Here is a 144179-nt window from a genome sequence, read left to right as displayed (position 1 = left end):
AAAGCACAAAATGATTGTCAGCTGTTGCTTTCATGGGGGGCAGGTAGGCTAGCAGCAGATGGGGCTGCTAGCTGGGAGAGCAGCCTGACACAGAATGGCCCCCTCAAGGATTGAACTCACAAGACTGGGTTTAGCAGGCCAATGCTCAAACCACTGAGCTACCCCTCTGCCAATAGGCCAGGAAGGACTGAATCTCCATTAGACAAAACTTAAGGAGGAGAATGACCTGAGTCACTCCCATTTATGTGCAGGCGCCCTTGACAGACTTTACCGAGATCTGCCAGGAGCACTCATGTCTGCCCAGGCACCCCGACTGACCAGACCAAGAGCACCCAGGAGACGAGGATGGCTACTAGTCATACTGCACTATCTGCTGCCACAGGCAATGAGCTGTTGCTGTGTCATAATGCAGTCCCACGTCTGCCAGCACCCAGGAGATGTATGGTGACGGTGAGCTGAGCAGGCTCCATGCTTGCCATGGTATGGTTTCGTAGTGTAGACATACCCTAGGAGAACAGTCTCCTCACCTGCTTACTCCCTTCCATCCCTGGAACAAGCAGGTTGGGATGAGCAGGGAATGGTGGAGCCAAAGCTTCATCCCCTCTTACCGTCTGGTCACAATTGCTGAAGCAGCACCGGGTAGGTATTAATCTACTGCTAGCCTATACCAGCAATTAATTACTATCTCCCAGGAACAAGGAGGAAACGGGAGAAGCTTTGTGATGCAGAGGTGTGTTTCAACTTCTTATCATTACTGATAATGCCACCCCCCTTCACTCAGAGCTACGCCTAAAGTTACAATCTAGCCCTCTACTGACAAACAAGACGACCACACAAGACCATCCTGTAAATTGCTAGATTTTACAGAAACATTAGGTTTTAGGCCCTATTACATATTCCAATGCTTTCCAGAGTCCTCTCACCAAAAACATTAACATTAGGTATCATGAGAAAATTGTGAATAATGTTACAGATATTACATCAGAGCTGTATAGATTCAACACTGAATTAATATAGGCAGCACTATGGGACATTGGTCCGATCTGATGTTGGAATTCTTGGGTTCCCTTGTTTCTAAGCAGAAAACAAAATTACAACATCTACATAGCTGCATACACCACTGTGGATAAAAATCAGCGAGGCAGGTCCTCTGCTGGTATAACTCAGCATAGATTCATTTACTTCAGTGGAGCTACACAGATTTACACCAGTTTAGAATAAAGCCTAGTCTGAGGTAGGCCCCATTTTAAAAGGAAGAGGCACACATTCTGCTCTCTTATTGTCCAGTGACAGTACGCTTGTGAGACTTCAGATTTGAAGTTTCAGATGGGATGGACTGAAAAAAGGTCTGCTTAGAGAACTGCCAATCAAATAAACCGACATCAGCACTTACTAGTCCTTAAAATCCTTAGTGAAAATACAGTTTTCTGACTAAGTCTAACTTTGAACTTAAAATGCAATAAGGGGAAACCCATGCAAATGTACCTGTTTCCCCTTCTTTTCTTATTCCAATTAGCTAAACTATTTACAGCTATTTTATAAGTGTCTTTAAAAGTATGGAGAGAAAGATTTACTAATGAAATCTGAGAACAGGAAGGTAATTCAATCAATATACAAGAGATTAGATGAGAAAGTAGTCCATAATAAACTGAACCCCCTAGGAAGCAGCTAACCTACATCAGTGGTTTTCAAACTGTGGTCTGCAAACCCTATGTCTAAGATTTCCAAAGGGTTCCGCATCTCCATTTTTTTTTTTAAATCAAGAGTCCTCAAATGAAACAAGTTTGAAAACCATTGTTCTACATCTTTTCTTCGCTGCATCTTACAGACCGAAAAAAAGAAGAAAGTGGAAACAATGCTATGCTCTAAAAAAATAAAAGTGAGTTAGTTATCCCAAAAGAAATCTGTTGGCAACGCTTACTTGACCTAAAATGGAAACTTTACTGTTTCAGAGAAGCTGTACATACCCAAGAGGAGCTCAACATTTATTTTCCTTTCTTTTTCTGTGGGGTTTAGGTCAAATCCCAAGGTGGAGTCTAAGTGGTATGAAGACCCAGCCGAAAAGGTCAAATTGTGTTGTGCAATATGTCATGCCAATATAGCCAGATAACACGGGCGCTGTCTTGTTGCAATTTTTTTTCCCCATAGTAAGACTATCGCAAATATTTGCATTTAATTTGTCTTGAGACCTATTTCCCACAAAAGACGAACAGGGAGGCTTTGGTGATGTAGGGTGAAATGCTGGCTTCATTTAAGTCGATGAAGTGTGGCCACAGACTTCAATGGAGTCAGGATTTCACCTACTCTTTCTGCAGACAAAAAGGAGGGTTCAGTAACTTAATAACTGTGCTAATACTGGTAGTCACACATGCACAGAATGGAATCAGGGAATTCTTCACCTAAAATATTTTCTTTGCTGGACTGTCAGTATAGATTAAAGGAGCATGATGAGCAGCTCCTTTTTGTGCACGGGCGCATACACACACACTTTTAAATTGTGATCACTGGGAAACTGCTTCCACAGGACTGCAATGCCAGTAGGTGCCAGAAAGAAATGTGATGGGCAGATAAAGGGCTCTTAACTCCACCTTTAAAATAGAACAAATAGGATTTATTAACTCTTCCAAGCTGCTATTTACATTTTTGCCTTCAAACATTATCTGTGGCATCAGGAAGAGAAGCCCGCTAACTTTCCTGATTGTATTCTACTGACAGTTTTGCTAGCTGCTATCAGCAGTGTTACACCTGTGTAATTACTGTGAACATTTACAATTCTTGGGATGCTTTTTCCTTTTTTTATAATCCTTGGTGATTTTCATTATGATATGTACCTGCTGGCAGACTTAACATCACAGAATCCACCAACCTCCATTTTCATCATTTGCATTCCTTATTGTGTTCTCTTGCTATCTCATGATATAACAAGGTGTCTCGTATCAAATCTCAAACCTTTTTCCAGACGGGAAAGCAAACAAAAACCCAGCCACAGCAAAACAGATCTATTAGTTCAAAAAGCGTCAAACGCCATTCTCCTGTTCTTATTCAAATATTAATAAAACTGTACTGTCATTGGACTCAAACGATCTGTTCCTATTAAAAGTTTCAGTCAAGACCTGTGGACACAAGTGGTTTTAAAATCATTCCCATACTTTGAAACTGCTTTGTTAGTTGGCTTGTGCAGATATGAATTTCTTTCAATTATATAAAACATAGGGCAAGTAGATAAAAATATGGAAAGGAAAAAGATCAAAGGCTTCAACTCAAACCCTCAGAATAATTATTTTTTCAATGAAGATAAGTAAAAAGACTATCCATATTAAGATTTTTCTGGATCTATCTAGATTAAGAAACATATCAAGAATACTTGATAATATTCAGGATGAGTTTTGCATGTAGAAATTATTATTTTAAAACAAACAGCATTCTCTGTGAGACAACTGTTGTGTTGCATTTTCACATACTGTGCCCATGCCATAAAAAAAAAAACAAAAAAAAAAACACCCTTATTCTTCCAGGTATTGTATTACTGCTTTTAATACTCTCAGAGTAGAGTCGCACCAAGGAGAGTGATGGAAATGTAACTAAACTATGCCCAGATATCACACTTTATGATAAACAGCTTTGGGTTACTTTAGCTAAAGCATCAAGTACGGTCAATAAGTTATCATATTCTCTATATCACTGTAAAGGAAAAAGACTACATGAAGGAGTTTGCTTTGTTTTGATCCAGGAAGGATCCCCGGATGGCACAGTTGAGTGAAAACTGGAGCAACAACAAAAAAAGCCTATGTATTTTCTTTTGAATTTTTGACTGTTTTCACTTCATGCAACTAGTCCAGAAAATGAATTTACTGACAAGAATGTTAATCAAAAAACAGCAAATTTTAAGTAAGACTTGTGCAATAGTTATAGAAACTGATTTTAAAAGATTGTATTCCACAGACTTTTGATCAGGGAACAAAAAATACTATCAGGAAAGTTAGCGGACTTCTATTTCTGACGTCACAGATAATGTTTGAATGCAAAAATGTAAATAGCAGCTTGGAAGAGTTAATAAATCCTATTTGTTTGTTCTATTTTTTGTTCCCATCAAAAGTCTATGTGACGTTTGTGTCCAATAAAAACAGCTTCAATTTCAAATATCAAGCCTTTGCAATTAGCTCTGCACAAGAAATCTGTGCACCAAGAATTATTCACAGAAACAGCTTGACAAATATATTCAAACAACAAATACATTTGAGGAAATCACAATGCAATCATGAATTTTGAGAAGAAAAAGAATCCACTAGCTACATTTTAGTGACTAGATTATTCACTATAAATTATTCATTCAACTCTCAAGCACACGGAGCATGTTTGATATATGGTATCTGGGATACAAAAAGTAGTAAAATAAGTGATCCAAGAATAATCATATCTCCATTAATAGAAGAAGACAGAAACCTGTGGTGATGACTAAAATAAAGGGTATGGCCCCAGTATATATGGCCTCCAGTATATGCAAGAGTTCATTTAAATTAAAAGATTCCTGCAGACCCATGAACTGCTGAAAAATTTAATAGTAGTATTAGTCACATGTGTGTTCAAGTCCCCAATTAAAAATTATTTTTGAATATATAGATAAAATATCCAACAGAAGCTCTGAGGAATCACACAGTAAGCCTGTAGAGAGCTTTCAGCAGGGAGTAGGTAAATTACAGCAATCATAAATGCTGAAAGATACTGAGCAAATAAATGTACAAAGCTTGTGTGTATCAAATTTCCTGGAGAAACTTGGAATACCATCCAAAACAGATGTAAGAAAAATATTGCTACATCCCAATCCAACCTTTGCTCTGAGGACAATTTAAAAAAATGAACAACCAGGAAAGCATGAGCAGAACACAATGATCACTTGCTCTCCAACCAAATACTGGTTAGATTCAATAGGCCTGGTTATTCTCTCACTGGTAAATCAGGAGTAACTTATTTGAAATCAGTGTTGCCCTTGTTTAAAACTAGTATAAAAGTCAGATAAGAATCAGGTCCAATATGTCAAAAACAATAGCATTCAAGTTGATCTTTTGTTAACAACAAAAGGTTTTTTTGGCAGATGGATTATTCAACCTTGTGTCCTGGCAAAATTCCAGAATGGTTACACAATCTGCTTGCCTAAAGAGTCAGGGTATCTGAAACTTCCCATTTAGTGTCCTACACTACTCAACATCTCCCATGGAGTTGCTCAGACTTTCCCACAAATAGAGAAAACTTGAGTGGAGGCTTTTCAGGGAAGAAAGCTCCATGAGGACCCCCACATCATTCCATTAGCGGGAGGCAAAGTTTGCCCTTCTGTTCCCACTGACTTACTTGCAGGGACTAATAGGACTAAATATATTTTTAAAAATTAAAGGACAAATGCAAAGGATAAAAGTAGAATATGTAACTGCTATTTATAAGCCAAAATAGAAGCAAAATATATAGAAAACCCATTTTAAGAAAGTTAGACAAGAAAAAACAAACAATATTAGAACTAACAAGACATGTGCCTTTCATCAGCCTAGCTCTTTTGTTTGGATGTTGTATCCCATTATTCTGCCCTTCATCTGTTTTGTGTCTTTTCAGATAGTAAGCTCTTCAAAAACAGTTTCTTCCTGTATGTTAGTACAGCAGTTCCTGTGACAGTGCGCACTCACCTCTCATGAGCGCCTGCTCTTGGCCAGGTACAAACCTCCACACTCTCTGCTTGTGGTGCCCCCGGCGGGCTGTTGCCCTCATCAGATGGTCCACACACAGTCTAAACACATGAAGGACCCCTTCTGGGGCAAAAGGTCCAACGGGGCATGTCCCTGTGCTCTTGTTACCATCTTTAGCCCTGTCTCTGGGCTCAGTCCTCAGCCCCTTTGGGGATAGCTTTAAGTCCATGTCTGCCCTGGTATAGAGTAGTGCCCCCCAGAACTTTCTCCCTGGAGATTCTTTAAGTTCTGCCCTTCACTGGGGCCTCTAAACAAGCCTTATACCAATCTCAAGGCTTAGGCCACCCTGCCAGTAGCAGGGACCCGGACCCAGGCCCAACCCAATAAATAGCAGCCACTTGATGATCACTTTAGATAAGCTATTACCAGCAGGACAGTGGGGTGGGAGGAGGTATTGTTTCATGATCTCTGTGTGTATATAAAGTCTGCTGCAGTTTCCACGGTATGCATCTGATGAAGTGAGCTGTAGCTCACGAAAGCTCATGCTCAAATAAATTGGTTAGTCTCTAAGGTGCCACAAGTACTCCTTTTCTTTTTGCAAATACAGACTAACACGGCTGTTACTCTGAAATGCTGCTTTCTGTAATAGTTGCTGCTGCTATCCCATGGGCCACTTTCCACATGTTCCTTGCACACCACCCTTATGTCAAGGCTGAAGATTTCACCTCCTGTGCTTCCTCACCCTTCTAATCCTAACCAGCAGCAGAGCTCTTTAGCTCCTGCAGCTCCTTTTTAACTGGGCCTGCTGCACTCTGATTGGCTGCTTCTCTGCAGCCTTTCTAGGCAGCCCTGGAGGACCCACCTTCGCTGCTCCTTTTCTGGGGTGGGGTGTGGTAAGATCATGAGGCCTCCAGTAGGGGGCCTCAAAGGGCCCAGTACACTCCATCGCAGGTCCCTAATCCTGAGTGTTACTGCAGTACAAATTACATCAAACCCTCATAATTAGTAATAGTGAAATACAGACATAATTGAAGAAGAGAATGACTACTGATAGATATAAAGTTATGGGGCTTATATCATCCCACAACAAAGGAAAGAGCATTTATCTGCCCTTAGAAGAAATCCACCTGTCTCAAAGGATTTATGAGAAAATATGCAGGGAATGGGTTGGTAATGTTTTTATGTCTGATGTTGTGGCAAATAGAGTGGGGCCTACATGTTAATATACACAAAGCTAAAATGGGAGAATATTGAAACCCCATTGAATTACAAGCAGAAGGTGTCTTAGAGCTGGATCCATTTCCCAGTGAAGTCATTGAAAAGACTGTTTATTCTACAGGGAATTGTACTGGTCCCTAAAAAGCATAAGGAAATACTGTGTCTCTGTGTATGTCCCCAATGAGATTTTTATGAACTTTTACCATAATATACTGACAAAAATGGAAAATGGAGGAGGGTTATATCTGTGTTCTGCATAATCTCAAAAAAGATCAGACAGACTTGATAAGTTTTCCTCAGAGGCAAGAGATATGATAGTCTACAGCTGAGAAACTGGGATGGATTAAAATATGGAGGCATTTGCACACACTAAGGCCAGTGCATCTCTTATTACAAAACTAAATGTTTGTTCATTCTATTAAAAAAAGAAGAATAGAAGATTTAATGAAAGGGAAAACACAGGTAACTTTCAGTTTCTATTATGGAAAACCTCAAAACCAATGATAATGTCATACGTAATCTCTTACTCATCCCATTTAAAAGAAATTGCATGGAGTAATCAGACAGAATAAGAAAGACAATTATGCAACACAGAGGAGTGACAACAGACTCCAAGTTCAGAGATGAGATGAAATACACAGTGTTGTAACTGGGCACACTTCTGACCCTACCGCACAAATAAGTGTTATGAACAGAACAATAATTCTGGCAAACTGCTTAATGAGGAATGGAAATATGAATGTCCCAAGGTTCGGCACCAGGAGCTGGATTCAACTCCCCTTGAAGTCAGTGGAAAGACTCATTGACTCCAAGAGACTCCTAAAACAGCAGACAATCAAATTTCAACTAAAAAGGAAGGGAAGAAAATACTATACATTTCACACAACCTTTATACCATTCTCCACCATGTTAAATTACTCAGTGTCCCCTATTGCTATAATCATTTTAAATGATGTTTTAACATTAAAGGAATTGGAGGCGGTCAAATTTCTCTTCCTGGTAATAAATCACCATGGTCCAATAGGTCCTCCATAGATTGTTAAAAATGTCTTAAATCAGAGCAGACTGGGCAAGACGTGTTTTGTGATTCAGGAAAAAGAGAATTGTACTCTCTACTCTGCAGGAGACAAAAATTGTTCTGCTTCATGAAGATCCATTGCAATGTGCCTCTTACAGGCCAATCTGCTTAATTAACTCTGACAGTAAAGTATTAGTTGAAGTTCTGAAAGGATGCCTAACTAAAAGTCTTCCTTCATATAACTGACCCAGATTGGGCAGGTTTTGTACCAGCCAGGTGTGCGTGAGCTAATTTAAATAGTCTATTTAGTTTCATAGTTTGCAAAGAAAATTAATATAGATAATTTTATTTCAATGGGCACAGCTGAAGCATTTGGGTCATATTGAATGGCCTTTATATTTAGGATCCTAGAACAATTTGGTTATGATTAAGATTTTTGTAAGTAGAGCTGACTGCTTTACATAGTCTTGGAAGCCTCAGTGATAGAGAATGATATTGTCACCCTGCAGTTTCATCCACCTTGTGGGATCAGGAAGAATTTGTGCTCATGAAATCCACATGCAAGAGTATCCACTCCATGAGTGAATCTAGGGAGTATAATCTGGCCTAGACTAAATCCATTTGTCTCAGTGGTGTTAATTTAGATTTACTATGGTATAATCAAGAGTAGACTTGGCCCATGGCATGCAAAAATAGTCTAATGAATAATAATACAATATAGAACAATTTTAATTTTATTTTTTTCTTCTGTAGTACAGGTTTATTTCAATGACTACACAGATTTAAAGATATTTTAAGGGAACAAGAATTAAAATCGAATTAACTGAAAATTAATCCAGAACCACAAGGAGAAGATTGTACCATTCTTAAATACACTGAACTCTCTAACAAATAAATATTATATGCCAGTTTTTCCAAAACATAAGATTAGGCTATCAAACTGTAGGTAACAGATCAAACTAAATCCAAATCCCAATAGCTAAGAATGGACTGCTGATTGCTGAATTAAATAAAGTAGTTTCTTAGGTTAACAAAAACAGCTGTAAGTCCATACAAGATGCTATTTAAACAAAGCAGAGGAACCAGGCAGAGGAAATGTGCCATAGTAAAAACCTTGAGAACAGGGGAGATACACGTAGAAAGAATATTTTGTTGTCAGTGCCACATCTCTTGTGCTGCTTTAGATCACAAACAGAGGTACGCTCAGATGAGGTATTTTATTATCCATATATTTCTAATCTATTCTTCTTGTGCGTGTGCGAGAGACTTCCTTTAACCTATCTCTCTGGCAACATGATGTTCAAGAAACTCTTGCCAGAGCCTCTTATCTTTATCTTGAAACAGCTCAAAGTTATTTCGCAGATCACCACATGAGCATCCTGAGCCATTGTTGGGCCCTGTCTCTTGCTGACATTCAATATTTAGTCCTCCTTTTTTTTCTCCCAGTACATTTCCTCAGTTTCACTTTCTGCTTTGCAATTGCAAATAAATGGAAACTAGCAAGTTAATTTTTTGATGGCCCATGACATCTTGCAATGATGTGGTGCAGGCAGGTGTTTCAGTGCTGTCATGATTTATTGCCTGAATTATCATGAGATCTGCCATTAGTTATGTTGCATGAAAATGTCATAATAGATTGGCACATTAAAATTTGCTAAGGGATCAACTAGTTTAGATGCCAACATTTGACCTTCCTTAAACTATTAAAAATATGGTGAAAATGCCCTTTAGACTCCCCGAGCCCAAATAAAAACTCAATAATTCAGTGAAATTGAAACCAGTAGAGATACTCCCAAGTGATAATGGTGTAACTGACATCAGAATCTGACCCTAAATATATATGTATTTATAAACAATGCACTGAGGAGCAGCTAGACTATTGAAAAGAAAATATAAAAGGAAAATACCTAGGGAGTAGGTTACACAATATGATCCTGGAAAGGAGGCTGCTAATAGGATCTGGTTTCTTATAAAGTAGGTGATGATGATGCATGGGAACAGGTTACCTAAGGAAGTTGTGGAAGTCCCATCCTTGGAGGTTTTAAAGAACAGATGAGACAATCTGTTGTCAAGATAGTCTAAGCATACTTAAATCCTGCCTCACTGGGAGTGATGGGGGTGGGATGTATTAGATGAGTTCTTGGGGTCTGTTCTAGCCCCAAATGTCTATGATTATGGCAGAATGAAGGCTGGCTAATAGTATGGAAGAATATTCTACTGGAAAGCTGTAAGGTCTGACATACAAATGTAGCATTCCTACTACAAATTACTATTCTGCCCCCTCCCCAATATTGTTTGCAGTGTTGTTGCAGCCATGTTGTTTCATGATAGACGCAGAAGGTGGATGAGGTCATATCTTCCATTGGACCAACTTCTATGGGTGAAAGAGACAAGCTTTTGAACTACACAGAGCTCTTCTTCAGGTCCAGGAAAGGTGTTCAGAGTGTCACAGCTAAATATAACGTGGAACAGATTGTTTGGCATAAGTAATTAATACATTTTGTAATAGACCAGTCAAGGTGAAGTTACCAGTTAACACCTCTGAAGTCATCAGAAGTCAAAAACAGAGAGTTGGCAGGTCAAAGAGTGTTGTAACAAGTTGTAAATCCTTTGTCTTTATTAACTGAATGCCTACACTTCAACCGCTATAGGAGCACCACTTCAGCTGCCCTGCTGTAGCTCTTCAGCATAGACACTATCTGCACCAAAAGGAGGAGTTCCCCCATTGGTGTAGGTAATCCACCTCCCTGAGAGGCAGTAGGTAGGCCAACAGAAGAATTCTTCCATCAACCTAGCACTATCTACATCGGGGGTTAGGTCGAAATAGCTACAGCCCTCAGGAGTGTGAATTTTTCTCACCTCTGAGAGATGTAGCCATGCTCATGTAAGTTCTTAGTGTAGACCAGCCCTAAGACTAGGATTTTTAGTATTGAGTAAAGTTTTGAATCTAAGCTCTCAGGCTTATCTTTGAAGGTGTTGTGCAGGGTTTTTGGGTTTTTTTGTTTTGTTTTTTTTTGGTTTTTTTTTTGAGGACCATGGTTAAGATGTCAGCTATGGTGTGATTGTTCTGTGAAATCACAGGAGTTACTGGATGAGGTACACCACGTATTGTGATATGGATGTGTAGGGCTCATGGATCTTGAAAGGGGTGTTGTGAAGGATATCTATCACCATGCCAGTGGAGATATATCTGCAGGTTTTGCATCAGTTGTTATGGAAGGGTCATGATGAGCTTGGTGAGGTTTGGCAATTGTTTGAAGGCCAGAAAAGGAAGTTTGGGAAAGATTTCTTTCAAGAGGTGATCCCCACTGAGTCTGGGTTGTAATTTTTCTCTCCCCTAATACAATGGCTCAAAATGTCCAGAGCTTGGAGATGTCTAAATCCAAGATCTAAAGTAATCAGACTGGTATAAATTGTTAGTTCTATCTCTTGTCCCAGCCTTTGTACTTCAGTGCAGTGAGTGGGGAAAAGGAAGAAGACAGAAAGAGCAGAGCTGATCCATATTTAGGGTTGCCAGGCATCTGCTTTTCTACTGGAAAGTCAGATGGAAAATGGCACCTGAAAGTGTCTGGTCAGTGTACTGACCAGAAACCAAAAGTCTGGATACTGTGGGTGAGAGAAGAGGTGCCAGGTCATCAACCTGCACCAGCCCCTGCTCAGTTGGGGTCACCTCCTACCTGCATCTCATGGGCTGAAAGGCAGCAGCCTCCCAGCTGGATGGGGAGGGAGGTGGAGAGGATCTAGCAATGAGAAAAGGGAAGAGGAGAGAGCAGGGGGCAGAGCCTTGGGGGAAAAGGCAAAGCATGAAGCGGGACCTCAGGGGGAAGAGGCAGAGCATGAGGCGGGGCTCAAGGGGAAGAGGCAAGGGGGCTTAGTTTTCAAACATCAGAAAGTTGGTAACCCTATTTACACGACCAGTAGAGGTGGTGACAAACAAAGAAGTAAACAAGACAGTGAAAGCTTGGTGTCTGCTTCACAGGAAACTCACATTAAAAAAGTACAAAGACGTGAAGGAAGGAAAGGGGCTTTCCAAAATATTACAACCAATGGAGATATAGTAAAAATTGAACTTGCACCATGATTGAACACTTTATGCAGTAAGACTCTGGCTGCTACTGTAGCACCTACAACCACAATCTACCAGATGGTGCAAAAAAACAACCAACAAATAAAAAAGCCAAACAAAAATTGTAGCTGTTAACTCTGCCTCGTGCAATGAGTCTGAGTGAGCACATGTCAATCTGTTTTCTCCTCCTCATAAATCAAAAATAGCTTTTTCAGACTTTCCCTGTTGTGGACACCGTTCCATACGAGCCACAAAACTGTTTCATTTTTCATCTGTGTGGTCTAGGTCACCCTTGGTCTTTTCAGTGAAGTAAAACAAAAACTCCAAACAGAAAATCTCTATAGACTTTTAACGATTTGTTAAAATTGTATTTAACCCCACATAATGCAGACCTGCCAAATACTTAAAGTGCATGAGGCCAAAGCCATCATGCCAACTTGGAGTTCTTCCATTGATTTCAGTGGGACTACTCCAGATTTACACCAATGCCATTGAAAGCAGGTGTAAGCCTTTGTACAGTACTATACTGCTTTATCATTGTGGGCATCATATTGCACATCTTAGGTACAGCAGAAGGATCAGACCCTATGTGTTTTTCCCCACATTTGTAGAATCCTAGAGTTTAATCTCTAAATACATTAAAGACATGATTTTACCGCCCTTACTCCTGCTGTTGTTACAGGACCCCTTGATAAAAGTGTGGGAGGAGAGGTGCAGTATAAGGGCCGTAGGGAATATAGATGCTATAAGTATTTCACTTAACACTTCATTCAGGGTTATAGGCTGTCCTTCAGTGAAACCTTAAACTGTTGATTATTGCAACGTTATGCTTGGCTGTGGGGGCTGGCGAAGTACAGAATTGGGAAAGCAGTCTCTCCTCATCTTGTTTTAAAAAATTGCCTTTCTGGTCAGTAAGCCTAAATAAATTTGGGGTCTGGTACAGAGCTCAACTTTCTGGGAGTAAATATAGACTACAGTAGAAAAAGCTAGAAAGGCATTTTACAATAGAGTATCTTATACCCCTATGCATATGGGTAGCTACTTATCCAATGAGTGAGAGGAGGGGCAAGCCCAGAGCTCCTCCCACTCCCCACTCATGTACACACAGGAAGTCATTTTGGGTAAGCAGTCCTCACTTTCTCTGGTGGGGTGGGCATCACAATCTGAGTGGGGCCAAAGTCATGGGGCAGCTAAGGTTTATTCGGTCTTACTCCCCTGCCAGGGGCAAATAAGGACCAGGACAGTCCAGCCCTACATAAATAAAACAGAATTAGCAATTTTTTAGATAAACATAAATGTGAAAAAGGTCAAATTCCAAATTTCAAACTTAGCTTTGTGCTTCTTTGCGTCACACACTGGGTATGTTCACTGGAGTTGAATTAAAAGAATAGGGATACCAACATAAAGGTAATGAAAATGTTGTATCGAAAATGTCATTTTGCAGCAATGCTCCCTCAGAAAGCATTTTTCTGTTTACTGTTCAGGGACTTAGACTACTCTGAAATCTAGCTGAAATTGTTTCTTAGGCTGGATGCTGTATTTATTACCAAAATGTCAGCATATTAGGAAAAAAGACTTTTATATCTTTATAGATTTAATGAATCTCCAGGGATTTCTAAGTTGCAGTATAAGTAACAGTAACAAACATCCTTATTTTTCCCACAGATACAAAGGCTGTTTATCAAAGAGGTTTACACACACTAAGTTGAAAGCCTTAAAAAAAAACCACACACACACAAAAAAAATCAATCATTTTTCTTCATTAGTCATTTAAATATACATTTAATCAATACTGTGTGTTATAAGTATTCATCACAATTAGTGGTAGAAGAATTTAGATGTGATCCTGGTTCTGATCTCAGTTAGAACAAAGGCGCTGGTAAAAGTAAAAAGTTTGAGAAACATCAATAACAAATCCATACTAGTAAACCAGCGTGGTAATAACACAGAAGAATAAGAACGGCCATACTGGGTCATACCAAAGATCCATCTAGCCCAGTATCCTGTCTTCCGACAGTGGCCAATATCAGGTGCTTCTGAGGGAATGAATAGAACCGGTAATCCTCAAGTGATCCATCCCCTGTTGCCCTTCCCATCTTCTGACAAAGAGAGGCTAAGAACACCATCCCTACCCATCCTGGCTAATAGTCATTGATGGACCTATCCTCCAAGAATGAAAAATTGAACTAATAAATGCCAGGTTCCAATACCTTTACTCACCTTTGGCTAGATCATCAGGGGATGTATATTGTCATTGCTCCATTGACCTCAAATCTATGACATTCTGGTCATCCAGCCCCTGGAATGGCATCTTACACCACTGACAATCAGATTGCTAATGGATCAACACAGTATTCAGCATGAGTATCAGTGTCAGAGGCTGGCTGTATGCTAACAACTTGCTTTCTAGGGCCAAATTCTTAAGTCTTTACTCTAGAGCACCTCCCCTTGACTGGTCCTTGGTGTAAGAGATCATTAGAACAATAGAGTAAGCACTTGACTAGTAAACTACTGTATTAAAATTTCAAAGTATAATTTTATATACATTCTGGACTTGGCTGCAATACAAAATTGCTAATGTGAAAATATATGTTTAGACTTGAAACTAATTGCATTAAAGGGATAGGAGAATGTAAACCAATTTAAAAGATGTAATAGACTGTCTCATAGCAAAATTGTCAGGTACTTCCTTCTTTAGTTTTAAATCTGCACTTCAGTTCTTGTTCTTCCTTTAACTGTTTCTTTTATGCAGACTCCCCTGTTTTAAAAGTCTCCAGTTTTCTCTTGCCTTTGTCCTCCTGTTTGTTTTGCTTTCTTCATTCTTAAGTTCCCTCTTTTGCACTTTGCTTTGCTTTCCTCTTATGAAATGGCTATAATCTAGTTTTGTTCCATGTTCTGATCTACCACTGACTTCAATAGGAGTTTTCAGAACATAACATGGGGTACAATATGAATGTAGTTTCATTAAAACAAATTGTGGTGAGTGCATTTAGTGAAAAACTAACAGACCAAGCCATAGACAGGCAAAATAAAGGCAGGTGTAGTGCAGAATTTATAACATACTGTTGACCTCAATCCTGACCTGCAACTCATCCTGCATTATCAGTCCTGAGCTCCTATCAAGACAGAATAATCCAGTCTGCAAGATTATTTTCTCATGTGGGCAAAGGTCCCACATTGACCCAAAATGAGACCACCAAGTTCATTTTCTTTTGCTAGTTAAGACAAAAGACATTTCCAGAGATGAGCAGCTAGTTATTACTCTAGTACTGGGGCTGCTAGGGCATGATAATTTCTATGGGTAAGACAACAAGGTCTACATATTGAACAGCCAGTCTCATTTTGCACCTGTGGTCAACTATAGGAACAATATTAATATTTGGACAGCTAACTACATAATTTGGACCATCGTTTGGGCCACTGAAAATTTAGCCCTCAACAGCGTATTCCGTATTAGAACTCACTGAAAAAAATCTCTCTCCACAAGAGGTAGTTTTAAAAACTACAAGTAACCTGATGGCTCTCAGGATACAATACATTCCACTTTAAAAAGAATCTTGGCTCAGGTTTTTCTCAAAGGAACCCAAAATTAAGCTCCTGTTATCCATATTCGGCATGGAAATAAGTGACGTGATTTTCAAAAAAAAAGCTTTCAGTGTGAGCAGCTGAGTGTTCACACCTCTTGATAATCAGGATGTTTATTTAGGTGCCTATGGATTTAGGAACTTGACTTTAGACTCCTATATTTGAAAACATAGGAAAATAGCAAGTATGTAGGAAACATCTCCATGTTCATATAGGTGGGCTGAACTCATTCTTTCATCTTTATCAGTAAGACCTTTACTGCTGCTGCTGCAGTAATCATGTATGTATCCATTTACATGCTCGGAGATACGTTTACACTGCAACCCCTGTTGCGGCGAGTCTCAGAGCATGGGTGAACTGACTCAGGATTGTGGGACTCACGCAGTTTTTTTTTTACCCCATAGTGTAGATGTGTCTACTTGGCTCAGACCCCCCTGCCTTGCTGGGTTTCCGAGCCTGGGCTTGAGCTCCAGAGGGAACATCCACACTGCTATTTTTAGTCCCGTAACGCAAGCCAACATCAGTTGACCTGGGCTCCGAGGCTTGCTGCTGAGGGTTTTGTTTTGTTTTTGCAGTGTAGACATATCCCACATGGCTGTCGTCGTTGTATTATCTGAGCACCATCCAAACGAAAAGAAACAACAATCAAATTGGCTTTTGTTCTTTTCACAAATAACTACTTCCGTTACATATTTTATACTATTAGTAGAGAGTTATTGTAATTGTGAATTTAGTGCAAATAATGGCATTAGTCAAAAATGTCGATGTCGGAAGTTTATGACTTAAAATGTAGCAAAAACCTCACCTCAAGCCATTTTTGTAGGATAACTAAGCCAATAAATTTAACAATTTTAAAAAGAGTTGAACAAAACATCAGGCCAGCCAAATTCCCATGTATATGAAATTTGACTTGTATGCTAACAGCTAAAGTTCCATGCTTGATGCTGCGTCTTGAATCTAGCTGTCTCAGCACCTTGTAGCTTAACTATCCAAGCCTGCCAAGATACTTATTTCAAGAAAGACAGCTAAATGTTTTAGGGATTGAATTGGATCTGTAAAATAGCTGCAACACATTTTCATTTGAATTATGTAGCCTTATAAAAAGAAGTCATCTTAAGCAAGTTGCTAAATTAGAGACACTTAGTATTGTTACATCATTGGGTAATCCAGTCCAAAGCATTATATATCATCAGTTAATAACTGCAGGATTTCAGCACAGAGACTGTAGCAACAGCAGCGGCAACTAAAACAACATTTTTGCTGCAGTTGAGTGAAGTTGGCTATAAAAGTGTGTCTGAAACAGAAGGGAAAGGGGATGAGTAATGAAGCATCATTTCATCCATTCAACAGTCACTAACCACTTAGACTCATTACTAGTAAATGGATTTTTTCATAGTGCATAAAATTAAAATTGTAATTTCAAGGAAAAGAACAGCTGCCACATAAAAGTTAGAATTTGAAACATATTTACAAGAAGATGACCAGATTAGCAGTTTATAAAAAGACGATGGCATATGGGGAAAGGAGAAGATGAAAGAGCCACTATCAGAGGATATTTGAGAAGGCAGGTCACCAGCCACTCTGATCACATTGTGAAAATTATATTTAAAATGGTTCACAGCCATTTTAGTTATCATCTGGAAAAGCAATATGTCAACGTCCTTATGAGGTAGATAGGATGTATAATAGAATGCTGAAAATGCAGCAAAGCAAATGCCTTGATTCAATCAATAGCCTTAAAATAACTTAAATAAAAAAATCCATTAGACAGAGTTTATACATGAAGAAAAGAATGCTTTTTTGTGTGTATTTTTTCAGTATTTGTTACTACCTTGGGCTGAACAAGAAGCAGTCCATTTCCTAATACATAATATTGAACTTAATCAGGATGCACTTATCCTCACAGATAATCAGTTACTCCACTGACAGAGAATATTAATGACTGCTTCTTGTTCAGGACACAGCCAAAATAAATTCCATGTATAGAGATGTACTTGGCCAATACATTTTGTTACATGGGGTTTAATTCTAAGCTTTGGGGCCAAATTCTGCTCAGTTATACCAGAGTGAAGCTAAAGGAACTTCTTGGACTTCATTGGCGTTTCTCTGGATTTATAACGTAACCAAGTGCAGAATCCAGTCCCTGTTTTCATAATATAGAAGACGGTGCTGTTGCAACAGCCTTTTTTATGCTTCACATAATAAGCACTGGACAGACAACAAAAAAATTAACCCTGATTGCAGCCCCTAAGTGCCACTGTAATAGAAATAATGAACAATAATAAAATTACAAGTAATAAAGATCAAATACAGACGAAAGAAGAAATCTAAATTGACAAGCATATTTCTTCGAAAACATTTATTAAGTGCAGTATCTTCTCATTTAAAGACTCAGATTTTTTTTTTAAAAAAAGTTGCATAGTTCAACTTAGTTTACCCATTAAAGAGTAAGGCAGTACTATTTTTACTGACATCACTGAAAGAAACACTCTATCCTCTGTGTCAGCCTGTGGGTAACCAAATACTCTGTTGGTTCTGCTGATATAGCTTGGAGTAAGGAACCACATTCTGATCACAGTTATACTGGTATAAAACCACAGTGACTCTCTCAAAATCAGTGAAGTTGCTCTGGATTTATAACATAGTTAACTGAGATCAGAAATGGTCCCAGATATGTTTATGTACCCCTTTAGATATAAATAGGGCCCTACCAAAGTCAGGGTCCATTTTTGGTCAAATGGGGGGAGGGAGGGCGACCAGATTTCACGGTCCATGACACATTTTTCATGGCCGTGAATTTGGTAGGGCCCTAGGTATAAATAATGTCGTTCTGACTCAAGTCAGATAGGTTTTGGGCCAGATTCTGCCACCACTACTCATGTTGGATAAAAAGCTTTTCTGCGCAAGAAGTTCTATTGAATTGAAATTATTGGAGCTACTCAGGAAGCAGAATTTGCCCTTTTATAATGGGCCAGATCCTAAAGTCCTAACTCAGACAGACTCAGTTTAAAAAAAAAATCTAGTTTATTAAAATATTTCATCTTGTTACTATGAGGGATGCCAAGAATAGAAGATACTTATAAAATATTCATCAAGATTGATTCGTCTGAATTTTATCCTGATACAAATATGATGCATATACATCAATGCATGTTTTTTAAAAATCTATGAAGTAATCTCTTATGAACAAATCACCATTTCAAATGTCATGTAGAGTGATGCCATTATGTCAGCTGCTATCAGCAGAGAATGAAACAATATGCCTCTAGCACAGGATTAAAACAATCCTCCCACATGAACAGACATGTGATAACACTAAAATTAATTTAATATTCTCTTCCCCATAAAGCCTTAAATAAAATAATCATAAAATATTAAATCAATAAACACTAGAAGGATGGATAGATAGAGATCCTCAGCGGGAATCTAAGCACCTTAGAAACATTAATTAATTAATCTTAGCAGCCTTGTAAGATAAGGACATATTAGCAGCACCATTTTACAGAGGTGCAAAGTGATGTCCAGAGAGGTTAGTATGGACCCTTGCACAGAGTCCTACTTAAGTCTATAAAGGATCAAGGTGTAAACGGCTTGGTATTGATGCAAGCTAAATTTGGGTTCGTAAGAAAGTGATGTTCACTGTCCACCTGTATTTTATCTTGATGTGAAAATATTTTGCCTGGATAGAGATTACATACCTACTTTTTCAATCTTTCACAATTTTAATTAGAATAAACCTGCATTCATTCAAATCATTTACCACAGTTATGGAAGATAATTTGGGGGTATAGAGAAAAACAAAAACAAAAAAAATCAAAGAACAAAGGATGCAAAAACAGATTAATTTCTGTCTCTTTCCCTCTGTCAACCACACTCCTGCTCTTCCTCTTCTGCTTCTTCTTCTGGACATTTACCTAGGCAGCAGCTCTCACAGGCTGGCAGAGTCCTGTTAATACTTCAAGTCCACAGACATCCATCCATTCTTTAAGCAAAGATACCCATCAATCAGTTATAAACAAAGTTAAAAAACTGCAGTTCATAAAAAGATCCAAGCTTCAATATTAGTATTAATTCAATATTCAGTATTAGCTTCAATACAGTTGTTCCGTTTAAATGTAGAAACTTGCCATTTTGTGGACTTCAACAGAACTACACCAATTCACAATAGTTGAGGATCTGGCTACTACAGTAATGCTCAAATGTTCTGTGCTTCAGAAGGGTATCAAGTCTCCAGGCCATAAGTCTGCTGTCATTGTCATGTGGCAAAGAAGAAAGATGTTCCCAAATAGTGCTAATGTAGATGGTTTTTCTAGTTCAGTTTATCTGAATGTATAAGAGTTAGATCTTGAGGAAATACTTATTGTAACCAGTAGTGCTGTTAGATGTGGCTCTCATCACTCAAAGTCTGTTCTGACTGGATCTCTTGAAGAATTACTGCTTAGGTATAGCTGCTACTTACTGGATATACCCCTACATGCAAATAACACTATACAGGTTGTCAAAACATTACACTACACATGTACACAGAAAATTAATGGAGAGAGCTATGCTTGCTGTTGAATTCATTTTAAGTTTTAATATATTCCAGAACTAAAAAGAGAAAAAACAAACAAACAAAAAATAGACCTCTTGATCCCCAAAGTAATTCACATCAAGAGAAAATATTTTTGTGCCCATTAGAGCTATAAACCAATTAAAATTATGCCAGACAGACATATGGGTTAAATCTCCTGACACTAAAACTGTGCAATACCAGAGGCAGATGAAAGCCTCTCAAAGCTCCTGATATTTTCAAGTAATCTAACAAGAAGTACATTCCCTATGTAGCTTTCCAACAGGCAGAATTCGTGATAGTAAATACATTTAACAACTAATATCACAACAACCCTGAAATTCAATAAAATAAATAAGCCACTGAAAATACCTTAATCTGACTGGAAATACAGAACTTCAAGGCCTCAAGTCAGCCACCATACTAGTTGCTGGCAGTGTCCCTGGGGAGATACGGAGATATTAAACAAGACCCCTGGGGAGTTTTAACTGTTGGCTTATATTAATGCTGCACAGTATAAATGAAAACAGAAGCTGTAGCAAATGGAACTACACGTTCACTATGCTATAGCTCACATTTTATATAGTAATCAGAAAAAAAAATAAAGCCACCCAGAAGAAAGTGTCTACTATTAAATAGATTAGCAATTGAAAATAAAACAAGGGGTTTTAGAGCAAAATCCAGCCTGGCAAGTTTGTGCACAAAAGAAATCATGCCAATGTGGTGCACCAGCATGCCTGGGTGTCTGAGGCATGAACTGGGCGGGTGTGTGGGGAGGCGAGGGGAGTGAAAGAGAATAGAAGGAAACAGAAGAGAGGGATTTTCCAATAACCACATTCAAGGCTGCCTCTGCACTACTTCACTGTCATCTCTCCAGCTATAAAACATATTAGAAAGCAGTATTATTGCTAGGGGAGTTTGTAAACAAACAACCCTAGTATTTAGCCCTGATGGGACGCTGGTGGTCCTACAGCCCCTGGAGGTGGAAGAGGGACAGATCTCCAATGCTCAGCTTTGCAAAGATTAAAGTGATTTAGACCGCTAAATTCCATTTTCAGAAACGACTTAGGCACTTGGGAAATTAAGGCCTTTTCTAAACAGCCCGAAAGTTTGGATACAGGAATGTAAATTGCAGCACACTAGTGGTCTGAGCTGAAACTGTCTGTTTAGATCCTGTGAATGTGAACTCAAAAGGTACCTAATTGGCTTTAATGTAGTCCTGTTTGAAACTAGGTACCTTTTAGTTCGCATCTGCAGGGTCTATGTGGGGCAGTTATGGTGCAGTGTGTTAATACATGCTGCAATTCATACCTCCGTAGTCCAGACTCCAGGGCCATATAGACAAACCCTATGTCTCACTGCAAATTTACATGTATCAGCCAGGGAGAATGATCAGTTCAGGAACAGCATGCATGCTTTTCATAGGGTCTGAATGTGGAAACCTAAAGCGATGGTGCTTTGGGGAACAAAGTAATATACACCCTGAATTAACAGCAAACCTGAACTGTGCCAAATGAAGTGGACAAAACGCAGCTGGCATACCGCATGGAGGCACACATATTCCCAGTCAGTCCATTTCTACAGTATATTCAGACTTTCCAAGAGCCTTCTGACTCCTGCTGCCAAGGAGGACTAACAATGACTGACCTGTACAGCTGAAAATTTCAAATTAGCACTAAGAATGATTTTTAAAAAGAAATTCCACACAGTGAAAACTACATTAAAAGAACATGAAGATTATCAGCAAACCAGAGAAAAAAGGAAATTCTTTCAGTAAAAGATACTCTTACACAGTTGGGTTCAACGGGATAACTTACTGCTGTGTTTTATAGCTGGACTGGGCATTCTGAGAAGGGTGTGGGACTTTACCATAAGCAAACGTGATATACTTCTGCTATATTTCAAGCTTTTTGCTTTCTCAAATCTTTTTTTTTTAGGAGCTTAAAGGCTTTGGACTTTTGGCTTCTTCTGACCCAATTCCTGGATGCTGTTGAGAATATTTTGTTGGTAGACACCAAAGGAAAGATCCAATTTATAAATATGAAGGAGGCATTACTGCAATGAATTAGTCTATTCCTGATGTAGCCATATGGCTCGATCAACTTCAAGTGAAATTGTCATTGCTGCTCTACACCAACCATATGAAAGAAGAAGAATAGGAAAGATAACTATTCTTAAAACATCAGAGATCTGGGTCAAAAGTCAGGGTCCAAAACATTTAAAAAATGGCCAAGAGGCCACAAAATTGGAATATGTTATCTTTATTTATTTGTATCACCACAGCATCCAGATAATTCTGATTTCATTGTACTAGTAATATACAGGCCCTGGCCTGGAAAGCTTACAGTCTAAATTTAGCTGAACTACAATGTTTTTGATTAGTGTAGTGCCACACCGTCTCCAAGATACATTGCAGTGTCTCTTGCAAAGACAAATAAATTAATGGACACTATACAACATAAGCAACAAGGTGAAGATCCGTGGGTATTCCTTAGTCTCCTCACCACTACCGTTCAATGAGAAATTATATTGACTAACTATTGACACTGGTAATCAATCTTATTGTCAGCTGCCAACATTACTCAACTATCCTTTTCTTGGAAATCTCCTCTTCCTGTTTTGATTACTTGAATATTGAAAATGGGTTGACCTTGTTGATCAATGATTTTACATGCTCATCTGGGATCAAAGTTATCTACAGGCTCTTATCACACTAACAAAATCGCTGTTTTGAATTACTGTCAGTACAACAGTAACTGTCCAAATCATAAAATAAGTAATAAAATAAAAAGAAAAGAGTGAAGCTTGCTTTCTCCATCCTGCTTCGCCAGTTCTGTCCCTTCTGACTCACCTGGAGTGAAATTCTGACCCAACTGAAATCAATGGGAGTTTTTCAATCAACTTCAGTGGTACCAGGTTTTCACCCTTGATCACTAGGAGGAGGGTATTGTGCATGTAATCCCACTTTGTCCTCTAGTTCCTTGTGTTCAAGCCACAATTTAAGCAACATTAACACTTCATGACTACATTAGTAGTGGTCAAAAATCTAGCCTCAAATGTCCACTAATATGTGTTTAAAATAGTTTTAGTATCCTCCATGCATTAGTACTATAACCACTGTGGTTTCAATTCAGTGAAAAGTTTTCAGTTTTTCATTGAAAACTGGAAAAAGATTTAAATGAATCAAAAATTCTGTGAAAATTTTTATTTTGAAAAAAATTGTACAAAAATTTAAGTCCTAAAGCACGTAAATCCCTTTTAAAAATTATATTCAGGTTCCTAAATCAGTTAGTCATTGCAATGCTGAGCAACACAACGCCTAAAAATCTGGACCTTTTTGCCTTGCTTCTACTGGGCTTAGCAGCCTGTCCATTACAAGTGCTACCATGAGTGGTCAATGAAGAGCTTTAATCTGGGTTTCTGGAATTGAGTTGTACAACATTTCTAAAGATAGGGTGGTCTGGAACAATGTGCCTGGGACCTGCATCTGTCTTATTTTGCATGTTATACATACTACTGAATTCCAACTTGGATTAATACTCATGAAAAAAAAATCACATGAATTTAATAGACATCTTTTTTGCATCCCCACTGAATTTAATCTTCACTGTCAAAATATACCACCTATTAAAAAAAATCAAATACTGAAAATAGTTACAATTTTTGAAGATTTGCATGAAATACAAGATTAATTAATTATTGAAAACTTTCTACCGACAAAAGAAACACAATTTAAGTCATCCTTCATTATCAGCTACAGATTCATCAACAATGACTTTTCTAGCTCAAAAAAACCCCCAACCAACCAACATACATTAACAGGACTATAAGATCAGTTGTACTTTTACTAAAGCTGGAAGACATGTTGGAACAAGTGACATGGAAAGACTTTAAACAAGTGAAGCAATTTAGCCCAAAGGCGATGAAGAATTTGAAAGTAACAAAAACTATTAAGCAGAATATATTAAAAAATCCAAGAGCCATTGAAAATTATCTGTAAAATACAAAGTGCCCAATCCAATGGCTTGAAAACAATCATGGGATGAATAGGTCAAGGATAGGAAGTGGAAAATGCACTGAAGCAACATTCTAAACTAGCCAGTTCCCATGGGAAATAATCTTAAGTGGACATGAATAAAAGAGGTAAGGAGACTGCTCACATATAAATAGGAGTTAAGAATAAAGAAAGTAAAGCTTTAGATTGTTAGTACTCAAATACATTCCATAAACAATAAAGAACATAGAATGCAATGGGGGAAGCTAATGAAACTTAAAGGGTAGAACTGATTTTATTGTATTGGCCTGTTACATGCACTTGTAGATGAAACCAAACTATGTCCATGAAGTTAAGAGGAAAAAAGATCTCAAGAGTAAGAAATAATTCAGGCATGAGCTATTGAACAGAAATGATCAGAAACACTTCTAACAGACAGGAGAGATAGAGCACACTGAAAGCAGTAAAGTCACTTGCAGGAACAATATGAGGGCAACAAGTTGTTAGAAATAGAAAAGGAATGAAGACACACTAAAGAACAACAGATCATACACTGGATGAGCACACAGCCGTACAAAAAATTCTGGGTGGGGAAAAAAAGACTTGCAATATACTAAACAAGTTCAAGATCCAGGATCTTCTCAAAGAAAACCATTTCTACAAGGTTCAGAAAAAGAAATGGTGATGAGATAGCATCAACTGTCTGGAGTCGTTCACAGACAATGCCAACCTCAGGGCAGACTGTCAAAAAGCAGGACAGATGCCCCAAACTGGTGGTATGTTCTATAATTAGATTTCACCAACCCAGTAACAAATGTGAACTCCTTAAGTACTACAATAGTCTCATAATGGAGTCACAGACAGTCTTTCTTACTACCCGAGCAAGCTTGACTATGTGATAAATTGCCACTTACAGCAAAGATCACAAAATATTTAGGTTACTCTCAGTCCCAAGAGACTAGTCACTTAGTTCAATTTGTACCTAAGATCTCACACAAAAGACAACACTTGTAGCCAATCCTGTAATAAACAAACTGAAGATTTATTAACTAAGAAAAAGTTATTTACAGGTTAAAACAAGCAACATAAACAACCACCACAAATGAGTCTTGTCTACTGATTTAAAGGTGACAGAGTTGTAGCAATCTGTAAATTCAAAATGTCATGCCACACAGCATGGGAATCTCTTTGCTTATGTTTAGGAATCTTTGCCCCTCAGATTCCAGGCAGCATGAAAGATTCACTTTCTGCTTGTCAGGGATCTTTATCCACTCCACAGTCCAAACTGATGGGATGCTTTTATGCATAGATTTATGCATGCACTCTGGAGGGAGTTAGGAATACAGTCAACAGGGCCTCTATCCTTTGCTGCTACACAACATCTCATTTGCTTCAATGGGCCGTCTTGTATGCGGGACAAGCACTTTATCTTAATTAATGCTTCTTTTCTGCTTGGTAAGCTACACAATTACAAAAGTTTACAATGCAAACACTCAGTATAACTTTGTATTATGGGCTATAGAGGTTATAAAAGAGATCAATACATGCAGCATCCTAGAAGCATTTTATAAAGTCTAAACACATTCTTATCAATTTAATATCTAATCTCTATTTTGAAAATGCTAACACACAGGTAACCAAGATTGGTTTCAAGCTATGCATTTGTAAGGGTTCAATGAGGCCTGGGGCCTTGATGTGAGTTAGCACCTGGTCTGCCAGCACAACAGATAGCTATTGTTATTTTCTGTCTAGCATAATGGAAACAGTAATTAATGACAGAAATGACATCTAGGAGAAAAAATGTATTGGCAACATTTCAAAAATACACGTCAAACATGAGAAATATCAATATGATGTGAAAACTAATCATTTTCCCAGTTAACTAGGAGATAGATTAATGCAAAAAAAATGTTTAAATAAACTTAAAACAGTAAGAACAATGAAAGTCAAAGTCATGGATAGAAAAAGCTTGGCAAAGTGAGTAAGGAAGAAACGCTAGTCCCACATTTGAGTTTCGTAGCTTTGCAACCTTAACATTCCTGAAACACAGAGCCTGATTTTTAAGTCTACCTCTCTTATTGCACGTGTAATTTTGCAACCATAAGGGATATGTTGTAAGCATCAGATTACCTGATTTGTGGCTGCTGGGGTCGGTCCTGGGACCGGTTTTGTTCAATATCTTCATAAATGATCTGGAGGATGGTGTAGATTGCACTCTCAGCAAATTTGCGGATGATACTAAACTGGGAGGAGTGGTAGATACGCTGGAGGGGAGGGATAGGACACAGAAGGACCTAGACAAATTGGAGGATTGGGCCAAAAGAAATCTGATGAGGTTCAATAAGGATAAGTGCAGGGTCCTGCACTTAGGACGGAAGAATCCAATGCACCGCTACAGACTAGGGGCCTAATGGCTAGGCAGCAGTTCTGCGGAAAAGGACCTAGGGGTGACAGTGGACGAGAAGCTGGATATGAGTCAGCAGTGTGCCCTTGTTGCCAAGAAGGCCAATGGCATTTTGGGATGTATAAGTAGGGGCATAGCGAGCAGATCGAGGGACGTGATCGTTCCCCTCTATTCGACATTGGTGAGGCCTCATCTGGAGTACTGTGTCCAGTTTTGGGCCCCACACTACAAGAAGGATGTGGATAAATTGGAGAGTCCAGCGAAGGGCAACAAAAATGATTAGGGGTCTAGAACACATGACTTATGAGGAGAAGCTGAGGGAGCTGGGATTGTTTAGTCTGCAGAAGAGAAGAATGAGGAAGGATTTGATAGCTGCTTTCAACTACCTGAAAGGGGGTTCCAAAGAGGATGGCTCTAGACTGTTCTCAATGGTAGCAGATGACAGAACGAGGAGTAATGGTCTCAAGTTGCAGTGGGGGAGGTTTAGATTGGATATTAGGAAAAACTTTTTCACTAAGAGGGTGGTGAAACACTGGAATGCGTTACCTAGCGAGGTGGTAGAATCTCCTTCCTTAGAGGTTATTAAGGTCAGGCTTGACAAAGCCCTGGCTGGGATGATTTAACTGGGCATTGGTCCTGCTTCGAGCAGGAGGTTGGACTAGATGACCTTCTGGGGTCCCTTCCAACCCTGATATTCTATGATTCTATGCCCTTGTGTGTGCAGAAATGGAGGCTGGGTTTTATAAACCAGGATTCAAATTTTCTTCTTTTGAACAGTGGGGGGTCAATGGGGTGAATTTATTATGGGATTAACCAGATGCGCCTTCAAAGCAATAAAGTCTATTAGTAGGTTAGAAGTCGAGCTACGAAAAAAAAAATCTGCTATATAGAGTTGTGTGTAGAAACTTCAGCCATTCTATTTCATTCAATTTTACATACCCCAAATTTTGCTTTAAGTGAAACTTTTTAGATAAGTTCCTTTCGTATCAAAACCATGTATGTATGTGTATATGCACACATGTTTTCAACTCAAATACAACTTTACTCAAAGATGAGCCTAATTTGGCTTGGAAATAGCCAACTTTGAGCAAAAATGGTCATAGATCTATTAAGGCTGACTGCCCCATCAAACTTTTAGGTCTCTTATCCAAAGTTTTGCTGGCTACTGGACAAACAATTCTTCCCAGCCCATTTCCTCTGGTCACCCAGTCTATTACCAAACCTATGTACTTGCCCAGATGGGAAAAGATTAATCATAACAGATTTACAGACCATAATATATGTGGCTTAGATAATTTCAGGGAAATGCTGTCCAAGAGCTATTCACTGATCTTGCACATGAATTCCAGAGTAATGTATATGCAAAAGAAAGTTTAAAAAGCATAAATAGAACTATTGTATATACAAACATGCATAAACCTTAGCTTCTCATTTCAGTTAGAATTTATAGAGAATAAATCAAGAGAATTGGGGTAGAATAAATAGCAGCTCGTGTAGAGAGATTGAAGGCATTGTTCAAAGCAATCTCCAAATTTAACAAAAATGAGCTGTCATAAATATAAAGGGAAGGGTAAACCCCTTTGAAATCCTTCCTGGCCAGGGGAAAGCTCCTCTCACCTGTAAAGGGTTAAGAAGCTAAAGGTAACCTCGCTGGCACCTGACCAAAATGACCAATGAGGAGACAAGATACTTTCAAAAGCTGGGAGGAGGGAGAGAAACAAAGGGTCTGTTTCAGAGTAACAGCCGTGTTAGTCTGTATTCGCAAAAAGAAAAGGAGGACTTGTGGCACCTTAGAGACTAACCAATTTATTAGAGCATAAGCTTTCGTGAGCTACAGCTCACTTCTTCAGATGCATATCGTGGAAACTGCAGCAGGCTTTATATATACACAGAGAATATGAAACAATACCTATCCCCACCCCACTGTCCTGCTGGTAATAGCTTATCTAAAGTGATTTCCAGCACAAATCCAGGTTTTCTCACCCTCCACCCCCCCACACAAATTCACTCTCCTGCTGGTGATAGCCCATCCAAAGTGATAACTCTTTACACAATGTGCATGACAATTAAGCTGGGCTATTTCCTGCATAAATCCAGGTTCTCACATCCCCCCCACCCCCATACACACACAAACTCACTCTCCTGCTGGTAATAGCTCATCCAAACTGACCACTCTTCAAGTTAAAATCCAAGTTAAACCAGAACATCTGGGGGGGGGGGGGGGGTAGGAAAAAACAAGAGGAAACAGGCTACCTTGCATAATGACTTAGCCACTCCAAGTCTCTATTTAAGCCTAAATTAATAGTATCCAATTTGCAAATGAATTCCAATTCAGCAGTTTCTCGCTGGAGTCTGGATTTGAAGTTTTTTTGTTTTAAGATAGCGACCTTCATGTCTGTGATCGCGTGACCAGAGAGATTGAAGTGTTCTCCGACTGGTTTATGAATGTTATAATTCTTGACATCTGATTTGTGTCCATTTATTCTTTTACGTAGAGACTGTCCAGTTTGACCAATGTACATGGCAGAGGGGCATTGCTGGCACATGATGGCATATATCACATTGGTGGATGTGCAGGTGAACGAGCCTCTGATAGTGTGGCTGATGTTATTAGGCCCTGTGATGGTGTCCCCTGAATAGATATGTGGGCACAGTTGGCAACGGGCTTTGTTGCAAGGATAAGTTCCTGGGTTAGTGGTTCTGTTGTGTGGTATGTGGTTGTTGGTGAGTATTTGCTTCAGGTTGCGGGGCTGTCTGTAGGCAAGGACTGGCCTGTCTCCCAAGATTTGTGAGAGTGTTGGGTCATCCTTTAGGATAGGTTGTAGATCCTTAATAATGCGTTGGAGGGGTTTTAGTTGGGGGCTGAAGGTGACGGCTAGTGGCGTTCTGTTATTTTCTTTGTTAGGCCTGTCCTGTAGTAGGTAACTTCTGGGAACTCTTCTGGCTCTATCAATCTGTTTCTTTACTTCTGCAGGTGGGTATTGTAGTTGTAAGAAAGCTTGACAGAGATCTTGTAGGTGTTTGTCTCTGTCTGAGGGGTTGGAGCAAATGCGGTTATATCGCAGAGCTTGGCTGTAGACGATGGATCGTGTGGTGTGTGTGTCTGTGTGTCTGTCTATATGCTGGTTTTCTGCAGGGGATAGACCAGGAATGGAGTCTTAGAACTTTTAGTAAGTAATCTAGCTAGGTATGTGTTAGATTATGATTTCTTTAAATGGCTGAGAAAAGAATTGTGCTGAATAGAATAACTATTTCTGTCTGTGTATCTTTTTTGTAACTTAAGGTTTTGCCTAGAGAGGTTCTCTATGTTTTTGAATCTAATTACCCTGCAAGATATCTACCATCCTGATTTTACAGGGGGGATTTCTTTATTTCTATTTACTTCTATTTTTATTAAAAGTCTTCTTGTAAGAAAACTGAATGCTTTTTCATTGTTCTCAGATCCAAGGATTTGGGTCACCCATGCAAATTGGTGAGGCTTTTTATCCAACATTTCCCAGGAAAGGGGGGGTGCAAGTGTTGGGAGGATTGTTCATTGTTCTTAAGATCCAAGGGTCTGGGTCTGTAGTCACCTAGGCAAATTGGTGAGGCTTTTTACCAAACCTTGTCGAGGAAGTGAGGTGCAAGGTTTTGGGAAGTATTTTGGGGGGAAGGACGTGTCCAAACAGCTCTTCCCCAGTAACCAGTATTAGTTTGGTGGCGGTAGCGGCCAGTCCAAGGACAACGGGTGGAATATTTTGTACCTTGGGGAAGTTTTGACCTAAGCTGGTAAAGATAAGCTTAGGAGGTTTTTCATGCAGGTCCCCACATCTGTACCCTAGAGTTCAGAGTGGGGGAGGAACCTTGACATGAGCTATCATTGAATCATTACACTACTGCTACATGGCTCAGAGGTGTTTCATACTTGTCAGAATTAAGAGATATATGGAGATGATGATGACAGAAAGTAAGAAATAAAATAAAACTGAATTAATAGAATTTGATGACAAAGTAAATTACTAGAATATTTTGAGAACAGCAAGGAGAAACAAATGATAAACTAAAGTAGAGATAACACATGGGGTATCAATGACTGTCAGAGTGACAGAAGAAAAAATAACAGTGGAGAAATTAAATATTATATTAAATATTATTGAGGGCTCAGCACAGATGCATAGCAGAGCGAGTAGGATTTATTTCAGCCAACTTTGGACTCTCTGGGAATAATGATGATGATTGAGGTGGTGATTTGAATGGTACAGCCAACTTGATTAGGCATGTCTAGGAGTTCAGCTATACAAAAGCAGAAGTGATAGAGACTTGGTCTACAGTGGGCTACATGTGATTGCTTTTCAGTAAACTGGTGATAAAACTTAATACTTGTCCCTGGGGTCTGCTCTCAAGGGACACAATCTAATGCAAGGTGTATGTCGACTGCCGAGCCAGACGGAGTGTGCAAGTTGATGGAGTCAATTTATTCAAGAAAAACATAATCCAGGAATAAAAATTTCCCCATGGAGTGTAGTAGAGTTACCCAGGGAAAGGGGAATTCATAAGAATAAACTATTTACTTCCCATATTCTGGCATGCTATATTCTTGATCAGTCCATTGTCTTCCGATTGAGACCATGGAGACTGTAGGAGGGCTCCATTTCAGAGCTGCCACCCAGAGAAAAACATGACTTCCAGGCTGCATCCCTTTTAAAAGTTCTTCCTTAACTGACCAATATTCAGTCAGTCATTTCTAGTCATTCCAATTAGACATTGTTATATAAGGTGACGGGGCTACTGGGCACATCTATAGGCATGGCATCTCCAGGATGCAGCACAGCAGCTCAGCAACAGGGAGAGACTACGGGGCACCATGGAAGATGCGGTCCAGCAGGAAACAGGAGGATCAATATGGAAAAAGGAAAGCATGAGGACCCCAGAACAGCCTCCAAGGGGCTTCATGGGGCAGATGTAGCAATTAATGTAAAAAATGAAACAAAATATTTCACTTTAATTTTTTCAGTGGAAAATCCTACCAAAAAACCCAATCTTTTCCCATGGAAAATTTCAATTTTGATGATACCCCATTTTCCAGTGGGAAAATGCTTTATTCAAAAAATGTTGACCAGATTTAATATTGAGCTTTTGGTCTCCAGTTTTGTTAAAGAATGAATCCACTTTGAGCACTGGATAAGAGGTGTCTAGACATTTTTGAAGAACTTTCAGATTTACATATCCCTGATATCTTGAAAGAGGGTCCCAAGGCTGTCACATTTTCTGAACAAGCAAAACCTATATATGAAAATTGTACCTGTGCAAAAGAGGTGACAATTAATCAGTAGGACATTAAATGAACACAAACACCTTTAATGTGCATGATCAGCTCATGTATAAACCCATGACATAACAGAAAAATAGCCTTTATTTATAAACAATTAAAATATCTTCATTAAAATTTTAGAGAAATTAGTTGTTACTTGTGATTCGTATGCTTGAGAAGGAAGTGACCCACAAACATCATCAGAAGAAATTACAGAGACAACTGTGAAACACACACAGTTTAAGTCTATATTATTTATTTCACTAACACTTCATTAGTCAACAATGAAGACTGAACTTGTATGAAATATTTGCCCCTTCCTTGGCAGCTGCTAATAAAACAGTGTTATTTCCTAGGCATAGTTTGATGTTTTCAGCCATCTTGTATAAACTGTTAGCACTGATGTTTTTCTGATTCTTCTTAACCTAATAAAAAGAAATAACCTTGTGTGTCAATTTTAATGTATTTATTTGCCAAGCTTTTGCATTTTAGGGGTATGTATGTAATTCCCATACCCCAACTTGGCTCCTATTAAATTATTACAACTTAATATGGTGAGCATCAATATCTAGTTTTTCCTTTTGCTTTCACCCCTGGTTCAACTCCTACATCCCATTAGTATATGTCTTCCTCATGGATTCTTCTTGGACGTATACACCAAAGTCATATAGTTGCCCAATTCAGAAGTAATAGTCTGAATCTATTATGCAGCAGTATAAGACACTGTATATGAATGCAAAATTAGGATAGGTTCAGGTATTAGAAAGGTTTCAGAGTAGCAGCCGTGTTAATCTGTATTCGCAAAACGAAAAGTGGCACCTTAGAGACTAACCAATTTATTTGAGCATAAGCTTTCGTGAGCTACAGCTCACTTCATCAGATGCATTCAGTGGAAAATGAATAGAGACTGGGAGTGGATGTGTCATTACACAAAGTAAAACTATTTCCCCATGTTTATTTCCTTCCCCCCCCCCCCCCACTGTTCCTCAGACGTTCCTGTTAACTGCTGGAAATAGCCCACCTTGATTATCACTACAAAAGGTTTTCCTCCCCCCGCCCGCCGCTCTCCAGCTGGTAATAGCTCATCTTAAGTGATCACTCTCCTTACAGTGTGTATGATAACACCCATTGTTTCATGTGCTGTGTGTATATAAATCTCCTCACTGTATTTTCCACTGAATGCATCCGATGAAGTGAGCTGTAGCTCACGAAAGCTTATGCTCAAATAAATTGGTTAGTCTCTAAGGTGCCACTAGTACTCCTTTTCTTTTAGGTATTAGAAAAATGCTGTTTGATTCCACCTACCACTAGGACTAACAAATCCACAGGGTAAAAAGTTTTCCATGGCTGTGTGAGAAGGAAAAAGGTTTGCAGTGTTTCTAGACATTTTCAAAAATTTCACAAACGTTTTAAGACTCGTGGAAAAATAGGAAGAAAAATCTCTGCCAAAAATCACCCCTCCCCTGCAGAGCAAGAGCAAGGCTATTTTAGTTTTCTATAGCTCCCGTCATCATAGTGTTGGAGGATATGCCTACATAGCAAAGAAAAACCCATGCCTGGCCCACTCAGGCTTGTGGGGCTGTTTCATTGCTGGGCTCGGGCTGGAACCCAAGCTCTGGGACTTTCCCATCCTGCACGGTCCAAAAGCTTGGATGTCTACACAGCAATGAAACAGCCCCACAGCCCAAGTTGCATGTGCCCCAGTTGGCTAGCACAGGCCAGCTGCGGATATTTCTTTGCTGTGTAGACATACCCCCAGCACTTCCTGTGTAAGGCTCCAACTCAGCAAAAGCACTTATGCCCAAGCTTCAGTAGGAATATTCATGTCCTCAAATTGCTTTGCTTGATTGAGGCCTAAATTAAGTGCCCATGAGACAGTCCCTAGTGAACTTTCAGGAATCTTCTGCTTCTCTCCCTTCCTGGGAGGCTCTATGTAAGATATAAGTGTATATTTTCTTCTTTTCTATCCCTTCTTCTGGTGGCACAGCTTTGTCAAAGAAGGCCTTTGCTTTCTTGCAGTGCATCCTGGAAGTATCTGTACTGTATTATTCTAGTTTCCTCTGATTCTCAAAAAAGTTTGATTTGAATATTAGTAACAATTATACTAACTACTGCATATTGCTTTGCACAGGGTTGAAGATAAAGCAAAAATGTACAATGGACGGGACTGATGTATTTAAAGAAACAGAAGCTGGCATGAGACCCATGTACTGTGCAGTATGAGGAAGGGGATAAAGAATGAACCATATGTTGCCCCCAGGATCTTTCTCCAACAAAAGCTGGACACTGTTGTGGCTGTTGAGAGGATGGACACACAGCAACCTGCTAGGGAGCCTCATAAAAGAGTTGTACAAAGGTCTTAGAAATCAGCATATTTGGTGTTATCTTAAGGTGTGTGTTAAGAATATCAACTATGTATAATAGAACTCTGCTCTTTGTCAGGTGTCAAACCTCCTGAGAATTCATTTCTTCCTCAAGACCCACAAACACTGGCTCACATCAGCAAAAGCTGTCACCACACCATTTAAAAAAAAAATCCCTGATCTTCCATTTAGTTAGACTCCAACCCTGTAAACACTGATGAATGTGAGCAGTCCCACTGAATTGATGAATGTAAACAGTACCACAGTACTTTTTGCAACATAAAGTTACTCACTTGCATAAGTTTTTGCAGGATCCAGACTTCAGATGGTAAGTGCCTCAAGGCAGGACCATGTTTTCATTTATGACTTGCACAAAACCATAGAATTAAATAAAATTATAGTGTATTGCTTGTTAAGTGCAGAATGTATTATCAATTAGCACTTAGACGGCAGAGGTGATTTACCTTTGAGTACCAAACCAGCCCTGTGGGAAATCAGCAACAGAAAAATAGAAAAGTATGTTCAGCAATATTGCAATTGCTACCCAAAGGAAAAATACAGCACAGTTATTACTGAAAGCACCTCTTGAATAATTTTTTTTCCATCTGTACCTTATTGTTCTTTGCTCTTCTGCATCAGTGCTGTAGATTCTTCTGGGTATATACATTCCCTGTCTTTCATATTCATTGCTGGATTTTCCATCCCTGGAAAGGCATCTGTGTTTACCATACCACCCTACAGATAATGTGTTTCAGGCCTCACCAGTCATCCAAAACATGTCTTTGCTCCCTCTCCTGTAACAAAATGATAGTGAGAAATGTCATGCAGGATTTCAGTTCCAGCAGCGTAAACTATGGTGGGAATATACAACTAAATGCTTTTGTCTTTTTATGCATGATCCCTAACATTGGTACACTCCCTCGCTGAACTCCTCCACCATCTTTCTACCCTCTCATCTTTTCATTGCTTTAGCAAAACCCATCAGACTACACTTTCATATACAGTAAAAACAAACAACCCACAAACCAGACTCTCCATGTAACTGTCAAAACAAGCGCACTCTTCACTCAAGAGACTACATGATGTATGTGTTCATCATTCTCATATTTTCTTCCACACCTCCACCCCAATCCTTATGTTCATCATCTTTTCCTGATTTCTGAATTTCTACACGGATACTTCAACGACTTCCATGTGGGTGGACTGCTGCACCTATTCAGGGCCTTACTGACTTCAGTAGAGCTTTGTGCAGGTCCAGGGTCTGCTCACATGTATGGGCTTGTAGGCTCAGGGCATTAGGAGTAGGCAAGCTCATTGGGGTAGGGACTATGGGCCTGATTCTCTTTTCAGTTATGTTGGTATGAGTCAGTGGAATTACGTAGATATACATGAAAGGAGAATCAAGGCCACACTTTGTTTTGTAAAGTACTATGCAGAGCTGGTCAAAAAATGGAGGGGAGGGGAGTAGTTTCCTGCAGAAATTTTCCGTTTTTCAGAAATTTGAACACCAAAAACTTTTGGTTCGGGGTGTTCATTCTTTGTCAAATAAACCACACACATACCACATCACACACAACCAACTCCCTGAAATTTTACATGGCAAGCAGACACTACTTTTTGAAAATTTTCATTTTGTCCTAAACCAAAATTTCCCATCCAGAGTCAGTTTTAGTGGAAAGCTTTTGACCAGCCCTAGTGCTATGTACATATAAAGTAATTTGTATTTAATTACTCATAGGAAAATAAATTAAATAATTACCATAGTCTCCTCCTCCGTTTATTTTTGTACATGTAGATTCCTTGCAAATATGGAACTTTTAGTAAAGTATTTTGCTATGGTGGCTCATTTACTCTATTTGAGCATTCCATTCATCTAATGTGGGGTGCTGATGGATTTGTTATAGGAGTTGGTCAAATTAAATTATTACATGGGCTTATTTAACAAACTGTCACAGCAGAGCTTACTGACTGACATTATGAAAGAATGGCTGATTGGATTGCGGAACTGAATTATATATATATATACACAACTTTAGTGCAGTCACACTGATTTACAGTAGGCAAAGATCTGGCCACTGCCTTGAAAAAAATCTGTTTATTACCTTGTGTAGGGTTCATAATTCTTTCTGGGATGAATTTTAATTTCAAATACATTTTCCATTAATATGAGTGGATTTTGTCATATGGTCACAATCAAGTCAATAGGGTAAGTAAGAGGAGAATGTGGCACTGTTCCTCCCCTAATGATTTAGTTGTGTATTAACTAATATGAAAACCTGATCTGGAATATATTTAAATAGACAGTGTGAGGGACAAAGCATGTGTAAGGGGAGCAAGAGCAATTTCCAGTATCTACAACATTTCCATTTACAAAATTGTCAAACATAACATACATAAAGACGAAAATTCTATACACTCTTTATTTAAAAAAAAATCTTTAGAAATATTTATAATGAACTTTTTCTATATGACACTTATGGAACTGTTTAAACAGCTTTTACAAGATTTTCTACAGACTTCCAATAAACCCTTACAAAAAAATTCTGTGGAATTCTGTAACAAACAAAATGTTTAGAAACTGTTTTAAGAAAATTAGCTAATTTTCTGTTGAGATTTCTTTAGAATATCTTTTACAACTAGAGCTGAGCAAACTATTTGCAGTGAGCAATTTATTCAACAGATTTAGCCTGGATTTGCCCCTAAATGAATGTGAACTAAAGAATTATATTACACAAAAATGGTTTTAACTAATCCTTTATAATGCACATGGGATATATGCAAATTAATTTGCTATTCAGGGCTTAAAACACTGCACTGGGTAAAACCATAAAATAATTGTCTGGCAAGTAGTTGTAATGTTTACGTCTGATAGTTCATATTACATAAAATAAGAGAATTTAACTACTAAGGGGACTTATAAAAATGTAATTTGTTCAATGTGAAATAATCAAATCATGTTAAGTCATGTAAAGAATAGTTATTATAGAAAAGCATTCTGAAATACTTTTTGGCATATTTATGCAGAATATATCTACAGGGAAACTTTAGATAGATTCTCTAAAGACTTTATATTAAAGTCAAGAGTTCATGCAGAAGCTGCAGAACAGTGTAGACATCTCAGAGTATTTTCCTTTGGGGACTGTTTGCAGTAAGTACTCCAGACAGGGACTAGCAAATGCTTTGTACAACAGTGATAACATCTTTTTTATAGATATATCCCTCTGATATACAAGAGGCTACCTTGAATGCCATTTTCACTGTAGCTACAACGGTCATCCTTACAAACTTTCTAGCTTTGCTTTAGACATGTAGATTACATATATATTGCATGTTGAATGTTAAAGTTTTATGTATGCCTCCTTTCAATTCACTGTCCTAACTTCTTGGTAAATAAGGCAAAAAATAAAAATAAAAAAGAACATGTGACTTGGTGTCACCTAGTGCATAAGGAGCTGGCAGATTTTTTTTAAAAAATCTATAGTTGTATTAGTGGTACATGTCTGAGCAACAAGATTATTACGATTGTCCACATCAAGACATAAAAGTCACAGCTCAATGCTAAATCGGTATTTCAAATGTAGGCAAAATTACCTTTCAAGTAGTGTATGACTTGAGCCAGATTAAGGTAACCTGGTGCTCTACACATCTGACATGGTCCTGCCCCTGTGTCATGGCAACACCCTCCTTATGGAGTGGTAGGGGCTACCTACATAGAAGCCATGTGCCACCACTCCTCTTCAGAGAGACTGGAGCTCCCCTCCTCCTCAGACTAGGGTGACCAGACAGCAAATGTGAAAAACTGGGACAATGGGTGGAGGGTAATAGGACCCTATATAAGAAAAATACCCCAAAATTGGGACCGTCCCTATAAAATCGGGACATCTGGTCACCCTACCTCATACAGAAGTGCTCCTTCTCCCCTCCAAGAGATGCAGCTAAGGTCCCGCTTAGGAGCGGAAAGGACAGCAACAGAAGTTCCCTCTCTCCACAAGAGACAGGAGTGGCAGTAGAGTGGACCCCCAATAGATGCCCAAGAGGCTGAGGTGAGCAGGCTGGGCCCATTGCACTATTCTCCTTCTGACACACAATGGGTTGGTATTGTTTGACTTCCTTTACGCCATAAAGCAACTAGTACATCATAGGCACCACTGGGACCAAATAGGTAATCCTCATAACAAACAGCTTATAATAAAAATTATATATGCATTCACTTTCTGGATAAAAAACACAAATAAAGATGACGCACTGGAGTTCTCATTGTTCCGACAGCTTCTTCTTGCATTTATAGCAAGGCTTGCTTAACTAAACTAACAGATCAAAAAGTCTAATGAATTAAATGAAAGAAATTCACATGCATGTATGGAACTGTCTTGGGATTCTGATACAAATCCAAGACTTCACTTACATCCCCTTGTTTAGAAATATGCCAGACAAAGGGATTCACAACTGCATTACTCTGGTTTTAGGACAGTACAACTCCATTGATTTCAATGGAGTTATTGAAAGCTGGAGTAACACAATGGTAAATCAAGTCCATTTACCACAAAGTAATTTTATAGGTCTAGAAAATAGTTTATTCCTGTCATAGACTGGTCATCTGAAGTGGTCAGACCTTAGTGGCAAATGGGATAGTGGCAGATTCTCATTCTGTCCAACTGGTTGTGTTTATTATGCCCAAGATTTCAAAGCTGACTGTACATAGGTTACAAAAATGAACCAGACAGTAAATAAAACATTTCTTAATGGTTTTTAATTTTGCAATTTATAGCTAAAGTTTGAAATGGCATAAAAGCTTTTAAATGTCAAAATCTGATTGGGCATCTTTTCTTCCCAAGTCAATTTGAGTTGATGCAACAATTTATTCTACATCGTATTTTCTTCCTTGCAAAAGTGTCACCCAGTGATTATGATGAAAGCAAAGACTGAATGTGTACTTATATTAATTAGCAATTACTAGAAGACAGGTCCAAGTGATTACTGCTTCACAGACATGAAAATGAATTCATTACTAAAAGGCCGATGCCGCCAAGTGAATATCAGACCAGTGTTGGCAGACTCAAAAAGCATATTAAATAAATGAGTAATCAAATGATAAAGTGTACCATTTGTATAAATTATTGAAAGACAGCCTCTCCTTCTGATTGAGACACAGCTCAAAGGATTATACATGTGATTTCATGCAATGTGCAACGCCTTTGTTAGAGTGAATCACACTTTTCAGAGAAGTGATTGTAAAGACAGAAAAAGACACTTACCTGACTGGTGTGATTTCTAATTGTTTTGTGGTGGCCATTCTGCATGGTCACTGAGCAACCTACAACAAAGTTGTTGAGAGTAACATTATGATTGACTTCATACTGTTCTGAACCACCCCGTCATTTTGGGTAGGTGACACATTGGGCTAGATCTTCAGTTGACGAGAGTACAAATGAAAAAAGGTAGTTTAAAACCACCTTTACGTCCTGATGATCCTGCAGCTGATCTGCACTGGCCCCTGGCATAACTGAGTAGACTCAGGGCTGTTCTGTATTATGGGCAGCTGTCCAAAGTGCCAAGGTGTTCCAGCATAAATAGTGGTCAATTTATGAATTTGCCAGGGTGCCAGTTAGATTTTTAAAGCTGAAATCTAACCAACTAGGTTTGCTAAAAAAAAAATCCAATACGATAACCCCCTTTTTTATAGGGAGTCAATGGAACATTAGCATTTTAGTTTTAATGCCGTGTTCTTTTCTGGTCAACATTTAACTTGAATAGTATTTTTCAAATCAGGACACTTGCCTATTCTTAACCAACCAATAATTTAATAATTCATTCAGATCCACAATAGTGTACAATCAACAGTTCAGCACTCAAGTGTAGATACAACCAATGCTCTAGATGTGTAGTGTGTACACACACACACTAGAGTCTTGCAAGAAATCATCACAGACTAGAGTTGAGGCTCAGCAATTACAAAGAACAGTGTAAATTACCAAGATTTCTTATTGTATTGACTTATAATCACAAATTCTCAATTTCTAACACTTCCAATGATGCACTTGCCTTTAAGACACCTCCTAAGAGAGTGGTTTCTACTTTTTGACTGGTCCAAAAAGGATGAGTTTAGAATATTAAAAGTAATTATTTAAAACAAATTATTTTCATCTTCTCTTAGGGCAACTGAATTTTTACAAAAGGAATTAAAATTTAAAATATGGTTACTTGAGGTCTCACTAGAGAGCACAGACTCAGAAAGATAACCCATAGTTATTTATATTAAAGAATAAAAGGGGAAATACAATCTTTTAAATGGAATCTCACTACTTCTTATCCTCTTAACCCCAGAATGCAGGGGAAGAGTCCTTGTCACACGGCTGGTCTGGTGTCAGTCACACTTAGGATTCTGCAGCTTCTTGTGTTGGGTTCCATCAACACTCTTGAGCACATGGTGACTTCAGTTAATACACCCTAGTTTCAGGGCTCAAAACAGGAGGCCACCCTCTTATTCTTGTTGGACACATATCAAGTGAGTACTAAGGTTTTAGCTCTTTTGGTCTCTTTGCTGCTTCTATTGGTATCCAGTTGATGGTGTTAGTGTAAAACAAATTTCTTCAATCCTTTTCTTATTGGAATCTTTTTAAGTTGGATTCATTTTGAGGATTGTATTTCATTATTTGCCCCTACAATCAATTAGGATCCCCCTTAAGCAATTTTTCTTAATATCCTTAAGTTATACCCTGGTTTTAACATTTATTCTTCCTTGTGCCAGGCAACTCCTGCTACTTCTAGAATGAAACAATTATTTAGAAATTAGAAACCAAAAAAATCCCTATACTCTGCTAAATTTGGAGGACATATTCTATACATTCTGTGATTGTACATAAGCATTTCACGTTATTTAGGACTTACAATAGAACAAGAGACTTTTTCACATATAGAAGGATGTAGATCTGACTGATGAGGCAAACAAGTGTGCAGATTCTAATTTGGGGTGAAAGATTATTCATGGGATATCTGATTTACAAGGGACACGATGTATAGTTAATACTTTGGGGTGAAATCACTTTGCATAGGAAAGCAGGATGTGACCTTCACTTGGTAACTCGGAGTTCTCTCTAGCTAGGATGGCAGACAAAAAGAGTTTCATGCAATAGGCAAATTATGAGAGCATCTTGCCTACGTTCTTAACAATACTTTCATTTAGCCGTTTTGGTTTCTATATTTTCTATTCTTGGAGACTGGAACTCCCAACCTTTGCTGATCTGTGGGTTCTTAGACAAAGTGTCTAATATGATGTGAACCATTTTCTTATTGTCTACTTCCTTGTTGGATCCTATTTTGGAATAAACAGAAGTGGATAGCTTTTCTAATTTTATTGAGGGCCAGAAGGAATCAGTAGTTATAATTCAAGGCATCTCTTCCATGTATCCCTTACGGGCTTTCCTATCAGCCAAGTCACAGGGATATCCTGGTCCCATCTGCTTTTTCCTAACTATGCACCCTTCTTTACTGGACGATTTCATAGAGGTAGAATCCTCCAGCTGACATTTACATCAGGTTTAAGACTGCCTCCCACTGCTAGATCAGCACAAATTACCCTTAACAGGGCTGAGGATATGGCCCTATATTTCAGAAGTTGCTGATAGGCAATAAAGCATTTTTACTTCAATGTATACATAAATAATAATTAAAAGACAGAGTCCAAATGCTTACCATATAATAAAGGCTGACATAGAACTCTGAATGAGAAGAGGCTGGTATTGGCTAATTCAAAAAAGCCTAATAAATGAACATTCAGGGTCTTCACACACACAAAAATCAAAAGAGGCTAGATTTTCACATGCATTTAAAATGACTATGGGACTCAATAAGCCATTATTTCAGAAGTAGATTGCTTCATCAACATGGGGCATAATAATTAACAGCTCTATTACGGAGGTTAATTGCAAAAACTATCGGAAGGCCATTATAGGCTGGGTAATATTCAGATTTAACTGAATCATATACAATGAAACATGAGCATATGTAACAAATGCTTAAAATCACTTTTCCATGGGACTCCATAACATTGTAAATTTTTCCGTAAGCAGCAAAATCAAATTTTAAGGTAAGCTTTCTTCTCTGCTGATGTTTCGGTCAAGCTGTGTGTAATGGCTCTCAAACATGGGTGCCAACCTCAGGACAGACTGTTACAGACCAGGGCACAAACTCCAAATTGGTTGCATGTTCTATAACTAGACTTCACTGACCAAGTATCAAGTGTGAACTCCTCAAGCATTATAACAGCCTTAACATGAAGTCACAGTCAGGCTCCTTGTGCACTCTGGTCTATCTTTTCACCCAGGCAAGACTGCTTTTAGAGGCAGCCAGGCAGGCGTGGCAGCATCTGGAGGGGGCGGACGGACCGAGCTGCAGGGGGAGCAACTTATTACACCAAATATCACAATAATATTCAGGTTACTCCCAGTACCAAAGGACCAATCACTGATAGTGATCAATGGCTCCATGTCTAGTTGGCAGCCGGTATCAAGTGGAGTGCCCCAAGGGTCGGTCCTGGGGCCGGTTTTGTTCAATATCTTCATAAATGATCTGGAGGATGGTGTGGATTGCACTCTCAGCAAATTTGCGGATGATACTAAACTGGGAGGAGTGGTAGATACGCTGGAGGAGAGGGATAGGATACAGAAGGACCTAGACAAATTGGAGGATTGGGCCAAAAGAAATCTGATGAGGTTCAATAAGGATAAGTGCAGGGTCCTGCACTTAGGACGGAAGAACCCAATGCACAGCTACAGACTAGGGACCGAATGGCTAGGCAGCAGTTCTGCGGAAAAGGACCTAGGGGTGACAGTGGACGAGAAGCTGGACATGAGTCAGCAGTGTGCCCTTGTTGCCAAGAAGGCCAATGGCATTTTGGGATGTATAAGTAGGGGCATAGCGAGCAGATCAAGGGACGTGATCGTTCCCCTCTATTCGACATTGGTGAGGCCTCATCTGGAGTACTGTGTCCAGTTTTGGGCCCCACACTTCAAGAAGGATGTGGATAAATTGGAGAGAGTCCAGCGAAGGGCAACAAAAATGATTAGGGGTCTAGAACACATGAGTTATGAGGAGAGGCTGAGGGAGCTGGGATTGTTTAGCCTGCAGAAGAGAAGAATGAGGGGGGATTTGATAGCTGCTTTCAACTACCTGAAAGGGGGTTCCAAAGAGGATGGCTCTAGACTGTTCTCAATGGTAGCAGATGACAGAACGAGGAGTAATGGTCTCAAGTTGCAGTGGGGGAGGTTTAGATTGGATATTAGGAAAAACTTTTTCACTAAGAGGGTGGTGAAACACTGGAATGCGTTACCTAGGGAGGTGGTAGAATCTCCTTCCTTAGAGGTTTTTAAGGTCAGGCTTGACAAAGCCCTGGCTGGGATGATTTAACTGGGAATTGGTCCTGCTTCGAGCAGGGGGTTGGACTAGATGACCTTCAGGGGTCCCTTCCAACCCTGATATTCTATGATTCTATGATTCAATTGCACTTCAGATCACACAGCAAAAACATCACTTGTAGCCAATCCTATAATAAATTAACTAAGAAAAGGAAACAGAAGACTTTATGAGGTTAAAGCAGGTAAACATACACACATAAATTAGTCAGTCTTAGCTTCTAAAGAGTAATAGGAGCTGCTGTAATGTGCAAGTTCTGGGTGTGTTTTGGAGCTAACACAAGTTAAGCAGTTTGGGGATTGCTTAGTTAGAAATATTGCCCTCTCCAAATGCCAAGCAGCATAGTGATGACAATTTATTCTTGAGAGGGATTTTTATTCCCTTCCCAAGTTCAAGCTGTGATGAGACCAGTGTTTGTGCACGTCTTGTGTTTGTAGGGAAAACAGTCTTTTGTCCACTGATGTTCCAATGGTTTGTCTGGCATCTATGGTCTAGGCCTTCTTTGGTTGGGAAGATGACACCTCTTTTGGTAAACTAGTATTTCACGCTTGGTAATGCTTCTCTCCTGATTGTCAGGTTTTCAGTTTCATAGCAAATGTTTAAATATTACCTTATAATATGGAATAGAAATATAAGTAAAATTAATTCATGCAACAACTCACCAGCATTTCATAAAGTTCATAAACACTAAAAATAAAATCTCTAAAAATCTCATACCTTTAACAAATATTAACACAAAGATGAGCCAGACTGGTTTCCAGCTATGCATTTGTCATGTTCAGTGAGACCTAGGGGTCTTGGCATGAGCTGGCACCTATAATGCTGGCTGACCAGTTTCCTCTTCCTAAAGCTGGTAAATCAATAAATAATGCCATTTCTAATATTTTCATGTTTGCTTGGTTAAGTAGATTCAAAGTGATTTGGGTAAAAATGCTACTTTATTTTGTTCATCTGGTGATGTACCCATACAGGATATCTATCCACATCAATATTACAGATATATTTAAATGTATTTAGAAATGACACTCATATGCACATGCACAAAATATCCTGAATATACCTTAACTGAATCAGATGCATGTTTCCTCTACCGCCCATTCAAGTTCATGAAAAACAAAAAAAGCAACTTGTTCTATTCCCCTCAAACATGCTAAATGCAAAATACTTATTGAAAGTTGGGGGGGGGAGAAGATTAAAATTATAATCAGAAAAGTGCACAAAGAAAGATTCTAGGGAAGCAATGCATGAGGTTTTAAGTATTAATATCTCACCACAGTATATATACTATTACCATTGCTTGTGATTGAAGTAGAGGACCATGAAATAGAAGATTTGAGATCTGTCCCCAGCTCTGCCAGCACACTTGCTATATGACCTTGAGAAACTCACAACTTCTCTGCACCTCAATTATAAATAATAGTTCCCTGCTTCACAGAAGAGTTGGGTGGCTTAATTCATTAATTTTATTATTTAAAAAAAACACTGACATTTGCAGATGGAAGGTGCTATAAATGTTATATAAAGTCATTTCCAGTAGATAGATTATGCAAAAAAATGAAGTGATAGGTGAGAAGACCTAAGCAAAATTCATATTTGATTTGGTTTAAGTTGATAATTATACAGTCTAATAACCATCATTTTCATTACTATTGAATATATTCACTGGAGAGTGCACGTTATCCACCAGAAACATATCAATTAATAAAAAGGCTAGAAGGTATAATTGCAGTCAGAAGAGAGACAACCTCTTATACATATAGAGAGAAAGTCTGATCCCATTGAAGCCAATGGGAGCTTTACCATTGACTTTCAATGGGATCAACCCATAATGTCTACCAGTTTTAGGATCAGATTCTTCCTGCCTTACTCCCTTTGAGTAATACCTTACTTAGGGTGACCAGACAGCAAATGTGAAAAATCAGGATAGAAGGTGTGTGGGGGGGGGGAGGGGGGTAATAGGAGCCTATATAAGAAGATGACCCAAAAATTGGGACTGTCCCTATAAAATCGGGACATCTGGTCACCCTAACCTTACTCCTCAACTAATCTGTTTAAAATGAATAAAAAGCCACTCAACATGAGCAAAGGCTTGAACCAGCACCCCCCTGAAGTTAACAGGTGTCTTTCCAAAGACTTGAATGGGCATTAAATTGGGATCTAAGGGTAGCAGAATTTGGGCTTTACTGAATAATTTCCAATAAAAGCAATACTTACATTAACTGCTCTTTGGCAGAGAGATCATTTAGTTTATTTAACAGTGTTTGGAATAATTTCTTAAGTATTTATTACACTAATTCCTGGAACACTCACAACTATGATATATCCCCTGGGAGTTCACCACAATGTCATACAAGGAAGGAGTAGTATTCATTTGTGGCAGGAATTATAGATATCATTGCATAGAGTGACAGCAATTCATGACATCACCAATATAAAGTTTTAGAAGAACTGAAAGACAGAGGCACAGTGGCTCTACATAGAAGTTGTGTTTGCAAGATAAACAAAGTGAATTTCAGCAGATACAAGCCTAGCTCAGTTCTTTCTGAGTTAGCTACCAGGGTTTACACCTGGTACAACAGCTGCCCATGGACTTCAAGAATCTCATGTGTCAGGTGTGATTATGCACAGAATACACAATTGACAAGCCCACCCACTAGATAAGGGAATGGCATTAATTGATTACATGTGTTCTATGTCTGATCACCAGCTGGCAGACAACATCTTCCATGCTAGACTCCGAGCGAAGCAAGCGAACAACAGAAATAAGAGGACACAATAAGAAAGACTTGATTTACAGCTGTGACTTAAATTGTTCAAGGATAAAGACTAATTGGCCTTTTATTCTATGATTCCTTCCCCACAGTGTGGGTTATTTCTTTGTGAGACACAGGTGACTTGTACAAAGGAGTAACTTTTAGTAGTTTAGAAGCTCCCTAGGGCAGATCACCTCTTCTGCATGCAAAGTGCCAAACTACCAGTGCACAATAAACAAAATAACAATATTATCACCAAACACTATTTTCATTGACAGAAAAACGAGTGAATTATCTTATTTAGTAAGAACCGTCTCCGGCTCATAAATTTCCTCTGATAAATATGCACATTATTCTCTTTACTCCAGTCCTTTGGCTTAAGGATTATTTATAAAGCTCAGAGAAACCAGTTAGGGATTGCCTTGAAAGAGTGAAAATTTTGCAAGTGTTATAATTTGAATGCAACACTATTATATCTTAGTTCATTATATCGATATTTCTTCTCAATATTCCATACTATTTGAGATTGCCATAATTGCTTCTGAAATATTGTATGCCAATATATAGACTCTAAAGCTTTAAATACTTTAAATCATTTTTTGAAAGAATTCTTAGTTTAGCAAGTGTAAGACCTGGCACAACCCCCATCTCCTCAGTTTTGATTAACTATTTTTCTTCCCATGGTTCTGATGAACTATTTTGTTGCTTCCCCCCACACCCCACCCACCCACCCACCCACAATAGGTATGTGAGATTAATTTTTCTACTCATTTTCTTAAACAAAAATACAAAAAGGTAAATGGACTTACAGCTCATATACATCACCGACCATCACACATTTCATAGGAAAGCCAATACAATTATTCGGTTATGCAACTTAGCTTGTGAAAGTTGCGGGACCAGACAACACAAAATCAGAATATTACACAGACATTACTTGTTCGAGTGGGATAACAAAAATAAAAAAAGACAGACACAAACAGGCAAAAAGGAAAGAGAGGATGGAGATAGGGGAGAGGGATAGGAAAAAGCAGAGAAGTCAGGTGGAATGGAAGTCTGGTATTATTTGAGCTATCACAGCATTCTTTACCGAAATGTAACAAGAAACAGGGTCTAAGTTTCTTCACATTCTTTTAATTGCTCTTTACATTGATAAACTAGTCTTTTGCTGCTCCCTCGGAGAAATCCAAATACCACCTATTATAATGAAATTTAGTTATTTCCTCTATCCTACTTATGGGCACAGAGGTGGCCCTCCCCTTTCATATACAATCTGTCCATTACAACAAAAAATAGTCAAGAGGGGCTTGAACTTCTTTAGGTGGCCATCCATCTCTTATTTTTAATTTCAAGTAGTTATTTTATTCCCATCCTTTTTCCAGTCTCTGGCCACCATAGCATAATTTATTGGTTTTCTAAAAGACTGATATAAATTGAGATAGATGTGCCGAACAACTAGTTAGCAGACAACTGGTTTCCTTAGCAACAATAACCACGTGAAAGCTCTCAATATTTCTCCACACACACGTTCATTTGATACTAAATATCTGATTATAAATGTATTGCAGTAGATAGAAAAGGAGTACACAATAAAAGTATTCAAGCCATCCACAAAGCATGGATCGCTGAATGTCTGAATTATTTTTGTAGCACTGCACCAAAGAGCTGAAAAAAGGAGTTTTTTCCTTTTCTCTGGTAGCAAAAGAAAGATAGTTTTTACAGCCCTTGAGACTCATTACTATGAAGCATTAGCCAGTTCTTTGACTTTGTTTCCATAGCGTGAGCTGAGATTCACAGACTTTAGGCATACAAAATAACAATTAGGTCATCTAATTCCTGCAGGACTGTTCCTGGTAATTTTATAGTGCTTTGTCCCATCCACTTTTAAATGTCCCAAGTAATAGGTTTCCAGCACTTTCCTTGGAAGACAGTGAAATTAGTATCATTAGGAGGAGAAGATTCCAGATATTCAATCTCAATATTTCTTTTCTTAATTTCATCCCATAACAACTGTGTCTAACAATAAAAACCTAACAATACCCTGCCTCCTTGATCTATACCCATTTCAACCTTTTCGTAGTCTTCCTTAAGTTTTCCTCTATATATACTTAGGTTTCAGAGTAGCAGTCATGTTAGTCTGTATTTGCAAAAAGAAAAGGAGTACTTGTGGCACCTTAGAGACTAACAAATTTGAGCATAAGCTTTCGTGAGCTACAGCTCACTTCATCGGATGTCTCACGAAAGCTTATGCTCAAATAAATTTGTTAGTCTCTAAGGTGCCACAAGTACTCCTTTTCTTTATATATACTTAGTTCATTTAATTTCTCTTAATTCAAATTCTCCAGGTTTTTCTATCATTTGTTCCCTTCTCTGGACTTCCTCTACTTTGTCTAGATCCCTCTAGTTCTTAAACAGGATACCCTGATTAAAATCACCTGCAACTTGGCTTCTTGCTGCATGATACTGGCAGAGTGTTGGTCATAGTTCTCTTCATATCTACATTGCCAAACCATCCCAACTTGCCCTCCCATACACCTTTTCTACATTATTTAGAGAGTTTACCAACCCTCTGTGCTGGATGGCATAGGGCTAGCTTAGCAGTCAAGAGCAGGCCCATTTTAACACACGACATATCTGAACAAAACTGCTGAACAAGCCCAAAGAAGTAATTGCTGAAACTACTAACTATTGTGAATGTTTAGAGTAAATAAGGGAGGCAGAAACTAACTACTATAAAAATACCCACAGTAATTAGTTTAAACAAAGTAGGCAGAAACATCCTAAATGGATAAACTTGCCTTAATCTGCAAAACAATTGGTCTTGATATGCAAGAAATAGATGTTAGTAACTAGGAAAGATGTATATAAATTGTGTGGTGAGAGACATGAATTGGAATTGGGTTATCACCCTGTACCTAAACCCCCTGCCTCTGGGCCTGGCCAGTGTGGACAAAGAGCTGTCATGTGCCCAATAAAGTAACCTGAGTGACAAACAGGAATTGAATGGAGTTTTTGGATCCCACGGAACTGGAAGAAATGTTTTGTCCTAAAAAACACAGTAGCTCCTGGACTGCAGTGACTCCCGAAGAGCTGCTGAACAGGGAAAAGAAAATGGGACCAAGACTAGAGATGATATATTATATAACAATCTGCAGGGGAAGCGAAAATTCACTAACCACTCAATGCCAAAATGTCATTCTTTCATTTAAATAAAACTAATTAAAACAGAACTTGTACCACTCAACCTCAGACCAAGGCTAACCAAGGAATATTTTAACTGATTCTCAATCACGAACTATTATTGGCATGTTGTGCACAGAGCAACCTGTTTTAACCATGAATGTGACAAATTAGCAAGTTTATTTTTAAATATATTTCAACCTATCTGAAACTTCTTATGGCTAGAGACTATGTATTAACCTCTAGGCTTTGGGTTTTTTTTCCTGAGTATAGTCCCTTTCCAAAATCTTTTATATATATATATATATGCGCGCCTTATAGGTATAGGTGCTGGGGCTAGCGGTGCTCCCTGGCTTGAAGTGATTTCCATCATATACAGGACTTACAGTTTGGTTCAATGGTTCTCGGCACCCCCACTATACAAATTGTTTCTGCACCCCTACTTACAGGCATAGATCTGGATTAAGTCCAGGAGAAATCCCACTAAATCACCATATGATTTTGTTTGCTGAAAGTCTACACAGATTATAAAGTTTCCAGTAAACATGCAACAAGATTTTTTCCCATTTCTTTTATATTTACACCAAATTGCAAAACAAAAATACTCCAAACCTAACAAAAAGTAGGAAAACAAAAAGTAACTGCCACCACTGAAATCAATAGGAACATTAAATTGTCTCTGTACAGAGGGACAGATTCCAGCCATAAGTGGCCAGAGCAGAAGGGGAAATCTCCACCACTGTGAAGCCAGCAGAGATGGCTCTAGCATCTACCACTAAGACCCTAGGGTAAGGGGTTTGTCAAGGAACTCCCATATCTTCGTAGAGATCATATGACAACAGAATAAATTAAAGCAGCCTAGTGGCTTACTCCAAAGCTGGCATAAAGCCAGAAGTTTTAGTGCCAGAACAAGGGCCAGCATAGACTGGCTTTACAGAATGAGGGAAGGAAAACATTTGAACATGTTGAGAAAAATCACCTTCCAATGTATAAATCTGTCACTGTTTAATATTCTGATTCCAAATATACTTGCTGATTTGAGTTTAAACACACTCAAATATAATTCACAACTGAATTATTAGTACCTGATCCAAAGTCTAATGAAGTCAATGGGAGAATGTCCATTGACTTCAAAGGGCTTTGGATCAGGCCCTTATCCCTTTCACATACATCACTATTTGGTTTGTAAAAAGAAAAGGAGTACTTGTGGCACCTTAGAGACTAACCAATTTATTAGAGCATAAGCTTTCGTGAGCTACAGCTCACTTCATCAGATGCATATCGTGGAAACTGCAGCAGACTTTATATATACACAGAGAATATGAAACAATACCTACTCCCACCCCACTGTCCTGCTGGTAATAGCTTATCTAAAGTGATCATCAGGTGGGCCATTTCCAGCACAAATCCAGGTTTTCTCACCCTCCACCCCCCCCACACAAATTCACTCTCCTGCTGGTGATAGCCCATTCAAAGTCACCAGCAGGAGAGTGAATTTGTGTGGGGGGGTGGAGGGTGAGAAAACCTGGATTTGTGCTGGAAATGGCCCACCTGATGATCACTTTAGATAAGCTATTACCAGCAGGACAGTGGGGTGGGAGTAGGTATTGTTTCATATTCTCTGTGTATATATAAAGCCTGCTGCAGTTTCCACGATATGCATCTGAGGAAGTGAGCTGTAGCTCACGAAAGCTTATGCTCTAATAAATTGGTTAGTCTCTAAGGTGCCACAAGTACTCCTTTTCTTTTTGTGAATACAGACTAACACGGCTGTTACTCTGAAACCTGTCATATTTGGTTTGTGTGTCCACACATATGCCATCAAAAAAAGACCTTGCCAGATCATCCTACTTCAAACTGAACTAACTATAGACAGTAAATGATCATAGAGCAGGGTTCTGAACTCTCATAATCTGTTTTAATTGATTGTACATTTCATTCTCCCCTCCAACCCATGACCAGGCCAGCAAAGAGTCCTCATTAAAGTGTGAAATGGATATTGAGTGTCAAACAATCAATCCAAACACGGCCTCCCACATCAGTGGCACCCAGTGAGATGGATGTGAATACTGAACAGTTAAGCTGATTTTAGCATTATGATATTAGATGGCATTACTGTGCAATTTTTTTTAATGTATTGGCTTTCTAATACTCTGAAATATTTCCTAAAGGAAAAAGGTTTCTAGAATAAATCAGCTACCCTGTCAACAGTTTCCTAGTTTTTGATACAGCTAGAAGTGAAAGACAGAAGAAACACCAACTCAAACTTCAATAAGAACTGTGACTATTCTGCAACATAGCAACCTGAGTTAAAGATCTGAATGGCTTTTGCCAAAAATGAGAAGTGTGAGGCTTTGCATAATGATACCTTTCAGCTGATTCTGATCACTTACATTTCTGAACATAATAAAATGTTTTTAAAAGATAATCAATGTCAAAAAGTAAGTTTAATAATGTTCTGAGTACTACTGTACATTTAAATACAAGGTATAATAGTCCAGTAATAGTCATCAGATCATAGTGGTGCTTGGAAAACACAATACTGACTTGCAAACAAAAGCAGAAGTACTTATCTGCTATAACAGTGGCTCCAATAATTTCTAATGAGTGATTCATAGGAAGCAGGATGACTGGTATGGTTTAGGCATCTGGGAAATGCTGAACTTTCATTAACAATGCTGTTATTTATAGGAATTTTAATAGATGTCACCAAAATAAAAGCAGTGGATAAAGCTAGAAAAATGTGTTTGCAAACTACAGAGAATGGCATATGGTCCTCATAAACCTTGCTTTGAAATGTCAAGAGTATTTTATGAAATGAGCATAAAGAATTTATGACTCCGTGAAATAGGTAATGGAAACAAACTTGGAAATATGCTTGCATACCTGAAGGTATTAGCATAATTCATAGGAGACATCAAGATCTACATGTCCAGTGTTAACCAGTTGACAGTACTTCTTAATCTGGTGGTTTTCTTTTCAATTGAGATCCTGGTAAAATGTTTAAAGGCAATCAGTAAGAGATGAATTAGTTAGTAAATAGACCAACCATTTTATAAGGATGGAATTTACACTACTTCTAAGCAACTGTGCAGGTGATTCTGAGTGTGCAAAACACCACTACACCTCCTTGCATGACTATGTAAAGGTAACTGGAATTGTGGCTCTGGGTCCTCTGTAGAGAGCAACCATAGTTACTGATCTTCCAAAAAGAAAAGTATCCAGAGAGGGAGAAAGAGGTTGGATATAAAACAGCCTTCACAGCTGGCTGGGAGCAAGGAGAGAATTAAGATGCACTGCCTCCAGGCCTGTAGTAAAGTACTTCCCCCTTGGAGCAAGAAGGGCAGTGAGGAGTTGTGCCACCCCTGACTCCAGGGGTGGCACTGTGAGATGCTGCCTCTCATATCAGGGATGAGTCTGATGTCTTAATCCAGTCCTGGAATTAGCAATTAGAAGAAATATAACTAAGGATACAGTATCTTAACTGAAGGAAACTGCTATTCATAGATGTCTGATTTCTAGGCAAAAGTGACAAATTTGTTGAGTCCTGAAAGTTCAGTTGAAGGAAAACCTTTTTTCCACCCACAAGAAGAAAAGAGAAGAAGCTTCTTTGTGAACTGTTCATCAACACTAGAATCCATCCTATAAATTTGACTATAGTCTTGATTTACAGTATGTTCATGTTTATGAAACTGTACAAAGTAGTGCACTTCCTGTGGGAGTGATAGCCAGTGAATGACTTTTGAGAGTTCAGTACATGTATTGGCTTGATTTAGTTATAGATTAGGACCTGATCCAATAATCTTTATACTTGGGTATGGGGATATTCTAATGGGATATTCAGCCATTATAAAAATGTGCTCTTCCTAGTACAAGGAACGACAAAACTCCCACTGATTTCAACGGTGTATGACCAGGCCTCAAAGAGAGTTCTTCTCCAAAAATGGAAAAATAATTACACATAGAGGCATAGATTATAAAGCCATAAGGGCCTACTGTGATCATACAGTTGGAGCTCCTATATACAGACCACAGGCCATAGGAATTATTTGAATTAATTATAATTTGAACGAGAGCATATCTATTAGAAAACACATCCAATCTTGATCTAAAAATTGCTTGTGGAGGAGAATCCACCACAACCCTTGGTAAATTGTTCCAAAGGTAAATTATGCTCACTGTTAAAAATGCATGCTGTATTTTCAGTCTGAATTTGTCTAGCTTAAACTTCCAGCTGTTGGATCTTGTAACTTTCTCTGCTATACAGAAGAGTAACTATCAAATTTCTGTTTCCCATGTAGGTACTTAAAAATTGATCAAATAACTGTTTTTGTCAAACTAAATAGATTGAGTGCCAGGAGTTTACAACTATGAGGTATGTTTTCCAATCCTTTTAATCTTTCTTGTTGTTCTGTTCTAAACTCTCTTCAATTTATCAACATCCTTTGTGAGTTGTGGATGCCAGAACTGGCCACAGTATTCCAACAGCAGTTGCACTAGTGTCAAATACTGAAGTAAAATAACCTCTCTACTCCTACTCAATATCCTACTGTGTATGTATGCAAGAATGTAAGCCCTGGTGGCCATAGTGTTGCACTAGGAGCACATGTTCAGCCGATTGTCCACCACAACCTACAAAATTTCAAAGTCACTGCTTCCCAGGATAGCATCCCTGCATACATTTACATTTAGTCATATTAAACACACACATTGTTTGCATGCGCCCAGCATACCATGTAATCCCAATTGCTCTGCATCGGTGACCTGTCCTCTTCATTATTTACCACTCCTCAATGTTTGGATCATCTCAAAACTTCATCAGTAATGATTTTATGTTTCTTCCAGGTCATCATGAAAATTTTTTAAATAGCATAGGGCCAAGAAAACCAGGACCCCACTAGAAACACATCCTCTCAATGATGACTCCCCATTGAAAATTACATTAAGACCTATCTGTTAGCCAATTTTTAATTTATTTAATGTGTATCTTGTTGGTTTTGAATCATTCTAGTTTCATAATCAAAATGTTGTGGAGTACCAAGTCAAATGCCTTACAAATGGCTAAATATATTCATCAACACCATCATCAACTGGTAATCCCATCAAAAATGCATCACGTTAATTTGACAGTACCTATTTTCCATAAACCCATGCTTAGTGGCATTAATTATATTACCCCCCTTTAATTCACAAATGAGCCATTTATTATTTTATCTGGAATCGATGACAGGCTGCCTATAATTACCTGGTTCGTCCTAGTTAAATATCAGCACAACATTAGTTTTATCCAGTCTTCTGAAACTTCCCCCGTGTTCCATCACATCTGCCTTTTCTACATTATTATTGACAACTCTATCATTTCCATTTACTGATGGACCAATGCCATTGGTAGGTTTCTTTTTGTTTCTAATATACTTTAAAATCTCCTTCTTATTGTCCTTAACTATATGGCCAAAGATTTCTCCTTGTGTCCCCCAGATATATCAGTCAGGCACAGACATAAGCTGTTTGGGAAAAAAAGTCTTATCAACCAAATGGACAGCTTCCAATATGCAGTCAGCATTTCTAGAACTCCATAAGTAATACTGTAGGGGCAAGGTTGCGGAAGATTGGTGAGGAGCTAAGTGGTGGACTGAGTATGTGACTGGATGTAAGCGGAGGATACAGGCAGTTTCAATGAACTTTGTCCGACAGACCCTGCCAAAAGACATTGTAGCATAGCTCAGCATATTTTTGCCTGTAAACAAGTCAGTTTATGTAATAAGCGTAAATCGTACATATAAGAATGTAGCCAGCTGTTGACCCCATGTAATCCCGAGATAAGCGCAGAGAATATAGCGCTGCAGAGCCCCCCCCCCCCCGCCCCCCGTCAGAGTCCTGCCTGGTCAGCTGTCCCGAACTGCCAGAATCCCCTGCAGTCCCTCCGTGCTTCCTAGGGGCTCCCCGCACAGATTGGAGTGTAAGTTCTTCCTTCCTTCAATAAAGCATAGTTTACTATTCTTAGGCCTGAGTGTCCTGCTTTTGCTGGTATCTCCCCCCCCCCCGCCCTTGCGGGCACAAATACACTAACATTAATTTGCTTTCAGATAATCAGTCTATGAGGATACCAACAAATACATATAAAATGCAGTTATACTGGACGTCATCTCCCTTTTTTTCTATTTTATTTACCATGTACCTTGTTTTTTCCCCTTAGTTCTTGTTTATTTTTATTATTTTAATGATCTTTGATAACTTCTTAATATGCTAGATTTAATGTTAGTTTGTGTTAGTGTATATTAAAATATAGAGATTTCTATATTTATTTATGTGTTAACAGTTTTATGCAGAAGGAATCATTCATTCACTGAACTAATGCACTTTTACTAACCACTGCCCTGGATGTGCACTGGGGAATTTGGTGAGACACCACCAAATTCCATGAGATTGTAGTATCCATAGATACTGCCCAAACTCAGCGTCATCTCTATCAGAACCACAATGAGAGTAGTCATACCTACTGGTCAGAGCAGGAGTCAGGTATCAGGAGGCCAGAGTCCAAGATAGGCCAGAGGGCAAAATGAGAGTCAGGTGTCACTTGGCAAACAGGGTCAGATTACAGAAGAACAGGGTCAGGTGCCATGTTACAGACAGCAATCAAGGGGCAACTTCCAAGGACAAACCATGGTCTGAAGCCAGAGTCTAGGGTCTATCATGAGCAGGGTCTGGAGGAGAGACAGGCAGGCAGTCTGCATTGTTGCTCAGACAGCTTCCCATCATGGCTTTCCGGTTTGAGTGCTGTTACCAGCCAATCTGTTGGCTTCAAGGGGCTGCCATGCAGGTCCTGCTGGGCGGCACTTCCTGCCACACTCAGCCTCTTATAGGAATCCAGCCTCACAGGGTCCTTCTGTAGGAGTCCAGCCTAAGCCTCCAGTGGTGATGCGGCAGCATCAGCAGCACAGAATCCCCATGGTCCCAAGTTCTAGCCTTTCAGGTTCTTACAATCCCTGTGATGAATCAGAGTAGATCTCAAAAAAAAAAAAAAAAAAGGAGGACTTGTGGCACCTTAGAGACTAACCAATTTATTTGAGCATAAGCTTTCGTGAGCTACAGCTCACTTCATCAGATGTTAAAATTACTATGGCAGCTGCTGAGAATATCAACTCTTCCACTGGGTAAGAGGCCAGCAGCAAGTATGAACCCTGAGTTGGACTTCAGGCTCATGTCCACGGTGGTAAATCATTGTGATTCATCTAGGTCACTCAGAATCCAAGCAGCAGCAAGTTGGATATATCTCAGATTCCTGTAATTCCAGTACGCAACATAATAGGAAGACAAATGTAGGAGAAGAACATGGCAGTTTGATTGGTTCTTGGTAACATTTAATAATTTTTGTATGTCAGTGGACTTTTCCTTTCAGTGTTAACTGCCATTTTCCTGAGTGGACTCTTCAGGAAAGTATAGAAGATCTATTGTACTAACAAAGAGCAATATAAGGGGAGCAAAAGTGACCATCTACATTTAGATTGCATAATACTCTCCATTATACAAATTATCCTGGTATTTTTAAAAGCTCTAGCTCCATGATATACAAAAGGAAATTGAAATCTGACAGGAAGACAGACCTGGGGTCAAATATACAGAGAGAGAGAAAAAACATTGGTGTAGCTTATGAAAAATTTTAAAAACAAAAATATTTTTGAAAAGTACATCTTAACATAAACATACAACAAATCAAAATCCTCTATTATGTCGCCTGCCTTCCTCCGCTCTTGTATTAACTACTATGTTTAGGGTTTGATACTAAAAGGTCATATTCACATGACTTCAACTGTATATTGGGATCAGGCCCTTAGCCCTGATCCGATCCTGTGCATAACTTTACTCACATGAGTAACCCCACTGAAATAAGTTATGCAAGTGTTTATGCTTTTACAGAATCAGACCCTCAGGCCCTATCTACTTCATGGACGGGGAGGAGGTGGGTTTTTTTTCCCCCAACGGAGTTACCTCAATTGGGTTAGCTGAACATAACTTGAAATCTCCCTTAATATCCATGTAGACACATTTTCATTCATGTGAGCTAGTTCTTTTGTTGTCTAGCCACCTGTCTGGACAACAGTAAGTTCCTTGGGATAAAGATTTTCCATATTATACGTTATGTGCCTAGGGCACCTTTCGGTATTATAATAAACAGCATAAAGAAGCATGGCATGCATACGATTTACAAACCCCTGAATTTTCAAATGATGTAACTAAAATAATTCAGCACTGGAGAAAACAACATTTAGTTTTGATTCAGCAATTTGAATTAAGTGTCCTGACTGGAAATAATAAGGGGAGATATTTGTCTTTTAAACAAATTACTCTCAATCTCATTTTCAGCTCTTGCTCTGAATGCCCAGCACATCTCTTTCGCGTGTGTAGCATAGTGTGAATCGTTATTAATAAGTTCTAAAACAAAAATAAATTGAAGTATAACAATCTACCTGACATACATCATTTATCAGAAATTAAGAAAGTGCTACAGTACTTAACTAGAAATGCTAGATCATCCTGGCGCGAGCATAAGTTTAAAGCTTTAAAGCCAGTTTGAAACAGCCTTTAATTACATGTGGTTCAGAACAGAAATATGTTCAATGTTCACAATTACATCTTAATCTAGGACTTCATGCATATACCCTCAGGTCATTCACATGGACTTACTGAAGTATAACTTTACTCCTCTGAAGTTGGCCCCCAATGTTTCCCCAGAGTAGGTTCTTCACGTAAAAGTAATAGAGTATACTATAATTCCCAGTCACATTACTTCCCAATGATTTGCAATGCCTGATTTTTAGGGGTGCTGAGCATGTGCAACTCCCACTGGTTTCAGCTAGAATTCTGGGTGCTTGGCCCTTCTGAAAATCACCCCTTAAATGAAAAAAATACAGGTCCAACTTGTTATCTGGGGGAGGGGGGGTGGTGAGAGCATGGGCAAGAGAAGGACAGTTTGTACCCAAAATACACAACTGTAATCCCTTTTCATTTCAGAACACACAGCTTCCTTAAATGCTTCTTCTCAGCCTTTAGATCCATCTATTGGAATGGACTTAAACCCCATTTTTATTATCTTCTACAAGATTTTATTTGACACAGCAGTGCCTGCAAAGCTGTATGGTTGTGAGCTTCACAAGATGTATAGACATTGCTTCCTTTCTCCCTTCCTCACTTGAGACTGGTATTTTATGAAGATTATCTAAATCACTAATTAAAAAATAAAGCTACATTTAGTGACAAAGGGAATGAAATTGGTAAAGTAACTCCAGTGAGCAAATAAACCTGACCATATGTACAATAGTAAGGTAAGAAACTAATTTTCATGGCCCTCTGCTCAATTATTGTGAGCTAGCACACTGTTGTCAGTTCTAAAGGTTAATGCAGTAATGAAAGATGACAATCTCTCCTAAGTGATTACTGAATGTCCAAACAGGTATTCACAGATTAAATTAAAGGTGCTCAGACAGCCTGCAGGTGTAGAAGATTTCACCAAAAGATCTGCCATGGCCTGTGCAAAGTGTTAACTGAGCCTCAGCTGCCCTCAAGCATAATGTCAGATACCATCAAGATATAGAAGATTCTGGTGGTGCTCTTAATGCAAAATCTCACAAAGATAGAGCAGAAATATCCAGAGTACATCACCTTAGCCAAGGCTACTTGAATGAAATATTTCATTTTTATTTGATGTTTCAGAAAGAAGAAAGTTATTTTAGGAAAGATGTTTATGCCTGTGTATTGCTTTGGTCAGAGGTAAGGGCGTTCCTAGCATTACCTTTAAGTTATAGTTCTGTTCAATTAGATGTACTAGGTAGACAGGTAAATAAACTCTAATTAAAGATATTACAGTACAAGATGTTGATTCATGTGACATTTCTCTCTGTGGACACCCAACTCTACACTTTACCATTCTTAAATGGGAGAGTAGGTAATCTGAATGAGCTAATAAAATAAACTATTTAGTGTTTAGCTCATATTCATATCCATAATTAGCCTTCAACTCTGCTAGTAATTACATAATAAGTTCTAAACCATACCTGTTTGAACAAAGCATTGAACGTCACATTCTTAGATGTCAGATACACCTGCAAGATTTTCCTTAATCTGCACTAGAGACAAGAGCTTATTCAGATGATGCCAATAAAAGTGATAGTTATGATAATGACTACTTCTTTCAAAAGTGAAAGAGGTGTATGTATTTAATATAATAATCCATCTGAGACTGTGTTAATAAATAGTTCAAAGTCCTGGGTCACATTTTCAAGTCACTTGCTGCTAAAACCTTAGAAAGCATTTCCAAAAGAATAATTTTAGCTTCCTGATCATTTGTTTCAATTTTAAATAACAAGAAGGAAAATGTTTAAGGGAAAGAGGATATGTAAAATGTAGTCCCATTAGTTTCAGAAACAAACAAAAAGAGGCATAAATCTTTCAGACATTGTCATATTATCAGAAATTCAGAGATAATCAAACAGAAGGGTGCTGATGAAGCCAGTACCCTGCTTTATTACATTGGCTTGTGGCTTTTTCTACTGTCAGAAATAATGAAAATAGTAAATTCTAGACAGAGAACCACAGAGATAGTGTATATTGCTTGCTCAAGAAAGAGATATTATAGGACTCAAGCATACTATGCCCTAGATGTTTTCACTTTCTAACTTTAGCCTTTGTTATCACTACGTTTTGTCATCCAAATGGTATTAGCTGTAGACCTACTAATTCAATTCAGTCTCACTGAGGGTGTGGTAGTATGAAAATGTCACAGGTAGTGTTTTGGTTTTGTTTTCTTTAAACATTTTGAAGAATTTTGCCTGGGCACAGCCAGCAGCCATTTGGTTCTCATACTTGCGGCAGCATATTATACAGGAAGCATATGTATGCTATGCTCTCCAAATGAAATTTTACTTTTGTAAAGATTTTTCTTCAAGTGTTTCCAAATTGGCCAAAACAAATGAGTAAGGGAAATCTCATGAGGGTGCCTGTTTTTACAAGATTTTCAGACCAAAAATTCAGGTAATACTCAGAAGAACACATGATTTGGGAGGTGGGGAGGAAGAAGTCAAGGGGCAGGGATTGTTTCTTAAGCTATGTGGTTCATGCTACTCGCCCTCTTGCCCTTTTTTCCCCTTCAGGATCAACGTTCATAGGCTCAGAAATAGTTTTATTATGTTTAGTACATGTTAACAAACATTTACTTCCAACACCACAAGAGTCTGAATACCACTGTGACAGAAAATATATTAAGGCTGGAGTTAAACATAATGTGAATTCCTTTCACCTGTCAGTCAAGGGAATGGACCAGATTTGATGAAGAAAATAGAACACTGTTTTCAATATGTACAACTCAAAGTCATTATTGCTCTTTGTTGTAATTTTTAAAAAAAAGTCAGAGTAGCTACAAGTATGTTACACAATGTTTTCAGAAGCTGTACTGTAATATATTTCTAATCACTGTGGCTTTGCTGTACATGGATTACGGACAATGAAATAATCAGCCCCCAGGAAGCCTATAAAAATATCTCATCTTTTTACTCCTAAATCAAGGTCACCAAAACATAAGTGTCAAGCACTTCTACCCTTTTAGTCCCAATGGTCTCCCTAATGGAGCCATTAGTGTCGGCTGAGCCCAACCACAACTCTACCCCATGAATGGATTTCTTTGCAGTTCCAGCTAGCCCTGTGGGTAGATATCTGGCTGTTGTTCTCCTTTGATAGAGCAGGGTTTTTTTTTAACCATATCCTTGCCAAATACTGGCTAGGGCCTATACAACCCAATAGAGAATACATACATGGAAAACAGAAGCACAGTAAATCATCTGGAATAGCATGGTGCACTGAAACTGAGGTTATTTGAAGGATTTATGAGTAAATGCTATTTTTTTCTAAAACAGCGCGTTACTCTGCATAGCTCAGTTAATATTATAAAGCAATTAAAGGTTTTGAGCCAATGACAGCACTAGACTGACTGAACATTAAAAGGCCTTTACTTCTAGACAGGTTCCCTTTTGCAAACATACAGCATATTGTATCAAACCTCTCTACTCCCATGAATAAGCAATAGCTACTCAGAACTTCAGAGTGACAGCAGGTGTGGAACTCAGATGCAACTACCCCAGAAGCACAGACATTTATTAGCTGAGCTAAAGGGAAAGCTGTGTTTGCAATGTTGGAGCTAAGAAATAAAGGTATTTAGTTGCCTAAATCTGGGGTTTAGGTGCCTAAGTCCCAGTTTTAGGTGCCATTTTTATTCACAAAACTCCCTCTCAGCTGCTGCCTAATGCAGTAGGCACCTCAACTCCCTCAGGACCTAAATGTTTTAAGTTAAAATTGTCCTACTCACCTACGTTTCTGCTTGTGCCCTGTTGCCTCCCTCTAGGCATCTGGATGACTATCCCCCAGTGTGATCCACAAACCAGGTGAAGAGAGGTGGAAGAGCACCTAACTCATCCATGGGACCTGATCCAGTAGGGTACTCAAAGGCCACCCTGCTGGATTAGGTCCCATTCAAAATCGGGCCGGAGAAGACAGTGACCAATTCAATGGTTAGAGCACTTGCCTGGGATGTGGGAGACACAGATTCAGTCCCCCTCTCTGCCAGACAAGGAGAAAAGATTTAAGTGGGGACTTCCACACCTCTCAGAAGAAGTGTCCTAATCCCATTGAGCTGTGGGATATTCTGATGTAGATCTCACCTGAATCTCTCCTGATGAAGCTATTCCAGTTTGGATTAATAAATAAACAGTCATTGGAGCAAGACAACTGGACCCCAAGTCATTTGTCTCCCATGAGGGTACACTAACAACCAGGATATGGAGTTAATTTCTCTCTCTAGCCCAATGACTGTTGAATATTTATTTGTGGATTGCACAAGTATTACCTGAATATTACCTGAATTTTTGGTCTGAAAATCTTAGGTACCTATCTCTCGCTATTCATTGTGTGGGAGGTTAGGTGCCTAAATGAGACTTTGTGGATCACAAAATTGTTCCATTTATTTTCTAGGCTCCTATATTAGATGTTGCAAAGCCTAATTAATAGTTCTCAGACTGTGGATCGGGATCCCAAAGTGGGTCATGACCAGTGGTGAGCTGGAGCCAGTTCCCACCTGTTCGCTAGAACCAGTTGTTAAATTTAGAAGCCCTTTCAGAACCAGTTGTTCCGCGAGGGACAACCAGTTCTAAAAGCACTTCTAAATTTAACCGGCCAAAAGTGGCACCTTAGGCACCGACTCCATGGGTGCTCCAGGGCTGGATCACTCAAGGGGAAAATTTGGTGGGTGCAGAGCACCCACTGGCAGCTCCCCACCCCACCCCTGGCCCCAGCTCACCTCTGCTCCGCCTCCTCCCCTGAACGCACTGCCCCGCTCTGCTTCTCCGCCCCACACCCAGCTTCCCGCAAATCAGCTGTTCACGCAGGAAGCCGGGGCAGGCTGAGAAGCAGGCGGCGGCTTCGCACTCAGGCCCAGGGAGGTAGAGGTGAGCTGTGGCTGGGGGGAGGCACGAGGAGGGCTGCCCATGCCGCAGCAGGTAACCCTGGGGGGGGGCACACAGGGGAACCTCTCCCCACTCCAGCTCACCTCTGCCACCCTCGGCCTGAGTGTGAAGCTGCCGCCTGCTTCTCAGCCCTCTCAGGCGCTCCCGCCGAATAGCTGATTTGCAGGAAGCCGGGGACGCGGAGAAGCAGAGTGGGGCAGCGCGTTCAGGGGAGGTGGTGGAGGCGGAGTGGAGGAGAGGTGAGCTGGGGCTGGGCGCAGGGTGGGGAGCTGCCAGTGGGAGCTGCCAGCCCCGGAGCACCCACGGAGTCAGCGCTAAGGTGCCACTTTTGATGTGATCAGTGGGGGGAGTGGCTGCTCCCCCTGCTTCTCCCCCTAGCTATGCTCCCCCACCTCTAGGAGTCAGAGGGACCTGCCGGATGCTTCCTGGGAGCTGCCCCAGGTAAGCACCACTGGGACTCCCCACCTCGCCCCCCAGCAGGTCCCTCTGGCTCTTAAGGGTGGGGTGGGCACCCACTACGGTGGCCCAAGAGACCCTTCTGCCCGGTTCTGGGGACAGTCAGGGGACAGGAGAGGGGGGTCAGTGGGGCAGAGGTCCTGAGCGGGGGGCATCAAGGAACGCAGGGGGTTGGATGGGGCAGGAGTCCTGGGAGGTGGGGGTGGGCAACCAGTTGTTAAGATTTTGGCAGCTCATCACTGGTCATGACCCCATTTCAATGGTCGTGGCAGGGCTGGTGTTAGACTTGCCAGAGGTGGCGCCAAAGCCTGAGCCCCACTGCCCATACCCAAAGCCCAAGGGCATCAGCCCTGGGCAGTGGAGCTCAGGCTTCAGCCCTGAGTGGCAGGGCTCAGGATACAGGCCTCCCGCCCAGGGCTGAAACCCTTGGGCTTCGGCTTTGCCCCCGAGCCTGGGGCAGTGGGGCTCAGGCTTCGGCTCCCCGATCCGGGGTCATGTAGTAATTTTTGTTGTCAGAAGGGGGTTGGTGTGTAATGAAGTTTGAGATCCCCAGCCTAAAAGCCCTTTGTGTATTTGGGCCACAGAATACAGCATTTCTCATATCATACAGTAGAGGGCAGTGGTACACAAAATAATTATAGCATGAGACACAAAAAACACCAACCACCACATCAGTCAAACTGCTCCATTTTATAGTCATTATAGGGGATGACTAAAGACTTTTTAAACTACATTAAAATTTCAAATAATTATGAAAATGGTAAAACTAATTTGTAATATAATTATGTTCCCTACAGGGTAACATTTAATTTAATTATTAGACACTGGTATCAAGGAATCACTCAGTTTCACTTTATGGCTCTCTCGCTACCCAGAAACCTCTGAGATACTGCAATTAATTCATATGCATCCTGCAGGAACAATATCTATTGTATTAACAGTGCACTGATTATAGGGGAGTCTGGAAAACAAAACTTTTAAAAAATTAGATACATTGTTATGGTTGAGGCCTTACCTTCATGTCCGTCTGTAGAGTGTCTAGCACACTGCTCATGATGTAGAAATAAAATAATAAGTTATCAATTCACATCTTCAATGTGATGTGTTAAATAATCTCAAAATAAATACTAGTTCTAAACAATAGCCTTGTCCCCTGCCCCTCTTCCATTATCATTTTGCAAATCCTTCAAGGAAACTTTAGTTTCTCCATTTTTAAAGGTAACATTCCTCCGAAATAATGCCATCCTGTTATTCTTAGACCTCTTTCTGCCAGTTGCAGATTATACCACACACAATTTTAAACAATATTTAAAGGTCAAACCAATAAGCCACAGATATTGTTGAGCATCTTGTAAAATTCAAACAAACCTAGATAGAAGCCACAAGGGGGTACTTAGTAAAGCGATCAAGTACTTCTCAGTTTCACATATTTATTCAATGATTACCAGGGGCACAAAATAATCCACTTGTGCAGGAAACCGATGGGAAAGGAAAACTCTGCTGGAAATGCAATAAAAGTGTCCTTGCAGAATTTCTTCTTTATCTCTTTTTCAGCTTCATGGAACAGAGAGATGTTACGTGGCTGCAAAACTTATTGTCCCTGAGGATATATAGTACAATCAAATGGACCACGGGTCATCACCGTGGAGGAACTTTCCCTCCTCGCTTATTTTAAAATCTTCTTTTCTTACTGGCCTAGCCACAGCATGCATGTCCATTTGGTTTGTATGCTACCACCACATCCTTGGCGTTTAGCAGCTATGGAGGGGAGCGAATGTTGCTCTCACCATTCCTGATTCCCACTGAATTTAGGTAGGGGAGGATCCAGTAGAGTGTGGCTACCCTTCAGGTATATATGAAAAGCAGATCCTAGATTCTGGTTCTGTGTCCATTGAGTTTGAGGTTTCAAGCTTGGTTGTTTATTTTCCTTCATTTATTGTGTGATAAAGCTACATTGAAAAGGAAGCAGGTTATAATTTGTTTAGTTTATGGCATAATCTGTGATAATTCCCAGCTGTTTGAAAAAGAGTTGTAGAACTGCAGTTTGGCTGCCAGGAACACACCATCCCCTACATTTACAAGCTTCACCTTTTTATTGGATAATTCCATTGTTCCTGATGAACACAAATTAAACATTAAACCAGGGTCTCAAACTCAATTTACCTTAGGGCCAGTGCCAGTCCTCAAATCCTCCCAGCAGGCCAATAATGTCACTCATGCCGCCCAGAACCCACCTCCCAAAACTCTGCCCCCCACCAGCCTAAGGCTCTGGGAGGGAGTTTGGGTGAGGGAGGAGATCTGGGGTAGGGGATTGGTCTGCTGGCTCTGGGCTAGGGTAGGGAGTGCAGGAGGTGGGGGTAGGGGTGCAGGCTCTGGGAGGGTGCCCGGGGATGTGGTGCTTACCTGGGGCTCCAAGGCGGGGCAGTGCCCCTATGGCCAATGGGAAGCTGCAGGGGGGGTGCCTCAGGGCAGCACGGGAGGCACAGCCCCATCCCTCCCTAGGGCTGGCAGACACGCTCAGCGAGCAGGCAGACACGCTCAGCTCCACTGCACTGCGGGGGCCCCAGGCCATTGTAAATCGGCTGGGGGGGAAGGGGATAGTGCCTGGGGGCGGCAGGTGGTGCCAACAGAGAGACCCGGCCCCAAAACTGCTGGAGCCCCACAGGCCACATTGGGGAGGTTCGTGAGCCGCAAGTTTGAGACCCCTGCATTAGACCATGAACTCAGAGACGGGTCTTTGAGGTGACTTTTTCCAGCACTCACAATGAGGAACTGGAAAGATTTAGATTAGTTAATAAATAACCTTGGATTGCCATTAAAGAAAACAGTTCCAGACAATTGCAAAGGTAGGGGAAAACTCCATGTACATTAATATGTGGAAATTAACAAAGGACTTTCTGATCCCATAATTGTGGATGCGTGGTTTCTGACAAATAATGAGTTTGCTTTTGTTATATTATCTATGAAGTGCTAATGACTTATATTTAACAGATGAAGGAAGTGACCCTAGATTTTAAGAAGAAATTAAAGTTATGAAGTTATTCACTTTAAAAACTGTGATAAGTAGTCTGGTGTTGGGAACTCACTCAACCCTTTTTATTATGTAATGATCCTTACAATGGCATATCTAGGAAGAGACAGTTCTAAATGAGATAGCTCTGACGACAAATTCTAACTATAAAGAAAAAGATTGTTATGTATGGAAAACAAGAATGGGGGGGGAGTGAGAAAGGAAAAGAACTGAGACAATTAACAATAACTCAAACCTTTCTCAGATAAAGAAACAAGGAAAATCTACACAACGCACACATTTGCAGCCCTATATGGAATTCTCACCTGCTGTTGTTCAGAAATGTGTAACCAATTACTAATGTGGACACTCTACTGATTTTGTGGGTTTGGTGACCAGACAGAGGAGACAAGCTGCTTGTTTGGGAAGTTTTAAATGTTGGTAACTATTGTCTGATAATTAGCTCTGATTTTGGATTTAATTACACTTTTGGGTCCCAACTCAGAATAAACTTAAGCATATGCTTAAGTCAGGCATAAGCTCTGTCCTGAATAGGAATGCTTTTTTGACGAGGGGCCTAAAGAAGAAAGACAGAAATATTTGTTTTGGGTTGTTGTGGAGTTTTTGGGTAGTGGAGAAGGCAGTTGCTTGTGGGTTCTCCATGATTTGAAATGTTAAAAGTAATCCCAGAATAACAATAATAAGCAGACTCCAGGTGAGGCAGTCAAACATGTATGATACAAGGGTCCACAACTTAATTGGACACACAAACATTTATACACATAGCCATTAAATGTCATGTGTGTGCATGCATGCACATTGCTAGATATATTTATCAAGATATTGTTGATAAATATTTAAAAAAACAACTCAAGTTTTAAACCTTTTTATTCTGTCATGTTTCAGGGAGATTGCTCTGACTTTGTGAACCCTATCAGGAGTTATTCTTGGGGGAATGCTGTGTTGCTGCAAAATGTTGCTGCAGTTCTGCCTTTTGCCCACCAGAGGGTGTTGTGGTGATAGAACACAGCAGCAGCTCCAACCAGCTAGGGAAGAGAGAGGGAGCCTGCCTTCTTCACAGCACCTGCCAGGCCAGGTCAGGAGACAGGTGCTATGGGGAGACAGACAGCATGGGGTGCTGGGGGGGGGGTGTCAGACAGGGGCTCTATAACAGCCACCTGACAACTATCACAGTTCAGAGAAGAAAAGAAAGGTTGGAATTCCAAGACTATGTGTTCAGCCTTTTTCTCATTTTGTGAAAACCCTTTAGCATTTCTATTGAATCCAGGGTACGTTCATACTTGGCTGTACAAATTGATAGCCTGCTTCACTTGGACTCAATAAGCACCTTCTCCAGAATCTCAGGTGTTTCTCGACAGAGAGCCCTCTGATTTAAACATCGTCAAGAAAACAAAACTATGTGATTAAATCCCTTCAACATCCAGTCTTGCTCTGCAGAGTTTAAAAATAGAAGGCACCCTTCAAACATCATACAGCAATTTATGCTACTTGTACAACAATTGGTAGGTGTTTGGGGCAGGGAGGAAAGAAGGCCACATTCTGCTCTCCTTTACTATCACTGTGGATCCCAAGTAACTCCATCGAGTTAGTAACAGAGCAGAATGTGGCCCAGGTTCTCCTGAGAATTCCAATCTTGTCCAAGAAGTTTGTCAACAGTATACTAAGAATGATTTGTCATATAAGTGTCCCCTGCTAAGGGAGCAAATAAATATTTTGTATTGAGCAAGTGGTAGATATCACTGAACTGACTGACTTTATAGTCGCTGACTAGCCAGATTGACTTGTCCAAGTTTGGTATGAAAATTGGTACCATCCAGTTTTCCCTCATTTTGGAGAGCATATGGCTGATTAATAATCTTTTTACAGTCAATGTCTCCTAAAGAGGATAGCATTCTAGATGCAATTTGTGAAATAGTGGCTGCACCACAATATAATCTAATCTTTGCTTTCAAGTTTTTTATGGAGCTAAAACCTTCCCTGAATTCAGTTCTGGAGCAATACAGAATTTCTTCTACTGCCTTATTCTGTGTTTATTCTATTTTGTTCACATGAAAGTTATTGGACTGGTTAGGTGAATATAGTTGAGCCAATATCTCCTCCCACCAATTTATTGCTACAAACTATTTACCTGACCATCATATTTAATTGGAAATTTTGTTGAGCCAGTACAGCTGTTTTCTTTTCCTGAATAGACTTTTTCCAATATATGATGCTTTCCTATGGGAAATGTATGGATGTGGTTCCTCTCCACACACACAGGAGTTTCTGAACCACACAAACACCTTTATTTTCCACACTGTATAGGCTGTAAACATTACCAAACAGTTATTTTTAGTGGAAATGAAGGTCTCAGAATGTTGAGCCATTCCCAGTTATATTCTACTAAATTAGTGCTTGATGCCTCCTCAGAGCTAGTGAACACCCTCAACTCTCATTGACTGCTTAATTCCCCTATAGGGAAGTTTTTGTTACTCAAGGTCATATAAATTCAGGGCCCACTGGGATATATACAAATCAAGCGGTCCAGATTATATACTCAGGCTAAAATTTTCAGTACACGAGCACCCTGAGCTGGGCATCTAACCCCATATTTGTAAGGAGATGGTTGAAATTGTTTGACAAAGTATTTATGTTGAAAAATGGGGTTTTGTGGAGAGTGTTTTTGTGAAGATTGACTTTCAATTAAATTTATACTTTGAAAATATTTCTAAACAAAAAGTTGGAGGGGAATCAAAAAAGTCACTTAAAAATTGTGGAAAATGCCCACATTCTCTATTTTCCAACTTCTTCACACACACGCCACCCTGAAAAGTGCAGAGGGTGTTTTATTATTGTCATAGGTCTTCAGTATTCAGAGTTCAGTAGAGAAACAGGGAAGCTACATTAAACTGAAATGTGCAAATAAAAGCAGATCACTCATTCATTTGGTGTTGACCAAGAAAATGTTTTTGTAAAGTGTTTTCCAACTCAGGATATGTATTTAAGAGTCACATGTAATGTATTATAGATGTTAGCCATATTACTATACTTTAATTAGAAATAGCCCCTGCAATATCAAACAGTTGTCTTTTGTATAGTGGGTACACACTGAGTAGCCAGAGAGACTATTAAAAAAATACAGGCTTTTTCCAAGTGCTAGCAACTAATACGAGCTCTGTCAACAACCATTGTAATTTTCCTGTTAGAAGTTAAAATCATGTAGATTGGCTGAATTGGCAGGAGGAAGATTTGGAAGAATGTTGACAGTTGATTGTTTTTGCTGGATTGGCCTTGGTACACTGGCATGTTGCAGTGAATGAGCACCACCTTTAAAGAAGAACATGGTATTTCCTTATTGGCTGTGCTCTTTAATAGTGATTGTGATCTATTTAGATTGTAAGCTGTTAGGGGGCTTATTCCTTCACCCACTTACTTCCCTGGTCCTTCTCGCATGAACAGAGAGCAACAATACCCGAAGTCCAAAGGTGCAAACAATTCAATGTTTATTGGGGTGAACTTCCAGCAAGCATGATTCCAGTTTCCTTCCTTAGTATCCTCCTTCCCAGCTCTGACACCACAGAGCCTTACACCTGTGTCCCTGTTCCCATTCCTGCCCTTAGCAAAACATTATTCCAATTTCCTTACCCCCATTCCCTGTTCCCATCTCCCCCACCCACACACACTCACTCCCTCATTGACTACAGATTATATAGTAAAACTTGAGTTCTGCTTAGCTATACCTTAACCAATCATTTTCCTGAAATTTAACTAACCAATCCTAACATATTGTAACACGGTTATGTAACCAATTATATCCCACCACCTTAATTAGTTTACACCCAGCAAAATTAATTATACAGCAGACAGGAACAATCACAGAACCAGACAGAGATTACACAGACAAACAATAGCAAAGTGGGAACTATAATGACAAGACAATACTGAAGTGAGGATTTCACATCCCAACTATTGATAAGTGAGTTCTTGCCAGACAGGATGCTACCAAACTAAGTTTCCTTTTACATTTTCTAGGCACTTCCCTTTCTCTGGAGGTGATAGGAATACAATCCTGTCCTGATAATTCCTAACAGCCCAATAGCACCTGATTTCAATGTGACTAGTTTGGAATGTGAGGATGTGACTGTTTGCTTCCTAGCTTATGGCTGCCTCTGCTGCTTAGCCAAAGGCCTTAGCCTAAGCACAGGGCCCCAGACTGTCACAGTAAGAGAAGGCCCTTACACCAGCAGACAGCGATTTTGATTCTTTCTTTTATACCTCTATAACTAGCCAAGTGATAAGAATACACGTAAATTCTTAGAGTATAGGCCTTTACAGACAGGCCTGAATATCTATATCCTAACATAAGCTCGTCAGGGAAGGGACTGTTTGCTGCTCTGTTGCAGGGGTACCTCACACAATGGGACCCCATTCTTCATTGGCTTAGGCCCTACTGTAATAAACATGATTAATAAATGAGTGATATTCTACTTTTAAATGATGAACAATACTAAGAGTATCCTAAAATAGGGTAAACATTCTGGGCTTGCTCATACTGGCACAGGGAGAGAGCAAGCAAGAAGATGGGAAACATCTTTCTAAAAAGGGGTTGGGGAAATGCAGGCAGTAGGTGGGGACGTGGTGCATTTAGTAGAATTAGGGCAAGCTGGGGTTGGTTTACTTTGCACTGCCATTTGAAAATATAGTTGAGTCAGCTATAGTACAGTGACATTTCCCCCTCTGATTCCATGCACTGGTTCTATGTGCAAGCTCCCTTTCTACCTGTCGCTGGCATGTCGCAGGCAGACATTACTGCCTGCCATGTTGAGTATTTGGGGGCATACTGATCACATGCTTTGTCCCAAAGTTGATGTTTCTGTACATATATTCTCATTTTCATAAACTATACTCTGCTCAGCTGGGGTGGGGGTAACAGGAACAAACTGTTTGTTATACAAAACATGAAATACATGAGTTACAGAAGCAGAGAGTTGAGGGAGGGGAGGATGGAGGGATGCAGCACAATTAACCCAACCTTTCTAGCTATATTAAAGTTACTAGTAAATACATATTTTCTAATGCAAGAATTAATTAGCAAAGGTAAAAGATTAGTTCTTAAGGAGCCACTTTTAAATGAAAATGTGCTGAAGAATCACAGAATATCAGGGTTGGAAGGGACCTCAGGAGGTCATCTAGTCCAACCCCCTGCTCAAAGCAGGACCAATCCCCAATTTTTGCCCCAGATCCCTAAATGGCCCCCTCAAGGATTGAACTCACAACCTTGGGTTTAGCAGGCCAATGCTCAAACCACTGAAATTCAGTTCACAAGGGCAAAACAAACAGGATCTGGATAACTGGCATCTTTCTAATTTTTCCACAATGAAAAGCAAGCTTATAAAGCATAGAAATTACACATTTGCAGTACAGTGATTTCATATTTCAAAAAAAACACATTTTCTAGGCAGGCTGTTTTCTTTGCTACAGTGTATCTGTGGCCATAATAAAATAAGTCTTGTGAAGATCTATGTTTACAGGAAAGCTAAGTATCTGTGAAATATTTAACACCTCTTTCCCATTTACACTGAAATTTTTCCATGGCTTTTTCTTCATCCTTTATTGCCCATTATAGATGACTATTTATTAGCATAAAAGTCATTTTGTTTTAGACTTAAGGAAAGTCACATTCAAATTGCACATACCTGTTGAGGACCTCTTTTTCTTTCTATTTGCCTTTAAAACAAGTCCCCAGATGACCTCCTCCTACATGTACTGCTTTTCAGCAGGATCCCTCTTCCAAAGTACTAGCAGTTTTTCAAGCTTGATTACTGTAGTTAGCTTCTCAGATATCATGTTCACAAGCACTGTGTAAGGACCTAAATAGAATGGAGTGGTGGTTGCCAATGATTCATTCTTCTGAGAATTAAAATTGGATCTCTTACACTACTTGGCCTAGGAGGAAGAATACCAAAGCTGACTGAGAATCTGTTGGCTTCCCCTGTGTCACAAGATGTACAAATAACTGAATTATATCCGCACTAGATCAGCAGCAAATATCCTTGTGCTTTTGGAAGATATTCTAGCTCTTGCAGGAACAGAGATAGTAGGATATATGGATCCAGCTCCTCAGCTGGTATAAGTCAACTGCTTAGTGCCATGGGCTTGAATGGAGCTACACTGATATATACCAACTGAGAATCTGGTTCTGTATCTTTAAGTTGCTGAATGAGGATTGAAGAGTAGAAGTTTTTAGACATTAGCATGTCTATTATTCATTGATAAATATGATCTTTCGCAGCGCCTCCTGAATGGATTAGCTAGATGAATGTTCAAAGTTGTCATGAACCATATGTTGAAGTCCTTACTCCATTTCTCTCAGACAGAGTTCCCAATGAAGACTGGTTGGATTATGATTTGCAGTAAAAACTGAACAGATGGTTCCCACCTTGTACAGAGAAAGGTGGTTAGGAACGCCTATCCTTTGTTCTGGATCCCACAGAGCAGTCTCCATTAGGTGGTGAAGGACAGGAGTAGGGAGGCAATGCACAGGTGAGTTGTATAGTGTTGACAGGAAATGCTTAGAGCAAGGACAATAAGATGGTGTAAACAGGAAAAAGTCAGTCTTGCATTCAGTGCCACCATCATGTGCTGGATCTCTAATCTCTATATGGTGTCAGATTTGGTGCAAATAAAGACCCAACAGACCACAGAACATCCCTGCCCACCTATCAGTCCACCCAGAACAGCCAAAAAGCTGCACAAGACTAACTGCAGAACAGGTAGAAAAGAGGCCTTAAAAGAGAAAAACAAAACAAAGAACCCAGGGTCCAGCTATGGTGAATCCAGGCTGCAACAGGGAACTATGATGGGAAATTAAGACACTGTAATAAAGGCTAGGCCCATAGCCACACCAGTTTGTTTTCCTCAACAGCCACACCCACACGTGGTGGCAACAAAGACAAAAAGGGGGAGGGGAAATCTATAGTCTGATCAATATAACAGCAGAGATTGCTACATCTGACACAGCCTTTGTCCAAGTACAACCCCGCATCAGAATTTGATTTCCATTGCCCTGAGGGATGGCCACTCCCAGTAAGCAGATTCCGGAGGCTACATCAGGCATCTGATTTAGATCAGCAGAGGAGAAACAAGTTAACAGCCTGCTCTATACAATGGGACCTTTAGCAAAGATTATTATCCTTCCAGAAGACTCAGCTGCTCAGGTAAAACAGATCAATACAGCTAAAGGAAAACTGGATAAGCATTTCATGCTATGCTGCAATGTGATTTTTGAACAGGAATGGTTTTACTTACACAAGCAAGAGAACAGTGAGTCAGTGAAGGATTTCATAACAGCTCTATACACCTTAATCTGACATGGTATCAAGTATCAGAGGGATAACTGTGTTAGTCTGTATCCACAAAAACAATGAGGAGTCTGGTGGCACCTTAAAGACTAACAGATTTATTTGGGCATAAGCTTTTGGTAGGTAGAGAAGTGGGCTTTTTACCCACCAAAAGCTTATGCCCAAATAAATCTGTTAGTCTTTAAGGTGCCACCAGACTCCTCATCGTTTTCTTAATCTGACACTGTACCTAGGGGGAGATGAATAAAGTACTTGCCATAGAGACTCATTGGGCGGAAGGACAGCCAGCTATCAGTGTGATGTCACATCTACTGTCCCTCCCCCTCTTCCACAAACATCAACCGCTCTGAGACTTTCTTGCTGTAAATAAAGTACATGCTGATGTTTAGTGTCTCCCTCCCTCCAGCAATACATATCCACGCTATTCTGGGGCCCTACACAGCCCTCAGACTCTAGGCCTCCGGGGGTAGGGGGGCTGGCTTGGGGGGCAGGGGGTTGAGTGCAGGCCTGGCCCTGCTGCAGAGCTCAGGGAAGTGGGGGTAGGAAGAGGCGGGGCTGGGGCTGGAGCAACACGCAGCTGTGCAGGGCACCAGGAAATTTGGGGCACCAAATTTCCTGGTGCCCTATGCAGCTGCATACTTTGCGTATGAGTAAGGATGGCCCTGCATGCATCCACACTTTTGCACTCTTTTCAAGCTATCTGACCCCTTCTCCTGAGGGGTGAGTGTACACTGATGTGTATCTACTCAGAGCTTCCCTGTCATGCACTCTTAGCCTTCTCTCACCTGCTTCACTCTCCCCCACCACCCAGCATTTTCAGCCAATGCTCTTTTTAAATACCTTGCCTGGTTAATGGGCTAATGAGCTCATTAACTGCCTAACCCCACTCTGTCCTGGTAATAAGGCACACCCAGTGGCGGATTAAAGATTTTGTTGCCCCTAGGCCCTGAAATAATTGTCGCCCCCACTGCCCCAGCTTGTCTCCGCCTCCTCCCCTGAGCACACCGCCAAATCCTGCTTCTCCCCGCTCCCTGCCCGTGCTTGCATGGGAAACAGCTTCGCGAAGGAGGGGGGAAGAGGGAGAAAACGCAGCATGCTCAGGAGAGGAGGCGGGGCCCGGGCGGGGATTTGGGGAAGGGGACCAATAGGGACAGGGAGGGGGCAGGGAATGGGTGGAGTTGGGGCGGGGCCAGGGGCGGAGGGCGGGAACCGGCACCAGGGGAAGCAACTTCTGGCTGCTATTATAAATTTGCCGCCCCTGCAAATTTGCCACCCTCGGTCTAGGCGTTAATACGCTGCTGGGCACACCCCTGACCAATTAGGCCTTTTATGGGGAACCTAATTAATGCTAATAGCAACTAGAGTGCTGGTACAAGTTCCATCTCTCACCACTGTTACAATCAGATTCTAAAATGATCCTAACCTCAGACTAGAGACAGTGAACAACATAGTTCCCTGAAGTCAATACATGAACAACAATCTTCTCAGGAATAACTTTGATGAGGAACCCACTGTAGAAGCCAAGGATATCAGGCGGAAAAACACCTCTGTCTGCACAGAAACAATAGCCATCCAGACCAGAATAATCACAAAGGGATCCAGAGAGGGCTATGCTTATACTAAATAAAGAAACAGAATGCCACAAGAGCATGGCAGACCATTTCTCTGTGAATGCCACTGTCCAGCAAGGGACACTACATGCAGAAAAAAAATTTAAAAAGGGATTATGCAGCGGTCTGCCAGTCTAAATGAATGATAGCCATTGCCTTTCAAGAAAAAGATCCAAAAAGACACAGATTGCATAACCTGAGGTTTTAGGAGATGATAAAAAGAACCACCATGGATCACCACAATCACACTGGGAAAGTATAAAATAGACTTTAAAATAGACAGGTGCTGATGTAACAGTTATTCCAGAATCACTTTAGAGATGCCAAGCAGCGTATGCCTCATGAGCACTCCCCAATACAGAGCAGCACGATGCCCAAATAGAAAAAGAAGCCATACCCACTACACAGACATTTCAGAGGCTTTCCAGTGGGCATAAGATTTCATGTGGAAACTGACCACAAACTGCTAGTTGCTCTTCTAGGTTCAAAAATCTTGATGAGTTACCACTTAGGATACAACATTTTCAGATAAGACTCATGAGGTTTCAGTTTTTGATTCTCCCAGGTACACAAGCAATGTCACCACAGGTGATACACCAGTGTAAACAGGAGGAGCTTCTCTTAGAAGGTATCATATATGCAGTACTTACTACTTGACCAACAGGGTGATATGAGTATCTGTGACTGGTAAACACCTCTAGCAAATAGATTCAGCTCTCTAGAACACTTGATGAGAAGGAAGTTGAGGTCCACTATTCCAACCATCCTTTCCCACCCCTGCTGGCCTGACTCCCTTAGACTTCAGAAATTCAATAACAAACCCATGAGAAGAAGGACTTTGTCAGTGACAAAGGGTCAAATCCTTGGCAATACTGACTCCAGGAGATCATGTTTGGGTGAAAGATTCTCAAAAAGAAGGGAGAGTGTAAGGATGTGCCAGGACATCTCAATTCTATTTTGTAAGGGTGTCAGCAGGAGTCATTTATCAGAATCAGTGTCATTTTGTGCTGTCACCAGGTGGACCTCCAATACACCCTAAGACTGAACCTGTGAACAACACCCCATCTACCCATACAGAATTACCAGCATGTCCTTCAAATCTTCTCCCTCAAAGGAGATATCCCACTAGAGAAAGTGTCTACAGCATTACTGGAGGATTACATAAGACATTGAGAATTAAAGAAAGTCAAAGGACTAGTCGCCAAATGTCTTAAAGCGGCAGAATAAATCCCTGACACAAGACTGAAGGTTCAGGTAGCATACCCTGTCTTTCATAGGACTGTTTACTCTTGTTTTGTGTAGATAATTTATTCCTACTATATGTTCAATATAATATTTGAATAAAGATTTTAATTGTCCTTTCCTTTTCTAAAAGGAAGGTGTGGTGTTTGTTGTGAATGGATAGAGTGGCCAATAGGGGACATAGACAAGGAGGTAAGACCATGTAAACAGGAAATAAAGTCAGTCAGTCTTGACTTCACTCCAACCACAGTGTGATAGGTCTCTAATTTCCTTGAGGATGGCAGATTGAGAAAAGGTAGATTTTTCTCTAGGATGCTAGGAGGAACAATTTAATATATCACTCTGGCCCAATATACAAATGTATGCAGATGAAACAATGTCTGCTGAGAGACTTATTACATTTTATCATTACAAATAAGAGATCCAGGCTATAGTGTATTTGTATTACCTGGTCTGCACACATTTACACATCCTAGGTCCACAGTGATTGTTCAGTAGTAGTACGACCACCTTACTAATCAATGTACGATCTTCATTATTAGTCTGTTTTTTCCTTCCTCTCCACAGTTTAGACATTATCTTCCACCATCCCCTATAGCTTCACTATGCTTTCCTCAAAAATATTTGAGGACAACAATCCATTCAGAGACCATATACTGTAAAATGTTGGTGGTATTTGCCTGAAATACACCACCCTGATAACAGGTATGAACTGGGAAAGGGTTAAATAGGTTAAGTCAACTTACTGAAGTAGATGACTTTTACATCAGCTGGTGTGAATGGGTTTCCCATTCTTGCTCCCACAAACACTGGCTGATAGGCCCCTTTTTATGAAAGGGCACCTCTAGCAAATGTTTTTATTGTAGTTTATGTTCCAGGAACATCACATTACAACACTCACACAAAGTCCACTTTCCTGTTTTCTGGTAAGGTCTTTTATATTGCTTGCTTTCTTCTCAGCGCTATCCAGCTGGTGAACTAATTAGCACATCAGGCTCCCTACAGGTGAAAGTGATCCCTCCTAAACCCAATCAAGCTACTTAACTCCCTCCTATGTCAGCCATATCTAGTTTCCTGGGTGATCTAACTGGCCCATATATTTGTCTTTAAAGGGCTTTGTTTGTAGCTGCTAATGGCACCCTAACACATCTGAAGATAAGAGAAGAAGGATTCGCTCCCTTGGAACAGAGGATTTAAGGTATCCTCAGAGAAGAGTACAGGATACCAACAACCATAGCAAGAAAATTTAGGTTGAATTTTATTGTAACATTGTTTCTTTGTTAATACCCAAACCCCTCAGAAGGGTGATGAATTTGGACTCCAGGTAGTATGGGTGCTTTGTTTGGAGTAATTCTGTATGTATAAATTTCATTCCTCCCATGTGAAAAGCACCTGCTCACAACTACTTTAGAACACTCATGTTCATACAAAACATGCCCTTTATTGTCCCGTGATTCACTTTATTCCTTGCTACTAGAGAAATTCTTATGTATTGGTTCAAAAAACCTCAACCCTAAATTGAAGCATTGGCTTCACAAGCCTTTCTTAAGGGTACAGTTCTTCAAATTAGAGAACAAATTTAACAGTAAGTTAGACTTTCTATTCCAGACTCAACCTAGTACTGTTTCATAAGATCCATTTTAATGACTTTTTTCTGTATTGTTTCACTAAACAGCATTTCACGAATGCTGGTATGAGTGAGTGTATTTTAGATTGTTGATATACTGACTGGTTGGGTTGGTAATAGTTTAAAACTTTTCTTGCATTTCATTCAAGCTTCCACTTCCTGTTGAGTAAATCCCTTCACGCTGTTGAAATGACTGATTAGCAGACTTTCAAGAGATACTTTATTGTTGCGTTCAAATCTACTGTGTCTTCAAACATTATTAGTTTGCTACCTGTTTTCATGGATCTTTATAATGAAACAATCCACTATGCTGGATGACTTTGTGTTCAGACCCAATATGCACATTATGTAGCTTACTCCAGTTCTCATATGACCTTTGTTTAGTAAAACCACAATATTGCAAAGAAATTGTATCCTCTGCAGGTATATTATCAGTTTTACAAATCTGTATTGTTACCTACTTTTTCACTTTGCAAAAGATTGAAAGGTTATTGGATAGCCATATTCTGTCTTTCATACCCTATCACATCTTTCTTGTCTCAGATTATGAATTCTTTGCAGTCAAACAATCCTTTCAGTTTTTTCACAGGATTTCAAAGTAGTCTCACGGAAGAAATTTATTTTCACCGAGGTTTTCATTAATAATAGACTCAAGTAAGGTCAACATTCTGAAATAAACAAGACTGTGGAGCTATAAGTCTACACTGTGCCAAGGTGTAAGCTACTCCCCTGGTAATAGAGTAACAGCCGTGTTAGTCTGTATTCGCAAAAAGAAAGGGAGTACTTGTGGCACCTTAGAGACTAACCAATTTATTTGAGCATAAGCTTTCATGAGCTACAGCTCACTTCATTGGATGCATACTGTGGAAAGTGTAGAAGATTTTTTATATACACAAAGCATGAAAAATTACCTCCCCTCACCCCACTCTCCTGCTGGTAATAGCTTATCTAAAGTGATCACTCTCCTTACAATGTGTATGATAATCAAGTTGGGCCATTTCCAGCACAAATCCAGGTTTTCTCACACACACCCCCCCCCCCACACACACACACAAACCCACTCTCCTGCTGGTAATAGCTTATCTAAAGTGACCACTCTCCTTACAATGTGTATGATAATCAAGGTGGGCCATTTCCAGCACAAATCCAGGGTTTAACAAGAACGTCTGGGGGGGGGGGGGTAGGAAAAAAACAAGGGGAAATAGGTTACCTTGCATAATGACTTAGCCACCCACAGTCTCTATTCAAGCCTAAGTTAATTGTATCCAATTTGCAAATGAATTCCAATTCAACAGTTTCTCGCTGGAGTCTGGATTTGAAGTTTTTTTGTTGTAATATCGCAACTTTCATGTCTGTAATCGCGTGACCAGAGAGATTGAAGTGTTCTCCGACTGGTTTATGAATGTTATAATTCTTGACATCTGATTTGTGTCCATTTACTCTTTTACGTAGAGACTGTCCAGTTTGACCAATGTACATGGCAGAGGGGCATTGCTGGCACATGATGGCATATATCACATTGGTGGATGTGCAGGTGAACGAACCTCTGATAGTGTGGCTGATGTTATTAGGCCCTGTGATGGTGTCCCCTGAATAGATATGTGGGCACAATTGGCAACGGGTTTTGTTGCAAGGATAGGTTCCTGGGTTAGTGGTTCTGTTGTGTGGTATGTGGTTGCGGGTGAGCATTTGCTTCAGGTTGGGGGGCTGTCTGTAGGCAAGGACTGGCCTGTCTCCCAAGATTTGTGAGAATGTTGGGTCATCCTTCAGGATAGGTTGTAGATCCTTAATAATGCGTTGGAGGGGTTTTAGTTGGGGGCTGAAGGTGACGGCTAGTGGCGTTCTGTTATTTTCTTTGTTAGGCCTGTCCTGTAGTAGGTGACTTCTTGAACTCTTCTGGCTCTATCAATCTGTTTCTTCACTTCCGCAGGTGGGTATTGTAGTTGTAAGAATGCTTGATAGAGATCTTGTAGGTGTTTGTCTCTGTCTGAGGGGTTGGAGCAAATGCGGTTGTATCATAGAATCATAGAATATCAGGATTGGAAGGGACCTCAGGAGATCATCTAGTCCAACCCCCTGCTCAAAGCAGGGCCAATCCCCAATTTTTGCCCCAGATCCCTAAATGGCCCCCTCAAGGATTGAACTCACAACCCTGGGTTTAGCAGGCCAATGCTCAAACCACTGAGCTATCCCTCCCCCCATCGCAGAGCTTGGCTGTAGACGATGGATCGTGTGGTGTGGTCAGGGTGAAAGCTGGAGGCATGTAGGTATGAATAGTGGTCAGTAGGTTTCCGGTATAGGGTGGTGTTTATGTGACCATCGTTTATTAGCACTGTAGTGTCCAGGAAGTGGATCTCTTGTGTGGACTGGACCAGGCTGAGGTTGATGGTGGGATGGAAATTGTTGAAATCATGGTGGAATTCCTCAAGGGCTTCTTTTCCATGGGTCCAGACGATGACGATGTCATCAATATAGCGCAAGTAGAGTAGGGGCGTTAGGGGACAAGAGCTGAGGAAGCGTTGTTCTAAGTCAGCCATAAAAATGTTGGCATACTGTGGGGCCATGCGGGTACCCATAGCAGTGCCGCTATTCTGAAGGTATACATTGTCCCCAAATGTGAAATAGTTATGGGTAAGGACAAAGTCACAAAGTTCAGCCACCAGGTTAGCCGTGACATTATCGGGGATAGTGTTCTTGACGGCTCGTAGTCCATCTTTGTGTGGAATGTTGGTGTAGAGGGCTTCTATATCCATAGTGGCCAGGATGGTGTTATCAGGAAGATCACCAATGGATTGTAGTTTCCTCAGGAAGTCAGTGGTGTCTCGAAGGTAGCTGGGAGTGCTGGTAGCGTAGAGCCTGAGGAGGGAGTCTACATAGCCAGACAATCCTGCTGTCAGGGTGCCAATGCCTGAGATGATGGGGCGCCCAGGATTTCCAGGTTTATGGATCTTGGGTAGTAGATAGAATATCCCAGGTCGGGGTTCCAGGGGTGTGTCTGTGCGGATTTGATCTTCTGCTTTTTCAGGGAGTTTCTTGAGCAAATGCTGTAGTTTCTTTTGGTAATTCTCAGTGGGATCAGAGGGTAATGGCTTGTAGAAAGTGGTGTTGGAGAGCTGCCGAGCAGCCTCTTGTTCATATTCCGACCTATTCATGATGACAACAGCACCTCCTTTGTCAGCCTTTTTGATTATGATGTCAGAGTTGTTTCTGAGGCTGTGGATGGCATTGTGTTCCACACGGCTGAGGTTATGGGGCAAGTGGTGCTGCTTTTCCACAATTTCAGCCCGTGCACGTCGGCGGAAGCACTCTATGTAGACTGCTGTTTCAACCTTCAGGAGGAGTCCACCTAGAATCCTTCTTTCTGTAGTGTTGGTAGGGAGTCTCTGTGGATTAGTATGTTGTTCAGAGGTATGTTGGAAATATTCCTTGAGTCAGAGACGTCGAAAATAGGATTCTAGGTCACCACAGAACTGTATCATGTTCGTGGGGGTGGAGGGGCAGAAGGAGAGGCCCCGAGATAGGACAGCTGCTTCTGCTGGGCTGAGAGTATAGTTGGATAGGTTAACAATATTGCTGGGTGGGTTGAGGGAACCATTGCTGTGGCCCCTTGTGGCTTGTAGTAGTTTAGAAAGTTTAGTGTGCTTTTTCTTTTGTAGAGAAGCAAAGTGTGTGTTGTAAATAGCTTGTCTAGTTTTAGTAAAGTCCAGCCACGAGGAAGTTTGTGTGGAAGGTTGGTTTTTTATGAGAGTATCCATTTTTGAGAGCTCATTCTTAATCTTTCCCTGTTTGCTGTAGAGGATGTTGATCAGGTGGTTCCGCAGTTTCTCTGAGAGCGTGTGGCACAAGCTGTCAGCATAGTCTGTGTGGTATGTAGATTGTAATGGATTTTTTACCTTCAGTCCTTTTGGTACGATGTCCTTCTGTTTGCATTTGGAAAGGAAGATGATGTCTGTCTGTATCTGTACAACATAACATTCATAAACCAGTCGGAGAACACTTCAATCTCTCTGGTCACGCGATTACAGACATGAAAGTTGCGATATTACAACAAAAAAACTTCAAATCCAGACGCCAGCGAGAAACTGTTGAATTGAAATTCATTTGCAAATTGGATACAATTAACTTAGGCTTGAATAGAGACTGTGGGTGGCTAAGTCATTATGCAAGGTAACCTATTTCCCCTTGTTTTTTCCTACCCCCCCCCCAGACGTTCTTGTTAAACCCTGGATTTGTGCTGGAAATGGCCCACCTTGATTATCATACTCATTGTAAGGAGAGTGGTCACTTTAGATAAGCTATTACCAGCAGGAGAGTGGGGTGAGGGGAGGTAATTTTTCATGCTTTGTGTGTATAAAAAGATCTTCTACACTTTCCACAGTATGCATCTGATGAAGTGAGCTGTAGCTCATGAAAGCTTATGCTCAAATAAATTGGTTAGTCTCTAAGGTGCCACAAGTACTCCTTTTCTTTTTCCCCTGGTAATGTCCCTCAGGCATGTTTAATACTAACATATAGGTTCTTCCTATATTCAAGCACAACTTGTCTCTTGTTACAATCAAACCTTATATTATAACATGCAAAATACAGGAAGAAATAAAGTGTTGAAAAAGTAGTGTTAAATAGCTAATTTGTAAAAGTAGAAAAGTGACAAATTGTAAAGTCACATATACAAATTACAGGCCAGATTCTGTAACTCTTTTTCACATGGAATAAAACCTTACTCTTCAAATAGATCCCTGAAGTCAATAACTATACTCAGGGAGTAAGGTACTATTCAACATGAATGCGTGTGTCTGAATCTAACCAGCTAATAATAATCCAATGAAATAAAAAAAATCACATATTTACAGATGTACTCTTTTAAACTATAATTATTTTTCTCCGTCATGCCATAGTTAGGAATATGCAGCTGAGCAATAATTATATTCATTTTTTTTCATGATTACTGAGGTCCCTGATTGACAGCTTTAACAAGTGGAGTTCCCTAAGCAAAGAATAGGAACAGCTCAGACAATGAGTGCAAGCTGCCCTGCACTGCTCCTGCCCTGACATAGTTCAGCTCACACAACTCATTCATTCTTTGACTTCTCTGCTGAGATACCAACCAGGAGGACAAATTAGTTCCAACTGTGCTGGTGTCTTGATACTTACCCACAGCTGTCTGGACTGAGACCACTGGAAAGAGCTATTGGAAGATAACAGCTTTTAGTCCCTACCAGCCAGGATTGGATTGCTACTTGTAATCCAGAAACATCTAGTCCCTGCTTCTATTTTCTGACCAGTTGGCGGCATTAATAGATTCCACATTCATCACTGTAGAAGCTTCTTGCATTTATTCACTTTCTGCAGTGGAGTGGCATTGATCCATTGAGCATAATTTTAGAGACACTGGATATGCTTTCTGCTCTCATAATAAAACTGATGCAGTGGCATCATTGCATGAAAGTGTAGGGTTAGAGAACCCTGTGCTACAGGATGAGCTGCCAGGTGCCAGAATCAGTGCTGACTGAAGTTGAGGGTATGGAAAATAATACCTTTCTAGTACAGGTTGCTTTCTATATCTCCTGGAAATCATGGAACATACCTCACTGTCCTCTGCACTGCCCATCTTGCTCTGATACCAACTCATCTGTGGCCAGGATCCTGCTCTCTCACCCTTCCATGGCTATATATGACTTAAAAAGGCACCAAAGCGAGGACAGGATGGGGAGAGGTCAAACAGAGTACTGTACAACACATCTTGTGGACTATAGAACTGTTCTCCTTACCAGCCCTATCTACAGATGCTTAGAGGGGCATTACTGGTGCTGGATGTGTTAAGATTGAGCTGGGAGTAGTGCTGGAAAGTAACCAATAGATCTCTTACTATTAGTATCCACTGGCCAAAACTCCAGGAGTTGCTGTGCTTAGACACACAAACACAGCCGCTGGACCGTAATAGCAGGTCCAACACCACTCTTCCCCCAGCCCTGCAGGACTCTCCTGCACAGAACCCATTTCCTAGGTCTTTTTGCAACAGAGAGGATTTCAACTGAACCGGGGGGGGGGTGACATTTTAGTGATGAATTCGAATGGAGAAATGTTCAGGTTTGCCCTTTCTAGACGATAATCCTCTTGGAAATTTGACCAGTATTCATCCTTGCCGTGGGCAGGTGACAGTGTCAATAATGACATATGGCATCATGTCATCAAAGTCAAACAAACTTCACTCCGCACTTGTCGACAATCTTCAGGCTTTAGTCAGTATAATTTCAGCCTGTGTACATTCCAGCTGTTTCATATTGTAAAGGTTTATCCTTTATTAACTACAGTGGGAGAAACGTTCCCTTTTCAGGCAATCTGCCAGGTATAGCTATGTCATGTAATAAATATAGTGTAGTCTCTGAGAACCATTCATTTACAATGCAGAGCAGATGTGTAAAAATACACCAAAAGGACGGTGACAAAACAGTAAAAACAAAAGACATTTGCAATTAAGGGTGAATTACTCTGAAATTGCTGCTCCCTACACGATGCTTCTCTGAGTCTCCCCACACTGCGTGACACTTTTCTTCAAAATAACTGCAACCAGCCGGATGATATCCCTTTCTTCCTTTCCCTCACCTATTTAACATTTTGCTCGGGGATGCTCTGTCCCCAACACCACGTTCTTAGAGCTAACCTTTAATACATAAGGTTCTGTGAATATAGGACTTGATATACTTCTCACTTACAGCAGTGTAAATCCAAATGAACTACACTGAGAAGCCAAAAGAAAAGAAGTACTTGTGGCACCTTAGAGACTAACCAAATTATCTGAGCATAAGCTTCCATGAGCTACAGCTCACTTCATCGGATGCATACTGTGGAAAGTTTAGACGATCTTATTATATACACACAAAGCATGAAAAAATACCTCCTCCCACCCCACTCTCCTGCTGGTAATAGCTTATCTAAAGTGATCACTCTCCTTACAATGTGTATGATAATCAAGGTGGGCCATTTCCAGCACAAATCCAGGGTTTAACAAGAACGTCGGGGGGGAGGGTAGGAAAAAACAAGGGAAAATAGGCTACCTTGCACAATGACTAAGCCACTTCCAGTCTCTATTCAAGCCTAAGTTAATTGTATCCAATTTGCAAATGAATTCCAATTCAGCAGTTTCTCGCTGGAGTCTGGATTTGAAGTTTTTTTGTTGTAAAATAGCGACTTTCATGTCTGTAATCGCGTGACCAGAGAGATTGAAGTGTTCTCCGACTGGTTTATGAATGTTATAATTCTTGACATCTGATTTGTGTCCATTTACTCTTTTACGTAGAGACTGTCCAGTTTGACCAATGTACATGGCATTGCTGGCACATGATGGCATATATCACATTGGTGGATGTGCAGGTGAACGAGCCTCTGATAGTGTGGCTGATGTTATTAGGCCCTGTGATGGTGTCCCCTGAATAGATATGTGGGCACAGTTGGCAACGGGTTTTGTTGCAAGGATAGGTTCCTGGGTTAGTGGTTCCGTTGTGTGGTATGTGGTTGCTGGTGAGTATTTGCTTCAGGTTGGGGGGCTGTCTGTAGGCAAGGACTGGCCTGTCTCCCAAGATTTGGGAAGCCAATGAAGTAACTGCACTGAGGCCAAGGGTGAAAAAAACAGTGTTACAGGTGAATCAGGGTGAATAAGTACTGTTTGCAGAACATAAGTAAATAAGCCTGATTGCAGTGATAACTGAGAGCAGAAGGTGGGTCAGAAGGCAGCTAGACAGATATAACTGGGGATAGCTAGATTGGAAAACCTAGATGGAAAGATTGAACAGGGGGAGTTGGACTTGTCTGTGAGAAGCTGTGGTTACAGAACAAGCTGCACTCTACCCCTTTTCGTCTCTCTCCAAAGTGACAGGCATGGCTTCCTCTCTCACGGTTCAACCACTCTTGTATTGGATCTCTGGGCTGCAGCCTGCCCCTTCTCCCCCATTTATCAACCATGTTAACATGACAGGCCCAAATGCATTTGGCCCCTGTAAGCACTTTATCCCCAGGGACGTGGAGCTGATTAAAATGCCTTTCCCCAAGGATGCTTGGTATTCCTTCTGATAAAACGATGGCAACAATAAGGTGTTGTTTCCTGTTGGTTTCCGTCTTACAGCCCCCTTTGGTTTAATCCCATGCATTCAGGCAGGATAATAGCACAGGTAACTAGAAAGGCATATAATAGTTATAAAAACCACACAACTCCCTTACTCTCCACAGAAGCATTCATTGATAATCATTGATTTAGGATTAAAAAGGAGTTAGGATCCAATTCTGCAACATTTTAGAACTACTGAACATGAAAATGAAGCCACTACTGTACCTAAGAATGATTAAAATACAATATCATCACTGGTTCAGTTTGTATAAAACTACATTGTAGCTTTACTTCTGTATTATTGTCTTTTTTTTTTTTTAATACACCTATCAGGTAGGAACTATGTACAGTGTCTAGCACAATGGGCCCCCTGGATCCTAACCGAGGCAACTAGACACTATCAAAATGCACATCATGATAGCATTCCAGCCTTTAGACTTGGTTAGCAACCTTGGAGGGGCTTCACTACTATTCTGCAGCCTTGGAGAAGGAAACTTTCTCCTCCAGTTTCACCCAAAGAGTTCCCAGAGGGCAGAATTTAAGTCTCAGTGTTTGCTTTTATTAGCATAGCTTTCAGTATAAGACACATGCTTATCTGAACACTGATGCCTTTGCTGTTTGAGAGTAATTGACATCCTAGTAGTTAGCTGTTTCTATCATTAGCTGAATTATATTCACTTAAAAATAAAGTGCAAGTTCAATACAAATTTGCATTGTATTTTGTGTACAGCACAGAGATTCCATTGTTTGTGCTCGTGGGAATGTATTGATATTTTAGGTTCTATTTCTCTTTAAAGACTGGTTGTGAATACTTGATATTTGGGGGGGGTTAAGTTTGCATTTTGAATAATTTGCAATATTTTGAAATCAAAATAACTGCATTAACATATCAAGTTGATTTTAAACAAACAATGATACAGAAAATGTCATGGAAAATAGTGGAAGAAATATAAATGAGGGTACTTGTAACACCTATGATATACAAATTCTATTTGACTAAGAATCCTCTGCTACAAAATGCACTCAAAAATGTATCCTAGATTCTTGTCTAGTAATGGCATGCTTCTAGACAATGTTGATCTGATGGGGCAGGATAGATACATTCAGGTTCATCCTCTCATTCCCCATCCAGCCCTAATAGCCAATTTTCTGCCTTAAGAGACTGTCTCACAGTGTCTTCGAACTTCTTGCTTCACATCTTAATCTCAGAATAATTCAGAATAACTCCATTGAATTCAACTAAATTACTCCACTGGAAGTGAGACTGAAATTTTGCCTAATGAGTATAATTTTGCTTCACTTTTATTAGGTCACTTGAGTTCATGTGATTTTTGTTGGTCCTTTATGATAGGATTCACTGGATTCTCAAATATAATACAGGCATAAATGAGAATGGAATCAAGCACACTGTATTTAACTGTATGCAAATTCCAGTTTAACATTTCAAATACTTTCCTAGCCTTTTTATATTTCATGTATGTCATTGTCAAAATGTAACAAAAGTTCAATCCCTGCAATGATCTAAATTTTCCATAGGGATAATTACCTTTTGCTATTTCAAGTTGTTATCAGCCAAGGAGATGGGAAAAAAAAGGTTATGCATATCCTGGGGGTTACATTCTTAAAAGGAGCAGAAAACTGAAGGGGAGATTTCTAAAGATACATTCATTTGTGCTCTGCTATCGGCAAAAGTGCAGGGTAGCTTCTAACAAATCAATGCAACCTAAAGCAAAATTCACACGTTGTCTGATATGACAAAAGTAAGCTGAACACCAGCCTTCAAGACCAGAGAGCTGGCAAAGCTAATAACACAATTTAGTCTTCTATTAACAATTGGTTGTGGCATAATATAGATGGTTCATTTTGAAGAAAAAAAATATTAAAACTCAAAATGCTTTGTAAAAAGAATTTACAATTGTTTTGTTCCTTATAGTTCACTCCTCTTAATCCTACCACTGGCCTCCTAACCTTGCCAACATCTCCTATTGTTACTTACCAGTTTGAACTACATAGACTACTAGTCATGTAGGTAGATAAAAGGCCATCAGTAGCTTCAGGTTAGGTTCCCTCTAGAAGGGAAGTGGAAACCTCAAATAGAGAGGTTTCAGAGTAGCAGCGGTGTTAGTCTGTATTCGCAAAAAGAAAAGGAGAACTTGTGGCACCTTAGAGACTAACAAATTTATTTGAGCATAAGCTTTCGTGACCTACAGCTCACTTCATTGGATGCATCAGATGAAGTAAGCTGTAGCTCACGAAAGCTTATGCTCAAATAAATTTGTTAGTCAAATAGAGAGGCCATTTGGAGATGATACTGTTGGCTTGTCTCTTTTGCCAATAGCAGAGCACAAATTAACAAATCAGTGCTAGCCAGACCATTAATAATGTTCAAAGGTCAGAGCCCAGCTACAAGCCTTCAGGAACAACGACATTATTACTCTCTCACACTTCCTTTTCTCATTCCAAACAGGCTGTGACATAACTACAATGCAAAGACAACAAAATCAGCAAAGTCAGTGTCTCTCACAGGAATTTTCATTCTTCACCCTTCTCGGCTCAGTCAAGTTGAATGTGAGAAGCGTGCTCTTTACAGCTAATTTAGATTCTTGCCTACTGTTGTTACTCCTACCGCATCTTGTCTGTAAGTATTCTTAGGTCAGTATTCTAATTTCCTACTGGAAAAAGTGACCGGTTTGCAAACATCTGTTCCTGGAAAAGCTTTTTCAGAGAACTGAATTTGGTGAAATGCCACCTTTAGGGAAGATATTTAATTTAATATATTGTTGATATAAATTTCACTGCAAAAATATTTTCTATGACCTTTTTCGTCCTCATAAAAAACACTGTTAGTTAGCAGTATAGTTTTAGTGATGACAAAGGGGCCGGATTCTCAACAGATGATTTCAATGGCACTATATCAGTTTATACCAGCTGATAATCTGGTTTTGGGGACTTTTGTTCCAGATCACAAGTATTTGGCAGGTTAGCCCAACCAGCTGTATCTTAAGGGCCAGTTAATTGGCTGGTGCAAATGGGCACTGATCCAGGAAATTCACCCACTTACATGAATTGTGGATCTGGCCCTAAATCTATTCCATAAAACATCTGCCTTCCTGCATCTAAAATTAACATTCTTCCCGCAAACACTATTAGACATCTTTTCTTATCCAAAATTAAAACTTGATTACATAAGTTTTATGTTTACAGTGAGACACTATTTATACAGCATATGGCTATCGTAGTGAAAAATATAAAAGTCATTGTAGTGGCACTAGTCACCTTTGGGCCAACCCGGCAGGTCCAAAGTAGCTCAGCAATATGATTTGGTGAGCCCACAGCATAATGACACTCATCCTAGACTCTCTTCATACCATCTTAATTCAGCAGCCCCCACTTCCTCCACAATTCCAACCAACCACCCCCTCCTCTTTCCTCACACCAGTCTTCCATCTTATCTGATATCCATTCCTTTCACACCCACATGAGTTGCTGGAATTGGCCCCAGGCAGTATTTTTTATGCAGTTCACAAATTCTGCATTAACTCCTCTCAATTTCCACAACTGTATATGTCTGTGAAATATAAACAAATGGATCATGTAAACTGGAGAGTCATGGTAGAATTTTATGGGAGGACCCTGATTGTGTCTGTGTATATCATTTTTTAGAAAGTATTGTAATATCTTGGCACTAAAAGCTATTCAAAATTCTAAAGTAACATTCTGCCTCGCTTTACTCCTCCTCCATCTCCTCTCCCTTTGTTTCTTCACTTGAGGTTTTCTTTCCTTCAACTGTATGTAGTACCTCTTTCCCTCCATCTATGTCAGTATCCATTTTCCTGCAATCTAACTATTCTCCCTTTACAACTTTCTCTTCTCCTTCTTCCCCCACCCCACCCTTTTTGCTCTCTTCTTCTTTTTGGATTATTCTTTCATTCTCTCCCTCTCTTCCCTAACTCCACTTTCGTCCACTTTCTGCCCGTTACATGTTCTCTCTCTTTCATATTCACTGATGCGCACCACAAAACTAGTGTCCTCAGTCATTCCCTATGTGACTACTGCCACTGGTTCCCCTGCATCACTCAAACACATTTCCGCTTGCCCTGATGCCCTTAGAGATTGTCATTGGACAACTCGTGCCCTTGCTCCCTCCCCCAGTCCTAGAAGGAGAACCACAGAGAGGATCCTTCACCCACTGTCCCTGAAGACATTATTCTCAGCAAATGGTATTGAGGAGGCGAACTGAACTGGGATCCCCTTGTTCTTGTTAGGAAATGGAGAATGGAGCATAGATCAGTTCTCCTATTCTACACCCGCAGACCGGCTTTGTGGTCCAATAATGGGATTATCAATTATGCATTTGTCCACTCTAACAGCCCAATCTGGACCTGGTGTTTTGGCTAAAACATAATAAAGCTATCTATCAAATACAGAAGGCATTTCCCTTGGATACCTGAGTGCCACAGCAGCACCCCAAGTAGAAATACAACTACAAAATGGAAATGCAGATTTTATTTCCTCCGTGATACAAATAACAATTTTATAGGGGGCTATGGATTGAATTAGTGACCTTCGGTGGGCAATGTTGCATCCTGGTATCAATACAGCTGGGCAAAATTTTTCAGATGAAACTTTTTGTTGCTGAAAAATACATATTCATGTTGGCTGAAACATTAAATTTGTGTCACTTAATTTTTGCAGTCAAAAAACTCCCACAATTTAAAAAGAGATGTTGTTTTGACATTTTGAAGAAACATTTTAATTTTTCAATTTGAAATGACATTTCATTTTGAATTTTATTTCAGTTTTATTAAAAAAACAAACCAGTTTTATTAAAAAAGGTTTAAAAACTCAAAAAGAAAAGATGATATTTTGTTTTGGGTTTAATTAAATGTTTCATTTGATCTACAATTAATTTTTTCAACTTCTGTGTCTAGAAGAAAGCTTCAAAAAAAAAAAAAACAGTTTTGTTTCCGGTTGACCCATTTTAGTATTCATGTCAATCTTTAGGTGCATTTTCCTTCTGCTTTGAATTATAACTAAATTATCAGGGTGTTTACAAATCTAAAGTGAATAATTTCTGTATACGTCATCCTTCTGCACTCCAACCCCCACCGCTGTTTGTCACTTCTACTTGTAGTGTCACACCTTATGTCTTATACTGTAAGCTCTTTTGGACAGAGACTGTCTTTTTGTCAAGAATTATAACATTATTATTATTATTATTATAACATTCAAAAACCAGTCGGAGAACACTTCAATCTCTCTGGTCACTCGATTACAGACTTAAAAGTGGCAATTCTTCAACAAAAAAACTTCAAAAATCAAAAACAGACTCCAATGAGAGACTACTGAAGTGGAATTAATTTGCAAACTGAATACAATTAACTTAGGCTTGAATAAAGACTGGGAGTGGATGGGTCATTACACAAAGTAAAACTATTTCCCCATGTTGCTGGAAATGGCCCACCTTGATTATCACTACAAAAGGCTTTTTTCCCCCAGCTCTCCTGCTGGTAATAGCTCATCTTAAGTGATCTCTCTCCTTACAGTGTGTATGATAACACCCATTTTTTCATGTTCTGTGAGTATATAAATCTCCTCACTGTATTTTCCACTGCATGCATCCGATGAAGTGAGATGTAGCTCACGAAAGCTTATGCTCAAATAAATTTGTTAGTCTCTAAGGTGCCACAAGTCCTCCTTTTCTTTTTGCGGATATAGACTAACACGGCTGCTACTCTGAAACTTGTCTTCTTGTGAAATTCCTAGCATGTTTTGAGTGCTATAAGATTATGAAAAATAATGATTTTAATCATAATTCCTGAAAACACTGATTAAAACTACAGCAATGAAGAATACAGACGCAACTGGAGGACAACAAAGAGACGTGGATGTCTGCTATCTAACAGCGGAAGAGCGAATCAGATGACAAAAATAAGGCTGGAAAACAATGTGTTCCCTCAGATTTCACTAAGTGAAATTACAGTTAAGATTAATGCTGTAGAGTGTTTTGAATATGAAAGTTCTATATAAGTATTAATTATCATTAATAAAAGGGATAAATACAGCATAAAGACACAATAGAATAACTAATGGGGAAAGTGAGATATTACAATGCAATACTGGGATCAAGGAGGAACAAGCTATAGAATGCCTAGTTACGATGACTATATTCAAATCAGTGGGACCTAATGAAATGAGCTCTAGAATACTCAGAAGTACTGGAATTACTGACAATGCTAAATGAGGTTCCAAAGCACTGAGACATCGTAGCTATTAAGATGTGAAAAAGAGGAGACCTTTACCAGGGGATTTCATCCTGGTATGTTGAAATTCAATACCTGATAAATTACTAGGTAGAATCTGGAATGCAGTTAATGTGGTCTCTCCTAAAGAAAAAGAAGATGATAAATAGAAATTAAAAGGTGCAACTGAAAGCCAGCATGAGGCTGTAGGCAGAGCACTAGGCTGAGAATCAGTCCAGGGTTCAGAACCAGAACCTGGATTCTATTCCTAGCCCTGCTAATGATCTGCTATGTGACACCGGACAAATCACTTCACTGCTCTTTGTCTTTGTTTCCTCGTTGTAGGACTTGTCTATTTAGATTGTGAGCTCTTTAAGGCTGGAGACTGTCTCTTATTATATGTTCCTACAGAGCCCAGCGCAATGGACCCTGAGCATAGTTGGGAGATTGAGGTCACACTGTAATACAAATGAATTTTATTTTAATTAAATAGACTCAATATTTTAAAAAAATGTTATAATAATTATATCATTTAAATGGCAAAAACAGCATGAACATTTAATACAAAATTATTAATTTATTAATTGTTTCTTTGCTCTATTTATTCAGTAAGAACCAAGGTCCAGATAGCTAAAAGGTATTTAGGTATTATTTACGCTCAGCATTTTGATGCTTAACTAATTTAGATGCCTAAATCTCATTTTCAAAAGAGAATTAGGTACATAGGTGTGCTTAAACACAGTCAACTGTCAAAGGGATTTTAGCTCCGAAGTGTGTAAATCCTTCTTTGAAAATGAGATTTAGGCGTCAAATTCAGTCAGGTGTTGCAACCCTGAACACAGCGATGCTTAAGTACTTTTTAAAATCTGGGCCCAAATCCTTAGCCCTGTGCAATGCCCACGTAACTGGGCTCTGCACTGGATAGCCTATAGGGAGAAAGGAGTGAGAAATTGCTCAAACACAGACTCTTCCTGCCAGGCTATTCCAGAGTTGTGACTTCATGTTTAGGGCTGCAGCAAACCCCATAGGTGAGAGGGAAAATTGCTGGTGGATCCCTGTAATCAATTAGCTACTAGCCCCTCTTCTCTCTCTCTAGTGCACCACCATGACTTGCCTGAAAGATCAGTATTGCCATTAGTTTATTGCCCCGTGGTTGGACAGTGATGTCATTAATGTAGGTTCACTTCTGCTTGAAGCAGCATTAATACCCATTAAGCTATCCTCTGCCCATAAACTTAAAGAACAATGGGAAGAGAAGCTACACTCCTCCTGCTCCCAAAAAACAGCTACAGCCCATGGAGTTCCAGAGAAAGTGCCTCTGTGGAGTCTCACAAAGGGAGTAGCATGCTGAAACCTCCCCCTCTACCCTCGCAAATTTTGCTTTCTTTTGCTGCATGCCAATTGCAGAAGCAGAGGAGAAAATATTGCTCTGTCAACTCAGAAATAACATAGTCCAGACTGCCTTGTTATAAGATGTTATATCACAGATAACAGCCATCAGTTTTAGTTCTGATGATGTACAGTGTGTCCAAAGATGTTGTATGTCTTAATTACCACACAACCTATCATGTTTGTTATGCCCACATATATATGGTATGTATATATAGTATGCTATATTACATATGCCATGTGATTTTTTTTAAAGAATGCACTGCACATTAGTTTGCACCTAGTTACAAGCCTTTTCTTTTGCAAGTGTGAAACCTGAAGGATTTGTCCATATTTCAGATATAATACAGATGCTGTCGCAAATATTTTATATAGAATGTGGGCACACTATCTTCCCAGCGAGCAGGCTGGGTGATTGTTTCACGACAAACAGTGAGTAGTATACATATTTGTGCCAGGCTGATCTATTGATCTGTTTAAAAAAACTCCTTACTATCAGGGCTTTTCCCCTTCCCTCTCTTGAACTTCTCCAGCTGAGCTGTAGCAGATTTGAATGGTGGTTGTGTTTTTTTTCTCTTTACCTACTTTTTTTTAATTCAAGATCTACTTTGTTTTTGCTACTTTATGTAGCAGACAGCTTGCTGTAAATAGATTTCACGTAATACCCATAGTAACTTGAGGCGTGTCTCAGGTAGAGTACTAAGAAGCACATTATTAAAATCCCAAATAAATTGAGACCCAACATCTAGCATGTCAGCAACGGCAATCCAACACAGAGTTCAAAAAAAAAATCTAAAATTACTCTTGGCATCCCCCACCAATACTTGTAATACAGGGAGAAGTACCATGAAGAGAAAGTACATTATCAGTTCTATTCAGCATAAGATTGAGATGGATGTACTGTACTTCCCAATACAAAACTGAATGGCAGTTTCATAAAACAAATCAGCCTAAATATAAATAGTAGCTGTCTATCTTTTCACTTAGTTCACAACATGGCAAATGAAAACCGTGTTCCCATCTGTCACAGTCCTGGATAAGTGCCCCTACTGGACACTCACCGGTTGTAATAATAATTGTGTTGCATCTTTAAGTCAGAGAACTGGATTGTGTTTGACAAACTGGGCCAGGACTGCAGCCTATAGGTATAAGTATTTGCTGAGTGAGGCACAGGCAGAAATTAAGGGTATAAAACAATCAGCCTACCTCCTGTAAAACAATAGCTTAAGCAGTTGGCACAAAGTTTTGAGGCCTGTGAACTTTGGCACGGATAAACGGCCCAACAGTCACCCTGAGGTTTGGGGAACTGGGAGAGGTGTGTTTAAGGGTGAAGTTTATACCAGGTAATCACAAGAACTTTGAACTGATACTACGCTTGGATATTTTAGGATAAAATTTTGGCAAATGCTCAAACGGGATCTTGTGTTAGCATCAAATTGACATATATGGCAATCGGTTGAGATCTTTAACATATTAACCTATAGGATAAGGGAACCCCAACATTAGTAGGGTGAGGAAATACAAATAAGGACGAGGGGAGAAACCCCTGCTGAGTATGCATTAGGTATAGTATCATCAGTGTTATGAAAGTTGTATCCCAGCCTGCATACTTGAGGAGGGAGAGATGTAGCCCCTGGACGGTGCCACAATGATGGCCACTGACGATGACTAGTGACTAACCTTTCAGGCTGTTCTGCAAGGGAGGGTGTGTGTATTTTGGTGTTCAGACGTATGTCCTGTATTATCTCTATCTACATTGCTGGGTTAGAGTGTTGGTAACTTTGTGAATTGTATCAATAAAACTATTACAAATACAGAAGTGTTCCTAAGTGTGAGTGTTGCACACCAGGGTTTCCAGCTGAACAGTAATTTTAAGAATACTGGGCCCAATCTTGGGACAAGAACCTATCGGAGTAACTGGGAATTCTTAAGTAATCTATATAATTAATGCACAAGCCATAGAATAGGCAACAGGACTATGCACTCAAAAGACTCCATAGGGAAAAACTGCAGTAGTAGAGTGTTAAGATGGCCATAGTATATTTTTCCATCTCTAATATTCTTTGAGTCTATTGTTCTAAATGTGTTTAATAGTGACACCAATAATCTTAGAAGCACAATACAATTAGGACTAAATGATTATCACTAAAGAAGTGATAGGTCAAAATATCAGGTCCAGCAGTGCTTTAGATAACAGTACATAATATTCCTTTTAAATACAGATATGTTTTCTTATTAGAATGGAATTTTCCTATTCATTTTCTGATAGCTTTGGTATGAGTGGGCCAGTACTGTTTTCTAAGTTACCAGACATGGAGAGCGTTTTCTTTTATTTTACAATGATTTCATTATGATTGTTATAGACCATCACTTACAAGAAAGCATATCTGGCCATTTGAGTTGCTAGCTCACAAATTACATAAATAGGCATAGTCTGTTAAGGAGGTGAGGAGGATGGAGACCTAAATGAAACATAACATACATTACTAAAAATGGATTTTGTGTGTGTGTGTTTGTGCTTCCATTTCATCATAGGGAAAAACATTCTCTCTCACAATGACTTTATGAAAGTTAAAAGGAAGTGTAACAAATAGCAATTTATCTATTGTGCTGTAAGGTAGTAGCAGCTGCTACATAAATTGGCCATTTCAGGAAATATTTTCATTTTTTAGAAGTGCCTTTTGTTCGTCTAAATAGGAAAACTCTGCCTTCCAACTCTGCCTTCCAGCCCTTTTGGCTTTTATATCTGTGGCTTTTCCCTTTAATCTCATCTGTATTGTAACCAGGACGTTGCTGGTCACTGGAGTAGAGCAAGTGTGATGAGAGGCAGAGGGTGTTAGCTGCTGCATCTCTGCTAATAAAACAGTATTAACCTTGTACCTGCATTTTCCAGGAATTCCATTCTCTCCATCATAATACCAAAGTAGCTATTTAAGTTGAGCAAGGCCCTGGTCCTCAGCTGTGCTATGGCTGCTTTGTGCCATGCTGCCACTGCAAAGCAGCCCTCTCCTCTCCCAGCTTCCTCCAATGGCAAGCCTCAGAGCCACTCCACAGTGGGCAGGGGCTGGAGAGCCCTCCACCACCATTGCATGGCCGCTCTGCTCTTCCCCATCTATGCAGGCTCACTGCAGAGCTTAAATGGTGTAGAGGACCTTCAGTGAGCCCTCTGCACTGGGTGAATTCCACCGTATGGGCTGATTTCTCCTTTTACTTACTTTAGTTTTACAGGGAATAACTCTCCTGACTTCAGTGGAGTCACCCTTTATTTATACTAGTGTAAGTCAGAAAGAATTAGATCCTTTATATTTTAAATCTATTGCTAATACCAGTAAGTAACAATGTTGTGTAAGACATGTTGTAAATATATTACGATCACATGTTGTCCCATAAAGAATGCTAATGAGTTCTGAGAGCATTTCTATTATTAAAACTGTTAGAAACCACAATATAATGGCATAATTTTTTAATGTGCTACAGACAAACTCTCACACTGACCAAGAAGTTCTTGGTAGACAAGTCTCCAGAGGAGAGCATGTAATGTATTACTCCTACTCAGAATTCATAGGTCATATGTCTAAATTACAGATATATCCAGAATTCCTCTGAGTTCTGTCTAGCATGTCAAGCATAAATTAGCCCACACATGCTAGGTCTGCAAGAGAAGTTTCTCAGCATGCCAGCACTCCTTTTAAAATCTTTGTTAGGTATTGCTTAGCAAGGTTCTGTCAAACTCCACTGATGAAATTCAGTGAGGATATAGATACACAAGTACAACCAGGTGAACAACCCGCCAAAATCCAAATATTTGACATAAGGTGGGCCAAATATCCAGAACACAGGAAGCAAGAAAATTAATTGGGGGTGGGGGACTGATCCTAATCCCAGTAAGTAAATTGAAAAACTCATATTAATTTCAATAGGTTTTGGCTCAGGCCTTTTGTGCAGAAAGTCTAATGTGTGGTATTAGTTTCCTAAGGAAAAAATAATTTTTTCATTACTTAATTCTGCTTCCACAAATTAAATATTGCCCTTTACCCTTTTCCAAGGCTTTCTGGCATTGAGTGTAGTCCTGTCACTTCAACTCAAACAAGCATTTCTTTTATCTCTTCACAGTTCACATGTTCTTTTCTGTGTGTTCAGCAGTAATGCTCTCGTTTTTCATATACTCTCACTGCAATTAATAATAATTATGTCATCAAAGAATTGTCAGAATATATCATTACTTGGGCCAATTTTTGTAAGAATTATAGTAAGGACAAAAACCTAATTTTGTAGGCTGCTCTCTACCATCATTATAAGGCTTTCTGTTACAGTATATAAAACCTTTTATTGAATGACACCGCACGCAGATCTTGCCTCCTAGCTATATGTATCTAGTAATAGTATTAATAATGCGGGTCCATTCGCCTTCCAGAGTGATGATACTAAAGGCTCAACCCTGCACTCCTAACTCTGGTAAGCTTTAATGGGAGTTTTTCCCCCTCTACAATGGAAATGAGCAGAAGGAGTGTGTTTTAATAGTTTCTCCCCTTTTTCACCACTTTACTCACTTAATGTTTAAAAAATTTTCTCCCAGGTTCTCTCCTTTCTTTGCACACTATAAACATCTCCTCCTCTGCCCTAAGCAACCAAAAGAAAAGCCAAAAAAGCAACCAAAAGAATTGTATTAGTTCTGCTTTCATGACTTCAAGAATTTGCTGAAATCATCTCACTCTGAGACATATAAAAACACAAAGTACTGTGATTTATGGAGCAGAGAGGGAATTTTCATTGTGATTGTAGTTAGTTTGTGACTTGCAATTCAAACCATGCAGGGCTTTGTACCTTTGTATGTGCTGTCTGTAATTTCATGTCCACTTATTTTTCCCTGTCGCCTTCCCCACTCCCTGAGCAGTGGGTGGAAAGTTGACAAGGAGCAGTGAGGAATGAATAGAAACAAAATGCTCCCACCCACAATGTACCAAACAGCACAGCTAAGACAGTCATAATTTGAGGTAGGCAGGAAACTGTTTTCCTGTACTGCAAAAGTTTGAGACTTTGAAACATTTTCCCTTCCCAAATTGGGATGAAAAGTCAAAATCTCAACCATGAACCAAAAATCCTAAAAACAACCCAGTTGGGGTCAAAAATTTTCATTTTGATCAAACTGAAGACATTGTTTCAATTTCAACCATTTTTAATTAAGTATAACTATCTTAAATTTCAAAATAAAGTCATGTCAAATCAGAAAACAGGAATTTTTCATTTAAAAAAGTGTCAAAATGAAACATTTCTATCGTTTAAAAAAATACCAATATTTGTTTTCAATTTAAGAAATTCATCAAAACTGACCCTATCCTGCAAAAAGTTTTGTTGTCAAGGAATTAACATTTCTGACAAACATTTTGTTAAAAAAAATCCCAACTAGCTCAAGGCATAATTTGCTGTGGGTACAGATCAGCAGCAGATTTCTACTACTTGAAATAAGAGGAAGGTAAGGAGAGGATTGTCCTTTTGGCTGGGTGTCTTTGCAATATAATGCCTCCCAGGCCTGTTTCGCCGGTGGTGCAATTTACACAGTCTTTACTCAAGGATGTGCATAGAGGCCCAAACAAGTGTCTAGAGTTCATTTGTAGGGTTTTTCTGTATTTGTTTGTTTGTTGGGGGGGAACAAATGCATGCTCTTGCTTCGTCCGTTTCAAGGTGTTCTTGCCTCAAAAAGAGAAATTAGTCATTTGCCATTTGAGATGCAGTCCAAGCAGCAAACCCTGTGAATGTTTAGCTCCAGAGATTTCGCTTGACCCATTGTAAAGAGAGTGACAGTTGCAAAACTCAGATGTAGATCTGAATTTTTCCAGAGTTCAAGGTATTTGGCTTCTGAGTTATGGTTAAGATCCACCTGTACTATTCATATCTGTGCTGGATGACACCTTACCAGGGCTATAAATAAATATTTCCCTTCTAATACAGAGGCTAGAGGAACATATGGTAGGGTAGTGCTGATGTTATAATAATTGAAGGAGTGTTCCAGATTCCACAGTTGCAGTAGAATATTATTTTTGGATGAAAATACCTGCCCACAGTTTAAAGCAGTGTCTTCTGCTGGATTTTGGTGGGCTTGGGGACATCTATCCCTACAGAAAACAATGTACTGTGATGCAGATTTCCTGCAAAATATCTCAGTGCAAGACAACAGCAAATCAATCTCCACTCGTATACTACGCATTGTGTTTTGGCACAATATCTATGAATGCTGATTGCTTGTTCACCTGACTTTGCATGACAGCATTGGAGAGCTAGATCCTGGCATCCTTTCACAGCAGAAACTCTGCTAGAATTCAGTGGGATTTCAAATGTATTGGAATTTTGCCTGAACAAGGATGCCAGGGCCTTGCAGTTTTTATTGCCCTTCTTTAATTGTGTGATATTGAGTTGGTGTGAATGTAGAGAAAGAGGATGGGGATGAGGAAAAATGGAATATATTAATTCCAGTTCCTTCAAGGCAAACAGATTTAAGCCATTTCCTATTTTAAAACTGAGATATGAATGAAAAGATGGTGGTAAATTCGACAACACCAACAGCATTGCTTGAGGGTAGAGTAAATTGATCCTTCATGCTTTCTTATATTTTAATTTCATTAGTAACTCAAATTGCTTGCAAAATGGAAAAAGCAATAAATGGATGATGATGCAGCTTTAAATAAATATTCTACCTAAATCTTAAATGTGTCCTCCAATGTCAGTTGAAATCATGAGTTCCAAATTTGGGCCTACTTTTGCCTACCAGATGAACTACCATAAATTTCAGTGGAATTGTGGGCAATATCTGGGGGCAGAAATGAGTCAGTTAAAAGAAAAGCTAATTTTGTTGGAGTTAATTCATCAATGACTGGGATTGTATTAGTAAAATTCACTACTTATTAATTCATCACCAAAAAGGAGGAGGGCAAGAAGTTAATCCTGATCTAAACAAATCCCCGTGAACTGGTGAACTATCTATATATGCAGCAGTCCCTCCCACCCCCGAGTCCCTCTCATTCAATGTCAAAAGCCTTTTCTTTTACTGAGACAATATCACAAATGCAATTCGATTCTGTAAAAACAAGGTGTTCAACGAAAGAGGTAAGCCACTAAAAACTAACACAGTTTAAATACAGAAAATACAGTATACAGTCAATGGAACTACTTAGGTCAGCCCGGGCTAAAGACCTTTGTTGAATTGGGACCTTAGACAAATTCAGTCTAAAATAACATAAGTTAGACTTTCAACCAGAGCCATCAGTGTGTACATTACACAGATTTAGTCTCACCCTTCTTTAGAATCAAACAGACTCTGTTAGACTCCCCTAACTCAAGCCCATTTATGAATGTGTTATTTACATGCCCTTATGCACCATGTCTGGGCACAGTGAATCATTACAAGAAACAGAGCTTTGAATCCCTTTCAACATATCATTAGGTTACTGTAGGCTGGTTTTAGTACCTTAAAGCCTTGTGTTGTAGCCTACTGCAGTACATCTTACTATGTATTCACCCATAGGACCAAGTCTTGGCTTGTGATAGGAACCCTTTTAGATGCAGTGCCATTACATAAAGCATAAATTACAGCAACCTCAGATATATTTTGCTAAAATGTAATTTAGAGCATATGTGGTGTTTATGACACTCAGGTCTAAAATGGTTGCCTCTGTTGTTAGTTATGCTATAACCAAATACTCCTGAAATCACTGGTCTCTCACTTCCTCTTCATTGAGAATATGTGCATCCTTTTCATATTGGTCATAAAACCACATGCTGCATTCGAGCTCAATATTCTTGGTTACCTAACTTACCAGAAGAAAATTCACATTCAAATTTCTGAAATCCCCAAATTGGTGTGGCTTGATCAGGTCTTCAGGAACAGGAGAAATGTGAACACTGAACTAAAACAAAAGTTATCATATTTTATGAAAAAGTAGGGGGGTGGAATTTTTCATTTAGAACAAAAGCTTTGGGAGTTTATGTTTTATTTCTTTAATGGGGAGGGTGAAAGATGAGTAATATGTAGCTGCTATTAATTGGTGTAGCCCCACTGAGCTCTATGAGAGCTACATCATTTCACACCAACTGTGGATATGGCTCGCAGACCCTTCCAAGTTAGCTTGGGAAATGGAAGTTGGAGTAAATGTCACTCAAAGTTTAAGTTGGCCAAGAAAGTAAACGCAGATGCAGCATCTGGCTTTCAGTGATGGTCTGCTTTTAATTTTAACCCAGTTTTCTATCTGGTTTGACTGATACACACAGGGATCAAGTAACTTGCTGGAGGTCACGGAGCGAATGTTCTCAGATTGTTAGACTGCAATGTTTTCCAATCTCTTTCTTTGTCTTATGAGAACAGATGTGCCCTAATGCGATCTAGACTGCACTTCAATCCCATCATTTAAGATTCATCTAGTGAAGGAATTAAATGGTGCACTGCTCCAGCTACAACGCAGCTTCAGGCCTCCACATGAGGGACACCATTCCTGACCCTGTCACTGCAATTTGTCAGTTGCTCCTGGTATTCATTATCTTAGACACCCACAGGGGACAGTCCTAAAGAGGTCTCATGATGTACTACAGAGTGGCAACATCATTCTGTCAATTGCTGGTTATAATGGACCTGTGAGTCCTTCATATAAGATTACAATTGACGCATGAACAAGAACATTCTTTCTAAGTGGGAACTGGTTCAAGCCAGGATGCTTTTCTTAAAAAAAAAAAAAAAAAAACACCTCACCAGAAAAGCCTGCTGGGCCTGTACTAAACCTGGAGAAAAATTATGCTTTGCTGGAGTAAAGAATGGTTATTAGAACCAGATGGGTTTATGAGGAGTTTGAGATTCCATATAGTGAAGTTTTGAATCCCCAGCATGATCTACAATCCTCAGAGGTTTTGTTAATTTCTCTTTAAATAATTTTAGCAACGTTTCTGTGAAAATTTGAGTTATTTTTTTTAATTGCATCAACAGTCTTGTTTCTGTGTTAAAGCAATGTTACTCTATCTCACACACACACTGGTTCCAATAATAGAACACTTAGCATTGGGGGGAAAATATCAGAAAATAATTGCAAAATCATAATAAATTTATAACTGAATAAAAGTTTGATGTTGCTTACAATCAAATTTTTTAAAAAGCAACCAAAAAGTTAATACTGCATAAATATTCCTCAAATCATCTTCACCATATATTTGTAAGGAATGAGTCTATTTTGATTGCTGTAATTTGTATTTTAAGTGCATTTTGCATAATTACTTATGCCTTTATGGAAAACCTAATGAGGAAAATTATAGACAAAACAGAAAATGCACTAACTATGTAAATGAAATTAATTCCAGCTAATTAATCAATCATTTCTAGGCAATAAATTTACATAAATAAATCAGACTAGGATTTCCCCTTGACTAATATTTCCTGTTGAGTTTTTAGGAGTAATAAGAAAACTGTTAAAATGTAAAATAAGAGTTTTAAAAAATATATTCTGTAATGCTCATGAGGTTGAAAAATCATTATATGGCTACAACATAGCTAGGCAAATAAGAAAGATACAGCTTATCTTTATTTGTGGACAGAGATATAAAAATCTATTACAACATCCTTTGCAAGACACTGTATAGAATGCTGTAAGTGCAAAAATATTCTTTTTGTTCTTGTTAAATTTAAAAAACTAAAACTTAGGCCCTGATTCAAGAAAGCGCTTACACACATATTGGTGTGGCTATGTAGAATAACACGTAAGCATATGCCAAAAGTTAGACCTGTTCATAACTGCTTTTGTGACTCAGAAAGCTTTCTTAAATCAAAGCCTATGTCAATATTAGTGGGAGAAATTACAATCTGAAATACTGGGTATTTCTAGATATTAAAGTTGCTCCGACAAAGATTAAAAAACTGCCACTGCATTTCCTGGAGGCCAAATTCTTACCCAGTCACACTCATTGATGCAGAGAGAGTCAGACTTCTGTCTTGTACCCACAGAGCTCCACTTTTGATTTTTGAAAGAGAACGGTGGGAAAGCACCTTTATGATTGCCAAACCTTTCCTCCTCCATATCCATTGCTCTACTCCCTAAAGCTAAGGAATGATGTCAGAGAGGTATTGGGCATGAATAGAGGCACTAAAGTAATTGCAAGAAGACAATGTCTCATGTAAGTTTTATTCTTGTATTCTACTTGATCTTCTTTTACAGGATATATATGTACTAGTTCTTAAAAATTAATTAGTAGTTAGCACATGGCAATAAGAAGAAAAGTAGAGGAAAAGTTTGAAGCAATAGTTCCTACAACTTCAAGACAACTGAATTTTTTAGGGAATTAGAGTCACTCATTGCATTACAAAGAGGCATTTCATGCCTGCCAGATTATGGTAAAAGGTATCTTTTGCTACCTTTTCCTAATTATAGCTCTGAGAATGCTTTGTAAAAATGCTTTAAAAAAAATCCCTGACTGCAAAGAGTTTCTGGGCCTGATCCATCTCCCAGTGGAGCCACAGAAAAACTGGAGTTTTTTTAATTGGAAGCAGAAGCTGGCCCACTCCTATTTGCCTTATAAAACTGAACAAAAGCAATTACAGAAATTCATTCCATTTTTATTTATGAAGCATCTTTGACTGAAAGATCATAAATTGCTTTGCAATAATTTAATGCACAACATAAAATCGAAGTTAAACATTTATTAAAAGCACACTTTAAAGGAAGATATTCAGACTGGTAATGGGTGAAAATAAAAAGGTTCAGAGGTTAAGCATCCAAAATTCTGCAGGCTCAAATTTCAGGAGCTGTATATCGATATGGAGCTACACTGAATTACTGGGCCACAGGAAGAAGGGGGCACTAGTACCCCTGCAATGGAAATATTGGGTGGGCTCTACTCCAGTGTAAACTCCTGCACACTGGCACTCATTTGCTTTTCTCTTCTATCATACAATACTTCCATGTATTTTCACTGGAATGATTTAAAACGGTACAAGCATAAAATTTCTGGTTTCTGATTCGCATGCCTCAAATTTGTTGTGATTGGTTTACCATTTGTTGTTGTTTTTCTACTAACTGCATTTTTGCTTAGAAAAATGAACTTTGGCCTATAAAGCCAAAGCTCGTAAATGCAGGTGTTTTCTTCCACACTTCAACACCTCCACTATACCTTACCAATGCTCTGAGCAGCAGTTTTGGTGAGAGTAAGGCCAGCAATCTGAATTTAGAATCTTTTTGCCTGCTTCTCTTCTTCCTCCAATAGATACTTTTCTTATTTTGTAGATGTAACTAAAATCTCCATCAAAATGTACCTCCACAGGTTTACTGCTCAGAGTCTCATTCATGCCATCCTGTCTCTGAACTTGTTTTGGATCAGTATGCCGCAGTTCCATATGCACTCTCTCTCCATATGAAGAATCTAGACTGGTTGTCATGAGATGAAGACCAGGATAGATGCTTCCTGTTATCTATATATTGAGGGGGTGACGGGTAAGGTACCCCTGCCCCCAGTCTCAGAAAAACCAGAAGCCTGCAAGGTTGCATCTCATTCCCTTTATTGGTGGAAACATGTCTCATTGAAATAATTGAGATTGCAAGTTGTGTTTATATTCATGTTATTCAGAACTCAAAAGACACCAATAGCAAGCCTTCTAGGAGGACGAAGATTGATTATTATAATTTGTGAACGGTCATCGATGTGTTTGATGACTGGAGAAGACATGAATCCTTCCCTGAGTGTCTTACAAGCTAAAATACCCAATCCGGTGAGGTGCTGATCACCCCGCGCGATGCTCAGATCCTCCAATTTCCATTTATTTCCATATTAGCATCTTAGATGGGACTGGAAGCTGAATATTTCCAAATATGTAACATTTGGTATTTGAACAAATGTAAAAAAGTGGAGTTGTCATTTTGCTAATCAAATGCAGGGCACCACAGTGGCCACTTACTGCCTTCCAAGCACCCCATCTGAGCTAGGGTTGCCTCTGTGGTTGTCCTGCCTCTATTTCCCCTTCAATTACTCACTGAAGTCTCCAGTGACTTTCTAAGCTCAATCTTTTAATTTCCTCTTCACCAGTTCTTCTCAGGCTGGTAACAGCATTTGTCAAAAAATAGAACTCAAAAGTCTAAAACAAATACAAAGTTCAGAACTCATCTTCCCTTCTTTAACTCCCACTCAAAGGCTGTAGCCGGCAGGGCTCTGCAGGAACTTGCTTCTTGTGAATGCTTTTCCCACAAGTCCCAGATCCATACTGTCTCCCAAACTTCCTGCCTCTGGAAGTTTCACTCTCTCTGTCCCGTACAGCTTCCTGCTACCTTTTATAATAGAGTCCCTGATTCCTATCAGGTAATGCCCATCTTGTAATCATGGCTGGCATATAGCTCCAGGCCAAGCCACCCTGTCACATACAGTACTAATAAGGTGCAAAATGGAAATAAATGTTTATGTTAAGTATTCTAATCTGTATTTCTTCTTACAAGTGCCAATCAACCTACTGAATACATTCTGCTGGCCACATAGCATATGGGACTAGGAAACATCAAGGGATAAACTGTTAAGAATTTTGAAAGATCTTTCAGTTTGTTAGATCTGCAGCATACATACAATAACCATCTTCCAAGATAATATTCATATGACAAAATGCAAAGAAATGATCTGCTGCAGCACTTGGGTGTTTAATAATGATGGTCTGTACCCAGTAATGATGATATATCACTGCTTGCTGAATTCCAGCAGTTCAGTGAATCTTTCCACTAAATGTCTTTGGTGATGTTGAAACAAACATTATTCATTTTATTTTATTTTGGAGAGAGAGAATAGACTAAAATAGATGAGGTGATTAGAATATTTGAATGCAATGGCCAGTTACTTGACATTCATTTGAAAAGTAGTAGATTATCATTCCAAGGAGCCTACTGCTATGCTAATCTCTCCTTGTTACAGCAATTTTATATTTCATACTTCTTTAGAATCTTGAATTTCTGATGGCAAGACAACGAGTAACAAAAAGAAACACTATTGAATCAGAGGCAGACATTGTTCAAGTGAATTTCAAACACAAAGCAATTCTTTCATGAACATTATTGGCAAAATAATAGAGAAAAGATAGGCAAGTAAATAGATGAATAGAGTAAAAGAGTGACTTTTAAAAAATAAATTACTCACTTTCATAGTAGTGTTAATTGAACTCAAAATAAGAGAGAGATGGATAAGAGGAAATCTTTAAACTACTCTGTCTCAATTTCATCATCTATGGGGATAATATTAAAACCAGACTTTGTGAAACTTAGTTCATTCAAGTATGTAAATAATTTGAGGTCCTAGGATGGAAGGTACTGTGGAAACATACTGAATATAATATGCAGTAAGTAATATCCAGAACACACAAGTACTAATGCCATCAAAATAGCTATACATAATCTTAGCAAACACTCTAAAATATTGACAGGTTTCAGAGTAGCTGCCGTGTTAGTCTGTATTCGCAAAAAGAAAAGGAGTACTTGTGGCACCTTAGAGACTAACAAATTTATCTGAGCATAAAATTTCATGAATATTAAATCAAGTCACCAACCAGTAGGCCAAACAGCTCTTTTGTGGGTTTTAATAAGATTTAACTATTAAGTTGTGTTGATTATACTGCCCTCAAATAAGCAGAATTACCTGTTCTTAAAATCAGGGCAAATCTGATTTTATACACTGTGGAAAAGCTCGGTTATTTTTTTCTATCTTTGGGAGATAACTGCTGCTAATTCCTGAGACTTGCAGATCCCAAGTTCTAGTTCACTACATCTGGTTAATAAAAATTCTCCTTCTGACAAAGTGCTAAGATGATGTCATATCCTTATACTGCTGACAATACTCCTCTGACTAAATGTGCACCAGGCTTATACACTAAGACTGCATTTTTAATCCAAAATGATGTTGGATTTTATCCAACACTGTTACTGTATTTGATCTAACAGGTTTGCAGGGACTGTTTGTACATACACCAACCCTCTAGTCTGAAGTAATCTCAGCATATTTTTCCCAACAGAAAAGAACACAGACTCATGGGTTTTACTTGTATGTGATAACACAGAGCATTGCAGTAATACAGGCTAACTGAGTTTTAGCTCTCCATCATGCAGAAGACATTTGTGTTTTCATGGATCTTTTCTCATTTAAGTGCAAATCATTTTTAAGAGACTCTGAAATTCTGTAAAATTGGTGGACTTGCATACGCTAGGAGACACTGTCAGTTTGTGAGAAGAAAAGGAGTACTTGTGGCACCTTAGAGACTAACAGATTTGTTCGGCTCCAAGGTGCCACAAGTACTCCTTTTCTTTTCGCGAATACAGACTAACATGGCTGCTGCTCTGAAACCTGTCAGTTTGTGGTGTTCTCTGATGTGAGAGGTGGAGTCAGTAAAAATGAGGAGCAGATTCTCACCTGGTGTAAATCTATTGACTTCAATTAAGCTGCACCCATTTACACCAGCAGAAGTTCTGGCCCAGAAGAATTATTTGAAAATAGATCAACAGCCTTAATGGAGTCATGTTTCACAAAGGACGCAATTCCATTTAATATTTCAAATTCCCTGATTCTGGTTACGCCTAAGAAGTACAGGCTAAAGCAGGTGTGTGGGTGACAGTAAGTTCACCCTCCTGTGTTACTGGCTAGACGGTCATTGATTAGGGGCTTGTTTCCTGAAATGGAATATTTACTGTTTGGGTTGGATTTTGCCAACAGAACAAAGTCTCTATATAAATTCTCATCTATTACATGGGTAGTATTTTTATAATCCGAAAACAGTCTTGCTAAAGTTGTGGAAATTCTGCATTTTGGAAGATTCCTTGTTAAGCACATAGTCAGAGAGCCTTTGACTACAGACCTTCTGTTCATCCTACATTTGGAACACTTTTTCCCTGCCATTTTCCCCGGGGATTGAATCCCTGACCAGATGGCCACTGGGACAGGATTGGAAGACACTTCTCTTCTAGATTGTCCTTCATTAACTTCAAGCATATCCTAGAGCAGGGGTTCTCAAACTTTTTCTTCCTGAGGCCCCCCCAACATACTGTAAAAATGCCACAACAACTGGTTTTCTGCATATAAAAGGCAGGGCCGGTGTTAGGGCGTAGCAAGTAGGGCAGTTGCCTGAGGCCCCATGCCACAGGGGCCCCCGCAAAGCTATGTTGCTCAGACTTCAGCCCCAGGTGGTGAGGCACAGAGTCCCAGGCTTCAGCCCCATACCAGGGGGCTTCAGCTTTCTGCCCTAGGCCCCAGGAAGTCTAATGTCAGCCCTGCTTGTCAGACCCCCTGAAACATGCTCAGGGTCCCCAGGCGGCCCCAGACCCCTGGTTGAGAACCACTGTCCTACAGCATAGGTCAGAGGGTGGAATGGCACTCTAATCATTATACACCAGCATGAGAACCTGGTTAGGAATACAGAATTTTGGGATTTAATGTAATGGTCCTCACTCAGGGTCTGGTTAGGGAGCATGGCCTAGTGGTCATGGCTACAACCCCTGACTGCCAAGGGGGTATGGGGAGTGAAGCCCAGACCCTCCCACTCGACCAGGCTCTGCCCCAGGGCCCTTTGTTCTACCAGTAGTCTGGCAACTAAGCCTGTCCTCCCAGGGCCTCTCACCCTCCTCCCCATAAGGTCAGCTTAGTCCAAGGCTTTCCCCTAGTGGGGAAATCAAAACCAAAATAAGTAGGAGCGGGTTACCAATGTCCAAGGTCCCTCTCTGGTTGTCTCCAAGGTGGTCCCTCTCTGGTTGTCTCCATAATATTTTATCTTGTGTATTTTTATCTACATAAAACATCTTTAATGTTATGGCCAATGTTGCTTGCTCTATTCCTATTTATTGAGCTTAAACATGATTAAAGAGCATTACAAAGCACAACAAGGCTGACACAAATACATTATAGAGAAATAATTATTAAAAGTATGTCACAGCAAGATGACACATCTCATTGGGATCAAGGGGCTCTGAGATTGGTGAGTACAGCCATGAGTGGTAGGGTTCACATCTTTGCTGCTGCTATTGTTTTACTGAAGACAGTTTTCTCTGAAGCTGGGTTGCCAGGAAAACAGTGCATTAAATACCCAGCAAAGGGCTGGCACAATACAAATAATTAATAACAATAAAGAGTTTGCCATGTGAAGGCTATCGTGGCACAGGGAAAATAGACTCTGTGGAAAAGAGCAAAAATTGTAGAAAGGCCTAAAATTACAGAATCCAAAATTTCCAGGCACCAGTGATTTTCTAAGAAAGACAATTCTATTTTGAGTTGAAAGCTGAATAATTTATCTATTGGTTCCATGCCTTATACTGAAAAATCCATCAGGATATTTCCATTTCTTCACTGAGGCACTAGTGAACATTTCATTTCTTCATTAAGGCACTAGTGAAGATTCAATTCACTAGATTGAATCATTTTATATTGTAGGATTATAATCAACATTTTGTTCTTAAAAAGTAAAATTATAGCTTCCTCTCTATCATATAAAAAAAGAAACTCAAGATGAGAGCTGTTATTTTTTCTTTGTGGGAAGCTTGCAAAATGTGGCAAGTCAAGGAAATTATTCAAAATGATAATATAAAATCAGTGGGAAACCTAATCACATCATTAAATGTCCCCACCAGAAATCTCAGAATCATATGAAAATTAAATTGGTTTACTATAATCTGTAATATTTACTGTAGTATGCAGTCTCCTGGTTTTCAGTATTAAATCCTAAAACACAATAATAAACCATTCATCATCTCTTTTAAGCTCTAGCTCCTACACCGTTTTTATCAGTCATGACAAGGATTGAGGTATTTTACCTTGGTTTCTACAAGCTATCATGCCACGTTTGTTTGTAATGCCCCCTCATGTCTTTTATTTTTTATCTCTACCCAGGGCTAAAAAATCCCAAATACACATTGACAGCACAAACCACCTAATAATCTAAAGGTCAAGCTTTCTCCATAACCTGCTTCTTTCACACCAATTGTCCATTGCAAAGTATTAGCAAATGCCATAATAGCTAATATCATACTAGTCTGTTCTTCCCTGGGGCTTGAAGCATTGAGGGCTGAAGACAACATACAGAAAAATAGAGGCAGTTTTCTTTTTTGGAGATGAAAACATTCTAATAAAGAAATGTGCCAAGAATATACAAATAGAAACTGCTGAGATTTGAAGTAAACAGTTTGTATTTAAAAAATTGCCCCTCTCTAGGAATGTTTAGGAAGTTTTCTGCAGATATATGAAGAAAAAACATAAGAACGGCCATACTGGGTAAGACCAATGGTCCATCTAGCCCAGTATCCTGTCTTCTGCTAGTGGCCAGTGTCAGATGCTTCAGAAGGAGTGAACAGAATAGGATAATTTATTCAGTGAGAGATCCTGCTGTCATCCAGTCCCAGCTTCTAGCAGTCAGAGGTTTAGAGACCCAGAGCATTGGGTTGTGCCCTGACCATCTTGGCCAATAGTCATCAATGGACCTATCCTTCATGAACTTATCTAATTCTTTTTTAAACCCAGTTATACTTTTGGCTTTCACAACATCCCCTGGCAATGAGTTTCACAGATTGACTGCCCGTTGTGTGAAGAAGTACTTCCCTATGTTTTGTTTTAAACCTGTTGCTTATTAATTTCATTGGATCACCTCTTTTTCTAGTGTTATGTGTAGGGGTAAATAACACTTCCTTATTCACTTTCTCCAAGCCATTCAGGATTTTTTAGACCTCTATTGTATCCCCCCCACCCCTTTGTCATCTTTTTTCCAAGATGAACACTCCGAGTCTTTTTAAGCTCTCCTCATATAGAAGCTGTTCCATACCCCTAAACATTTGCTTCCCTTCTCTGTACCTTGTCCAATTCTAATAAATCTTTTTTGACATGGAAAGACCAGAACTGCACATAGCATTCCAGGTGTGGGTGTAGCATGGATTTATATAGTGGCATTATGATGTTTTTTGCCTTATTATGTTTCCTTTTCCTAATGGTTCCTAACATTCTGATCGCTTTTTGGACTGCTGCTGCCCACTGAGCAGATGTTTTCAGAGAACTATCCATGATGACCCCAACATCTCTTTCTTGAGTGGTAACACCTAATTTTGACTGCATCATTTTGTAAGTAGAGTTGAGATTATGTTTTCCAATATGCATTACTTTGCATTTATCATCATTGAATTTTATGTGCCATTTTCTTGTCCAGTTCCCCAGTTTCATGAGATCCCTTTGTAATTATTTATCCCTACCCTTTGTTTCCTATCTTTTCACCAAGTACTGATCCATCAGAGGACCTTACCTCTTATCCCATGATTGCTTACCTCACTTACCTCACTTATGGTGAGGGATCTTGTCAAAGGATTTCTGAAAGTCCAAGTACACTGTATCCACTAGATCACCCTCGTCCATATGTTTGTTGACACCGTCAAAGAATTCTATTATTGTTGAGCCATGATTTCCCTTTACGAAAGCCCATGTTGAGTCTTTCCCAACATATTGTGTTTCTCTATGTGCCTGATAATTCTGTTCTTTACTATAGTATCAACCAATTTGCCTGGTGACTCATCCACTTTAAATTATTCATAGAGAAGAATCACATTTTTATTTAAGGTTTCAGAGTAACAGCCGTGTTAGTCTGTATTCGCAAAAAGAAAAGGAGTACTTGTGGCACCTTAGAGACTAACCAATTTATTAGAGCATAAGCTTTCGTGAGCTGCAGCTCACTTCATCAGATGCATATCGTGGAAACTGCAGCAGACTTTATATATACACAGAATATGAACCAATACCTCCTCCCACCCCACTGTCCTGCTGGTAATAGCTTGTCTAAAGTGATCATCAGGTGGGCCATTTCCAGCACAAATCCAGGTTTTCTCACCCTCCACCCCCCCACACAAATTCACTCTCCTGCTGGTGATAGCCCATCCAAAGTGACAACTCTTAACACAAGGAGAGTGAATTTGTGTGGGGGGGTGGAGGGTGAGAAAACCTGGATTTGTGCTGGAAATGGCCCACCTGATGATCACTTTAGACAAGCTATTACCAGCAGGACAGTGGGGTGGGAGGAGGTATTGGTTCATATTCTGTGTATATATAAAGTCTGCTGCAGTTTCCACGATATGCATCTGATGAAGTGAGCTGCAGCTCACGAAAGCTTATGCTCTAATAAATTGGTTAGTCTCTAAGGTGCCACAAGTACTCCTTTTATTTTTATTTAAGTGAATCTCTTTATTTTTGCCTTTATTTCTTAAAAATGTACATTTAACATTTCCATAGGCCATCCTGGCACCAATGACAGAGTTTCAAGTTCAGCAAAAAACCATGCCAGCAAAGTTTAGCATCAGGTATACATTGCACTGTTCTTCATCAAGGGGCTGATATTCAGCAACAGTGCCATCATTCTTAATAGATTCATAGATGCCAAAAGCACGAAGGAGCCATTGTAATCATCTAGTCTGACCTCCTTATAATACAGACCATAGAACTTCCCCAAAATAGTTCCTAGAGCATATCATTTAGAAAAAAAAATCTACTCTTGATTTAAAAGTTGCCAGTGATAGAGAATCCACCACAACCCTTGGTAAATTGTTCCAGCAGTTAATTACACTCCCTGTTAAAAATTTACCCCTTGTTTCCAATCTGAATTTGGCTAGCTTCAACTTCCAGCCATTGGATCTTTTTATACATTTCTCTTCTAGGCTGAAGAGCACATTACCAGATATTGGTTCCCCATGTAGGTACTTATAGACTGTTAAGTGAGGTCAGAAGACAGTTGTGAAGGACTTAAAGGAGAGAAGGGGGTCAGAAGATCATGAGAGCAGAGGGAATAGCATGTGACCAGGTCTGATAAAAGGAAGAGAGAAAATCGGAGGTGGAAGCCCTATGGAATCCCTGAAAAGAAAATGGAATGGGGAAATAAGGGAAAGAGACAGTCTCTCAAGCAAAGAAAAAGGAATTGTTCAATGCAAGTGTTTTTAGTTTCTCTGTTTTTTGTGACAGCTCCAGAATATCTGATTGTATAAATGAAATATGAGCAAAATGTAGCAGTACAAATTAAAAAGCATTGATTTTTGAAAAAATAAATATTTGTTCTAGTGAAAATCTATTGTAATTACTTAAAGTATCCTATTTCAAAGAAAATTAATTAATCTAAGAATACACAGACTAGTTGCAGCGGCAGAACAATTACAGTGCTCTTCAGTATGAAATGATAGATCTCTTGCTATGTGATGCCCTTGAATTTTGTCCTTTACACTTCGTTCATAAAGAAGCAATATATGGATATATGGGGGGGTCTCCCCATTATTTTTCACAGCTAAATCTCACCCCTTTCTAGTGCCTAGTAGGACACAACTTTCACCATCAAAGCTAGTTCAAAATGTAGCATGTCATCCCCAATTTTATACAAAGATATTCAGATTATTACATTTTTGTGAAGAACCATTTGAATCACCAGTTGCCATTCCATGCTTAGAGATGCCTAAAGGTGGTAGTCTTGATAAGATTTATAAATAAGGATCAAAGCAGTATCAATTCAAAGCTTATTATTATTATTAATTATTAATATCTTTCACAACCCAGCTGAATAAAATTTGCTGTTTGACAAAAGGTGCATCCTAAATCAAGCAGGAATAATAATGCATGATTAAATGTGATTCTTTCAAAGAACTGTGTAAAAGAAACATGAAATATCTGAGTACTAATTATGGTATGTGGTAATAAATGCTAAAAATGAGGTAATTCCAGCTTGCCCATAAATAATGTAAATGATTTACAACTCCTAAGAATGTAAAGATTATGAATGACAATATGTTAACAGCACTTCATAGCTGCCTTTCTTTCCTTCTTTAAACAAGCAGTCATCTTGCATACAGACTGATTATAGTCAGTCTTTTTTTATGCATCTCAAATTCTGCTCTGTTTCATATTATCTCATAGACTTTAAGATCCGAAGGAACCATTGTGATCGTCTAGGCTGACCTTCTGCACATTGCAGGCCACAGAACCTCACTCATCCACTCCTGTAATAGACCCTTTTCTATTGGCCCCTTTCTATTGGCCGCCCCAGGCACCTGCTTCCTTCGCTGGTGCCTAGAACCGACCCTGCACACCCCTCTGCAGGATCCTTCCTGAGATTAGGTCTTCCCAGAGGCTCCAAAGTGGATCCAGGAGGGCTTTCCCTCACCCCCAGCAAACCCCAGACTTCTAATACCTTAGACCCCTCCTTAGATTCTTGGAACTCTTGGGGGCATCTGCTAATTGTTTTAATTCTCTCATGTTTTCACCCTCTCATATCAGTTCAAGATCTGTGGTGGAAAAGGGGGTGGAGGAGAGAGAGAGATGTAAGGTGGGAAGAAAGGGCCCTGCTTCAGAGAGGACAGCTGAATCAGGAACAATTGGTAAGTAGGAAAAGATAAAGGAGAAGGAAGGAAGGAGAAAAGGAAGAAAAAAATTAGCATGGAACTAATAGGATGGGTGCCAAACTTTGCCTCACTCATTTTGCTTTTATGTTATATCCATTTCCCCCAGCCTATTTAGATGGCAAGCTCTGCAGGGCAGGGATCTGCTGTTCGTCTAAAATGGTGGGGTTCCTTCCTAGCGTAGTTCTTGGCACCATATAAATAATAAATCATCATCATCAAGCAGCTAAACCTTCCCAGCCCTTTGGGGGCAGTCCCTCTACAGTCTTTGTCAGAGTTATTTCACTTGTCACTGCACAGTCAGACTGGCAGTAGCAAGCAGATTAGATTTCTCTCTTCAGATTAATCTTCCACAGTGACCAGTGGGATGCTAGGTGAACGCTAATGTGGTGAGAGGAAATGTAATGCTGTAAGAGCCCCACTGTTTTCCAAACTACCCACAGCAGAAGAGACATTTCCCTGAAGATAAGCTGTGAACATGTTTCACTTATGAAAGTGTAAGTGGCCTATGGGACTTTTTAGAAGTGTGTTAAAGTTTAAAAAACTAGAGTTGCTTTGGCTCCAGGAAACGTTCAGCAGATTACGGAGTCCTGTTTGCCATCCCCCAAACTCTGAAATTCTCCTTTAATTTAATGGATGTCATGTTGTCCTCCAGCACTCTCATTTTTTCATTCTTGGGCCTAACCTTACCAATAAAACTGTCTGTGATTCTCAACTAAACATTCATTTAACAAATCACAAAGCCAACAGACCTTGACTACCTTCAGAGTAAGGCAAATAAATATAATGAGGCACTCATGATTTCCTGGTTTTGTAGTCAAGAGGCATCCAATTCAATAAGAGTCCATTTAATCACACTAAAATGCAAGTGCCCCCAGGAGTCACATGGCACCTGAAAGCATGAACACTATTCTGTATAGCCTCAATGACTTTTGAGAATCAGTTTATATCAGACTTTTTTCTTCTTTTCCATATTTAGGTTCATCTTTTTATTATTCTACTGATGATCCCAGATCTCTCAAAAAACAAATGTTCTAACTTCTCAGAGCCTGATTAGGCTCTGAGATGATTAGGACCCATTTCTGCAACTTTACCCTGATTTGACGGGACTATTAACAAAATATGAGAATGTAGAGACCTTATCCACACTGAACAACATTTACTCATGAGAGTGGTTTCATAGAAGATTATTGGGCTATTTGTGAAATGAAGTGCTATTCAATATTAAGAGTATCAGAATCAGGCCCTTATAGTTTATTGGCAAACTCCGCACTCCAGATGCTATACTTTCCCCTCTCTTTCTCACTCACCCAATTCAATTCCATCCTAATATTGTGGCTTGAACTGTTCATCGCTTTTATGGGACTATTCACTGAAGTGCAGCACTAGCCACATAATTTAAAATTAACCAGATTGAAACAATGACTGGAATATGAAGTGTGACTCTTTTGTGGTGTTCATAAGTAATGTGCTTTAATTCTCTGGTAATAAAGCGAAATGAGTAGAAGTATGTAAATTTACTGAAAATCCATTTGTAGTTACCTATGCAACATGCTCTCTCTCTCTTTTTTTTTTTTTTTTTTTTTTGTTCAATTTGGAAATGGGCCCAAGCTGCAAAATTCAGATCCTGACCTGAATTTTTCCAAAGGAAGGAGACAGTCTTGTTTGAGATTTACTTTGGGCCCATCCAATTCTTTTCAGAACCACTTTCATATGTTCAGAATTCTTGTAAGCAAATAAACAAACTGAAGGGACTTCTATAGCATTAGGACCAGAACCAGCCAAAATTAGCCTCTATACCTGTCTGTTGGAATTTTTCCCACAAGACGGTTACACAACTGCCCCACTACATGTGACAAAGTCCTTGGGGATGATGAGGGATTTCACTGAGCTACTCATACTTGATAATATAATGTGGAAGCAAGCTCTTCATTAAGGGCCTGATTCTGTCTTTATTCACACAGAGAAGTGCTATTCCAAGCCTGATTGTGATCCCTTACTCTTATTGATGAGGTCAAGAGGTCCCAATGAAAGTAAAAGGGCTACCATCTGGCCTAGCTTGAGCAGTTCCATTTATTTCAATGGGACTAGTTGCAAAGTACAGTACTCCTCAGCATGAGTAAGGGTGGCAGAACCTGGCCTAAAGTGAGTATCAGTGAGCCAGGGGAGAAATTTAAAAGGCCTATGACCAAAGGGGTCTTGAGCTCTTCTGTCCCATGTATCAGCAAGAAAAGAAAAGGACCAAGAAGCTCAAAGATTGAGAATCATCCCCTCTACTTCTCCGCCCCCCCAAAATTTGAGGGGGACATGAAGCCTCCTTACTTTGAAGCTCTTTAGCAGTTTAGGGAGGGGGAAGGAAATGAAGATTTCTCTTTATCACTCTAAAGTAATTTTTATCAATTGTCTATCAGAGACAGAGAGCTTATCTACACTTAAAATGCTACAGTTGTACCACTGTAGTACTTCAGCATAGACACGACCAATCCAACAGGAGGGATTCTCCCATCGGTATAATTTGAAGGTTCTAAGACACAGGAGTAATGGCATGTTGAAGTGGGAAATTCTACACCTCTCTCAGCTGTGGACCTGGACTTTGTTTGTCCTGAACTAGACTTTCACGTCCAGCCAAATTTTATTCTAAATAAGTCAACCTCCTATTGGTTCCATAGCCTTCTGAAACTTGCCCTGCAAAGAAAGCTATAGATACTCTGGGCTATATCAGACCCTATTTATTTGATCTCACTAATAACAGCCATCAAATTAAAAAGTTATTTTGTTAACATTTTAAACTTCATGGCCTTAATATGCTTGGTAGCAATTTACTGTAATTGTATAGTCATTGTAAGTAAATAAATGTTAATGTATAAATAACAGAATATTTATTGAAGTTTAACAGCTACATCAATAACACACACAGTAATAAATCATACACATAAACACGCATTTGACCGCTATCTAATTGTTTAAAGTCAGAACATAGTTTTAATTAATTTGTATGTTATTAATATAATTCCCTCTACAGGATGGAATTAAAAAAATGTTAATCTTTGGGTCATAGGCCCTAACCAGCTAGGATCTAAAAGATATTTTCCTTTAGCTTATGGGCTAAGTGTCTGTGATTTGGGGGGTTGGAGAATATGAGCTCTTCATTGTTTCCACTGGCAGCATTCCCCTTTAAGTGACACATAGACTCTGTATCATCCCTTTGCACCAGAGTGAATTCCACCCAGTAAAAGGTCCAAGTGTCTGACTGTAAAGCAGAGACAATTGTGACACTGGACCACACAATTGTTCCAATATTGTATTCAATTTAAATGCCAATACACATTTTACAATGTATTTGAGGTTTGCAGATATAAACCCTGAAATGTTTTTTAAACTCAGGAAATCTCTTTGATAATGGGCTTGAGATTCTAATTGATATTACAGATAGTGAATATTGAACTTATTAAAATAAATCCAAAACCCTTATGAAGCAAGTACATTAAAACATAATCACTTTGTTAAAGCCACCATGTTCACCTCACCTGATGTTTTTATTCCTATAGTTTTATTTTTATGATAATTAACAAGATGATGATGTACCTGTCAGAAAACAGCACTAATTAAAGTATAAGAAACAAGGTAAGTGGTAAATGGAGCCCAGAGAAAGGGCAATTAACAGTAATTTGGGGAAGGTGGGGAGACCTTCTAAACTGTGCAGTTGCTTTTGTATTTTTCATCAGTGACATTGTCATTGTCATCATTAATCTGTCTCCTTACATTACTGGTACTTTATTGCAGTTAACAATCCATTTCCTATGCACCCTCATTCTAAATCTCTGTCTTTTTTTATTAAAGGAGTATTAAGTTAGCAAAAGCAGTAATGGTTGTATTGTCACTCTATGAGCCTTCCATACTACTACCCTATTCTCCCTCTTCATTTTAGCAGTAACTAGCTCTAGCAATTACTGTTACCTTTCTCCATGAGACAGGTAGAGAGTGTATTTATTTGTCCACACACAAATATAAAGGGAAGGGTAAACCCCTTTGAAATCCCTCCTGGCCAGGGGAAAGCTCCTCTCACCTGTAAAGGGTTAAGAAGCTAAAGGTAACCTCGCTGACACCTGACCAAAATGACCAATGAGGAGACAAGATACTTTTAAAAGCTGGGAGGAGGGAGAGAAACAAAGGGTCTGTGTCTGTCTATATGCTGGTTTCTGCCAGGGATAGACCAGGAATGGAGTCTTAGAACTTTTAGTAAGTAATCTAGCTAGGAATGTGTTAGATTATGATTTCTTTAAATGGCTGAGAAAAGAATTGTGCTGAATAGAATAACTATTTCTGTCTGTGTATCTTTTTTGTAACTTAAGGTTTTGCCTAGAGGGGTTCTCTATGTTTTTGAATCTAATTACCCTGCAAGATATCTACCATCCTGATTTTACAGGGGGGATTTCTTCATTTCTATTTACTTCTATTTTTATTAAAAGTCTTCTTGTAAGAAACTGAATGCTTTTTCATTGTTCTCCGATCCAAGGGTTTGGGTCTGTGGTCACCTATGCAAATTGGTGAGGCTTTTTATCCAACATTTCCCAGGAAAGGGGGGGTGCAAGTGTTGGGAGGATTGTTCATTGCTCTTAAGATCCAAGGGTCTGGGTCTGTAGTCACCTAGGCAAATTGGTGAGGCTTTTTACCAAACCTTGTCCAGGAAGTGGGGTGCAAGGTTTTGGGAAGTATTTTGGGGGGAAGGACGCGTCCAAACAGCTCTTCCCCAGTAACCAGTATTAGTTTGGTGGTGATAGCGGCCAGTCCAAGGACAACGGGTGTAATATTTTGTACCTTGGGGAAGTTTTGACCTAAGCTGGTAAAGATAAGCTTAGGAGGTTTTTCATGCAGGTCCCTACATCTGTACCCTAGAGTTAAGAGTGGGGGAGGAACCTTGACACCTTTCTCCATGAGACAGGTAGAGAGTGTATTTATTTGTCCACACACTACGCATATAATTTTATCTCCATTAGAATTGGGTAGTTAGGAAGAAATTTCTTTTATGGTGATTACAAGAGGCCTATTATACTCCCAATGATGAGATTTCCCATTGACTTCAATGGGAGCAGCTTTGGGCCCTAAATATGTACATAGAGTCATAGAATCCTAGAATATCAGGGTTGGAAGGGACCTCAGCAGGTCATCTAGTCCAACCCCCTGCTCAAAAGCAGGACCAATCCCCAGCTAAATCATACATGAGGATTGAGAGCCTTGTGCTTTGTATGTAAGTATGCATAACTGCAGTAGCTTTTCTTGTACTGCAGTGACAATTTTCAGATGCTGGCACCTACAACGTATCTGCAAAATGTGCACAACCACCTATTTAAATGACACAAAAAATTGCATGGGCATATTATCTGATTTTCATGCACAAAGGTTCACAGAATGACAATACAACCAGTATCATTTTTGCTCACTTATACTAGTTTAATAGCGACAGATGTAGAGTGAGGTGGTTTATTTATGTTATATAAATAAATAAACATGCTAACCAGATAAAATACCAGGAGTTGTTTTTCTACAAAGAGAATGATAAACATTACCCGGGGAGAGGGAAAAAAAAATCTCCAAAATGGACTAGAAAAACATTTTCAAACAAAGAAATGAGCTAAGATACTTCAAAATAATCCAATATGCCTATTTCAAATCTGCTTAGTGGTACTGACATTCTAAATCACCAATAGAGTGACATATAAGATCTCTAATAACTGCCTGTGTCACTCTGGCCATCAATATCGTTGTGAAATGTACGTACAGCTACTTTGCAAGGAGTTTGTGGGGGAGGGGTGCCCATGCATTCATACACACACACACACAGAGTATGTTCTTAAAGTCTATCTAGGGACTGATGACAAGACTTCTTCACACTAATGGCAAAGGTGGTGGTGAGGTGCTTCCCAACCCCGGGTACCACTGGGGAGTGTCACAACATCAGGGTTGTGGAAGCAAAAAGGAAGCAGGAAAAAAAAGTGATAAAACCATCTTAATTTGTTAAATTCTCTTTATCCTAGGAAAAGAGACAGCATGCTTGGCTCTTGTCAGAATGATCTAATTTTGTGTCCCTGGTTTTCCATCACCACTCCATTGAGGATGCAATGAATTGAAGGTGTAAATGAAAATATTCACTTCTAACTGAACCGAGGAAATTAAGTAGTTAAATGTCTAAATGTTGGAATTTGCTCCCACAATAAAAAATGAAATATCTCCCCTACCAAAATAAGATACTTGGCTGCACATGCTTCTTCCCCTGGGGCAAAGACAAAAGAACAAGCATGTGACAGATGTTAGTCATATTGGTTAATGCATTACTGGAAGGTAATAAGATTCTACAGTGATGAGCTTAGTTTAAGAACTTCTAAAGAATAGAAACATTTTGCACCCACAATTCACTATAGGCACAAACTGATGGACTATACTGAGGCTTTTAAAAATTGGCCCAGTGTATCTTCCACACTACTGATTATACTGATGTGGGAAAATTACTATAACTATCTGCCTTTTTCTTCTCATTGCTGAATCATAAAAAACAAACAAACAAACCCCACTTTATCATTTTATCATTAAAAAATGTAACTACCTTCAGGATGAATGCAAAACTTTGATGAAGCAACACTGGCATTACAAAAACTGTGCTGGCAGAAATAAGTGAAAAGGCCTACTAATACTTGTGCTCACAAAAGTTATGTTTTCTCTGGTAACAATTAATCTTGCCAGTGTTATCCATAACGGAAAGGTATATGGAGCCAATTTTATTCAGTCCTGACTCACCATAAATACATTATATTTTCCATACAGCACTGCAAATGACATTAGGTACTGCTAAGCAAACTGGAACATATTTCTAGTTTACTCCACTAACAGTGATAATCTTTGACTACATTTCAAAACAAAAGGATTTTGACTAGTGAGATATTTTTAACACAGGCTGGAATTTTTCTCCCAGTGTCAGCTGTAGCACCTACTAAAAAAGAAAAAGGGAATTCAGGATTTATGCCTGGTACATTCTCCTGGAGGGGAGGTAATCATCTGAACATTTATCCATAACAAAAAAACTGACTACCTTATCAGTTTCTTTGAGACTGCCAACTGTGATACATCATTTCACATTGCTACTCTGAGCCAAGTCATCCATCAAGGTTTTTAAAGCTTAGCTCACCACCTGTGGATGGAGAGAAGTAATTGAGAAAATAAAGTCGAAATTATGCTTGGTCATCATGTTAAGGGCAAAAATGTAACCTTTGAAGAGGATCTGAGAGGTGACAGCATTCACCATTCATTTAAAGCAGTTTTGGTAATAAAGGCACATTTTACCCACCTGGATACTTCCCTAGAAACAATACAGTTGCAAACATTGCCACTCATTACAAACAATTCACACTGAATTTGGCCACTTTAGTAATTTGTCCAACCCCAACCCCAATTCATGAAATGATTTAAGGCCTCACTTTTTAGCATATCTGTTTTTCACCAACTATATATGTATGGGGCCCTATCCCTTATTCTTTACTCAGGCAAAACTATTAATAGCAATGGGATTTTACTCTGAATAAGCCAGGATTCCTTATAGCCTAGTAATGCTTTGTATTGCATACTGTATGGTAATATATACCATATATAACCAAGGCTGATAAAGGCTTTTCCAGTCTGTACCAGTCCATGTTCTACTCCATTTCTCTTTTTAGATTGATAGTTTCCATTCTGTTTTTCTTCTTCATCTCTGTCTCCCATATCTGCCTGTATTTTGATTGCTGAAATTCTAATTATGGATTAATTGTTCAGATAACTGTTACCCTGAGGGGGTTGGAAATAAAACAGGAAGTGCTTTCCATATGCTTGATTGCTCTTGTGAATGTAACAACAATGTATTCCCAGCAACTACAAATGTTCTCTTTCGGTTACCTTTCCACCCCCTACATAGTATATTTGCACAAATTCTGATTGCAAGATATTTTTGTCCTGAGATGTACTGTAGTTAGTGTAAATATTAAAGTTTGGAGAAAAAGATGAAGACAGCATGGTGTTTGACACAGTATTTATAGAATAGCAGTTTTCCCCCAAAGATATCTGTGTAAAAGAGTCACAAATATTCCTCTGTTTTGCTTCTTGATTAAGGGATGTGAAGATAGCTAAGTCTCCATTTATCACAGTAGTAATTTTGTTCAATCCTCTGACACAAATGAAAGATGACCCTGGCATTTACTTGGAAGACAAATCTCTCTGATTTGATGGTCCACCTACAAATTTGTGTTCATGGTATGTAATAATACGGTTGGTGAAGGAGTAACTGATCATGGAACATTTTTAACAACTAAAAAGGTAAAACATCCCAGTTCCATCAATATCAAGCACCATAGTTTTCAATATATGTGTGGTATAAAAGAAAAAGAAAACTAGATTTAGTTGAGCATATATATCATAACTAGTAGTTTATTCCACAAATTTTGCTTTCTTTTCTTTTATGAATTGTTTATGAAAAACTTGGAGACTTCTGGAATGTAGATTCCTAGATACTAAGGTCAGAAGGGACCATTATAATCATCTAGTCTGATCTCCTGCACAACGCAGGCCACAGAATCTCACCCACCCACTCCTGCAAAAAAACCTCTCACCTATGTCTGAGCTATTGAAGTCCTCAAATCGTGGTTTAAAGACTTCAAGGAGCAGAGAATCCTCCAGCAAGTGACCCGTGCCCCATGCTACAGAGGAAGGCGAAAAACCTCCAGGGCCTCTTCCAATCTGACCTGGAGGAAAATTTCTTCCCGACCCCAAATATGGTGATCAGCTAAACCCTGAGCATATGGGCAAGATTCACCAGCCAGATACTACAGAAAATTCTTTCCTGGGTAACTCAGATCCTACCCCATTTGTTATTTGAAATTATTCACACATTGCTAGTAAATAATTATTGGTCTTTAGATCATTTGCAAACAGATGTTACGTATATATATATATATATATATATATATATATATATATATATATATATATATATATATATACACACACACACATATACATACACATACATACACACACACAATTTGTGTTGTATTGGTTAGTTATACCAGTCATGTAATATTGCTTCTATTCCCCAATTTTATCACTAACTGAATTAATCAATACAACATGAACTATGAATTTAGCAATTGCAACTACAATTCTAAATTCACTTTCAGCTAATATGCAAGCATTTGAGCTTAAAATTCACTTTTGGTGAGAATTAATATTAGTAAAAGTTGAGCACGCAAATATCTGTGGAAAGTGAACATGCAACAGTCATCATTATGACTGAATTAAAATCCATTTTCAGATTCAAATGAATATTTGCATCATTTTGTCTGCTATTCCGTAACTTCTATACCAAGGCATCATATGTTTGTAGGATAATTATCACCTACGTTCTATTCTGCAGCTATTTTTTTTTCAGATTATTTGTAGAGCTACGTAAAGAGGAGATGGGAAACAGAACATCTATAATTTATAATTATACATGTGAGCTGTTGTTGACTAAACTTTCTGGGATACTGTCCAGGCTTCCATGTGGTCAAGAAGAGTAGGTTAATTCTGAGCAGGTATATTCTTAAGTTAATTTATTCCTGTTTGGGAGTCAAATGAGCAAACACAAACTGACGATACTACCTCCTAGATTAAATATCTGTGAATGAAATACACACTTGAATCAGAGTTTTGTTGGCAAAACCATCAGCAATGTTTAAAATGCACAGATGCAGCTCCACTGTTAGAACTTCTGGTACAACACAGCTCTGGGTTCAAGTTCCCAAACCCAAAACAATGATTCACTCTCCTCTCCCAAAACAACGCAGATCTCATTCAGCCCATCTGATCCATCCTATTGATGTCAATGGGTGGGTAAGGGCTGAACCATCAATCTTTTCATTCCCAGTGCTGTTTTGTGCGACTGTACTTATTAACCCAACTGAAATACAGTGGACAATTTTGTCTATGGTAAATCAATTGGGAATAATTTAACCCAATCCAGCATGATTCCAAAACCACTGGGGTCACTTATCCTAGGCCAAAGGAAGCCCATTTGGAATCCCAAACAAACCCTATTGGACTAATTACCTGTGAGCAGTTCTTACTTATCTGTTCCAAAAATATCTAAATTCTCAACTACTGACCACTGAGAAGGTCCCCTTTAACAATTTTGATATGTAATCATTTTGCTAGTAGTTTCATCCAAAGCATTTATTTCAATGCTATTATAATGTATTTAAAGACAAATTTGAAAATTTACTTCTAAATAAGTAAATGTAACACCCCTAATCCACCCGATTGCTTCCTTTAATGCCAATCTCCTTATGGGTTTTGATGGACAGGCCTCAGTTCTTCTTGATCCCGCCTCCCACTCAGCAGGCTGTAACTTCTTTATTTTCTTCCCATATGAAAGTATTGGGCGGTGCCTCCATCCCCTTTGCTCCTTCCTGGCAGGGTCACCACGGCAGCTGGGTAAGAAAATTCTAACCACAGGGTAACCGCCACTTACTTGTCAGATAGTTGAAGACTCCCAAGAAATAACAAACACATACAACGTATTCAGCACAGTAATTATACTAAACAGGAGATAAATATAATATAGCAGGGTAAAACACTATTCTCAGGCTCCCCACTCTGATAATACTCGTGAATTCACCCAGTCACGTGTCCTGATATAGCAAATTTTAAAAATTAATATCCTATTGGTATGCATACTTTGTAGGGGCCTTTGATGACCTGTGACCACGATATCACAAGTGGGATAAGGTGGCAAGTCCCCCCACAGGTTCAATAGGTAATAAAATCCCCAAACCTTTACCCCCTGGCTTGAGGACACAGTTCAGGGAGTAGGGGGTCTCCCAGACAATTTCCATGACTAGCTAACAGATGGTGACTCACAACTCTGCAATGGATCCTCAGGTTCAGAGAGGATACTGGACTCCTCATTCACTGCAGAAAGGCTGATGACCGCTATTGGCAGTTGTCCTCTTCATACAGGGATCAGGCTGCTTCTGGCCCCTAGATTTCTCCTGTCCACAAAGGGGTGCAGGGCTCAAGGTGCAGGTTACAAAACTATACTAAAAATCCTAAATTTAGTCTCCTACCCTAGTGATCAGACACACTCACAGCAGGCAGGCAGCCCTGACCAACACCCAGAGCAGAGCTTGCCATGTGGTGACTGATTTCACCTAGAGAACTGGAGGGCTAACTCAGCTTGACTTGGGGAAGGGGAAGTTTTCCCAACAGAGCTCTCTACGATGGGAGTCACCTTGAAGAGACAAAGGAGCCAAGCTGAGGGATCTTTCTTCCAGGTCCCCAGAGACTGGTTCTCAAGGGGAACCCTGCATGCAGGCCTGGGACTCACCAGCTCCCCATACAGCCAGTCCTGCCCTTTCCTTGACTGGCTCCAGACTACTCCAAAATGGCTCTTCCCCCACTCCCCAGGGCTCCCCCAGGAGGGCATCTCACTTTTGATTGGTCAGGCTAGCCCTTCTTCCCATCGGAAAGTGAATAAGGGAATGTTATTTACTCCTTCACATAACACAAGGAACAGGGGTCATCCAATTACATTAATAAGCAGCAGGTTTAAAACAAACAAAAGGAAGTACTTCTGCACACAACGTACAGTCAACTAGGGGAACTCTTTGCCAGGGGATGTTGTGAAGGCCAAAACTATAATAGGGTTAAAAAAAGTACTAGAAAAGTTCATGGAGGATAGGTCCATCAATGGCTATTAGTCAGGATGGGCAGGGATGCAACAACATGCTCTAAATGTCCTATCCTCTGTTTGCCAAAAGCGAGGAGTGGATGACAGGGGATTTCGCTTGATAACTGCCCTGTTCTGTTCATTCCTTCTGAAGCACCTGACACTGGCCACTGTCAGAAGACAGGATACTGGGTTAGATGGACTATTGGTCTGACCCAGTATGGCCATTCTCATGTTTTTATGTCCTAATCATTTGACTCTGCCCCCTCCTCGGAGCAGGCATGCCTGCAGTCCTCCCACAAGCCAAATAGCGGCTCTCCTCTCTCCCACTGGGTTGCCTAACACACTGAGTTTGCCCTTGGCTCCTCCTCCCTACCAGGGACAGTGTGCCTCTCCCTGATTTACCCACACACAGAGCCCCAGGGATCCAGGTAAGTTCCTTGGGTGTTACATAAAAATGAATTTAACCTAACATGTGAAGATAGAGCAAAATCCAGACCCTGCCATGCAGACCAACACTAGATGGGAAAGACCTTCCGGTTGCTACCATATGGAAGGTCTCAGAACCACCCTGCTAGCTCATGGCCGGCTTGAAAAAGGCTGGGGTAGAGGCATAGAAGTGCATCACACCTTACACTAAAAGGGAACAGGATGCACCATTCCCTCATAAGCATTTGTTTCGCCCTTCAGAATACAGGAAATATACAAGACTGTCGGGGACTTGATAAACTATGTGATACGAGTAACCATAAAGAAATTTCAAACTGATTAATACCACACTGCAGAAGACTACTTTTCCCCTATTAAAGACTCTGCTTGATTGCAAACATGACAGGTCCTATTTACATCACACTTCAATTTTACTGCAATTTAGGTGTGAAACTGTAAACAGAACAGCACCACAGAAGACAAATGCGAAGTTAAATGCAACATACTGTTCTTGTTTCTGAGGATCACTAAATAATACAAGACATAAAATCAAACACAATGCTGAAAATGGACAGGAGGCAATGAGATTCTCACAAGCTTTTTCTCTGTAATGTGTTCACCTGGTATTTTGAAAAAATCATTTTGGCCCTGTTTAACTGGTATTTTTAAAAAGACACATTGTAATCTAATGTCCCTTTAAGATGAAATCATATGTTTCTGCCATAGCCTACTGGGTTTTAGGAAGTACACACACTACCAAATTCAGAAGTTAAACTAAATAAATCTAGGAAAAGTTTAAAGTTAGTATAATTTACACCTCCTTCCAGTCTCATCCCCCTCAACATATACAATATGTTACTCCAACTTAGACTGTATGGTCAATTAGACTCCCTTAGATCTATACCAATTTATCAACATGCAGCTTATGCTCAGCCCTCACCCCTTTCCACATCTCCTCTGACTTTGGTTCAGAGTCTAAAGATGGCAGCCTGTGTCAAGGTTCCTGTGTCAAGGTTCCTCCCCCACTCTGAACTCTAGGGTACAGATGTGGGGACCTGCATGAAAAAACTCCTAAGCTTATCTTTACCAGCTTAGGTCAAAACTTCCCCAAGGTACAAAATATTACACCCGTTGTCCTTGGACTGGCCGCTACCACCACCAAACTAATACTGGTTACTGGGGAAGAGCTGTTTGGACGCATCCTTCCCCCCAAAATACTTCCCAAAACCTTGCACCCCACTTCCTGGACAAGGTTTGGTAAAAAGCCTCACCAATTTGCCTAGGTGACTACAGACTCAGACCCTTGGATCTTAAGAACAATGAATAATCCTCCCAACACTTGCACCCCCCCTTTCCTGGGAAATGTTGGATAAAAAGCCTCACCAATTTGCATAGGTGACCACAGACCCAAACCTTGGATCTGAGAACAATGAAAAAGCATTCAGTTTCTTACAAGAAGACTTTTAATAAAAAATAGAAGTAAATAGAAATAAAGAAATCCCCCCTGTAAAATCAGGATGGTAGATATCTTACAGGGTAATTAGATTCAAAAACATAGAGAACCCCTCTAGGCAAAACCTTAAGTTACAAAAAAGATACACAGACAGAAATAGTTATTCTATTCAGCACAATTCTTTTCTCAGCCACTTAAAGAAGTCATAATCTAACACATACCTAGCTAGATTACTTACTAAAAGTTCTAAGACTCCATTCCTGGTCTATCCCCTGCAGAAAACCAGCATATAGACAGACATACAGACCCTTTGTTTCTCTCCCTCCTCTCAGCTTTTGAAAGTATCTTGTCTCCTCATTGGTCATTTTGGTCAGGTGCCAGCGAGGTTACCTTTAGCTTCTTAACCCTTTACAGGTGAGAGGAGCTTTCCCCTGGCCAGGAGGGATTTCGAAGGGGTTTACCCTTCCCTTTATATTTATGACACACCTATATTAAGCTTTTTGTCTGCTGGAAACCCAAAGGCTCTATGAAGTATGAAAACACACTAAGATGGCTTGACACTGAGGGTAATTATCTTTGAATGCCTCAACTTGGAGGAGTGCAAATAAGATAGTCCAAGGAAACCAGTAAATCTGCAACTAAACTACCTGCATGTGTCTGTGTTATCTAGGCATATGTATTCATCACAACTCTAAGGAAAAAAAATCTACAAAAATTTTAATGTAAAGCTTCTACTAGCAGAACTTTTGTAGATCATGAGGTTTTTAAAACTATGTGAGTAACTTCTGAGTATTTCATCCTCACAGCTTTACAAAGGAATACATTCTAAACTTCTCCCGGACTGTGGCTCAGGATGCTAAATACCAGGATGATAAATACCTGGATGATAAATACCAGGAAAACCTGGAGAAAAGTTTCTAACATTCCTCTAGTCATTCACTTGCTTGACTACCTTCTTTTTGGGGCTGGGGAGAGTGCTCATTATGAATACTGCATGTTCACTGTCTTCTTCACATTGTGTGAGAGCAACTTTCTTTGTACTGTTAAATGTTAAAATGTCCAACATTTTTTCATCACAGGGAGCTCAGACATTCATACTGAACATCTGGTTTTGCATTACATACAAGCTGACAAGTTGTCATATTCAATATTTTTAACTGTTCTTTTCCTTTCTCGACATAGGCAATCACTCACTAGGCCTCCTATTATCATATCTGACTAGGTGAAAAGGGTAACAGTCAAGAGAATCATATGTCATGCATGATCTCCCTTTAAAGGACCATTCTGCTGAAGGAATCATGTGGCAAGACCAAAGAAATGGAGGATTCAGTTGTACAACCCTTACTCATATTGGTGGGAAATTTGCCCTGTTTAGAGTTCCATGTAGAAAGCTTAATAGAGGAAGCAATTTGAAGTGCACAAGTTTTATTGGTCCTACAAATCCATGAACAATGCTAAGTATTCTTCAGTGTTATCTCCTGACATTATCTATTAACATATATAGACATACAGACATCTGATTTATAAAGCATTTCTCTTCCTTTTGAGGAAATAGAATTTAAATTAACTATATAGTCTTTGAAATGGGTACGTAACTTTATGGCTCCTCCACTTCATGTGATTTTATTTTCAGTTCCTTCCACCTCTTCTCATTTGCCCCCAGGAAATTTCTGTGCTGCTAAGATTTTCTGTCATTACCTTTGTCAGCTCCTGGGGGGACTCCTTTCACAGTCTGCATGTGAGCAGACATCTCTCTTCTATACAGAAGAACTCCTCTAACAGGCCTGGCAAAAAGCCTATGCACAATTAAATTCAAATTAAGCTCCATTTTCAGGGTTTAAAGGGAACTTTAGTGGTAGGTAGGCGTCCTGGGCTAGCTTCATTGTGGCAAATTTTGCCCACGGTTGAGCTCTTACCACTCTTACGCATGAAAGTAGTCCCATCAAAATTAGTTACTCACCAATATGAGTAAGACTTGCACAATCAAGCCCTGAGTGCTCCAGTGGTAAGGAAGCAGGGTCAAGTACGAAGAGATAATATGCTACAAATTGATTGATTTTCAGAAGCAGATTCTCCTTTTAACTGTACATGTGATCTCCTGTTAGACATGTTGATGTGTTCATGGTTTGGAAAAGATAAACAAACATTTATATTAAGTAACCTACATTATGCGAGTCTAGAAAATCTGTGCTTAATTTCTAAAATAAGGACAATTGGCAGTGATTTGTTGTGAAACAATGTAATATTACAAATCATAGTATTATGAAGGGCTGCTTATAACTGATACTTTATATCCTGTCTTGAATCTCTGCTCCTGCATGGCCAGTAACAAATCCTCACTGCTCTTAAGAAAGTTTTCATTCCCTATGTGACTAACGCAAAAACTTGACCCTGGATAAGTTCAAAAGTGTAGGGTAGGAACAAAGAATACCTGTGACAATGAATGTTATCTGATTGACTTCCTGGTTCGGAATATCTTTTTACAAAGTGGATCTGGATAAATAGATATATTCAGAAAATCCAACCACAGTTCGTGCAGTAATGGTTGGGAATGCAGCAGTTTCCACTCTGATGGTCTGTGCAGAGCAGCTTCCAGCCTTTTAAAGTTTGTTGAAGTATTGGATTGGCAAGCAGAGATAATGCAAGACCACTTCCAAATGATGGTATAGTCAAAGCATGAGAGGGCAATTACTTCTCCAGCACTTCTGCAGAAAAAGCTGAACTAGCTATTAGTGAAGTGCTTTCTACTTCTCAAACAACTGAGATCGTACAATACCCCAAACTGAATACCATGTCTGACTACAAGTAAAAAGTTCTCATCATCGACAACTAACATTTTTAACCTTCAGATGGGAATCATAACTGGGCAACAGGCTGAGTGCTTTGAGGGGGGAAAATAAATTCAGAGTGGGCATATTCAGTGCCTCTGTTTTCTTTTCTCTCAGAGTTTGGGATTTCTAGTTTCTAAAACAGTAACTAAAATAATATTTTAAGAGAGACTGATTTTTGGATACTGCTTATAGTGGATTATGGACTATATACTTTTTATTACTATTTTTTATTTATACAGCACCAGTAAACTTGTGTGACACTTTAAGACATAAGCACATTTTCAAATTAATACAATTTAAGAGAATTTTAGTTTTCTTCTGTGCTAGAGGGAGTTTACAATCTACAGTAAATTATAGTAAATTACAATAACAGCAAGCAGTTCTGTGTTACTGGGAAGACTAGTGAATCTGAGTATTTGACTGGCTGGCATGATTGTTTTCTCAATATTATTCTGGATTTGACAATATCCTCTCTAACAGTACTGTATAATGTATCTTCTCTAACAAACTGTATCACGAGAGGCCTAAATCAGAATAGTCTACTTCAAGAACTCTACCTAACTCACAGGGATATTGACATTCGTTTTCTGTAAAGCACCGTGAAGGAAAACAATAGATATGTATAAGTGTATTATGAATTTTTCTTGTAAAATGAGTGTCCTGAAATTAATCAGTTGGGACCAGATCCTGCTAAGGTCCCTTTGAGCTGCTGCAGCAACCCCTGATAAAGAGGACATGTCTGAGCTGTCTGGAAGAGGGGCAGTCCAAGGCACAATGGCAGGCCGGAGGGACAGAGCTGGAGCATGATGTGCTTTCTCTGTTGATCCCCAGCCAGCTGAATGGTTTGATGAGGATCATTCTCATCAGTGCAAGTTAGAATAACCCTTTGGTTGCTCTAGCTTGTGCTTGGAGCAGATTCACCCTGTTGGCTGGCCCAGAACAAGGGAGGGATTAAGATGGTTTAGAGTCACCTTTAGTCTCCCATCTCAAGCTGGACCATTGAAATTCTAATTGAATGTCTATTTCTGTCAGAATACACAGTAGTTGAACAGTAACATTTGAAATACTTTTAGCTATAAGAGCCTAAAATGGGAAACACTGAGATGTTGACATCATGGCAAAGTTTTCTTTTTTAAAGTTTGACAATTTCTATACTTGGCATCAAGAATAATTGAATGTTAAAGAAATGGAAACACCACAAAATCTCTATCCATGTGTGGATTTAGAATTTGCAAGATGCACTCTATCAGGCAACACCTCCGTTATTTCCTATGGAATCTAACAGAAATTAGCATATTGGCGTATATACACTTCTCTACATTTCTCTGTGATTTTTCCTTGGGTATAGCAATACCTTGGCCATGTCCCTTACAATGGAAACCAAGGGAGGTAGGAGCCTAGGAACTGCTGTAGAGGCCCTACAGCAACTGAGGATTGCCCTCTGCCCAGTTCAGTTTTATGTCTAAGTTAAACTCACCAGTTAATGAAGAAAAATCACTTCTATGTTGTATGAACTGTTGTTATAGCCACTTCACCTTGAATGGTCCCTTGAACTATGTGTTAACTACTTACGCTAAACAATCTGTTCCACCTTGTATTCAGCTGTGACACTGAGTACATTTCCCAGACCTGGAGAAGAAGAAGACGAGCTCCGAGTAAACTCAGAAGCTTGTCTCTCTCACCATCAGAAGTTGGTCCAATAAAAGGTATTACCTTACCCACCCTGTCTCTCTTCCATGTTGTTTATTTGACTAATCACAGCTATTGTAAGCAACACAGCTCAAATTTTGAATATCAAATAAGAAGCAAAGAATAAAATGAAGTTCACAACAAATTTTGCTGAATCATTTTACATAATGAATCTGTTTAAGGCCTGATATTCGATACCTAACAAATCCGAACGTAGATTTGTCACATGTCCATTAGTTACTACTGTGTCAGCTATCTTAACTTCCTTGTACGGCTGCATTGGCTCTCCTTGTATGTGTACCATCTCTTCCTACATTTCTTTAACTAGTTTAAATGTTTGTAGACATGTAATTTAAACAAAGCAATCACAGAGACAAAGACCTTGCCACTTCCACTAGCCCTGCCACTCCCAAATATACCCTTTTAAGAGATTTGGAGACACATTCATCCTAGGTGTAAGTCCCCTGAAGGCAATGGAATTACACTTAAGATGAATTTGCATTGATCCAAAGGTGTCCAAATGGAGGTATGAGAAAAACTGTCAGTCCCTCTAAATTTTCCTCTGCTCTGGAAACTATATCACAGTAGCACCAATCAGAGGGCCTGATGGCTGTCTCACCATTGACTTCCAAGGGCACTGGGGCTCAGGCCCAGCGGTAGTAAGTTTCAATAAAGTTTTGTACATCCATATGTTTTTCTTCATCCTCCCACACCCTACCAATAACACTCCAGCTTCATTGTTAATGTAAAGGGGGAAATGACTGAGTAGTCACCTGTTGTGACACTTAGTAAATTAATGTTTTTGCAAAGAGAAATGAAATCTGTAGCTGAAAAGCACTTAGAGAAGGGCCAGGTACTAATGGCTTGATTCTGTTCCCAGTGAAATTAATGTCAAAACTCCCAAGGATTTCAGTGGGAATAGGAACAGGCCCTAGTACTGTTGCCTTTGGTAGGTTCTTATTATTTCACTAATACATAATTCACCTCTACATTCTCTGCCATACATGTCCTGACTATAGTTGCCAGATTTGAGCACTTTGAGATAAATAAAAAGGTAAAACAAAAAATACAAACCATACTTTGCAAGACAGTGTTTAAAAAAGTATTGTAATGGTTCTGGACTACTGGTTCCATCTGTCCTGTACACAAACCTCGTATTAAGCAAGATCATCTCACTATGAGTGAGAAATGAGGGATTTGTGAAGGCTATTGAACATGCCACTAGCTTGCAGTGTGGAGTAGCACAGTTATTTAGCACAGGTGTTTCTCTAATTGTGATACACTGGAGAATAATTGTGTTTAATGGCCCTGAAACTTACACTTTCACCTGCACAGTGTTATAATCTAGTGTTAGTGCAGCAATATAACACGCAGGTATATTAGCTGATCAAAGACTAGCTGAGGCTTCCCCCCTCCACTATGCCTGTGCTTATTCACATTGCCCTAATTGTTTCTTTCTGTATTTATAGTCATTTAAATTCATTCATTCATTATATTCATTTAAACAACATCAAGTCCTTTTGCTACCTAGGTAGTACACTTACCGACAATATTGACAAAGAAACTTCAGCACACTTAAAGTCAGCTTTCAGTCGTCTACAAAAAAGACTAAGAACAAGACGGGGATGGGGGGGAGGGGGTTAAAATGTCCCCAAAATGCCAAGTTTACAGAGCTGTTGTGCTTCCTTGTCTTCTATATACTTATTAGAGACCTGCCCCCTTTATCGTCGCCATAGCCAAAAATTTTACTGTCTGCAACAATGCCACCTATGTGGCATAATGGGAGTCAAGTGGTCGGACAAAATCACCAACAATGAAGTACTACGGCTGGCAGCCCTGCAAAGCATGGAAGCCATGCTAGCGTGGAGGCAAATGACTTGGGTAGGTCATGTTATAAATATGGATAACAATTGTCTACCTAAGAGAATTCTGTACAGTGAACTTGAAAAAGGCAGTAGGAAGGCTGGCTGACCCAAACTCAGCTACAAGGATTGCATCAAGCAGCACATATAGTCTGCTGGTTTGGACTTGATGACCTGGGAGGATATGGTCACGAGAGGTGAGCTTGGCACTCCACTACAAAGAAGCAGAATGAACAACAGAACATCATTGTGCCACCTTGGCCAACAGTAGGAGGGAATGTAGACACCAACTTGCCCTGGGGCACATCTCCTGAACCCTCCTGTGGAAACTGATTTCCAGTTGCAGTCATACTCCAATAATTCTTTCTTTCTGTATTTATACTCATTTAGCATGCTTGCAAAGAGAAATATATGTTTCAGAAATTATAATAAGCTAAAACTATGCAGACATATAAAAAACTGAAAGGAAAAATTGAAAAACTCGACTGGGGATATAGAAGGATAGTTTCAAACTAAGCTCTACAACTCATTTCAAAAGGCTACAGAATAGAATGATACAGAAGAAGCAAGAAAAGGAAGGCATTGAAGAGAAGGGTGATCTATAGCAAGTTCTTTAGCAGGATGATCTACAGAGCATTTCAAAAAATGGAGAAAGTTGTTCACAAAAAATTATTTCTATTAACATAAACAGGCTTGGCAGTAACACAGACAGCATATAATGGTCACCAATTCTTACAAATAAGGAAAAATATTTTCTTTTCCAGTCATGTTTCCAGTCACAATCTTCCAGGTGCTCGTACACAATGGTCTTTCCCTTCATTCCCTTTTCCTGATATTGGAAAAGGTGTTTATAATTGAGAGTCTTTTGCTGAATTCCTGAAGACTTGCTGATAAAAATCTTGCTCTCGGTGAGATTCTATTTCTATCTGTAATTACTGTTCCATAGTTGTTCCAAAGAAGAAACAGCTGTTGTTGCTCATTACCGTTTCTTCTCATCACCTTATAGCTTTTATGCACTTTGAAAGCATGTTGGATTACATTGTTATGTTTTTCTGATGTTTTCTGCAAAGTGAGCCAAGCCAGTTAAAAATAATTCTGAAAAGCCTGAATATAAAGATGTTTTGTAGAGCTGGAGAACAAATGGGAATGTTTTGCACTGTTGTTCCAATTGGTTATAATACTTCCGTGTTTTCCACACTCAGCCCAGAAGTACCAACTTCAAGCGTAGTAATATCGGAATAATGGGACAGCAACAGATTAGCTGACTGGCTGGCATGTCTATGTTATTCATTAAATCATTGCCTTCTACAGGAAGCATTCCCAAGATTAGCCCTACAACATAGTGGATCAGAATTTTCAAAATATGCCAGTATTCTGAGCATAGCCACAATACTGGATGCATCCAAATGCATCTGATGAAGTGAGCTGTAGCTCATGAAAGCTTATGCTCAAATAAATTGGTTAGTCTCTAAGGTGCCACAAGTACTCCTGTTCTTTTTGCGAATACAGACTAGCACGGCTGCTACTCTGAATACTGGATAGAGCTCGTTAGTACTAACTCACGAGACTACTCAAATAATTAAGTGGGCAGGATTTATTCTATTCTATTCTTACATGGCATCTGTCAAACTGTCACCATTCAATCCTTGTGTTAACTTCTGGTTAGTTCTTTAGGCAGAAATTTGCCTGTTACCATGCAGCATTTCCAATTTTCTTCCCTTATTTCTGTCTCTAAAAATCCCATAATCCTTTGCTTGTTTTACTAGGTATTTTGTGCTGCTGATTTTCTATACAAAGCTGAAGTTTATTCTTGGGCAGATTGCTTAACTGGGGTTTATTAGGTTAACTTTTGTTATCTTCCTGTTAATTAGTTTAATTTCAGTCAATAAATATTTAATTTCTAAATAGCAGCAGCCTTATTTTACCTAAGTCAGTGCTGACTGAAGACCTTATTAAAAATAAAGGGACAATATCTCCAGCATAGAGGTTATGCTGATATCATTTGCTTTCAATTTTCTTTGTTTTAGCAAAATATTTAAGTTTGTGGAGACCTTAAGTTTTCTGTGATTCTCTAGTGAAAAGTTGTTGTTGTTTTTTTGATTGGGGAGAGGATGGAGGGGGTAATTAGTTGTAGTTTTGCTCCTTGCTTTGTCAACTATGTCACACGTTCCACTTTGAGATTTTTGACTCATTCATATTCATGCAAATGTCACATTTAAAAATTTTACTTAAGGGAATAGTTGAAATAGCAGGTCTGTAAATTATCTGAGAATCAAAATGGAATAAAACCAAAGATATGGGGAAGAAATGATAAAAATAACAAAAAGTTAAAAACCCTGTATGGTGTTTTCTTAGACATAGTAATGACAGTAGACATTGCTTTCTCTCAACCTAAAGATCAAAAATACTGCAACCACTAGCAAAAACTCATGTGTTATTATCGTTTTAGGTCACGACCAATACAATATAATAGATAAAGTATTGAGACATGTATGTTGAATAACTAAAATACCAGTTTCAGTCACACCTGAATTAGGGCAAAAAATCCCCATAATCTGTAGGATAGAGCTATTTTTGTGCATATATACATACATCCAGTTTTCCTATGAAATGGCGCCATGTAGTTGTTACTCAGCATCAAGAAACAAGTGTTGATCTATTATACACTGATATAAACTGTTCTAGTCTTTAAGGTGATTATCCCATCTGTGTTTCATAGCTGTTGAGAAAGTTTACACAGAGATAACTTAACTTAGGGGATAGTCTTCCACTTTTACTGGTCTAAAATATTGACAAAGCCAGCTGCTATGCACGTCCGTGAAACGATGGGGAACAGATGCAGTCAGTACATCCTCTGCCACATGGATTTTTCTAGCCAGATCAGGATTCCACAGGAAAGCTTGCTGCACTGTACTGTGCACACAATTTGGTGCTCCTAGTAGGAATAATGTACAAACCCATCATCTGCCAGCAGCCTAGGGGTTGGATGAGTTGTTGTGAGGGAAAGTAACAATCCCCAAATGGTAGATCAGACCTCTTGAAGATGCTGTGAAATTCACTGAAGTATCCAGGATCTCTGCAACCTCTTCTCCCACTGGTACTTAACCCCACTTTAACATAATGCATTAAAAGTGCAGAGGGCCTGGGCACTGGGGTGAACTTTCACTAGGACTCAATCCTGCATGGTGCTGATCATTCTAGCCACTGAAGTGAAAAGGACTGCTCAGGTGTTTGAAGTAAAGCACGTGCTTAAGTGCTAAATGATAGACTGGAGCTAGAGTGCTCAGCACCTTGCAGGATCAAGCCAGTAGTTCAAAGATTAACACATTAGCCATGCTCATTTTTTAGCAGACTCTGCCATACTATGGAGAGATTTTCTCCTGCTGAGTGTGTGTGTGCATGTGTGTTTGTGTAAGAAAAGGTTCTCTGTGCTCTCTTCCCTTACTCTCTTTGCAGACGGATGGATTCAAGACCTCATTATAAATCAAGGTGTGGTACAAGAGGTAGCACTTAGATCGGAACTGTGTCTTCGTATGTATTTGCACAGCACTTAGCACCATGGCCCTGGACTCAAACTAAAGTCTTTGGGCACTACTGTAATATACAGATTAGATAACAACACTGCTGCATAATAAATAAAACGTTGTTAAGGAATCAGAACTGTCAGCAAAACTGCTAGCTTTGTAACACAGCTTTCAACAGGAGCATATATTTTCCCGATAATATTTGAATAGAAATTTTTCATTTGTACTTACAATGCTTTACAGAATATCTGATCAAAATCCTGTTTTCAGTTAGCACATTTCATTTTCCACTATCTATGGGAGCTAAGATATTTAGATACATGTATTTATATTCATTTCTCTAGGAATTATTTTAGTATAATTGTCTAATTTATCTTTCTAATAGTAGCAGGGTATTTATTTGTAGTTATTACGCTTAAATGATTTTTTCCCTTTTCATTATTTTTGATATTGGTATAGTATAAATGCATAGGTCTACATGGGTTGGATTCTTTTTGAAAAGATGTCTGCAGCCACCATTAATTTCTCTTCTTTTCAATACTTTTTCACAGTAAAATGATCACACTGTAGGATAGCTATTAACAAAATAATTCTGATTCCACAGCTAATATTTTGACATGTTTCCTAGTGGCAACAAGTCACTGATCCAGTTATTTTAAATAGATAACTTATGAAAAAGCCTCTATGATTTCCTTAACATGCTGTTTTCCCATTGATTGCTAAAGAAAATCTGTACATTCTGCATGAGCAGAATACTGTGCTGTATGTGAATATTTTATGTTCAATATAATCGATTAATAACGTATTGAAGAGTTGCATCTTTAACCTATCTGGACTGAAAAGTAAATGTAACTACAATTAGGAAATGAGTTTAAGTTAATTTCACTAACTTCTGCATGCAGTCTTAGATTCTTCCTTCAAAGCTTAGAAGTTTGTATATTCTGTCAGTGTGTTTCAAGATATGTGTTCCAATGTAATTTAATAAGAATGACAGCCAAAAGGAGCCCTTTCCTATTGATAATCTTATTAAAACAGACCTTTTATAGTCATGCTTTAATACATTTTTATTATTTTTAAATGGTGCTCTATAAAACCCAAATGACAAGTCATCTTGTTCCTTGGAAGTTCTAGTGACAACATAAATACTAAATATTATTCAGGCACAGAATATCAAAAATCTTTAGTCAGACATTATAAAACAATATTCATATGAATTTTAGATCATTTTAAAATAAATCCAAATCTAGTTTAACTACTGTACATCTTTTCAGTCCACCATTAGGTCAACAGTCTTTTCTTAAACAATCCATTTCCCCTTTTGTATAGCTACAGTAGATGACAAATACTGCTATATAAATAATTCAAAGCAAGCCATGGCCTGAAGGAATGCACTAGAATAAGAATTTATTCAAATCTTCTACTTTATTCATCTCCCAGGAGTGCTCAATTGAGCATGATTTAGAGTCATACATGATACATTGTTTAGAAGTACTGAGACAAGAGAACCTTTGTATTCATAGACTAGGGACATAAGGACCTCCTGGTCTTAGGTACACCACTCTAAATCAAATCATATTAGATAATAGCATATGAAGAGTGACTTTGCAAGTGCAACATTTTGTCCCAGTCACATCATATTATCACACACTAAGCAGAACAGTGAAATTCAGAATCACATTTTCAAAGTTAAGTTTGTGCAACTGCATACATACATTGGCATATGTACATTACACATGCAAATACCCAAGGGTTTGGGGGGGAGTGGGGAGTGACAGTGCATGCCCAAAGACTCAAAGCAGATATTTGCTCCTTCTCTAGTTATGTTCATGCACAACCTTATAAAATGTGACCCACATGGTTCAAAGTATCTTTCCTCATCCCAGGACTTGGTTTCAAAGATGTAACCATTGGAATCAGTAAGTTAAATGCAGAGTTGGGGACCCTACTGCCACCAGTTGCCTCTGTAATAGCCGGGGTGTGGAGAACCTCATCCGGTTGAAGTGATCTGGGGAACTGATCTATTAGGCTACAGCAAGAAACATGTAGGGTAAACTGATGAATTCTCCTATACTTTTCCATTTTTGCATCTAACCTTCTGATTCAGTATTTATTCACTCAGGTCTAATAGTTGACACAACATCTGCCTAGATGGCCATCCTGAAGTCTTTCTGTTGTCAAAACACTGAGTTCAGGAAGGAAATCGATTGTGAATAAAGTAGAGCAAACCTGGTATTTCCCCTAATGTATTCATGCACTGGGGAATATGGGCCAGCCTAGCTAGCAAGCCCCTTTTTGGGGCGTGGAGGAATTTCTTCAAGATGTTTTGTAGAAATAGGCAAATGATGCTACACAACATATGCTGAGAATTAAAAATGCTGTACAAAAAAAGATGTGGAAGAGGTAAGATTAGGGATATGTTATATATAAAAAAAGAAATCCCCAAATCCTACTATCAATTACAATATTATCATACCTTGATATCTCATTATTGCATTCGAGGGCCAATTAGTATGACCACAGCAATCAAACTGTGAAACCTTGGCCTAGCGACTAAAGAAAGAGCACAAAGGCACTCTGAGAGAGGGAAATGCCTCTGTCATCCCAGGCAATGACTACAGAATTAAGTGATACCAAGAAATGTTGTCAGGGACTGAATCCGTTCCCAGTATGCTTCAGAGGGAAAGGGGGGCCAAAAGTGGTTCTATAGCCTTTCCCCGAGAAATGTTGCCTACAAAGAGCATGGAACCAGAGAGACAGGACAGGGTGAGATTCCGGAGTTAAATAAGAGAAGAATGTTGAGTCTAGGTAAAAGTCCTCCGCTGGAATAACAACAGGGTCCTTTTCACAAGCCATTTAACACCATGGTTAGGCAGGAATTGAAGATCCTCAGCCAAATCCTTAGCTGGTGTAAATCAACACTGTTATATTAACTTGAGCGGTGCACTGCTGATTTACACCAGCTGAGGATCTACCAGGACATCCCAAGAAGAGGTGTTACATGTATTTGTTGAGTGCCAACCATCTGAGTAGCAATATAGAGCAAACATAGATTGCATACTTTGATACTAAAGGCTAAACCTCTAATCTGTTTTTTTTAAACTATGCTACATAATTAATGGTTGATGAGAACATGGTCAATAAAATATCTGGATCTTAGTAAAGGAGCTGGCAGTGTGCCTCACAAAATCAACTCTCAGAATTCATTCAAATTGACCTAGATGTGAACACTGTCATATGGAATGGAAACTGGCTGAAATATTATAAAGAAAGGTTAACAATACAGGGTATAGTATTATGTTAAGGGAAATGTGTCTAGTGGGTGCATTTTGATAACGGATCCCCACAGATGACATAAACCAGGGAAGTGTTGGAAAAGCAGTGCGGAGATAAACTCCATAAAAAAGCTCGAGAGGTTGAAAATAGGGACAATAAACAGCAAAATGATATTCAGATCCTTCCTCTCTAATAGCTCCTTCAGCAGTTCATTCAGAGGCTCTTCGTCATTCCCCTTCTCCAGCTTCCTATTAGGGGGAAGAAGCGTGTTAGGGGGGTGTTCACAGTTCACTCACTGCTGTGGCATCTCCTGGTGTCAGGGTGGGGCATGCAGGAGTTCTTTTATTCTGGTGCCTCCTCTCATCAGCTAATCTGCTTCTGTCACTTCTTCTGGGTGACTCAGCCCTCTGGCCATGTCACACTGAAGTTCAGTCCTCTTCCTGGGTTACAAAAGTCCACCTAAAAGTTCATAGGTCCCAACATGTAATCCTTCTGGCCTCTTGGGCTTCTCCATCCCTTGCTCTTGAACCCCAGCCCGAGTTTAATAATCCTTGTGTCATGCTTTTATGGTCCTTCCTCAGGGCTGATAGGGGAACCCTGTCCCACTCTCTGCTGTGGGTTCTGGCCCAGGGTCCCTGTCTTAAGCAGCTACATCTGCTCCTTTACACATACTGCTGTTTCCCTGGGCCACTTCTTACTTCTAGTCCTCTTGCCTTGTTTTCCATTATCCTTAGTTACTTCAGGCCCCTTCTCTAGGCTTCTGGAAGTTACTCTCAGGAGACTCCCTAGATTTTCTCAATTTCTTGCTCCTTCTTTGGGACACCAACCTACAGGACTCTCTCATTGGGTTTTGCCCTTCACCAAAGCCCAGCACAAGGCTAACTCCACTCCTTAGCTTCTCCATGTTCTTTTCCCAGAATCAGGAGTTGAGAGTTTCACTTTCAAAGGCTCTATGTTATCACCTGTAGAACAGAGTTCAGTTTTAAGCTCCTCAGTATCAGAAATGTATTGATAAAGTAGAGGGATCTCAGACAAGAATAATATGGTTAGGGGGCAGCAATACTGCCTGACAATGAGATGGGTTGACCGATTCTCCCGTGGGATGTAGAAGAATTCCTACTGTTATTGATTTTTAATGATGGACTTAATAAATCACTGTCAACTATATTGCAAGGAACAATCCAGCACTGGAAGAGAAATAGAGCAGGTTTAATCTGTCTGTATTTTCTGATGATTACCACCTTAACCACTGAGATAAAAGTGAACACTTCTGAAAACTACATAAAATTAAGGTCATATGCTAATAGAATTGTTTGGAATGATTTTCCAGTGGAAAATGCAGTGCTGGAAAATCACAATTTTGCCAAAAACTTTCAATTTTCTGAAATGAAAAGCATATATTCATTTTGGGTCAGGCTTCCCAACTGCAACTCTCATGAGACAATGTGCCACAATGGGAAAATGCAGTTTAGTGTTGAACTGATTCAAAATGAAACATTTTTGGGTCAGTTCACCAAATCAAAATGAAACACGTCAGTTTCAGGACTGTTGAAATGCTTTGATATTTCCAAGTTATTTGGAGTGGGTGGGTGGGGGTGAAAAATGTCAAAATTTCAACCTGTCATCATTAAGGAACAGTTTAGCACATGTATTACAGAACACTGGGTCCAAACCAAACTGCTGGGGGAATTTTTGCTTTGTAGAATGTATTAACTATCTTCCCCACCCTCCCAAAATTGTCCAGGACACTAGATTAACATCCCCTATTCTTGAAAAAAGTGCTGTGGGACTGTTAATGACAACAAAAAGTAAAAAGAAAAGGAGTACTTGTGGCACCTTAGAGACTAACCAATTTATTTGAGCATAAGCTTTCATGAGCTACAGCTCACTTCATCGGATGCATACTGTGGAAAATACAGAAGATGTTTGTTTTTATACACACAAATCATGAAAAAATG

The 144179-nt window shown here is 39.4% G+C and overlaps 1 long non-coding RNA gene across 1 annotated transcript; it reads left to right on the top strand.

Moving 5' to 3' along the window:
- The first annotated feature begins 66001 nt into the window (after window positions 1–66001).
- On the top strand, window positions 66002–123418 carry LOC140895314 (uncharacterized). Its single transcript, XR_012154166.1, has 4 exons — window positions 66002–66316; window positions 88889–89059; window positions 118981–119056; window positions 121468–123418. It is a non-coding gene; the product is annotated as an uncharacterized LOC140895314 (long non-coding RNA).
- The last annotated feature ends 20761 nt before the right edge of the window (window positions 123419–144179 follow it).

Source organism: Lepidochelys kempii, chromosome 11 (assembly GCF_965140285.1).
Source record: "Lepidochelys kempii isolate rLepKem1 chromosome 11, rLepKem1.hap1, whole genome shotgun sequence".
Lineage (NCBI taxonomy): Eukaryota > Metazoa > Chordata > Testudines > Cheloniidae > Lepidochelys > Lepidochelys kempii.
This window is presented reverse-complemented; position numbering and strand designations above follow the sequence as displayed.